Source organism: Microcaecilia unicolor, chromosome 13, assembly GCF_901765095.1.
Source record: "Microcaecilia unicolor chromosome 13, aMicUni1.1, whole genome shotgun sequence".
Lineage (NCBI taxonomy): Eukaryota > Metazoa > Chordata > Amphibia > Gymnophiona > Siphonopidae > Microcaecilia > Microcaecilia unicolor.
Window position 1 is genome coordinate 88,000,597 of NC_044043.1, and position 144,179 is coordinate 88,144,775.

The window sequence follows — 144,179 nt, forward strand, 5'->3', positions numbered from 1 at the left end:
AGGACAAATCAAACTCAGGTGTACATATAAAGTATCACATACCATGTAAAATGAATTTTTCTTGTTCGGCAGATTGGATGGACCATACAGGTCTTTATCTGCCGTCATTTACTATGTTACTATTTACTATATGTTTGACTCCTATATCTTTAAAGTAGGGGGGGATATGGATTTAGCTCACACCTTTTTTCAGTAGTACCTCAAGGCGAATTATATTAAGATATAGTAGATATTTCTCTGTCCCTTCAGGGCTCACAATCTGTGGGGTCTTTTAATAAGGTGCGCTGAAAATGGCCTGCGGTAGTGTAGACGTGTGGTTTGGGCATGCACAGAATTATTTTTCAGTGCACCTACAAAAAATGCCTTTTGGGGGGGGGGGGGGCTGAAAACGGACGTGCAGCAAAATCAAGCTTGCCATGCGTCCATTTTGAGTCTGAGATTTTACCGCCATCCATTGACCTAGCGGTGAAGAATCTGGGCGATAATGACCTGCGCGCGCCAAATGCCACTTGGCGTGCGTCCATTATGCGCATCCAAAAATAGAAAAATATTTTTCAGACTCGCACCAAAAATAAAATTACCGCAAGACCCACGCGGTGGTTGGGTGAAAACTCCATTTTGGCACACGTAGATGCTTACGCAGCTCAGTAAAAGGGGTCCTAAGTTTGGACCTGTGATAGTGGAGGGCAAAGTGAGTTGCTGAAGGCTACAAGGAGTGTCAGTGGGATCATTAATTGGAAGAAAGTCTTCCAAGGGGCTATGATCTCTGCTGAGACTGCAGTCCATTAGCTCCACAGGGTTCATTACTTGAATACCTTTCAGAAGGTGCAGGGAGTTTTGTGGCTAGAAACTTCAAGTCTGGATGAAGGAGATGGCTCTTCTGTTGAGCTATCAGTGCTGGGAACAGGAGTAGCTTGCAAAGAGGTAGAACTGCTAGACTTTGGGAAAGAGGGATGGTGAATAAGACCAAAATACTATAATGCCCTTGTTTCGCTCCATGGTGCATCTGCACCTTGAGAATTGTGTTCAGTTCTGGTTGCCGAATCTCAAAAAAATATATAGCTGAATTAGAAAGGTTCAAAGAAGAGCGACCAAAATGATAAAGGGGATGGAACTCCTCTGGTATTAGGAAAGGCTAAAGAGGTTAGGGCTCTTCAGCTTGGAAAAGAGACGGATGAGGAGAGATATGATTGAGGTCTACAAAATCCTGAGTGGTGTAGAAAGAGTAGAAGTAAATCGATTTTTTTTACTCGTTCCAAAAGTACAAAGACTAGGGGACACTCAAGGAAGTTGCATGGAAATACTTTTAAAACAAATAGGAGGAAATATTTTTTCACGCAACGAATAGTTAAGCTTTGGAACTCTTTGCCGGAGGATGTTGTAACAGCAGTTAGTGTATCTGGGTTTTAAAAAGGTTTGGACAAATTCCTGGAGGAAAAGTCCATAGTCTGCAATTGAGATAGACATGGGAAGCAACTGCTTGCCCTGGGATTTGTAGTATGGAGTGTTGCCATGATTTGGGTTTCTGCCAGGTGATCTGGCTTGGCCACTGTTTGGAAAACAGGATACTGGGCTAGATGGACCACTGGTCTGACCTAGTATGGCTACTCTTATGTTCTTATGTAGGGATTCAGTTCTGTCGAGACAACTAGAGAATCGTGATGCTTCGGCTTTGCTGGATGGCTAGAACTTATGCAGAGCTCTTAGTATGACCGCAATTGGATAGAAAGCATATAGGGCATCCGGAACTAAGCTTGAGGGGGAGGGTGAAGGAGAAACAATAGAGAGGCAGCTTTGTGATCTCTTGGCTACCAAAAAGGTTGATTTCAGGTGTCCCCTACTCCTGAAAGAGAGAACTGTATCCAGGGATCATTTGTAGTGGTTGATGTAAAGGGCTGAACTTCTGAAAGATGTTGGTGTAGAACAATGATCTTTCATTTTAACGACTGCAATATCTCAATCACTTTTTCTCCAAAGACCGAGTCTCCAGTGCAAGGAGTATGTGTTAACTTGGCTGCAATCAGCAGGTTGCCTGGGGACACTGTCCTTAGCATACACTGGTCTGCTGATTTCTGTTTGTGGATTTATCTTGTTTGCCCTGTCTACGTAGGTGATTTGGGGTTAGCACACACTATGTTAATTTATGTTTAATTTAATTAACTTCTGGTTTATTTCCCATTGATTTGTAAACTGTTTACTTTATATTGTCTATAATTTTGTACTATGCAGTGTGCAAGGCATGACAGAAAAACCAAAATTGCCTTCTAAGAATTCTTTAGCTACTTTGAATAACTTTCTGATAAGTGAAATAGAATAGACTGTAAGAGGTTTTTGTCTCATTTTTTTACTTACTTACTTACTTAATTTATTTATTTATTTTTGTTTGTCAGTAGACAGATATTTGGTTATCCGTTAGGTACGTAATAAAGAAAAATGAGACTTGTGGTATGATTCAGGTAACAAAAGCATTTTCTTTCAGTGATACGTTCTTTACTTTAAACCGAAGTGAAATTTTGTTGACATTCTGGTGCCTTCAACTCATGCTTCCATGGGGAACATTCCATCTCTTCTTCCAATCAGGGAATGTTACGGGACAGGCAGGCTTAGATTTCCTAGTAGGGGCACCTCTCTGAAAGGGATACTCCTTCTCCACACCCCACACCACCCCCACCCCCACCCCCACAGCAGCACTTTTATACGAACTCCACTAAAAGGCAATGTCCCATTAAACCAACCCCTTTAATGGTGCAGGGATTTACAGGCTGGTAGTATTCAGACTGGTCTTGTGGCACCCAATACAGTTCAGCTGGCCAAACTCTGTATCAAAATCTGTAAATTATCACCTAGTTTTTCCAGTTCAGTCAGAATCAGCCACTATCTCATTTGCATCCCCCTGGGGTTTCCCCTTATTTTCATAACCTCCTTTCAGCTTGACCATTGCAGTTACAATCGTCAGCTAGGGACCACAATCCATGGATCCCTCTGCAGTATGTATTCACCTAAAGTCTGGACCATAGGTGTCACCATTGAATGTTGGCTGGGACCCCTTGCCTGACAGCCATGTCCAGCCCTGTGAGAATGGAAGATCTGATCTGAGAATCAGACCTAAGTTTTCTGCATGATCTTCTAGGCCAGCTTATAAATCACTGAACTATTATTATTAATTTGGATTTGCTCACACCTTTTCAGTAGTAGCTCAAGGTGAGTTATAGTCAGGTACACTGGGTATCTCCCTGTCCCTGGAGGGCTCACAATCTAAGTTTGTACCTGAGGCAATGGAGGGTTAAGTGACTTGCCCAAGATCACAAGGAGCAGCAGTGGGAATTGAACTGGCTACCTCTGGATGTCAAGACGAGTGCTCTAACCACTAGGCCACTCCTCCATTCGGCAACATTCCATATAGAATCTCAAATATTTATTTATTTATTTAGATTTTGCGCACACCTTTTTCAGTAGTAGCTCAAGGTGAGTTACATTCAGGTACACTGGATATTTCTCTGTCCAGGAGGGCTCACAATCTAAGTTTGTACCTGAGGCAATGGAGGGTTAAGTGACTTGCCCAAGATCACAAGGAGCAGCAGTGGGAATTGAACTGGCTGCCTCTGGATGTCAAGACGAGTGCTCTAACCACTAGGCCACTCCTCCATTCGGCAACATTCCATATAGAATCTCAAATATTTATTTATTTATTTAGATTTTGCGCACACCTTTTTCAGTAGTAGCTCAAGGTGAGTTATAGTCAGGTACACTGGGTATCTCCCTGTCCCTGGAGGGCTCACAATCTAAGTTTGTACCTGAGGCAATGGAGGGTTAAGTGACTTGCCCAAGATCACAAGGAGCAGCAGTGGGAATTGAATTGGCTGCCTCTGGATGTCAAGACTAGTGCTCTAACCACTAGGCTACTCTTCTACTCCAATTAAGGATTAGCTGTGCCACAAAGAGGCAAAAACTTACATTCCAAAATGGGAAAAAAGATAGAATACTGTGATTTAAGCGTAGCCAGGCCCTGGATAGACTGGGTGCTGTAGCTCCAGGGGCCTACATATGTTGCAGTGGAATTCTCTCCTTACCTCCTGCTGGGAGCCTGAGGGAAGATTGATTTTCAAAGTCCTAGTCTGTTAGACAATACACTCCACCCTTCCACTCTTTCTTACCCTTCCCTCAGGATTTACACTCACTGCAAAAAAATTAAATTAAATTAAAAAAACTATTGTCCAATCTAGGAGACCATATATAAATAAAAAAAATATCTTTACTGTATAAATGAAAGAAATGAGTGAAGCTCACAAGAACATAAGTACTACTACTACTATTTAGCATTTCTATAGTGCTACAAGGCGTATGCAGCGCTGCACAAACATAGAAGAAAGACAGTCCCTGCTCAAAGAGCTTACAATCTAATAGACAAAAAATAAATAAAGTAAGCAAATCAAATCAATTAATGTGAACGGGAAGGAGGAGAGGAGGGTAGGTGGAGGCGAGTGGTTACGAGTCAAAAGCAATGTTAAAGAGGTGGGCTTTCAGTCTAGATTTAAAGGTGGCCAAGGATGGGGCAAGGCGTAGGGGCTCAGGAAGTTTATTCCAGGCGTAGGGTGCAGCGAGACAGAAGGCGCGAAGTCTGGAGTTGGCAGTAGTGGAGAAGGGAACAGATAAGAAGATAAGAAAAGTCATGTTGAATCAAATCATGTTCTTTCTGTTGGATTATTTGTAGTAAATAATTAGCAGATTTTAGTACACACAGCTTCAGCTTTAGAAATGTTAATTTCTTTCTTCATCTCTCTCTCATTCACCCCTGAATAATTCACTGCTGAGTTACTTTAAAGTTGAAGTAACAAAACATCTGTTTACTCACAGTTTGTAGTTAGATTATAATCAGACAGGCTTATATATACATATTACTATACATTTGTATTATCAGCTCCTTCCATGTGCTTAGATGGTAATGGATGCTCACACCACCATAGATCCTCTCAGGTTAGGAGAGATCATGAGCTCCATGTGCTCCATGTGCTGCATGTGCTGCATCTAACCCCCACAGGAAGTTGCATAGCTGTGTGACCTCTCTAAGTAATTCACATCAGAGGTCACAGAGTAATCACATAGAAATAATAGCTGACAGGCAATGCATGTAAAATACAATTACATTCCAACAAACCCCTTCTCATGCATAACTGTCATGCAATTATTTATTCATACAAAGTCCAAGCTTTATACGCAGATTCACAAAATGTTCTCTGGGTAACGGTTTGGTCATGATGTCAGCTGTCATCTCACTGGTGTGACAATAGTGTAGACTGATGACCCCTTCTTTCGCCAACTCTCGCACGTTGTGGTATTTCGTTGCGATGTGCTTGGTGCGTGACTGAACCTTGTCATTCTGTGACAGTCGGATGCAGCTCTGATTATCTTCCATTATCTGGATTGGTCTCTTTTCAGCTATTCCAAAATCCAGCAAAAGTTTTTCAATCCACATCAGTTCTCTGCACGCTTCCGATACAGCCACATATTCAGCTTCTGTAGAAGACAAACTCACAATACTTTGTTTATGACTGGCCCATGAAATGTGTACATTTCCATACATAAACACATATCCACTTGTGGATTTATAATCAGAATGATCCCCTGCCCAATCTGAATCACAGTAACATATTAGTTTTGGATTACTATTGGCTGAAATCTTTAATTTACAATCAATGGTACCCTTTATATACCTTACCATCCTTTTAACTGCAGTCCAATCTGATTTGGTAGGTGAGCTGACCCTTCTGCTCAAAATTCCTACTGCATTTGCTATATCAGCCCTGTATGTGGTAGCTAGATATAAAAGCTTACCTATGGCTGATCTATATTGGATGTTATCTGGTAAAGGTTCTCTTACTGTTTCATCCTTCAGAAAATCAGTGATCATGGGAGTGCTTACAACTTGGGCATCTTGCATACCTAATCTTTCAATAAGCTCATTTATTTTCTGCTTCTGGCTTAGAAGATAAGAACCATCATTTTGTTTCTCAATTTCTATACCAAGATAGTATGACACATTACCAAGTTCTTTTATCTCAACATTGTGGTTTAAACACTTTACAATGTCCTTGTACTCTTGCTCACTTTTGCTTGCAATGAGCAGATCATCAACAAAAGCTAAAATGTATGCATATTGTCCATTTCTGCACCTAGTGTACAAGCATTTGTCTGCTTCACCTTGCTTAAATCCTAAATTTGTCAATATTTCATGCAATTTATCATTCCAACATTTTGCACTTTGCTTTAATCCATAAAGACCTTTGTTTAATTTACACACTAGCTGTCTTTGTTTTGTATTTATGAAACCTGTTGGCTGTTCCATGTACAAGTCTTCAGTTATATCTCCGTGAAGAAACGCTGTTTTCACATCAATGTGGTTGACTTGCATGCCTTTTGAGACTGCAATGCTCAGAAGTGTTCTGATTGTCGTGTGTTTCACTACAGGTGCAAACACTTCATCAAAATCTTCTCCATATTTTTGAAGATATCCCTTTGCGACTAATCTTGCTTTATACCTTTCCACTTTTCCTTGTGCATTCCTTTTTAACTTGAATACCCATTTGCATCCTATAGCTTTCTTGCCAGGAGGTAATTTTGTAAGAATCCAAGTATTATTTTTATCCAATGCATCAATTTCTTCTTGTGCAGCTTTATGCCATTCAGCAGCTTCTTCTGCTGGCATTTTCTCAATCTCATCCCATGTTAAGGGCTCTTGAGCTTCTGCTGACTTTGTTAGGTAAGACAGTCTTGGGGGTGGAACACCTTTGTTTTCCCTGGATGAGCGTCTGACTACAGGTTGGTCCGACCTTTCCCGCATCCTCTAAATCTGAGAGTTCTTCTCCAATTGATTCCCCTTCTCCAACTGTACTGTCTTCTTCAATGATCCTTTCTGTGTCTGCTTCCTCTGCCTGTTCCTCGTTAGATACAGGTGAGTTGCTTTCAGACATCTGCCTTGGTATGGCATTTATATACACTGGCATGTCTATTATGGTTCTAGTTTCATATTCTGGATGATAAGGCTCATCTGGGATAATCCAGCCTTTATCAACCCTTTTGTTTTCATCAAAATATGTAACATGTCTTATGCCAACAATGCCAGTTTTCAGATTTAAAATTCTATATCCTTTGTGTCCTGGAGCATAGCCAACTAAAATGCCCCTTTCTGTTGTGGAATCCAGCTTATGCCTTCTTTGCTTTGGTACATGAGCATATGCTGTACTTCCAAATGTTCTTATGTGTGACAGGTTTGGCTTCCTACCATGCCATGTCTCATGTGGTGTGCGCTCAGCGCCTTTAGTTGGCATTCTGTTTTGTAGGTACACTGCTGTGAGAATGGCTTCCCCCCATAGTCTTTTAGGGAGATTGCTATCTGACAGCATACACCTGGTCATTTCCACAAGTGACCTAAATTTTCTCTCTGCAACAGAATTTTGCTCTGGTGTATAAGCTACTGTTGTGATATGCTGAATGCCTTCTTGTTCTAGAAATGTGCGCATGCTTTGTGAAGTGAACTCACCACCATTGTCGGTCTGAAGAACCTTTGGTTTTCTTTCAAATTTATTGCTCACCATGGCTACGTATTTCTTCAGCATGTCTGTGACTTGACTTTTTTCTTTCAGCAAATAGGCCACACAATATCTAGAGAAATCATCCAAGAATATTAGCACAAATCTGTTATTTCCCAATGATGGGATATTAAACGGTCCACATAAGTCACTGTGTATTAAGTCCAGCACTTTATTACTCCTATTTCCTGTGTATGCAGGAAATGAGGGTCTCACACCCTTTGAGTAACACAGTCTATGCATTTCTCCATTTTACCAGCATCTGCACTTATCTGAATGCCGGTGGCCAGTTGCTTACTGTAAAGATCCTGGATCACCTTAGAATCACGATGTCCCAGGCGGCGGTGCCAGATTTCCAGACTACATTTACCATCATTCTTCCTTACTTGCGCCATATGTGAGGCTTCACCTGAAATGCTCAGTTTATAAACATCATTATGCATAAAAGCTTCAGCATACACTTCATCATTTTTAGAGATTGTGCACTTACTGTTTTCAAAATGAATCACAAATCCCTTCTTATCTAATGTAGATACACTAAGCATATTGCAAACTGCTTGGGGAATATACAAGACATCACTTACAGGAATTTCTTTAACTTCATTAGACACTTTGCATTTTAAGAATCCAATACCTTTTGCTTGGATCTTAGCAGTCCCTGCGTTTGCAGTTTTAAGAATTCCTTCTTCTGGACACATTTCCTGAAAGAAATCTTTACAATTGGTTAAATGGCATGTGCTCCCTGAATCCAAAATCCAAGTACTTTCATTTGAATTATTATTTACCATAGTCAAAGATTTTTCTGCCATTAGAAAGCCCTTGTGTTTATCTTTGTCCTTCATACATTTCCTGGTTTGAAAATTCTTTAGTTCCATTGGCTTAGGTGAGCTAGAGGGAGTGTTTTGTGTTTCCTTACACCATTTAGATACATGTCCCTCCTTTCCACATGAGTAGCAAATCAGCTTGCCCTTGGGTGGAGTTTTCCCATAGCTCCGCCTTCCTCTGTTCTTTGCCAAGAAATTTGTTTCATTTCTCTCTGACTTGCTTTGAGAACACATCTCCTCAGAATCATTTATTATGCATTCCTGCCTTAGTTTTGATGTTGCCTGTTCAAAAGATTGCCCTTCAATGGCCTCATTTACAGACCTAAAAACATCAAACTTCTTTGATAGTGAGGTAAAAAGAAATGCTCTTTTCAATGCATCACACATGGGAATTCCAGAAAGTTCTAACTTTTGAAATGAAGACATAAGATGCATAATGTGATCATTACATTTACTTTTATCCCTTAATTTGGTTTCATTCAACTCTGCCAACCAAATTGGTTGCTGCTTTGCATATGTAGTTGCATACATAGTTCTCAGTTTATATAAAATGTCCTTTGGTGTATCTTTTCCCTCCACTAATATGGCTTGTTTCTCTGAGAGAGCTTCCAAAAGCATGCACTTCACATAATAGTTTGCATTGTCCCATTCAGCCATATTTTCAGCTGTTCTGTCTTGGTCTAAGCATATATTTAATCTTTTTGCTCGAAGGAGACATATGAATCTTAGTTCCCACTGCCGATAATTAAACTCAGTTAATTTAGGCACCTTCTGTCTGCTGTGTGGGGGGAGAGAGAGACAGACTGAATCTTTCCTTTAAAACTTAAGAGAAAAATGTGGCCTTTTTTTCTGCCTGGTAATATTTCTCTTCTTTTTCAATTCCTGGCCCTGGGCCCTTAACCCTTTTGTTGGATTATTTGTAGTAAATAATTAGCAGATTTTAGTACACACAGCTTCAGCTTTAGAAATGTTAATTTCTTTCTTCATCTCTCTCTCATTCACCCCTGAATAATTCACTGCTGAGTTACTTTAAAGTTGAAGTAACAAAACATCTGTTTACTCACAGTTTGTAGTTAGATTATAATCAGACAGGCTTATATATACATATTACTATACATTTGTATTATCAGCTCCTTCCATGTGCTTAGATGGTAATGGATGCTCACACCACCATAGATCCTCTCAGGTTAGGAGAGATCATGAGCTCCATGTGCTCCATGTGCTGCATGTGCTGCATCTAACCCCCACAGGAAGTTGCATAGCTGTGTGACCTCTCTAAGTAATTCACATCAGAGGTCACAGAGTAATCACATAGAAATAATAGCTGACAGGCAATGCATGTAAAATACAATTACATTCCAACACTTTCAAGGCCAGTAGCCTCTCCCATAGCTCAGTTACAGATATGAGCAATGGCTCTCCTAAGGCAACTCGGCTCATAATTTTTATGGTCTTTTCCTCTAGAAACTTGTCCAAACTTCTTTTGAACCCTTCTATGTTAGTCACCTTGATTATATCCTCCAGCAATAGATTCAATTCCTACATTAAAGATTTGCTTTCAATCTGATCATTAGTTTCGTGAAGTGTCCTCTTGTTTTGGTGTTGCCTGAAAGGTTATTATTATTATTATTATTTATTGCATTTGTATCCCACATTTTCCCACCTCTTTGCAGGTTCAATGTGGCTTACAATACATCATGAGTAGTGGAAATGCATGAGAAAGTATACATTTAGAAATAACAGAAGGATTTTGGGTAACATGATGATAGAACATGATAGTGTTTTAACGAGCAAACGTAATAAGAAATATATAAGAAAATATACATTTAGTAGTAGCGAAAGGATCGTGGGTAACATGATAATGAAGAAACATGTTAATATTTTGGCAAGTAGATATTGTGGAGGCAGTTCTGGTTATGTGTACAGGATTTCATATTTGTTGATCATTGTTGTATGCCTTGTTAAAGAGATGAGTCCTCAGTAGAATTCGGAAGTTAGCTAGTTCATAGGTCGTTTTTTAAATTGCGAGGCAGCCCATTCCAGTATTGTGTACTCAGGTAGGAAAAGGTTGACGCATGCGTTAGTTTGTATTTGAGACCTTTACAGTTGGGGAAGTGAAGATTAAGGAATGTGCGGGATGATTTTTTAGCATTCCTGGGTGGTAGGTCTATCAGGTCTGACATGTAGGCTGGTGTGGTTAAATAACTGCTCCCTGTTTAGTCGTTCAATCCCACTCGTGATTTTATAAACTTCTATCATATACCCTCTCAGTCATGTTTTCTTCAAGTTGAAGAGCCCTAACCTGTTTAGTCTCTCTTCGTAATGGACATGCTCTATTCTCTTTCTCATTTTTGTCACCCTTCTTCAAACCTTTTCTAGTTCCATTATATCCTTTTTGAGCTGGAGCAACCAGAAGTTCATGCAGTACTCAAGGTGTAGCCATACCAAGGACCCATACAGAGGCACAATGATATTTTCAGTGTTGCTCTCTGTTCCTTTTTGAATCATCCCTAACATTGGGCTGAAAATTTCAGTGCATTTTCCAAAATGACTCCAAGATCCTTTTTTTTTGGGTGACGATTCCTAACTTTGGCTTCAGCACTTTGTACTCGATAGATTTTTTTCCCTATTTGTATCACTTTGCACTTATCCACATTAAGGTTCATTTACCATTCAGATGTCCAGTCTCCTATTTTCACATGATCCTTCTGCAAATCTTCACAATCTTCTGCCATTTTAACAAATTTGAATCATTTTGTGTCCTCGGCAGGTTTGTGCTATCTCTAGCACATTCTATATCCTACATATTTATAGGGTTTGTGTGTGATGATCATGATTATTGAGTTTAATTATCAAAATTTGGGGGGGGAGGGGGAATTGTTGGCTACAGGCCTGAAAGTTAATTGAAGTAGGGAGTAAGGATGAAGGTTCACCTAGATCCACTACCCTTGTCCAGGCTCTGGCCTCAGCCTTGGTTCCAATTAAGATAGAAGTCCAAGGAGCAGAAAGACACTGTTGGTTCACAAAAATATAGGTTACCTTTGCAAAAAGGGGGGGGGGGGGTTCCCAAATGAGAAACATTTGCGTATGGGTGTTCACTCTCATGATACAACTCCTGGGAGGGGTTGTTTACTCTAAATAGAGAATTGGGAGTGTTTTCATATATTTTTCTAGAGCTACACTTTAAAAATTTGATTCTCTAACATTACCACTGCCCTTCCCCTACTCTACCACCCTCCAAGAAGACCAGTTTGGGAATTACTCTGCCAGATACATTGGATCTTGTTCAATAAAGTTTCTTTTTTTCCATAGGCAAGGAATATGAATAAGGCACATTGTACATCCTGTTCTTTTGGGCTTCCAGATTCCAGTGAGATCTGATGCCATGAGCCTTCGCTTGCAGCTGCTCCTGCCCATTTGTTGATGTGACAAGAAGCAGCTTATCTTGAAGACCTTTTTGCGAAGCATTACGACTGCCATAACTGGAATGGTCTTCTGAAATACATCAGGCTGCAAGATCCCAAGCAAAAGAGAAAGCATCTTCAGGCTTGGATGGAGAAAGACCACTCTTTCTTCATGTCAGTTCATGGCATTTATCTTCAATGTGGGCCTTCTGCTTATAGGAAGCCAATGATGTACACTTTTGAGTTTCTAAGCTCCAGAGAAATAAAGGTCAACAAATGCCTGAATATCAGGCTAGCTCTGTTCATCAGGTCAGTGCAAATGTATTTACTTTGCTTAATAAGATAAAGTCTTTCCTACACCTAGGTGGATGACCTTATTTCCAAACATCTAACACAGCAACCTCATCATAGACTCTAAACAAAACTGAATGCTTTGATGTTATACTTAACTTCATCTTATACTTTGACTCATTTCATTTTTATTTCACTTTTATCTGACATATTGCAAATCAATAAACAATCTAAGTGGTTTATAGAGTAAATCATCAAGGACACTAATAAAAAAAGGAAGCCTAGAATACAAAATTTAAAATAATTCTCATGGGAGATCAGGCAGGGAGAGCACTCTGCAGTGAGATTAAGATAGGCAAGCGGAATGCCAGCAATCTGCAGCCCAACGGAGGCTGACAGACGCTGAACAAACATCATGGAAAGCTTGAGAGAAGAAGTAGACCTTCAAAACTGATTTAAATTTCTTGAATGAGGTTTCCAAGCATATATCTGAGGGCAGATTGTTCCAACAAGAGAAGGTCAAATGCTAAGGAAGTCATTCTATAATTGGTGCCTCCATTTAGGTGTCCCAAGGCCACGCAGTAAAAGTCTATTCTAGTGGCAAAGCCACGGGCATAGGAGCCAACTCTGTGGATGCTGTGGGTACTTGAGCGCCCCCAATATTGAGCAAACTCCTTGATAGTGTCCAGGGAGGGGTCATTTCCATTGGGTTTAGCGCCCGCAATTATTTTGAAAAATTGACTCCTATGGCCACGGGTGGGCCCAGGTGGGCAGGGGCCCACCCAGTTTTGCTTCAGGCCCACCCACTGGCAACACACACCATTAGTGTAGCTGGTGGGATCCGGTTCACTACTTCCACAAGAGGCAAGCCTAGAAGAAGAAAAGCCAAGTGGCTCAACCTTCCTGCCTTTGGTGATTGATTGGCTCATTTACCTCCTGAATACCAATCAGCCCTGAAGGGTGGGGTAAGTGTTTTTCAAAGGCACAGAAAATGAGGAGAGAAAGTTGAGAAAGAGAAGAAAGAGCCCTGTATACACCTACATAAGTACATAAGTAGTGCCATACTGGGAAAGACCAAAGGTCCATCTAGCCCAGCATCCTGTCACCGACAGTGGCCAATCCAGGTCAAGGGCACCTGGCACGCTCCCCAAACGTAAAAACATTCCAGACAAGTTATACCTAAAAATGCGGAATTTTTCCAAGTCCATTTAATAGCGGTCTATGGACTTGTCCTTTAGGAATCTATCTAACCCCTTTTTAAACTCCGTCAAGCTAACCGCCCGTACCACGTTCTCCGGCAACGAATTCCAGAGTCTAATTACACGTTGGGTGAAGAAAAATTTTCTCCGATTTGTTTTAAATTTACCACACTGTAGCTTCAACTCATGCCCTCTAGTCCTAGTATTTTTGGATAGCGTGAACAGTCGCTTCACGTCCACCCGATCCATTCCACTCATTATTTTATACACTTCTATCATATCTCCCCTCAGCCGTCTCTTCTCCAAGCTGAAAAGCCCTAGCCTTCTCAGCCTCTCTTCATAGGAAAGTCGTCCCATCCCCACTATCATTTTCGTCGCCCTTCGCTGTACCTTTTCCAATTCTACTATATCTTTTTTGAGATACGGAGACCAGTACTGAACACAATACTCCAGGTGCGGTCGCACCATGGAGCGATACAACGGCATTATAACATCCGCACACCTGGACTCCATACCCTTCCTAATAACACCCAACATTCTATTCGCTTTCCTAGCCGCAGCAGCACACTGAGCAGAAGGTTTCAGCGTATCATCGACGACGACACCCAGATCCCTTTCTTGATCCGTAACTCCTAACGCGGAACCTTGCAAGACGTAGCTATAATTCGGGTTCCTCTTACCCACATGCATCACTTTGCACCTCTCCATCTCTGTGTATGTACTTCACTATCTATGTCTTTCTCCGTATGTGTCCCTCTTTCTCTCCATTGTGAGTATGTGTCTCCTCATCCGTGTGTATGTTTGTTCATTTTTCTGCCTTTTTCTGGTGAGGACAGTATCATATAAAATGTTTCTTTTTAAAAATTTGGGCTAGCAAAGTGGGCTCACAGATGCAAAAGTATCTGTGGATTTTGCACCTGTCTCTACCCTCATCTCCCCTTACGCTCCTACCCGTAACCTCCGCTCACAGGACAAACCCCTCCTCTCAGTACCCTTCTCCACCACCGCCAACTCCAGGCTCCGCCCTTTCTGCCTCGCCTCACCCTATGCTTGGAATAAACTCCCTAAGCCCATACGCAGAGCCCCCTCCCTGCCCACCTTCAAATCCTTGCTCAAAGCCCACCTCTTCAATGTCGCTTTCGGCACCTAACCATTATTCATCTATTCAGGAAATCTAGACTGCCCCAATTTGATTGACTGCACTTTTTTGTCCTTTAGATTGTCAGCTCCTTCGAGCAGGGACTGTCCTCTGTGTTAAATTGTACAGCGCTGCGTAACCCTGGTAGCGCTTTATAAGTGTTAAGTAGTAGTAGTGTAGATACAAATGATTTATTTATAGTTTGTGGGGGGGGTTTTTTTTGGTTAGTGATATTTTCACTGTAGTTCTATTATGTATATAATTTTGTAAGACACCACGATAAATTGTGAAGCCTATACATTTGTAAATAAATAATGCAAGCAGGGATTTCAGAATCAGATCCCTGTGCGTTCTTTGCCTCTCCCTGCCCTCATCTTGTTTCACTGCACCAAACAAAGCTACATATTGTGTTGCTTCTTTAATTTTCAAAAGCAATAGAATATTAAAACATACTAGATTTCCACCCCAGATACACTGTCTGAAAAACCTCCCTCTCTCACCTTCAATCTTACTCTTTGGGATGGTCTACCCTTGGCATCTTTGGAGTCCTAAAGCCAACCTTGAGTTCATGGACTTGGCAGGTTCCAACAGATAATACCCAACCCAACTCCCCCCCCCCCCCCCCCCCCCCCAATCCAAGAGGACAGAACCTAATTAGGTTTGAGGAAGAAAGTGGCTTTTAACCAGGTAGACCATGAATGAATAGTTCAGATTCATTGCTCCCAAGCTGAAAAAATGTTGAATAAGCTCCCCTTTCGCTTCCGTTGCTGCCCTATATCTTCTAGGAAAGGAAAGGAAGACCATTGACTGTGTCACTGAGAGGCAGCAAATCTTCTCCTGGAGAGAAAGGATTATTGAGATCCTTAGAAAGGTTTCTAAGAAAGAAACATTAAAAAAAGATCATGATTCAAGTCAAGTGAATAAGGAGAGGGTTTATCTGTTGGTGAGCCAAGTTGTGAATAAGGAGGGCTATTGAAAGCTGTCAGACACGCTCTAGTAGAAGAGCCAGGCAAAGGAGCTTAATTATTGTAGAGTCTGCTTTCAATCAATTGTTTTGACCAAGAAAAGGTTAAAAACAAAGGGGAAAACCCCAGCTTGTAATTTTTTCTTGGTGTTTAAAAAGGCTGTCTCCATATGTGGGAAAATTAGAAAGAATTGCAAAGTGAGATTAGGTAGCCGAGTGCTCTTCCTTGCAGGCTAAAATATGTAGCGAAAAATGCAAATTCTGGAAAGAAAAGCCAAGTGTTAAGGTCACGTCCTGCTTTCTGCCCTTGCTCTAGTCATTAGTATTTGAGGACACATGGAATGTAAATGAGGCTTTTGATTTTAGATTGTAGCCAATAAAACATCCCCCAGGCAAAATCATTTGAAAACGTGTTTATTGGATAAACATTGGAAATACACCACTTCTGCTCAGGGGTGAACTGACAGTGACCTGGACCTCCGGGCAGTGAAGGTCATTGCCCCCCCCCCCCCCACCGCTGTGTGGCCACCCCCACACACTACAGCCCCGCTACTGCAGTAGCTGCCACCCTCCTCCCACAAACTACAGTCCCCTGAGCCTTAGTAGGCTCTTTCCGGTCTTACCTTGAAGGACCCTAGTGATCTAGTGGCTTCTTCGGGGGGGGGGGCAGGAAGGAACCCCACTCTTTCCTACCCATTACCACTATTCTGCCAGGCACTGCCATGTTTTCAAAATGGGTGCCAAGATTTCCCATGGTAGTCTTGCGGGTCTCAACAGTCTCACGAGACTGTCGCAGGGAGTCTCAGCAGACTAGAAGACTTCCAGGTTCCTTCTTTCTTTCTTTTTTCCTTCCTTCCACCCTAAGGTGTTCAGGTCTTACCTCCCTTCCTCCAGAGCAGCAACATAGCAGTTAGCAGCTATAGAAAATGCATGGTGTCCAGTAAAGTATCTAATCATTTTCAAGGCCTTCTGGCTACCACCTCCGAAACAGAAGGTTTGGAGAGTCAGGAGCTGGCTACAATATATCTTCTATTGCTGACAACTGCTGTGTTGCTGCCCTGGAGGAAGAGAGGCAAGACATAGACACCTAGTGGGTCAGGGGAGGAGATGGAGGGAGGGCAGGAAGGAACAAGAGAAATGCTAAAGACCTCAGGAGAGATGGGGGTTGAAGACAGAGATTCTGGAGAGCCCAGAGGGGTGGAAGCAAGAGATGCTGGAGACCACCAGTGGGGAAGGGGGGGGGGGTTAGGGGTGGAAGAAACAGATGCTAGATACCTCGGTGGGGGGTGGAAGATAGAGATACTGGAGACAATGAGATTGAGGGTAGAAGAGAGAACCATTGGGACAGGAGTGAACGGGGATTGCTCCTGCCTCCATCATTCCCTTGATCACCTGGAAAGAATCAAAGGTCATGGGAGGGGAAGGAGAAAGAGAAGAGGAGGAGGTGGGCCGAGCCAGGACATTAGGACAGGTGTGGATGATGGGCTTTGGGGGAAAGGTGGTGCCTTTGCAACATTTTAGCCCTGCATGAGAGCTCAAGAGGAGAGTTGTCTGGTCCACTGGGCCAACAGAGATTGGAGGGGACAACAGTTCAATATGTATACGTATCATCACAGTGTGCTATAAAACCACGCTGTACCAAAATGTTTACATTTATGCAAAATTATGCAATTAGGGATATGCTCATCAGTTCTGTTAAACATTGTGCATATGCACAATCACTTAATTCCCCAGGGTGTAACTAGCTGTCGTTGAGGAGCAACACCTATTACTCCCTGACTTGTATAACACTGCTGTGCTTGAGCCTCGTGTTTTGTACTATGGCCATCTGATTAGTCTGCGTCACATAAGGGCTTCAGATCACCCCTTACACAATCACTTTCATAAACTAAGCTGCAATTTCCTTTGTTTCTTCATTCTCCAGTCATAATGAATCTATTTGCCCTTCCGTACAAGACACAAAGCTGAGGACATGTTAATACTTATCTACAGCTCAACAAAACAACACAGCCTTCATGCTTTGGAAATCAGCTGTGGTGTGTTTTAAAAATATTATTTCATATTAAGCATATTGTAACTGGCAGCCAACAGAAGTCTGAAAGCAAAGTAGGAACTGAGATTCTCATTTTCACAGTCAGTGAATCACTGATGAGTAAGAACTACATTTGACGGCATGGGACGCTATTACCGGTTTTCTCCATTCTGTTCTTGTCTCATCTTACCTGAAAGATTATTTTTTTTTCTATAATAACTTACTGTAAACAGCCGTCTTTTTTCTCAAGGATAAAAAAAATGTTACAGGTTGGAAGGGGCCTCACTAGGGAGTTGCCAATTACCTGGTATTTGGCTGGTCTAGATGGTTACATTTAAGGGAGGCATGACAGGGGCGTAGCCAGACTACAGATTTTGGGTGGGCCTAGGCAAGAAGTGACCTGAGCCCTAAGTTGGTGGGCCCTGGCCCACCCAGGCCCACCTGTGGCTACGCCACTGAGGCATGATGAGGTGAGGGAGAAGTGAGTAGAGAACAACGTGGACAGGGAGAGAGTGGGTTGGCTCTTTGTTTGATTTTGGAGGGGTTAGGAGGACCAGTTGGCAAGCCTAGTATATACTTTGTCTCCAGATAGGATCCATTGTACCTGAACTATTCTATATAGATATTAATCTAAACCAGGCTTGTCCAACCTTTTCTATCAGGGCCTACATTTTTTACTTCGTGACATTTGGAGGGCCAGAACATGCACCATCGTATTTTGCCACGTTTTATCAAATAATGGCAAAATATGATGGTTCATTCCCCCACCCCCAGCTTTCACCCAGTCTCTCCCTCTCTCTCTCATATACCCCACCAGTCTCTCTTGCTCCCTCTCATGTACCCCCAGCCTTTGCAAGACTTGAAACTGCAAGACCAACCTGACCTTCTGGCACCACGGGGCTCAAGCTTACAGAGAGCTGAGCTGCAGTGGGAAAGTAGTAATCCCACTGAAAGCACCCCAAGAGTCGCCAAGCTTCTGAGGGTGCCATTCAGTTCTTCTGATAGTCCAACGGCGCCCAGCAATTGGGGACTTGTGTCGTATTAAGCGATTTTGTGAAACTCAGCAGCGTTACTTGAAGTGGAGTCACATCTTTGGGACAGCGGACTCAAGAGCAGGGCTTTTTTTTGAGGGGGTATTTGGGGGTACTCAGTACTGACAACTTTTCCATTGTCTGCTAAAATTGACCCACGGACCCCAAGTTTTAATGAAAGAGCTCAGGCTCTACACATCAAGTCTGCCTTGTCATACATAGATTCTGTGAGTGGTTGCAGGGGGCCTGGCTATTGTAGGGTGGGTCCCTCAGTGATCACCCCATCCCTGAAGGGTGGCCTGGCATTTGAGTACCGGCACCTTTTTGCTAGAAAAAACACACTGCTCAAGAGGCTAAGGGGGCCCATTTATGAAGGCACGCTGAAAAATGGCCTGCGGTAGTGTAGACGTGTGTTTTGGACGCACACAGAATTATTTTTCAGCGCACCTGTAAAAAAAAGCCTTGTTAAAATTTTTGCCGAAAATGGACGTGCGGCAAAATGAAAATTGCCGCGTGTCCAATTTGGGTCTGAGACCTTAGCGCCAGCCATTGATCTAGCGGTAAAGTCTTATGCGGTAACCAGGCAGTAATGACCTATGTGCATCAAATGCCACTTGGCGCGCATCCAATACACATGTCCAATTATTTTTTGGACGCGCGTATCGGACATGTGCCAAAAACGCAATTACCACAAGAGCCACGCGTTAGCTGGGTGGTAACTCCATTTTGGCGCACATTGGGCACATGTAGACGCTTACACGGCTTAGTGAAAGGGCCCCTAACAGACTATAATTAATGGCAATAGTTTTATCAGCCAATTTTCAGGATGGACATTTATGAACTATCGGTAAATGAAAGGACAGTTGATATCCAAGATTGTTGACGAACCAATTCGCCTGAAGTTGGATTTATAACTGGAATATCTGGAGGGGCATAATCGAAGGGGGACGACCATCTCTAAGGGCGCCCATCTCTAAGGACGTCCTGGCGAAGGGGCGGGGAAACCTGTATTATCGAAACAAGATGGGCGTCCATCTTTCATTTCGATAATATGGTCGTGGACGCCCAAATCTCAACATTTAGGTCGACCTTAGAGATGGTCGACCTAAATGTTGAGATGGTCGACCTTAGAGATGGTCGTCCCCGGTTTTCGGCCATAATGGAAACCGAGGACGCCCATCTCAAAAACGACCACATCCAAGCCCTTTGGTCGTGGGAGGAGCCAGAATTCGTAGTGCACTGGTCCCCCTGACATGCCAGGACACCAACCGGGCACCCTATGGGGCACTGCAGTGGACTTCACAAATTGCTCCCAGGTGCATAGCTTCCTTACCTTGGGTGCTGAGCCCCCCCCAAACCCACTCCCCACAACTGTACACCACTACCATAGCCCTAAGGGGTGAAGGGGGGCACCTACATGTGGGTACAGTGGGTTTCGGGTGGGTTTTGGAGGGTTCACATTTGCCACCACAAGTGTAACAGGTAGTGGGGGGGATGGGCCTGGGTCCACCTGGCTGAAGTGCACTGAACCCACTAAACCTGCTCCAGGGACCTGCATACTGCTGTCATGGAGCTGGGTATGACATTTGAGGCTGGCATAGAGGCTGGCAAAAAAAAAAAAAAGTTTTTTTTAGGGTGGGAGGGGGTTGGTGACCACTGGGGGAGACAGGAGAAGTCATCCCTGATTCCCTCCGGTGGTCAGCTGGTCAGTTCGGGCACCTTTTCACGGCTTGGTCACAAGAAAAAATGGACCATGTAAATTCGGCCAAGTGCTCGTCAGGGACGCCATTATCGGCCAAGGATGCCCATTTCCTAATCACGCCCCAGTCCCACCTTCGCTATGGTGCTGACACGACCCCCTGAACTTTGGTCGTCCCCGCAACGGGAAGCAGTTAAGGACGCCCAAAATCGGCTTTCCATTATGCCGATTTGGTCGACCCTGAGAGAAGGACGCCCATCTCCCGATTTGTGTCGGAAGATGGGCGCCCTTCTCTTTCGAAAATAAGCCTGTTAGCGTTTCATGCTTTAGTATTGTATAGGACAAGAAAAACTCCAGCTGTGATACCTTTCAGGCTATATTTTAATAGACTATTTATTGTGTGTTTTTTCAAACAATATGAATTAAAGTGATATTTGTTATGAACAAATAAGTGGCACAATGATTGTTAAGAGTGTATTGGAGAAGTGAATAATTGAGCAGGGGATATCCTTCTTTGTTAAATTGTACAGCGCTGCGTAACCCTAGTAGCGCTTTAGAAATGTTAAGTAGTAGTAGTAGTAGTTATTATATGGTAACCCTGTAATAGCACTTAAATGAATAGGCATGAGAGAGATTTGCCTATAATGGAGGTAGTACAGGCAAACCTCTCTGATGCATATTTTTAGGGATATCCTGAAAACTGGACTGGCTGGTGGTTCACTGGGAGACTGGGCGGCTAAATGGCAGATGACGTTTAATGTGAGCAAGTGCAAGGTGATGCATGTGGGAAAAAAGAACCCGAATTATAGCTACATCATGCAAGGTTCCACGTTAGGAGTTACGGACCAAGAAAGGGATCTGGGTGTCGTCGATAATACACTGAAACCTTCTGCTCAGTGTGCTGCTGCGGCTAGGAAAGCGAATAGAATGTTGGGTATTATTAGGAAAGGTATGGAAAACAGGTGTGAGGATGTTATAATGCCGTTGTATCGCTCCATGGTGCGACCGCACCTTCAGTATTGTGTTCAATTCTGGTCGCCGCATCTCAAGAAAGATATAGTAGAATTGGAAAAGGTGCAGCGAAGGGCGACTAAAATGATAGCGGGGATGGGACGACTTCCCTATGAAGAAAGATTAAGGAGGCTAGGGCTATTCAGCTTGGAGAAGAGACGGCTGAGGGGAGACATGATAGAGGTATATAAATAATGAGTGGAGTGGAACAGGTGGATATGAAGCATCTGTTCACGCTTTCCAAAAATACTAGGACTAGGGAGAATGCGATGAAACTACAGTGTAGTAAATTTAAAACAAATTGGAGAAAATTTTTCTTCACCCAACGTATAATTAAACTCTGGAGTTCGTTGCCAGAGAAAGTGGTGAAGGCGGTTAGCTTAGCAGAGTTTAAAAAGGGGTTGGACGGTTTCCTAAAGGACAAGTCCATAAACCGCTACTATACGGACTTGGGAAAAATCCACAATTCCAGGAATAACATGTATAGAATGTTTGTACGTTTGGGAAGCTCGCCAGGTGCCCTTGGCCTGGATTGGCCGCTGTCGTGGACAGGATGCTGGGCTCGATGGACCCTTGGTCTTTTCCCAGTATGGCATTACTTATGTACTTATGTACTGCATTATGGGACTTGCAGCACTGATCAGTGGGCAGAATTGAGAACTATAAATCTCACTGCTTTGGAATGTAAAGTCCAAACCAGGCCTGGCCAAAAAGTCTCCAGTGTGGAACTGAGTAAATTAGCATCTGTGCCTTCTTTCCATAAGAATTGTCATAGTGGATCAAGCCAAAGGTCCTGCAATCCCAGCATCCTGTTTCTTTCATATTCCTTAATTTCTTTGGAAACAATTGTCCTGGGGATGAGGCTGGGGGCATTTCCTTTTAGATTAAATTATTTGGCTTCCAGATGCATGCATTTATTTATTCTTTGTGATTTTAATGTGTCAGGTGGGCAGCAGAACCTTCTCAGCCATTGAACTCTAACGCCCTTATTCAAGGGTTCTTTTTTTCTTATTTTCTGTAGGCACAGAATGGGGGAAAGTCCTTTTGGCATACAGCCCTGTGAAAGAAGCTGATGCCTTTGTCAATCAGTACAAAGCCCTTGTACATCAAATAATTTAATTAGGGAAGGTCTGGTAAGAGGTGGCATTGCAAATGTATTAAAGGGAAGCAGTGACTGCCCTACTCTCCCTCTCTGAAATCTTAAGGCTGGGGGAGGGGAGGGGAAAGGGAGAAGGAACCCCCCTCCCCCTCAGTCCACTCCTGCTGCTATGGAAGGACCTCAGCAAAATTTCATTTGAACTTATGCTACTGATTCTTGGAAGAAATTGCCAGTGGATTTAATTCAAGGAGTAAGGAAAGGCTGTTTTTAAATTTTCCTTCTATGAAGAAAGTGAGATGTAAATTGGTTTGGGAACATTCATTTATTTTTCAGTGCGTTAAAAATTGGAATAATATTCCAGTCCAGTTATGCAGTAGTTCATCCTATATTTTACTTAGAAAAGGTCTTAAAACTTGCCGAGATTGGGTGGCAGAGCTGGTGGTGGGAGGCGGGGCTGGTGGGTGGGAGGCGGGGATAGTGCTGGGCAGACTTATACGGTCCGTGCCAGAGCCGGTGGTGGGAGGCGGGACTGGTGGTTGGGAGGCGGGGATAGTGCTGGGCAGACTTATACGGTCTGCGCCAGAGCCGGTGGTGGGAGGTGGGGATAGTGCTGGGCAGACTTATACGGTCTATGCCAGAGCCGGTGGTGGGAAACGGGGATAGTGCTGGGCAGACTTATGCAGTCTGTGCCAGAGTCGGTGGTGGGAGGCGGGGCTGGTGGTTTGGAGGCGGGGATAGTGCTGGGCAGACTTATACGGTCTATGCCAGAGCTGGTGGTGGGAGGCGGGACTGGTGGTTGGGAGGCGGGGATAGTGCTGGGCAGACTTATACGGCCTGTGCCAGAGCCGGTGGTGGGAGGCGGGGCTGGTGGTTGGGAGGCGGGGATAGTGCTGGGCAGACTTATACGGTCTATGCCAGAGCCGGTGGTGGGAGGCGGGACTGGTGGTTGGGAGGCGGGGATAGTGCTGGGCAGACTTATACGGCCTGTGCCAGAGCCGGTGGTGGGAGGCGGGACTGGTGGTTGGGAGGCGGGGATAGAGCTGGGCAGACTTATACGGTCTATGCCAGAGCCGGTGGTGGGAGGCGGGGACTGGTGGTTGGGAGGCGGGGATAGTGCTGGGCAGACTTATACGGTCTATGCCAGAACCGGTGGGGAGGCGGGGATGGTGGGTGGGAGGCGGGGATAGTGCTGGGCAGACTTATATGGTCTATGCCAGAACCGGTGGTGGGAGGTGGGGATAGTACTGGGCAGACTTGTACGGTCTGTGCCCTGAAAATGACAGTTACAAATCAAGGAAAGATGTACACAAAAACTAGCACACATGAGTTTGTCTTGTTGGGCAGACTGGATGGACCGTGCAGGTCTTTTTCTGCCGTCATCTACTATGTTACCACATGTTACTATGTTTTCAAGACAAAGATACGATTAAATTTTAATGTAGAAAGTAATTATATTTTTAGTCTGTTAGCAATGATATTGTATTAGAAAGGTTTTTTCAATTTTTTTTGATTTGTAAATCCTTCTTGTATGAGAATTTCTTACTGATTAGAAGCTTTTTGTTAAAGGGCAGAATATAAATCTACTAATACAATACAATCCTTTCTGAGCTGGTTAGAACATATTTGTTTGCTGCTAATTAACAAGCATTTATTTCCACACTTGGTAATTGAGTTTGTGGTTCTCAGCTCTCCAGATTCCTGATAGCTGCACTTGTTCACAAGCTTTTTTTTTTGTTACATTTGTACCCTGCGCTTTCCCACTCATGGCAGGCTCAATGCGGCTTACATGATGGGGCAATGGAGGGTTAAGTGACTTGCCCAGAGTGACAAGGAGCTGCCTGTGCCTGAAGTGGGAATGGAACTCAGTTCCTCAGGACCAGAGTCCACCACCCTAACCCCTAGGCCACTCCTCCACTGTTGCTACTATGTTGCTATTCCACTAGCAACATTCCATGTAGAAGTCGACCCTTGCAGATCACCAATGTGGCCGCGCAGGCTTCTACATGGAATGTTGCTAGTGGAATAGCAACATTCCATGTAGAATCTCCAATAGTATCTATTTTTTTTTTTTTGTTACATTTGTACCCTGCGCTTTCCCACTCATGGCAGGCTCAATGCGGCTTACATGGGGCAATGAAGGGTTAAGTGACTTGCCCAGAGTCACAAGGAGCTGCCTGTGCCTGAAGTAGGAATCGAACTCAGTTCCTCAGGACCAAAGTTCACCACCCTAACCACTAGGCCACTCCTCCACTGTTGCTGCTATCGGAGATTCTACATGGAATGTTGCTATTCCACCAATGTGGCCGCACAGGCTTCTGCTTCTGTGAGTCTGACGTCCTGCACGTACGTGCAGGACGTCAGACTCACAGAAACAGAAGCCTGCGCAGCCTTCTACATGGAATGTTGCTAGTGGAATAGCAACATTCCATGTAGAATCTCCAATAGTAGCAACATTCCATGTAGAATCTCCAATAGTATCTATTTTATTTTTGTTACATTTGTACCCTGCGCTTTCCCACTCATGGCAGGCTCAATGCGGCTTACATGGGGCAATGGAGGGTTAAGTGACTTGCCCAGAGTCACAAGGAGCTGCCTGTGCCTGAAGTGGGAATCAAACTCAGTTCCTCAGGACCAAAGTCCACCACCCTAACCACTAGGCCACTCCTCCACTGTTGCTACTATTGGAGATTCTACATGGAATGTTGCTATTCCACTAGCAACATTCCATGTAGAAGTCAGCCCTTGCAGATCACCAATGTGGCCGCGCAGGCTTCTACATGGAATGTTGCTAGTGGAATAGCAACATTCATAAGTACATAAGTACATAAGTAGTGCCATACTGGGAAAGACCAAAGGTCCATCTAGCCCAGCATCCTGTCACCGACAGTGGCCAATCCAGGTCAAGGGCACCTGGCACGCTCCCCAAACGTAAAAACATTCCAGACAAGTTATACCTAAAAATGCGGAATTTTTCCAAGTCCATTTAATAGCGGTCTATGGACTTGTCCTTTAGGAATCTATCTAACCCCTTTTTAAACTCCGTCAAGCTAACCGCCCGTACCACGTTCTCCGGTAATGAATTCCAGAGTCTAATTACACGTTGGGTGAAGAAAAAATTTTCTCCGATTCGTTTTAAATTTACCACACTGTAGCTTCAACTCATGCCCTCTAGTCCTAGTATTTTTGGATAGCGTGAACAGTCGCTTCACATCCACCCGATCCATTCCACTCATTATTTTATACACTTCTATCATATCTCCCCTCAGCCGTCTCTTCTCCAAGCTGAAAAGCCCTAGCCTTCTCAGCCTCTCTTCATAGGAAAGTCGTCCCATCCCCACTATCATTTTCGTCGCCCTTCGCTGTACCTTTTCCAATTCTACTATATCTTTTTTGAGATACGGAGACCAGTACTGAACACAATACTCCAGGTGCGGTCGCACCATGGAGCGATACAACGGCATTATAACATCCGCACACCTGGACTCCATACCCTTCCTAATAACACCCAACATTCTATTCGCTTTCCTAGCCGCAGCAGCACACTGAGCAGAAGGTTTCAGCGTATCATCGACGACGACACCCAGATCCCTTTCTTGATCCGTAACTCCTAACGCGGAACCTTGCAAGACGTAGCTATAATTCGGGTTCCTCTTACCCACATGCATCACTTTGCACTTGTCAACATTGAACTTCATCTGCCACTTGCACGCCCATTCTCCCAGTCTCGCAAGGTCCTCCTGTAATCGTTCACATTCCTCCTGCGACTTGACGACCCTGAATAATTTTGTGTCATCGGCGAATTTAATTACCTCACTAGTTATTCCCATCTCTAGGTCATTTATAAATACATTAAAAAGCAACGGACCCAGCACAGACCCCTGCGGGACCCCACTAATTCCATGTAGAATCTCCAATAGTATCTATTTTTTTTTTTTTGTTACATTTGTACCCTGCGTTTTCCCACTCATGGCAGGCTCAATGCGGCTTACATGGGGCAATGGAGGGTTAAGTGACTTGCCCAGAGTCACAAGGAGCTGCCTGTGCCTGAAGTGGGAATCAAACTCAGTTCCTCAGGACCAAAGTCCACCACCCTAACCACTAGGCCACTCCTCCACTGTTGCTACTATTGGAGATTCTAGCTATTCCACTAGCAACATTCCATGTAGAAGTCAGCCCTTGCAGATCACCAATGTGGCCGCGCAGGCTTCTACATGGAATGTTGCTAGTGGAATAGCAACATTCCATGTAGAATCTCCAATAGTATCTATTTTATTTTTGTTACATTTGTACCCCGCGCTTTCCCATTTATGGCAGGCTCAATGCGGCTTACATGGGGCAATGGAGGGTTAAGTGACTTGCCCAGAGTCACAAGGAGCTGCCTGTGCCTGAAGTGGGAATCGAACTCAGTTCCTCAGTTCCCCAGGACCAAAGTCCACCACCCTAACCACTAGGCCACTCCTCCACTCTTCTGCTGAAAGGAAGTTTTATTGCATTTTGTTCTCCTTCTTATATATTTCTGGTGAATAAAATTGTAAAATAAAATCTTTTGAAGAAAAGCACGTATGCATTTTGTTCAAAAGGGTTTGTGAAAGACAGTAATTTTGATGGCAAGGTCAGTTGACGATTGGTAGAGTATTATGGTACATTTGATTACGAAATATAAAAATCAAGTTTATTTTCAATGAGAGAATGCTGATTTACATATTTCTAACATGCTTATGCTATTTTGTTTTACAGTTTTATACCCCCCTGAAGCAGATTTTTTTTTTTGAAACATGGCTATGTTGGGTTTTATATTTTGACTTTTAATCCAATATCTATTAAAGAACTTTTGGTTCATGAGATTTGTTTGTCCGGCTCATTTCTTATCCACTCTGGTGACTGCCATTCTCTGCAGACAATTGCCTTTCCTCTGAATCTGTTTCACATGCGTCCATTTTTTTTTTTTTTATGGTAGAACGCTTTGGATCAGGGTTGCCAGGTGGAAAATTTTTTTCCCACCCAATCCAGCCTAAAAACAGTCCAAAACCCGCCCAAACTCAAACCCCGCCCCTGATACCCCCACCCCTGCGTCATCACCCCGCCCCCGCCGTCATCGGCCCCGCCTCCCCTGTCATCGTCCCCGCCTCCCTCGTCATAGGCCCCGCCTCCCCGTCATCGGCCCCGCCCAGAACGTCACTAACCCCGCCCAAAACGTCACTAACCCCGCCCCCGCGGCCGAAAAAACCGCCTGAAAACTGCCCAAAATCAAAAAAAGAAGCCCAAAAAACCGCAACCCGCCGCGGGCAAAAATTTTCCACGGCGGGGTCGTGGAAAACCGCCCAACCGCCCACCTGGCAACACTGCTTTGGATACCAGATGACCCTTAGAGGAAGTGACATCGTTAGTCTGTAACAATCCCATTGGCCGATGATGCCTTTTCTGTCCTCATAGCACGTTCTTCCAATACAATACTGGACAGAGAGCTAAATCAACTCAGCAGCATTTATTCACAGAAGAGACTCAGACTCTCAGTTTCCAACAGTTTAATGCAGAAGTAAAACAACGGACTTACTGTATGAACATTGTTGAAATCAGAGTGTAGCATCGCCTCTCTGAATTAATTTTTCTAGCTCAGCTGCTACTGGCAGGATGGGCTGCTATATGGCATTGTGGCCCAGGGGCGTAGCCAGACAACGGATTTTAGGTGGGCCTAGATAAGAAGTGGGTGGGCACCAAGTGTTCTCCCTCCCCCCAACCACCACCAAAAAAATATTTTTACTATGTATCTCAGCTGGTGGGAAAATGCTTCTTTCTACCTTGGCAGTCTGCAGCAGGCATGCGCTGAAAACTGAGCATGTGCAGAAGCTGGTATCGTAGAGAGTAGTGTTTTCATTACCATTAGGGGAAATCTTCAGCTGGCCGAGCTTGGGATCTCCACCAGCTACCGCTAAACGTGTGCTACCGTTGGGTGGGCCTGAGCCCTAAATGGGTGGGCCCCAGCCTACCTGTGGCTACGCCACTGTGGCCTCGGAGAGAATGAATGGAGGTGAATTCTGCAGTTGATGAATATTGAATTGGTACAAAGAGATGATGGATTTTCCAGGAGCCTTGCCTTGTTTTGCTGAAGCCAAGATGGAGCATCTCTCTGGAGGGAGGAGAAGCTACCCAGAATGCAAAGGGCTCTAGAATAGACTTCTAGGGGTCAGTGGTCACAGCTGACTGTGATATGAGCAAAGCAGGTCTCAAAGGGGACTGGAGAGAAGGTCACATGCAACATTTAACCTATAAATGTAAGGGTTACAGGACCATACAAAGTCAATGTAAACAGACACACATGGCAGTGGGGGCAGAACAGTGTCAGCTCCTGAAAGAATCATTACAGCCTCCGCTGTGAGAGATTTGGAGGGGAATAAATCTCCAGGATCAGAGGCAAAGATAGATTTCCTCTCAGATGGACTCATCAGCTTTTTCTGCAGCTTGGGACACAAAGAAATTGCAGGGCCAGATATTTCCAGGGAGAAGTTCAGCCCTTAGTGTGGCCCTGAATTGTTGCTGTAGTTTTGTCATTAAAAGATAACTTTAAACTGAATGACTGTCTTGTCATAAAGCAGTAAATTGCTGTGTAACATAGGTGTAATTCGCTTGCTTACTTTGGGGGAGGGTAAGGAAGTTATATTGGCAATGGGAGAAGGGAACTGAATCAACGTTAGCATCTTCACCTCCCCAGTGTTGCCAGGGCTGCGGGTTTCCCGCCCAATTGGGCTCCTTTCCATGACCCGCTGTGGCTTTTTCACACCGCGTGCGGGTTGCGGGATTTGGGGCGGCTTTCTCTTGCCCCACCGGCAGTTTTTTCCCTACAGCCATCGGCCGCGGGTTGGCTCAGTTTTCCCGCGGCCACGGCCAGTGGAGGCGGGTTTAATGATGTCATTTGTATGCAAATGGCCTCATTAATATTTATTAATGATGTCATTCATAGCGGCAAGGTCTCACGCGTTAACCGGGTGGTAATCTTCAGCGTACACTGCCGATTACTGCCCATTTAGCGCCATTTGGTAGAAAATAAAAAATATTTTCTGCCGTGCATATTGGAGGCGTGTAAAAAAATGGAATTACCCCGGGACATGCGGTAGCCAGGCGCACCAATCCGTTAGGTGATTTAAATGTTTAAATCGTTTTAAATATCAAGCCCTCTTTGTTACCTCTATTTTGGTGTTTGGACACAAGAACAGTGAAAGGAAAATAAACAGAAGATCAACCTGTGTAACCAAAGTCAACACGATAGCCACAGCGGGCTAATTCAGAAAGCAGGGGCTTCCCTCATGCTGGTGGATATTTGAAAGCGGATTTCAGCAGGCTATACATTTAGCATTTTCCTGAAGCAAGGGCTCTGATAATGTGTGTTAGAAAGCAAACATGAGAGCTGTGGTGATAAAGAATCATTTATCAGCAAGGCTTGAGCTCCAGTGGTTCAGTTCATTCAGCACCTCCTGCCTCCCCAATCAATAAAGAATGTGCTCCTGTCAGCAAAGCTGAGTTAAAGCATGCTAACAGAAATGGCAAACAAATGTTATTAACTCATGGTGTTTGCGCTGGTGAGCAGCAAAAAGAGAATGGGAAAAAAAAACAGCCTCCTTTCTCCTGATCCCCCTTGTCCAACAATCAAATATCTGTAAAATTTTGGGGGAGGGGGGTCCTTTAACTAAGGTGCACTGAAAAATGGCCTGAGGTAGTGTAGAGGCGTGTTTTGGGCATGCGCAGAATGGACTCACGCCAATTTTTATTTTGCCGCACGTCCATTTTCGGCCAATAAAAGGCCTTTATTTTTGCAGGCGCACTGAAAAATGGACCTGCAAGCGTCCAATACACGCGCCTACAACAGCGCAGCCCATTTTTCAGCACACCTTAGTAAAAGGACCCCTTAACTGTCCGAGATAACCACATCAATAGGACCTGCATAAAAGTCAGTCCTATCCTTTATGTGATTCGCCATAGCCGGTTAACAGCGCTTTACTGGCTATGTTTTCACCTGCCCCCGGATACCTGGAAATTCAGTGCTGGAGCTTGATCATGGCCCAGCATTGAATTTCCAGGGATAACGCCAGCAGCAGTCAGCAAATCACTGATCGCAACTGGCTGAATATCAGGTTCAAAGATGCCAGATTTTCCTAGTGATCCAATTCTCAGGGAGAATGCCAGATTGACAGGAAGTGAAACTGGAATCCTTGGCTTCACCGCCAAACAGGTAGACTGTAACCTGTCCCAGTGACAACTTCACTGCTATGCCCATTTCTGAACCCCACAGGCTTCTCTCTCCGGGACTCAGTAAGCATCTTATTCTCAAAATTCAGCTTAAAATACTACTACTACTACGGTATCCTTACTATAGAGCTACTAGACGTACGCAGCACTGTACATTTGAACATGAAGAGACAGTCCCTGCTTGACAGAGCTTACAATCTAATTAGGCCAGACAAACAGGACAAATAAGAGATAAGGGAATTACTAAGGTGGAGATGATAAAATAAGGGTACTGAACAAGTGAATAAGGGTTAGGAGTTAGAAGCAGCATCAAAAAGGTGGACTTTTAGTCTAGATGAGATGGGTCCACCTGGCCCATGATACAGCAATTGCAAATGATTCTAGCAGACCAAAGCCAACCCCGTGGCTCACTTCTGCCATAAAAAAAATGGCACTAACCTTGACCAGGCCCAAGTTGGCATCATTTTCTAGTATAGCAGGAACTAACAATGGCACCAGCTTTGACCGTACTGGCACCATATGCAACTGTGGCACCAGCATTGAAGAAGCAACCTGAGACTATATGAGGTCAACTTCAGCTTGTTGACGTCATGCCATCTCCTGTTCTCAATCTAACCTCCTTGATGAAAAGCACTACATCCTTCAAAGATAACAGTTTCCTCTGGGACACATATGGTAAAAAGATCTCCGACCCTAAACCCCATCTGCACGGGTCCTTGTATAATTAAAAGTTCATGCACAGGAGACAGGCGGATGTTTTGAATAGATCCTGCCAATAACAGTTACATTTATTTGATGTATTGCAAATCCTGGGTAAATTTAAGCAGTTTATAGTTACATAAAATGGGGGGGGGGGGGGGCTGATATCAAATTCAGATAACACAGAGAGGGAGGTGGAACCAGAGCAGAGGGAAGGAAAACATGAAGCTGTAAGACAATTAGATGCATTGCAAATAGATATAACACAGAGCCCACAATTCAAGTGTCAGCTCAGAAAAACCTGGACCATGCCTAGATCTACAAGAATCCCAGTGTTTCCCTGGTCTGGAATTCTTTAGGAGTAGCCTAGTGGTTAGTGCAGTGGACTTTGATCCTGGGGGAACTGAGTTTGATTCCCACTGCAGCTCCTTGTGACTCTGGGCAAGTCACTTAACCCTCCATTGCTCCTGGTACAAAATAAGTACCTGAATATATGTAAACCGCTTTGAATGTGGTTGCAAAAACCTCAGAAAGGCAGTATATCAAGTCCTATTTCCCTTTCCCTATTTCAGATTCTACATGGAATGTTGCTACTATTTGAGATTCTTTTGCTACTATTGGAGATTCTACGTGGAATGTTAATGTTGCTATTCCACTAGCAACATTCCATGTAGAAGCCTGCCCTTGCAGATCAGCAACGCGGCCGCGCAGGCTTCTGTTTCTGTGAGTCTGACGTCCTGCATGTACGTGCAGGACGTCAGACTCACAGAAACAGAAGCCTGCGCGGCCGCGTTGCTGATCTGCAAGGGCAGGCTTCTACATGGAATGTTGCTAGTGGAGGAGTAGCCTAGTGTTTAGTACAGCTGACTTTGATCCTAGGCAACTGGGTTTGATTCCCACTGCAGCTCCTTGTGACTCTGGGCAAGTCACTTAACCCTCCATTGCTCCTGGTACAAAATAAGTACCTGAATATATGTAAACCGCTTTGAATGTGGTTGCAAAAACCTCAGAAAGGCAGTATATCAAGTCCTATTTCCCTTTCCCTATTTCAGATTCTACATGGAATGTTGCTACTATTTGAGATTCTTTTGCTACTATTGGAGATTCTACGTGGAATGTTAATGTTGCTATTCCACTAGCAACATTCCATGTAGAAGCCTGCCCTTGCAGATCAGCAACGCGCCGCGCAGGCTTCTGTTTCTGTGAGTCTGACGTCCTGCATGTACGTGCAGGACGTCAGACTCACAGAAACAGAAGCCTGCGCGGCCACATTGCTGATCAGCAAGGTCAGGCTTCTACATGGAATGTTGCTAGTGGAGGAGTAGCCTAGTGTTTAGTACAGCTGACTTTGATCCTAGGCAACTGGGTTTGATTCCCACTGCAGCTCCTTGTGACTCTGGGCAAGTCACTTAACCCTCCATTGCCCCGGTACAAAATAAGTATCGGAATATATGTAAACCATTTTGAATGTAGTTGCAAAAACCTCAGAAAGGCAGTATATCAAGTTCCCATTTCCCTTTCCCCCCTTTAACTGGAGTCTGCTAGGGGTACCGTGCCAATAAGGGATGCAGGGATGGGAGCAATTTCGTTCACTTTGCAGGCCCAGTCCTATAACAAAGGACTGCTGTTTGTTATTTCATTTTTGTGCTGCTGTTTCGGTATTTAATTTTTGAGGTTTTGAACCATTAAGCTACACCAGGGGCGTAGCCAGACCTTGGCGAGAGGGGGCTCCAGAGCCCAAGGTGGGAGGGGGCACATTTTAGCCCACCTCCCCCAGCCGCCAACCCTCCCCCGCCACTTTCAGATCCCTCCCCACCGCCGCCAGGAACCTTTGCTGGCGGGGGTCCCCAACCCCTGCCAGTCTTAGTCTTCTTCAGCGCCGTTCTCCGGCGCGTTCGCTGAACTGTGCTGTGAGTCCTGACTGCATGCAGAACGTCAGTCAGGACTCACAGCACAGAAGACCGGAGATTGCTCCTGCTTCCCCCCTCCTCACTAGACACCAGAGAGACCACTAGTTGGACCCAGGGGAATGGAGGGGTAAGGCTGTTCATTGGGGGGGTTGGCTGATGTCTTTTTCAGGAGTACAGAGAGGTTCAGGGTGGCTGATGTTGATTTTGGGAGGGTGTGTGGGGATGAAGGCTTGCTGATGTCAGAGGAGGGTGCAGGGAGGGAGTCAAATTGATGCTATAGGGTGCAGCAATTTTAAAAGACTGCGTAAGTGGAGAGCTGGGGACAGCAGGACATTCTTTGCTGCTCCTGCTGCTGGATGTATCAGCAGATACATGTGCACAGTCCTTCACCTACGTCTAGTATTTTACACCAGGCTCAGCATTTGGCAGATCCTTTTATAAAATACCAGGGGAATATTGAACATCCCAACCTGGACGTCCCAATTCTCATCTCAAGGGGGGGGGGGTGTAAGAAAATTGATTTTATATTGGTCAAGCAAATTTGGATATTTCTGTTTGAGAATTATTTCCTGGCTCCTTGTTGGTGTTTGTTGTCTATTGCAAATAGCAGAAGACAAGATTTAAAGAGTTTGATTCACCAAAGGGAAAAATAAAATGACTTAAAATATGTTTGTTCAGCCCAGGGTAATTTTTAAAAACTGCTTTAAATAGGCATGTAGAAAAATTCTTACAAAAATGTGGATCGTGTTAAGAACAAGTAAAGGCAGCAGAATGAAGATCCGCCCCACCCCTCCCCCACCCCACCCCTGCCACTGCAATTTAAAAATGCTATGATGTCAAGTTTAACAAAGCTATGGGAATAGACAAATACATTTTCTGTGTATTCATCTCTTAATTCCAGGTGCTTTTGTACAAGTGTGTAACACATTATGTAAAACATGTGCATTCATCTGCATTGTTTGTAGGGATTATACTACACTCTAGCGGCAAAGTAAAAGAAGGGCAAATCAGTTCTCAGTCATATCAATTTTTTCTCCCCAGAGCAGGAAAGCAATTATATGATGCTGTCTTGCCATCTAGTGGACAGATTTAAGAATTGTTCGCCTCAAAAGATTATGAAAAAATTCAGGGCACCAGGCTCATATATTAAAAATGTATTCCACCAATATTTTCTCTATTAAAAATGGCAGGCAGGAGCGGTAGCCTAATTATTAAAGCAGCAGGCTGAGAACCAGGGAAGCTAGAGTACAAATCCTGTTTCTCCCACTGATGCTCCTCGAAATCTTGGGCAATTCACTTCAGCTTCCATCGCTTGAGCTGCAAACTTACGACTTTTTTCACTAACTAGTGACAAAATAGTGTATTTGTGTGCTATTTTACCACAGAATTCACTAAGAAGCAGTAACTGAGTATCACCGGTAAGTGAATTCTGCAGTAATTTTTTCGCTTTGCTTCAGCCAGGAAAATTACACATTCCTGCTGAGAGAGAGGCAGAGGGGGCAAAGGGAGATGGAAAGTTGGTAGGCAGGTGAAAAGTTAACTGACATTTTGTACAGAAATTAGAAAACTCAAAATGTAGATCCTGGCCTGTGCTCCATTTATGTGAGGAAAGTTGGCGACTGGCTAGGGGAAGGAAAAAAAGTGTGTTTAAAGCTCCAGGAGCCCTGCTACAATATGAAAGAAGGACTTACTTCTACTACTTATCATTTCTTTAGCGCTACTAGACGTATGCAGCGCTGTACACGAACTTGAAGAGACAGTCCCTGCTCGACAGAGCTTACAATCTAATCAGGACAGACGAACAGGACAAGTAAGGGATAAGGACAAAGAGTAGCAAAATTCCATGCAGAATCCCTTAGAGTAGCAAGATTCCAAACAGAACCCCAAAGAGTAACAAGATTCCGGAATCCCTAAGAGTAGCAAGATTCTAGAATCCTGAATACTACTACTACTTATCATTTCTATAGTGCTACTAGACGTACGCAGCGCTGTACGCTTGAACATGAAGAGACAGTCCCTGCTCGACAGAGTTTACAATCTAATAAGGACAGACAAACAGGACAAATAAGGGATAAGGGAATTACTAAGGTGGGGATGATAAAATAAGGGTACTGAACAAGTGAGTAAGGGTTAGGAGTTAAAAGCAGCATCAAAAGGGTGGGCTTTTAGCCTAGATTTGAAGACGGCCAGAGAGGGAGCTTGACATACCAGCTCAGGAAGTCTATTCCAGGCATATGGTGCAGCAAGATAAAAGGAACAGAGTCTGGAGTTAGCGATGGAGGAGAAGGGTGCAGATAAGAGAGATTTACCCAGAGTTCCCGGGGAGGAGTGTAGGGAGAGGTACTGAGGAGCTGCAGAGTGAATGCACTTATAAGTCAATAAGAGGAGTCTGAACTGTATTCGGAAACAGATAGGGAGCCAGTGAAGTGCCTTGAGGAGAGGGCTAATATGAGCATAACGACACTGGCGGAATACAAGTTGTAAGGCAGAATTTTGAACAGATTGAAGAGGCTGAGTGGGAGACCTATAAGAAGCAAGTTGCAATAGTCTAAGCAAGAGGTGATAAGAACCAGCTGAGGCCTGAAAAGTGAGGCCTCAGATGGTGCACAGCTAAATTAAGACTGCATCAGAGCCTCTATTCCAGACCAGCCATGTACTGAATCTGATTGCATAATGGAAGTGTTGAAACTGCTATCTATTGAACGCTTACCTGTACTAGTTTCTATTGAATATTGTCCCAAGTTCCAATAAAAGTCTTAGTTCAGATCTTGTATGCTGGCCTGCATTGCTTTATTGCTCTGTGAGTAGATTTCCAGTGCCTTTTGGCCTCCCAGTTTCTAGTTCCGATCCTGACCTCACTAAACAGTCCTAAACATACTTAAGGTAACCCGCATTGATGCTCACTGAGTAAGAAAGGTCTATATAGGTATATATTTTAAATAAAGTTTAATGTTTAGAAGTATGAGGTCAATTATGCAGTTTTAGAGGGTTATTTATTTATTTTATTTATTTATTGTTACATTTGTACCCCGCGCTTTCCCACTCATGGCAGGCTCAATGCGGCAGGCAATGGAGGGTTAAGCGACTTGCCCAGAGTCACAAGGAGCTTTGTATCCCACATTTTCCCACCTATTTGCAGGCTCAATGTGGCTTACATAGTATCGGAGAGGCGTTCACCAACTCCGGTATGAACAAATACAAAGTGATATTATGGTAAGATAAAGTTCATGTGGCACAGCCACATTAGGGAATCGTACAGCGGAAGAGTTGTGTTATGTCCATTACATCCTTTGGTTTTGTTGCCCATCTCTTCTCCCTTGCTTTTGGCGCCTAACCACCTTCCCCATTTATGATACCTACACTGACTACATAGTTTATTACCTTTAGATTGTAAGCTCTCTTGAGCAGGGACTGTCCTTCCCCTTGTTTAAAATTGTACAGCGCTGCATAACCCTAGCAGCGCTATAGAAATGCTAAGTAGTAGTAGTAGTAGTAGTAGTTGTGTCACAGAGAACAGGCATTTAGGTTGGATCAGTAGGGTATGCCTTTTGAAACAGGTAAGTTTTTAGTGTTTTCCGGAAGTTTGGGTGGTCATACGTCGTTTTCAAGGCTTTTGGTAGTGCGTTCCACAGTTGTGTGCTTATGTAGGAAAAGCTGGATGTGAAGGTTGTTTTGTACTTAAGTCCTTTGCAGCTTGGGTAGTGCAGATTTAGGTATGTTCGTGTTGATTCGGACGTGTTTCTAGTTGGTAGGTCGATCAGGTCTGTCATGTATCCCAAGTCTCACAAGACTTGAAACTATGAGACCAATCTGAACTTCCTGCACCACAAGACCCAAGCTTGACAATAGAGAAGTCATAGCAGGGATCCTATGGGAAGAATTTGCAGCTGAAAACAGGTGAGGGGAAAGAGAATGGGTGAAGACAGGGGAGGGGCCATAGGAGAGAGACTGGGTGAAGGCAGGGGAGGGGGCATGAGAAGGAGACTTGGTGAAGGTTGAGAGGGGGCTTGGGAGAGTGGGAGAAGGCTGGGAGGAAACTTGGGAAAGAGACTGCGGGAAGGCTATGGAGGGGGGTATGGGAAAGAGTGGGTGATGGCTAGGGGGCATCAGGGGAGAAAGAGTGAGTGTGCTTGGCCCTCTGAATGTTATGAAATTAAATGTGCCCCCCCCCCCCAATTAAAAAAAGGTTGGACAAGCCCGTCCTAAGCCATGTGTCCACTACTGACTACCTGACAGTTACATATTTCACTGTTAGCCACTCATATGTTGCTAAAATTACAGTAGTAGACAGTTATAATACCAGACACTTAAAGCTACAATCGACATAAATTGTAAATATTGTTGCTGAATAATGTGACGGTTTACAAATAATATGTACTAGGAAAGATTTCATTCATAAGCACTACAACAACAACAAGAACATAATAACATAACATAAGGACATACTGAGACAGACCGAAGGTCCATCAAGTCCAGCATCCTGTTTCCAAAAGTGGCCAATCCAGGTCACAAGTACCTGGCAAGATCCCAAACAGTACAACACATTTTATGCTGCTTATCCTGGAAACAAGCAGTGGATTTTCCCCAAGTCCATTTTAATAACGGCTTATGGACTTTTCTTTTGGGAAGCTATCCAAAACTTTTTTAAACCCTGCTAAGCTAACTGCTTTTACTACATTCTTTAGTTTAATTACATGTTGAGTGAAGAAATATTCACTCCAATTTGTTTTTAATTTACTACTTTCTAGCTTCATTGCATGCCCCCTAGTCCTAGTATTATTTTGAAAGAGTAAACAAGCAATTCACATCTACCTGTTCCACTTCACTCATTATTTTATAGACCTCTGTCATATCTCCCCTCAGCCGCCTTTTCTCCAAGCTGAAGAGCCCTAGTCGCTTTAGCCTTTCCTCATAGGGAAGTCGTCCCATCCCCTTTATCATTTTCGTCATCCTTCTCTGTACCTTTTCTAATTCCACTATATCTTTTTTGAGATGAGGTGATCAGAATTGCACACAATATTCGAGGTGCGGTTGCACCATGGAGCGATACAAAGGCATTATAACGTCCTCATTTTTGTTTTCCATTCCTTTCCAAATAATACCTAACATTCTATTTGCTTTCTTAGCCGCAGCAGCACACTGAGCAGAAGGTTTCAACGTATCATCAAAGACGACACCTAGATCCCTTTCTTGGTCCATGACTCCTAATGTGGAACCTTGCATGACGTAGCTATAATTCGGGTTCCTCTTTCCCACATGCATCACTTTGCACTTGCTCACATTAAACGTCATCTGCCATTTAGACGCCCAGTCGCCCAGTCTCCCAGTCTCGTAAGGTCCTCTTGAAGTTTTTCACAATCCTCCTGCGATTTAACGACTTTGAATAACTTTGTATCATCAGCAAATTTAATTACTTCACTAGTTATTCCCATCTCTAGGTCATCTATAAATATGTTAAAAAGCAGCGGTCCCAGCACAGACCCCTGGGGAACCCCACTATCTACCCTTCTCCATTGAGAATACTGACCCTATTCTCTGTTTTCTATCCTTTAACCAGTTTTTGATCCACAATAGGACACTACCTCCTATCCCTTGATTCTCCAATTTCCTCTGGAGTTTTTCATGAGGCACTTTGTCAAACACCTTCTGAAAATCCAGATACACAATATCAACCGGCTCACCTTTATCCACATGTTTGTTCACCCCTTCAAAGAAATGTAATAGATTGGTGAGGCAAGATTTCCCTTGCCTACTCTCCTGTTTTCAGCGCGCCGTGCACTGCATGCTCGTTTTAATGAAACTCGGCATGCGCGAGCATGTTCAGTTTCATTAAAATGAGAGCATGCACGGCGCAACTGGAAACAGGGAGAGGAAGCAAGTACGAGACCAGCGCGGGACAGATAAACGCTTCAGAAGGTGGGGGTTGGGGTCGGGGGCCCCAGATCCAATTTGGAGGGGCCAGGCCCCCGTGGCCCCCCATAGCTACGCTACTGCATTAAAAGGCACAACCGCAGGATGCGCTCAGGCATCCCGTTGCAGCTTTTGGATCGGCATATGCCAATCCCGTGCTATAAAATATATTTTAGTGCAGGGGTGTGTTTTGACGCAGAGAGAAGTACATAAGTACGTAAGTAATGCCACACTGGGAAAAGACCAAGGGTCCATCGAGCCCAGCATCCTGTCCACGACAGCGGCCAATCCAGGCCAAGGGCACCTGGCGAGCTTCCCAAACGTACAAACATTCTATACATGTTATTCCTGGAATTGTGGATTTTTCCCAAGTCCATTTAGTAGTGGTTTATGGACTTGTCCTTTAGGAAACTGTCTAACCCCTTTTTAAACTCTGCTAAGCTAATCGCCTTCACCACGTTCTCCGGCAACAAATTCCAGAGTTTGATTATGCATTGGGTGAAGAAAATTTTTCTCCGATTTGTTTTAAATTTACTACACTGTAGTTTCATCGCATGCCCCCTCGTCCTAGTATTTTTGGAAAGCGTGAACAGATGCTTCACATCCACCTGTTCCACTCCACTCATTATTTATATACCTCTATCAGGTCTCCCCTCAGCCGTCTCTTCTCCAAGCTGAATAGCCCTAGCCTCCTTAATCTTTCTTCATAGGGAAGTCGTCCCATCCCCGCTATCATTTTCGTCGCCCTTCGCTGCACCTTTTCCAATTCTACTATATCTTTCTTGAGATCCGGCGACCAGAATTGAACACAATACTCAAGGTGCGGTCGCACCATGGAGCGATACAACGGCATTATAACATCCTCACACCTGTTTTCCATACCTTTCCTAATAATACTCAACATTCTATTCACTGCCCTAGCCGCAGCAGCGCACTGAGCAGAAGGTGTGCCCTGTGATAATTGGGTAATGCGGGTAAATCACCACGCACTGCCCGATTAGCACAGGTTAAGTGCGGAAGCCCTTCCTACCTAGTAAATAGGTGGCACTAAGGGGGCTCATGCACTAATGGCCATGCGCTAATTGGGAAATTATCGCATGACCATTAAGGGGAAAATAGAAATCGTCGCCATTTTGCTGCCACGCTACAAGTGGTCTCAGCGCATGGCAAATCCATGCGCTAAAAATAGTGCAAGCCACTTTTTTGGCGCTGCTTAGTAAAAGGGCCCCCCTTAGTGTGCGGTAAGTGCAAAGGCTCATGGAAACTATCATTAGCACGTATTAAATCTGGTTTCAATTAGCGCTGATACATCTAGCGCCTCCTCTTAAGGAAGCAGTAAGTGACCCAAGTTAACTGATGGGCAGGACACACCCGTTCTCCACCCATGACCTGTCTAGTTCCCGTCCCCATAGGAACATAAGCATTGCCGTACTGGGACAGACCCAAGGACCATCAAGCCCAATATCCTGTTTCCAAAGTGGACCTATCCAGTACTTGGCAAGATCCTAGAACAGTAAAACAGATTTTTGTCCTAGAAATAAGCACTGGACGTTCCCGAGTCTGACTAACAGGAATCATTTGTGAAGTTCTAAAGCTTCATTGCTTGATTTCCCTTCTGTTAAGAAGATGAACTTGAAAGTGGTCTGGGAATGCTTATTTCTATTTGAAGGAGCAAGAATATGGAATAATAAACCTGTTGAAATTCCCTTGGTTACACCTTACATTACTCTTCATAAGACACTTAAAATATGCCTATTTTCTATTCAACATTCTGATTTATAGTGAGTGAATTAGTCTACCTAATTATGGAATCTATAGTACAGGGCTGTAAATGTTTTATGTAAATTCCTTCCGACTGAGATCTCTCTTATTATTTTGTAATCCGCTTTGCATTATTGGGTTAAAAGCGGAATAGAAGTCATAGTATATGGTACAATACAATAATAATGGCTTATGGACTTTGCTTTTAGAAAATTAGCCAAACCTTTTTTTTTAAACCCTGCTAACTGCTTTTACCACATTCTCTAGCAATGAATTCCAAAGTTTAATTTCGCAATGAGAGAAGAAATATTTTTTTTCTAGTTTGTTTTAAATGTACTACTTAGCAGCTTCGGTGCATGCCCCCTAGTCCTTGTATTTTTGGGAAAAGTATACAAGCGAATCACCTCTACCCTTCCACTCCACTCAGTATTTCATAGATCTCTATCTATTTCCCCTCAGCCAAGAGCCCTAGTCTCATTAGCCTTTCCCCATAGGGAAATATGGAGTTCACACAGAAGCGGAGGCAGGATGAGGCAGGTTGACGGCGCTGGGGGAGCGAGAGCGGACTTCTGCCGGCGCACATTTTCAGTGCAACAGGATGAAAAAAAATAGGCGCCGGCAGAACTCTGTTTGGGGGAGCGGCTGCTCCCCTAGCGCCCCACCTAGCTACGCCACTGAGTTCACATGCAAATTAGCACATGCTGTCACTGTGGTAGCAGATCAGCGTGTCCAACATTAGATACTGCACGCTAATTCATGTGTTATTTTCTTTGGGTCCCTTTTACTAGGGTTGGCGGGCGACAACCGGCTTGCTGCATGCAAATACGGAAATACCGCTGGGCTACTGCAAGCACACGGCAGGCAATACTTCTCACCCCCTGCGAGTGTCATTTCCAGTGCTACAATAATTTTTTAGATTTTTGTAGTGCTGGAACTTAACCGGTGGTAATCGGGCAGTGGGTACTGCCGGGTTAGCGTGGGATCCCTTACCAACATCTTAATGGGTGGCAGTATGGGCTCCCCACTGACATGGCTGTGAGGTACTACTACTACTACTACTTATCATTTCTATAGCGCTACAAGGCATACGCAGCGCTGTACACCATACACAAAAGACAGTCCCTGCTAAAAGAGCTTACAATCTAGATAAGACAGGTAAACAGACAGAACAATTAAGGGTAAGGGAATAAAGAGGTGAGGATAAAAGGACAGGACAGGTGAGCAGTGGTTAGGAGTCAAAAGCAGTGGTAAAGAGGTGGGCTTTAAGCCTAGACTTGAAAACGGGCAAAGAGGGGGCTAGATGTATAGGCTCGGAAAGTCTGTTCCAGGCGTGAGGCGCAGCAAGATAAAAGGAACGGAGTCTGGAATTAGCAGTAGAGGAGAAGGGGACAGACAAGAGAGATTTATCTACAGAACGGAGTACCCAAGGGGGCGGCGTAGGGAGAGACGAGAGTGGAGAGGTACTGGGGAGCGGCAGAGTGAATGCACTTATAGGTCAATAAGAGAATGAATTGAATGCGGAAATGGATAGGGAGCCAGTGAAGTGACTTAAGGAGAGGGCTAATGTGAGCATAGCGACTTTGGCGGAAAATGAGTTGCGCAGCAGAGTTTTCCCCTCAAAATGGCCAGCTATTTACCCGTTGCGGTTAAAAGGGGCCTCAGCGCATGTCCAAAACACGCGTTGGTTCTAGCAGAGGCCCCCTTTTACTGCAGCTTAGTAAAAGGACCCCTTCATGTGCTTTAGTATAACGGGCTCTAAATTTAGGACTGATTTATCTCAAGCTGTTGTAAGATGGCTTGAGTGGTACTGTTTATGACCACTGTTACAATCAGACCTGCCGACCTGAACATGTACACCTTGGAGGAAAGGAGAAACAGGGGTGACATGATACAGATGTTCAAATATTTGAAAGGTGTTAATCCGCAAACGAACCTTTTTCGGAGACGGGAAGGCGGTAGAAATCGAGGACACGAATTGAGGTTGAAGAGGGGCAGGCTCAGGAGTAATGTCAGGAAGTATTTTTTCACGGAGAGGGTGGTGGATATGTGGAATGCCCTCCCGCGGGAGGTGGTGGAGATGAAAACGGTAATGGAATTCAAACGTGCGTGGGATAAACACAAAGGAATCCTGTTTAGAAGGAATGGATCTATGGAATCTTAGTGGACATTGGGTGGCGACGCTGGTAATTGGGAAGCGAAACCGGTGCTGGGCAGACTTCTACGGTCTACGCCCTGATCGTGACTGAATAGATAGGGGTGGGCTGGAGTGTAAATTTTAAGAGGCTTCGACGTTAGCTTCAGAACTTAGGCCCAGATGCATTAAAGACGTCGGTAATTTCCGTTCCCTACCGATTCCATAGCGAATCGGTAGGGAATAGGAATGCATCAACGATAGGGAATGCAAATGAGCTACTCGTTGTAGCTCACTTGCATTCTCTATTCCTTCGGTACCTGAGTCGGAGAATCGGGACGTCCCTTTAGATTAGGCTCCTCTTCCTGGTCTCTTCAGCCAATCAAAGCGGGCTTAGCTGGCTGTTGTCAGCGAAACGCACTCTGATTGGCTAAAGAGACCAGGAAGAGGAGCCTAATCTAAAGGGACGTCCCAATTCTCCGGCAACCAGGAAAATATAAAAGTTTTGCTGTGGAGGGGCAGCGAAGACAAAATAGAAGGGGGGAAAAAACACCAGCGCCGGCAGAGCTAAAAAAATGCGAAAAAAAGACGTCTCTCAGAAGCGCGGGGAGAGTACGTCCTTAAAGGACGCCCCTCACATGCGCTCCCTTCTTTTTTTCTTTTTTACCTTTTTTGGGGGGCCCTTTTCCTTTCCGATTCCCTCACAGGAGCCCTAACGAGAGGTGCAGACCTCCCGTTAGGGTTCCTACGGTAAGGGAATCGGAAAAACGGTAGTGCAGCTCATTATAATAGCTTTTGAATAATTTGCATTCCGTTTTCGTTGCCTGCTACCGTGGCAGGGAAAATGCCCTTAGTGCATGCCCGGGGTGAACTACTTGCGTTTTAAACTGGCTGGAACCAGTTTAAAACGCAAGTTGTGGGCTCATTAGGTTTTGTGCATCTGGGCCTTAGTACAAGAACAGTACTAGGCAGACTTCTACGGTCTGTGCCCTGAAAATGGCAAGGACAAATCAAACTCGGGTATACATATAAAGTAGGAGTTTATCTTGTGGGGCAGACTGGGTGGACCGTTCAGGTCTTTATCTGCCGTCATTTACTATCACGTCATTTACTATGAGACTGAAAAGGGGGTGGGGGAAAGGACGGTTTCTTTATTGACAGTTTCTTTGCTGAATCTTTCGTTTCCTGGACAGTGGGGCCACCTTAAACCTGAGAAGTGGCCGTGTACTGTTGCTCTGTAGGCAGAGCTGTTACCCTTCCACCTGCCCCTTTAAATGCTGCAGCCATTGAAACCTGCCGATGCTTTCTGCAGACTCAGAGCTGGCGGTGGTGGGAGACAGAGAGAGGGAAGGAAATTGCTGATGTCATCGCCCCCACCCTCCATTCAGCAGGAAGGATCCTTGATCCAAAGAGGGAGGGTCCAGCCCCGGGAGAAGGGGCAGGTTGGGAAGACCCCCTACCATCCGCCTGTGAAAAAAAGGATGACTCTCCATCGCTAATCCCAGGTAAACCGATCTGCTCTTCTGCATAAGAACTGGGCTTCCCTCGGGCATCCTGGAGGCAAAATGCCCTCTCTGCATCCCTGTGGGTACTCAGTAGGGTGGCTGTGCGGGAGGGCTGGATGCTCTCCAGATGAATGGGGTGATTACTCTGCAGGCAGTAATGTCTGAAGGGTTTCTTCCTTGCAGAAAATCTTAAACTGGTTGTTGTGCCTTGTGGCAGTGAGAGGATGGCAGGGACATAGCAGGGTTAGGGAGCCCAGTGTGACTCTGCTGTGGTTTATGCAGTCAGCAGCTGGGGATTCCTGTGTTCAGTCTCTCCATATCAATTAATTAAAAGGAAAAAAAAAACCTGATTTATGCCGTTCTCAGAAGGAAGGGGCTGAGGAAAAACAAGGAGAGATTTTTCTAATGCCAAGTTTATGAATTGCTGACTGCGAAAGGCAAATATTTATTTGACTCCTTCTTGCATGAATGTTTTAGGATCTGTCAAGCAATTGCAAATCAGGGCCACCGAGAGACTGAGCCGGGCCCGGGGCAGAATCGTCATCTCCGGCCCCCCCCCCCCCCCCCAAAAAAAATCATCATCGCCACCGCGGCCCGCCCGAAGTACTTTGACTGGCCCCGCCAACTGCAGGCAGAGCGGCTCCTTCCTCTGCCCAGCGTCGCCTGCCCCTGCGACTGCTTTCTTCAGGTCGCACATGCTCGGTCTCAAAACTGAGGATGCGCGGCCTGAGGGCCCAGCAACTGCTAGGCAATGCAAGGGGGGGGCCCGGCGCCAGCATTTTCTCTCTCCTGCGCCTGTCGGGACACGGCTGAGGGGAGATATGATAGAGGTCTATAAGATAATGAGTGGAATGGAACGGGTCGATGTGGAGCGTCTGTTTACACTTTCCAAAAATACTAGGACAAGGGAGCGTGTGATGAAGCTGCAGTGTGGTAAATTGAAAACGAATCGGAGGAAATGTTTCTTCACTCAATGCGTAGTTAAACTCTGGAATTCGCTGCCGGAAAAGGTGGTTAAGGCGGTTAACGTAGCGGACTTCAAAAAAGGGTTGGACGGCTTCCTGGAGGAAAAAGCCATAGAATGTTATTGAATGGACGAGGGAATAATACAGTATTTCTAGGATGGGCGGGACAAATTGCTTGTTCTTTTGGCCGCTGTTGGTGACAGGGTGCTGGGCTTGATGGACCCTTGGTCTGTCCCAGCATGGCGATGCTTATGTATTTATGTCCCGTCAGGAGCAGGAGAGAGAGAGAGAGAGACCCCTGCACCCGGCCCCCACCCCAGAGGCCCGAGGAATTTTGTCCCCCCTGCCCTCCACTGCCCCCCCCCCCACTTGGCGGCTATGTTGCAAATATATTTAGGCAGATTGACAATTTACTTAGCGGAGTGGAGGCGTGGCCTAGTGGTTAGGGTGGTGGACTTTGGTCCTGGGGATCTGAGGAACTGAGTTGGATTCCCACTTCTGGCACAGGCAGCTCCTTGTGACTCTGGGCAAGTCACTTAACCCTCCATTGCCCCATGTAAGCCGCATTGAGCCTGCCATGAGTGGGAAAGCGCAGGGTACAAATGTAACAAAAATAAAATAGATACTATTGGAGATTCTACATGGAATGTTGCTACTATTGGAGATTCTACATGGAATGTTGCTATTCCACTAGCAACATTCCATGTAGAAGGCTGCGCAGGCTTCTGTTTCTGAGTCTGACGTCCTGCACGTACGTGCAAGACGTCAGACTCACAGAAGCAGAAGCCTGCGCGGCCACATTGGTGATCTGCAAGGGCCGACTTCTACATGGAATGTTGCTAGTGGAATAGCAACATTCCATGTAGAATCTCAAATAGTAGCAACAGTAAAGGAGTGGCCTAGTGGTTAGGGTAGTGGACTTTGGTCCTGAACTGAGGAACTGAGTTGGATTCCCACCTCAGGCACAGGCAGCTCCTTGTGACTCTGGGCAAGTCACTTAACCCTCCATTGCTGCATTGAGCCTGCCATGAGTGGGAAAGTGTGGGGTACAAATGTAACAAAAAAAAAAAATTAGTCTAGCAAGGATTGTGTACTGAGAATTTATTTATTTTGTTGTTGTTTGCTGGCTGTTTTAACTGCAAAATTCCAGCTACATTTTGAGTGAAAAAAAGAAAATGACTGCAATCAGAGGGTTTTTTACAAGTGGGCTCTGCCTTATTTATAGGCTTTTGCTTTTCTTAAGAACAATTGGGGAGGGGGGGTATCATTTAATAGGTACTTCCCAACACTTTCTGAGGTTTATTCTATTACTAAATGACAAGCCTGCCTGGAAATGGTTAGTCAGCTGTAGTACTGAAGAATCTGTGCAGGTATTTTTGCTCTGTCATTGGTCAGTTCAATTCCATTGATGGTTGATAGGACCCCACTGCTAATGCTGGCTGCCATGCTTTATAGTCTGCAGATGACAGCTTGATGGTCCTGGTCTGCCCTGCCTGAAATCTTGATTAGGAAGCTAGGTCTCTCTGTCTCTGATGTCTAGAAAAAGGCATTCAAGGTCAAGCCTAGCATTCAAGGAGATTTGAGTTGGTCGATATTGATTTGGCTGCCTGTACTTCTGCCATTATTTTCATTACTGGTACCATCTCCAGTCTGAGGAGCAAACACTTTCAGTCCCTCTTCAAAGAGAGTAATAGAATTTAAGAAAGTATGTGATCAATAGAAATCAAACAAAATAAAACATGGAAAAGAAAATAAGATGATACCTTTTTTATTGGACATAGCTTAATACATTTCTTGATTAGCTTTCGAAGGTCGCCCTTCTTCCTCAGATCGGAAATAAGCAAATGTGCCAGCTGACAGTGTATAGAAGTGAAAACATTCAAGCATTACTATGACAGTAAAATAGATACTATTGGAGATTCTACATGGAATGTTGCTACCATTGGAGATTCTACATGGAATGTTGCTATTCCACTAGATTCTACATGGAATGTTGCTACTATTGGAGATTCTACATGGAATGTTGCTATTCCACTAGCAACATTCCATGTAGAAGGCTGCGCAGGCTTCTGTTTCTGTGAGTCTGACGTCCTGCACGTACGTGCAGGACGTCAGACTCACAGAAGCAGAAGCCTGCGCGGCCACATTGGTGATCCGCAAGGGCCGACTTCTACATGGAATGTTGCTAGTGGAATAGCAACATTCCATGTAGAATCTATAGAAATCAAACAAAATAAAACATGGAAAAGAGAATAAGATGATACCTTTTTTATTGGACATAACTTAATACATTTCTTGATTAGCTTTCGAAGGTCACCCTTCTTCGTCAGATCAGAAATAAGCAAATGTGGTAGCTGACAGTGTATATAAGTGAAAACATTCAAGCATTACTATGACAGTAAAATAGATACCATTGGAGATTCTACATGGAATGTTGCTACTATTGGAGATTCTACATGGAATGTTGCTATTCCACTAGCAACATTCCTGCGCAGGCTTCTGTTTCTGTGAGTCTGACGTCCTGCACGTACATGCTGGACGTCAGACTCACAGAAGCAGAAGCCTGCGCGGCCACATTGGTGATCCGCAAGGGCCGACTTCTACATGGAATGTTGCTAGTGGAATAGCAACATTCCATGTAGAATCTATAGAAATCAAACAAAATAAAACATGGAAAAGAGAATAAGATGATACCTTTTTTATTGGACATAACTTAATACATTTCTTGATTAGCTTTCGAAGGTCGCCCTTCTTCGTCAGATCGGAAATAAGCAAATGTGGTAGCTGACAGTGTATATAAGTGAAAACATTCAAGCATTACTATGACAGTAAAATAGATACCATTGGAGATTCTACATGGAATGTTGCTACTATTGGAGATTCTACATGGAATGTTGCTATTCCAGTAGCAACATTCCATGTGGAAGGCTGCGTAGGCTTCTGTTTCTGTGAGTCTGACGTCCTGCACGTACGTGCAGGACGTTAGACTCACAGAAGCAGAAGCCTGCGCGGCCACATTGGTGATCTGCAAGGGGCCGACTTCTACATGGAATGTTGCTAGTGGAATAGCAACATTCCATGTAGAATCTATAGAAATCAAACAAAATAAAACATGGAAAAGAAAATAAGATGATACCTTTTTTATTGGACATAGCTTAATACATTTCTTGATTAGCTTTCGAAGGTCGCCCTTCTTCGTCAGATCGGAAATAAGCAAATGTTGATAGATGACAGTATATATAAGTGAAACATCAAAGCATTTCAGTGACAGTCTAACAGGGTGGGGGTGAATAGGAGATATGCATGGGAACATCAAAGCATTTCAGTGATAGTCTAACCACCCCCATCCTACAGTTAGACTATCACTGAAATGCTTTGATGTTTCACTTATATATACTGTCATCTATCAACATTTGCTTATTTCCGATCTGACGAAGAAGGGCAACCTTTGAAAGCTAATCAAGAAATGTATTAAGTCCAATAAAAAAGGTATCATCTTATTTTCTTTTCCATGTTTTATTTTGTTTGATTTCTATTGAGAACCTTAAGAGTGGACTAACACGGCTACCACACCTCTCTACTTAAGAAAGTATGTGATAAGCATAGAGGTCAACTGGGGTCCATGGCACTAAAATGAGAAATAATTTGGGGAGGTTAGATGGGTCTTATGGTCGTTATCTGCAATGACCTATGGACCAGGTCCAGATGAGGTACAGCAGGGCCGATTCAAGGGACCAAGGCGCCCTCCCATTGGCACGCCAGCCCCCATGCCATCCTGTCCCCCAGCCTCTCTTTAAAGGCAGTTTCCCCCTCCTGAATACCGACAGCATTTCACCTAACGCTATCCGCATCGGCCTCTGTGCCTTCCGTCTGCTACGTCCCTGTGAAAACAGGAAGTTATGTCAAAGGAGGGGACGGGGCACGGCACAAGGAAGACGCCACGGTACTGATGCAGGTAGCATTAGGTGAAGCGTTGTCTATGTTTGGGAGGAGAAAACTGCCTTTAACGGTATAGGGGGGTTGCTGGCACACGCAATGCCACCAGGTAAGCTCTAGGCCAGCTTAACCTATAGGGCCAGTGACATCACAGGCTCAAGCGTTAGGCACCCTTTATCTCTGGCACCCTGGGCCAGAGCCTCACCTGATCCATAGGTTAAGCCAGCCCTGAGGCACTGGCCCAGGGTGTCAGCGATAAAGGGCACCAAAATCCTGATCTAGCATCGCTTCGTCCCTCTTCTCTTCCTTTTGTTCCTCTGCCTGCCTGCAGTTCGGTATCCACAAGTTAGGGGGGAAGGGAGATGATGAACTGGGGTTTTGGCACCCTTTATCACCAGTGGGGGGGGGGGGGGCAGGACTTGAGAAGAAGAGATATTGGAATGCTGGTTGGGGAGGGGGAAGAGTGGAAGGAGATAAACTAGATCACAGGCGGGGGAGGAGGACACCACCAATACAAAAGTTGGCTTAGGTCGCTAGAGTCCCTTGAGCCGGTCCTGTCTGCTGTCGTGTTCTGTATTTCTAATCTAATCCAAGTGGACTCTTTCTGTCTCTTTGCAGTTATATACAACCATTTAAAAAAAAAAAAAATACCGTATAACATGGGGGCAATCACAGTCCTTGAGGACCACAACCCAGTCAGGTTTTCAAGATTTACACAATGAATATCCATGAGATTGATTTGCATGTACTGCTTCCATTGTATGCAAATAGATTAGATCTCATGCATATTCATTGTGGAAAACCCCACTGGGGACCGTGGTTGCCCACCCCTGACTTCTAACATGTAAATCATGTGCCTTTTTCAGTTAATGAGATTGTAGTGTAAGCTATTGAACATGGTCAAGCATGATCTCCCTAAAGTTATTTTTGTAATGATGATTTTCTAATAAAACAAATCACATTAGGTTGGGGGGAGGGGGTGGCCATGGAAGCAGCCAACAATTAGCACTGCCGTTCATTTTTTTTATTTTTGTTACATTTGTACCCCGAGCTTTCCCACTCATGGCAGGCTCAATGCGGCTTACATGGGGCAATGCAGGGTTAAGTGACTTGCCCAGAGTCACAAGGAGCTGCCTGGGCCTGAAGTGGGACTCGAACTGAGAGAGTAGAAGTTCCCCAGGACCAAACAAAGTCCACCACCCTAACCACTAGGCCATTCCTCCTCCACTGTTGCTGCATTAGAGGTTCTACATGGAATGTTGCTATTCCAATAGCAACATTCCATGTAGAAGTCGGCCCTTGCAGATCACCAATGTGGCCGCGCAAGCTTCTGCTTCTGTGAGTCTGACATCCTGCACATACGTGCAGGACGTCAGACTCACAGAAACAGAAGCCTGCGCAGCCTTCTACATGGAATGTTGCTAGTGGAATAGCAACATTCCATGTAGAATCTCCAATAGTAGCAACATTCCATGTAGAATCTCCAATAGTATCTATTTTATTTTTGTTACATTTGTACCCCGCGCTTTCCCACTCATGGCAGGCTCAATGCGGCTTACATGGGGCAATGGAGAGTTAAGTGACTTGCCCAGAGTCACAAGGAGCTGCCTGTGCCTGAAGTGGGAATCCAACTTAGTTCCTCAGTTCCCCAGGACCAAAGTCCACCACCCTAACCACTAGGCCACTCCTCCACTTACTGTTTACAAAGACAATGGGTCAACAGTCTGGTTGGACCTGACCAGCTGGGAGGGGGCTCCAGTCAGACCCCACATTTGAGTTTGGCAGCCCGACCCCTAGCAGCAGCATGACAAAACTATTCCTAGGGATGAGATGGCACCATTTTTAAAAATGGACCTGCTGGGACAGGAGCCACTGAAGACATGAGAACTGGAACAGGAGCGACTCTGGACACCAGAGGTACTGGGGGAGGGGGGGAACCAGAGGGGCCACAGATTTTTTCAGACAAAGGTTATGGTGGAGGCACTGATTTTTATTTATTTGTTGCATTTGTATCCCACATTTTCCCACCTATTTGCAGGCTCAATGTGGTTTACGTAGTACCGTGTTGGCGATCTCCGATTCCGGGTTGAGAAATACAGAGTGGGATTGCGTTAGTGTTACATAAGTGACAGAGTAAGTTAGGTAGTCAAGGAGGTAGAGTTAAGGGGTTGGGGAGGGGTTGGGAAGGGGAGGGGAGGGGTTGAGGAGGGGAGGCCTCTAGACCACTGCTTTTGAACTCTCTCCTGGAGTACATCTAGCCAAATCAGGTTTTTAGGATAGCACTATGAATATGCATGAGATAACTTTGCGTATAATAGAGGCCCCTTGTACTCAAATCTTCCTCATGCATATTCATTCTGGTAATCCTGCAAACCCGACTGACTAGGTGTACCTCCAGGAGAGCAAGGGCAGATTTTCATGCCATGCTGGCCCCTTTAAATTCAGTTCTCCTGGGGGAAAAGTTAGCAATACCTGTAAAAGTATAAAACTTTCCAGAAATAACACCACTTGTAAAGCTGACCACAAGCTGTGTGGCTCATTATTGTTTAACCTTTTGGGCCACATGTTTACAGGATAATTGTACAATGTGGGCACCTATATTAGGGCATGTGCGTACCTAGCTTGCTTGTCACCCGGGGTGAGTCACCGCTGTGCCCCACTCCGAGGCGCATCATGCCCCCACCCCCCAAGGTGCTTCACACCTCCCCCCGAGGCATATCACACACCCCTCCCCCAAGGTGCATCACCCCCACCAGCCTTCCTCTTAGCAAGGGGGTACACGGAGCAGTAGCGCAGCTGTTGGCTCTGCCAATCCCCTGTCCCAGAACAGGAAGTAACATCAATGGGGCAGGGGGCCAGCAGAACTGACAGCCACACGACTGCTATGTGCACCCCCTTGCTGCCTGCACACGGGGCAGTCTGCCCCCACTGCCCTGCCCTTGGTACGCTACTGGAATACTGGCATGTACATATGTATGTGTAGTATCCTGAAAACCTGATTGGCTAGATGTGGTTTAATGGGACAGAATCAGCATGGGTTCAGCCAAGGGAAGGCTTGCCTCACCAATTTGCTTAATTTCTTTGAAGGCAAAAATGATAGCAGGGATGGGAAGACTTCCCTATAAAGAAAGACTAAGGAGGCTAGGCCTTTTCAGCTTGGAGAAGAGACTGCTGAGGGGAGACATGATAGAGGTATATAAAATAATGAGTGGAGTGGAACAGGTGGATGTGAAGCGTCTGTTCACGCTTTCCAAAAATACTAGGACTAGGGGGCATGTGATAAAACTACAGTGTAGTAAATTTAAAACAAATCGGAGAAACATTTTCTTCACCCAACGCATAATTATACTCTGGAATTCGTTGCCAGAGAACGTGGTGAAGGCGGTTAGCTTGGCAGAGTTTAAAAAAGGGTTGGACGGTTTCCTAAAGGACAATTCCATAGACTGCTTCTAAATGGACTTGGGAAAAATGCACAATTTCGGGAATAACTTGTATAAAATGTTTGTACGTTTGGGTAGCTTGCCAGGTGCCCTTGACCTGGATTGGCCGCTGTCAGGGCAGGATGCTGGGCTCGATGGACCTTTGGTCTTTTCCCAGTGTGGCATTACTTATTACTTATAACATGTGGATAAAAGTGAGTCGGTTGATGTAGTATATCTAGATTTTCAGAAAGCTTTTGACAGAGTTCCTCATGATAGACTCCTGAGTAAATTAAGAGTCATGGGATAGGAGGCAATGTCCTTCTATGGATTAAGAATTGGTTATTTGACAGAAAACAGAGGTTAGGTTTAAATGGCCATTTTTCTCAGTGGAGGAGGGTGAAGAGTGGAGTGCCACAGGGATCTGTACTGAGACCAGTGCTGTTTAACATATTTATACATGATCTGGAAATCAGAACAACAAGTGAGGTGATTAAATTTGCAGATGGCACTATTCAAAGTAGTTAAAACAAGTGCGGACTGTGAAAAATGACAGGAAGACCTTAGGAAATTGGAAGACTGGCATCCATAATTATACCTTTTGCAATGTAATGTAAGCCACATTGAGCCTGCAAATAGGTGGGAAAATGTGGGGTACAAATGCAGCAAATAAATAAATACATGTGGACAAATGCAAAGTGATGCATACTGGGAAGAATTATCAGAATCACAGTTACCTGATGCCAGGGTCCATCCACCTTGGGAGTCAGCACCCAAGAAAAAGATCTAGGTGTCATTTTAGACAACACACTGCAATCTTCTGCCCAGTGTGTGGTGGTGGCAAACAGGAATTATTAGGAGAGGGATGCAAAATAAGACCAAGAATACTATAATGCTTCTGTATGGTGCAATCTCACCTTGAGTATTGCGTTCAAGGCGGTTAGCTTGGCAGAGTTTAAAAGGGGGTTAGACGGTTTCCTAAAGGACAAGTCCATAAACCGCTACTAAATGGACTTGGGAAAAATCCACAATTCCAGGAATAACACTTATAGAACGTTTGTACGTTTGGGAAGCTCGCCAAATGCCCTTGGCCTGGATTGGCCGCTGTCGTGGACAGGATGCTGGGCTCGATGGACCCTTGGTCTTTTCCCAGTGTGGCATTACTTATGTACTTAAATCTGGTCGCCGTACCTCATAAAAGGTATAGCGGAATTAGAAAAGGTTCAAAGAAGACCGGCCAAAATGATAAAGGGGATGGAACCCCTTTCGTATGAGGAAAGGTTAAAGAGGTTAGGGCTCTTCAACTTGGAAAAGAGACGGCTGGGGGGGGGGGTGGGATATGATTGAGGTCTACAAAATCTTGAGTGGTGTAGAACGAGTAGAAGTGAATTAATTTTTTACTGTTTCAAAAAGTATAAAGACTAGGGGACACTCAATGAAGTTAGATGGAAATACTTTTAAAACAAATAGGAGGAAATATTTTTTCACTCAACAGATAGTTAAGCTTTGAAACCATGATTCTGCTCATGGCCAAAACACACACCTACACTACCACCGCAGGCCATTTTTCAGCGCACCTTAGTAAAAGGACCCCTCAGTTCAGAAACTGAACAAAAGAGGTTAAGGACTGGTTGTTTCATTCGACCTAGCTTTGCTCTTTCAAGGTGTTCTGGGATCTCTCTCTCTCCTTAGCATCTTCGATCTTAGTTCTGTGTGTCGTGATCTGGTTCTGAATTGCTGTTCTGTTCACTAACCCCCCCTCCCCCATCCTTTCTGTCCCGCTCAGTCTTATGTATGTTCTCTTTGATTGCTTGTAGAAGGTTTGGATTTGTAAACTGCAATGTTTATTTATTTATTTTCAGATTTACAACCCATTTATAGCTAAGCGACTCACAATAAATAATGTGCATAAAATCCAAAGCATAAACTAAGCAAGCACGTACATAAAATTGATATCTTCCCCTAAAATCCCAGTCATAGAAAGGCTGGAATAAAACCCCTAAGCTGCCAGAAATATATGCATCATTAATCTTTAAGTAGGGTACAGTCTCGAGTATCCAACGTAAACAGAACCAGCCTGTTGTCGGATGAATGAAAAGTCAGATAATACAGAACACTTTGCAAATACATAGAAAATGTGAATTATTTCAAGTGCTGCAGTGAAAACAGGATCTCAGTAGCCAGCAAAGCCCATCAGAAACGTTGCAGTGTTGCAGTGAAAACAGGGACTGGGTAGCAAATGCAAACAGAGGTAGGTCTGCCCTTCCAGTGAATCAGATGTCAGGAAAGTGGAAAAAAAGCTGCAATGATGTCACCAGGGAGACCTGTCCGATATGCTGGACGGTGGGATTAGTGAAGGTCGGATAATCGAGACTGTAGTGTAATAGGAAAAGCTTGCAGGACAAAAGTAGGTCAAAAATTTGGACAAAACCGTATATGTCCGGGGAGCTTATTCCATAGCAGTGGGCTAGCTCCTGAAAAAGCTCTCGCTTTTGTTTTCACATTATTTATTTATTGGGATTTCTAGCACTCAGCACTGATGCAGACTTGGACATTAATTGATGTGAAGCAGGGGCATAGTCAGACTTTGCACGGGAGGGGGGGTCCAGAGCCCAAGGTGAGGGGGCACATTTTAGCCCCCCCCCCCCGGTGCTGCCACCACCACCGCGACCCTCTTGACCACCCCCTTCCCGCTGCCAACCCTCCTCCCCCGCTGTCGCGTACCTTTGCTGGCGGGGGACCCCAACCCCCCACCAGCCGAAGTCCGACTCCTCTTCTCGGCTGCGCGGTGTTGCCGAATGATCTGATCAAGTTTGAATCTGTTTCTGTGCAGCCGACCAAGGAACACCACTGCCAGAAGGGCTCACATATTTGTACTGAAATTAAAAAGGTAAGGTAGGAATTGAACCTGGATCCTGTTATTCACTGTCCACTGCACTGACCACTAGCTACTCGATCCATTCTTAGGAATGGGTGTAGCTACGTGGGGCCACGGGGGCATGGGCCCCCGTAGATTTGGCCCTGGCCCCCCATCCCGCTGCCAACCCCTTTGACACCCTCCCTCCCCCCCCCCCCCCCCCCCCGCTGCCAACCCTCCCTTGCCGCTGTCAGGTACCTTTGCTGGCAAGGGTCCCCAACCCCCGCCAGCCGAAGTCCTCTTCTCCGGCGCGGCCGCGTTGCTGATCTGCAAGGACAGGCTTCTGTTTCTGTGAGTCTGTACGTGCAGGACGTCAGACTCACAGAAACAGAAGCCTGCGCGGCCATGTTGCTGATCTACAAGGGCAGGCTTCTGTTTCTGTGAGTCTGACATCCTGCACGTACAGACTCACAGAAACAGAAGCCTGAGTGGAGTGGAACAGGTGGATGTGAAGCGTCTGTTCACGCTTTCCAAAAATACTAAGACTAGGGGGCATGCGATGAAACTACAGTGTAGAAAATTTAAAACAAATCAAAGAAACTGTTTCTTCACCCAATGCATAATTAAACTCTGGAATTCATTGCCGGAGAACGCGGTGAAGGCGGTTAGCTTAGCAGAGTTTAAAAAGGGGTTAGACGGTTTTCTAAAGGACAAGTCCATAAACCACTACTAAATGGACTTGGGAAAAATCCACAATTCCAGGAATAACATGTATAGAATGTTTGTACGTTTGGGAAGCTCGCCAGGTGCCCTTGGCCTGGATTGGCCGCTGTCGTGGACAGGATGCTGGGCTCGATGGACCTTTGGTCTTTTCCCAGTGTGGCATTACTTATGTACTTATGTAACATCCACATAATCCTTTAACTGTTCCAATTTTATAGTTCAAATGGCAGGATATCAAATTTCGATAAATAAATACAACCTTCAGGATGTAACAGGTGGTCCCTGCGCAGATTAAAATGATGGGAAGTACTAATGGCAAATTATCCTTTTCTTTCATTTCCATGACTTTTTCGCATTGTATGTCTTTCATCTTCTATTCTGTCAGATTCTTTTTTTTGGGGGGGGGGCGGAGGGGTTTCCGGGGAAAGTGCATTTACCAGTAATTTTCTCTATAAAGAAACACAGAAACTGATCTCCTCCCACTGTACCGCAGGCTGGCAAAACTTGATGACTCAATACTGCAGACTGAAGCCTGGTCTATGATTGATTTTTTTTTCTTTTTATCTTTTTTTTTTTTTTCCATAAAGTGCAAAAGTCTATCTAATGTTTTAGTACCAAGTCTAGTAATAAGACAGTTGAAGATTTACTTATGGGTCTTAATGCAGAGGAAAAGAGATTAATTACACAAGCAAAGGGGAGACTGAATTCTGATTACCTGACATCACGATTGGGCAATCTGCCACTTGCGGCTCATGCCATTATTTTAAAAGCATGGCTAGTAGCCTGTTTTTTTTTTTTTAAATGAGTCCCTCCCCAGTGTTTTTAGAGCCGATGCTGGCGCAAAGATGGATTTTTTGCAATGATGTAAGGATAAATATAATTTAATCTGAAAAACAAGTGGCTTGAGAGAATATAATATCTATGTACATAAGTATTGCCATACTGGGAAAGACCAAAGGTCCATCGAGCCCAGCATCCTGTTTCCAACAGTGGCCAATCCAGGTCACAAGGACCTGGCAGAAACCCAAAGAGTAGCAACATTCCATGTAGAACTGCAAGGAACAGCAAGATTCTAGAATTCTAAAGAATAACAAGATTCCATGCAGAATTTCAAAGTGTAGCAACATTCCATGTAGAACCCCAAAGAGTAGCAAGATTCCATTCAGAATCCCAAGTACATAAGTGCATAAGTATTGCCACACTGGGACAGACTAAAGGTCCATCAAGCCCAGCATCCTGTTTCCAACAGTGGCCAATCCAGGTCACAAGGACCTGGCAGAAACCCAAAGAGTAGCAACATTCCATGTAGAACCCCAAAGAGTAGCAACATTCCATTCAGAATCCTAAGTACATAAGTGTTGCCATACTAGGACAGACCAAAGGTCCATCAAGCCCAGCATCCTGTTTCCAACAGTGGCCAATCCAAGTCACAAATACCCGGCAACATCCCAAAAAAGTACAAAACATTTTATACTGCTTATCCCAGAAATAGTGGATTTTCCCCAAGTCCTGAAATGCGTTCAAACATCTGTCTAACATTTGGAACAATATTCCTTTTATGGATTTTTTTTTTGGGGGGGTGGGGTTGTTTGTTTGTTTTTGCTGATTATCTACTGTTACAGTACATTTGCTGTTGGATGAATAAATAATGACATGAGGGATACAGAACCCATTTACTTCCTTCATATGAGCATTGAGGTTCACCATGAATGAAAAAAAGGAGCCAGTCTTACTAGTGTATCTACATTCTAACAATAGTTCAAAATAGATGTGAAGCGTCTGTTCACGCTTTCCAAAAATACTAGGACTAGGGGGCATGCGATGAAGCTACAGTGTAGTAAATTTAAAACGAATCGGAGAAAATGTTTCTTCAATCAACGTGTAATTACACTCTGGAATTCGTTGCCAGAGAATGTGGTAAAGGCGGTTAGTTTAGCGGAGTTTAAAAAAGGTTTGGTCGGCTTCCTAAAGGAAATGGCCATAGACTGTTATTAAATGGACTTGGGGAAAATCCACTATTTCTGGGATAAGCAGTATAAAATGTTTTGTACATTTTTTGGGATCTTGCCGGGTATTTGTGACCTGGATTGGCCGCTGTTGAAAACAGGATGCTGGGCTCGATGGACCTTTGGTCTTTCCCAGTATGGCAGTACTTATATACTTATGTACTTGGGATTCTGAATGGAATGTTGCTACTCTTTGGAGTTCTACATGGAATCTTGTTACTTTTTAGGATTCTAGAATTTTGCTATTCTTTGGGGTTCTACATGGAATGTTGCTACTCTTTGGGTTTCTGCCAGATACTTGTAACCTGGATTAGCCACTGTTGGAAACAGGATGCTGTTTCCAACCTTTGGTCTTTCCCAGTATGGCATGGACCTTTGGTCTTTCCCAGTATGGCAGTACTTATATACTTATGTACTTGGGATTCTGAATGGAATGTTGCTACTTTTTGGAGTTCTACATGGAATCTTGTTACTTTTTAGGATTCTAGAATTTTGCTATTCTTTGGGGTTCTACATGGAATGTTGCTACTCTTTGGGTTTCTGCCAGATACTTGTAACCTGGATTAGCCACTGTTGGAAACAGGATGCTGGGCTCGATGGACCTTTGGTCTTTCCCAGTATGGCAACACTTATGGACTTATGTAGAGGAGGTGGTTTGTGAGCAGGTACCGTATTTTCTTGCCAAAATATTTATAAAGCAAGGAGCTTGCCGCGCAGTCATTTCGGTGGGGAACCCTTACCGCCACCCATCTATTTATTTATTTAATACATTTGTATCCCACATTTTCCCCACTAATTGCAGGCTTAATGTGGCTTACACTAATCTGCAGGGAGGCTACAGTGCATGAAGTACAATTATACAGTTAATAGATAGTAAATATCATTTAGAACAGCAATATGTAAAAGATAGTAAAGATAATTAGTGTCCTTGAACCTTGTTAAGACTAAATGTTAAAGAGAATTATGTTGAACCTGGAGAATAAGCTTTTTTTTAAACAGTACGGACTTCAGTAGTTTTCTGAAATGTAGGTAGATCTGGGTAGATTTTACTGATTTAGGTAAAGCATTCCATAATTGTGTGCCAAAAAATGTAAAGTTGGAGGCATATATAGATTCGTACTTCAGGGCTACCACGCTACCCTGTCATTAACCAGGCAGCGCGCAGCATGGCCCAATTACTACTGGGTACACACCGGCGCTGGGGGGTGGGAACTACCACCGGGCTGCTGTAGTAGCCCGGCGGTACCTCCTTTTAAGCAAAAGGCAAGCTCGCATTGGGCTTACCAGTGCCATAGCAAGGGAGGCTGACACCCGGGGCGGTTCGCCACTGCACACCCCCCCCCCAGCGCATTCTTACCAAAGGGGGCAGGCAGGAGAGCCGCTCCGCCCCGAGTGCACGTCGCTGGGAGCTGCGTCGGCTCCGCTGGTTCCCTGCTCTCTCTGCCCCGGAACGGGAAGTAACCTGTTCCGGGGCAGAGAGAGCAGTGAACCAGCGGAGCCGACACCCCCCCCCCCCCCCCCAGCGGCGTGCACCCGGGGCGGACCGCCCCACCGCCCCCCCTTCCTACGCCACTGGGGCTTACCTCCGCTTTGTAAAAGGAGCCCTTATTTATTTATCGCAGAAGGTCTATGGAGCTCTGTGCATTTCTGCTTCTGACATTGCATAATGCTGCAGCCCACCGGGGACAGTAATGACATTCATGCGGCCCAATGTGCGTAATTGTTGACCACCCCGGTGTAGAAGAATGCTGTTGAAAAGGAACCATACGGTGACGTGGAATTCTTACTTTCCCTTTCTCTTCCAGGAAGAAAGTTCATGTGCTAACGATGATATCATCAGCTGCCGTTACCCCACCCCCAGATGCCATCTTTTCCAATCTGGCCGCTCAGGAGTTCTGGAGACTGCAGTCCTGTGGCTACTCTAGCACCGTCGCCGGCCACATCAGCCACCGGGCAAACAACTTCAAGAGACACCCAAGGAGGAGAAAACGTATTCGGCCTTCTCCCCCTCCTCCCCCTAACACCCCTTGCCCCATAGAGCTCATCGATTTTGGGGACCTTCACCCTAGGAGATCCTTCTTAGAACTTCTCTTCAATGGGTGTATTCTGTTTGGCATTGAGTTCAGCTACGCCATGGAGACTGCCTACGTCACACCAGTTCTCCTTCAGATGGGGTTGCCTGATGAACTCTATAGCATGGTTTGGTTCATCAGCCCAATATTAGGTAATGAATTTTATCCTCCCGAATGCTATTTTCAAAATTGAGTTACTGGGATTTTATTTCTAGCCGATAGCTTTCTATCGTATTATTTGATTTGATTCACTAGTGAACATACGCTTCACGAGCATTGGAAGTGAAAGTGGACCATGTCGCCTCTCGAGGAACGCTGCCTAAGCAGGAGTTTGGGGGTTGTGCACACAATGTTACGAAGACCTGCTTTGGAGGGACCATTGCTAGGGGGGGATAAAACAACCTAGCGTATAATATGATATATTCTTTGTTCTGTTACATTTTCATAGGCCATTTTCCTTAAAGTAAAACGATACCCATTCAGATTTACTAAATAACCGTGATGCACACCCACAACACTCGGTGAATCAAAAAGCTGGCACTAATACACTAATTAAATTTAAGTTGAAAAAGGGGGAGGAAAAAAACTCATGCTACCGTGGCCGATTGTAAAACCGATTTGCAAAAATCAGCAAATTCTAAAGCACACAGTAAAAAGTAATCCTCAGTTGAAAAAAGCTCCCTTCAAAGTCCAAGTTCGATGTACTTTTGTCACAAAAATTCAATGTGCATTTGTCATAAAACAAGCAAAGGCACTTATCTTCCATCGTGCTAGTCGCTCAGTGCTGGCAGGGTCAATGTCAATGAACAAAACAGCGAAGATGACCCAAAAAAATAAAAAAAATATATAAAAGATGAATAAAAAATGACGACGACACTTTGGTTATAAACACTTAAAAATATTTATTGATTCACTAGTAAACATACGCTTCACAAGCATTAGAAGTGAAAGTGGACCGTGTCGCCTCTCAAGGAACGCTGCCTAAGCAGGTGAAATTTCATAGATGCGAGACGCTGATTTTAGCAGCTCTAGTCTATATTGTTTCGAGCAAATTTCAGCATTGCAAGTTCCCTGAAGAGATACCCGGAGAGTTATCCATACAGCCGTATTCAATACAATTCTTTCATAAGTTGTTCTACATATCAATAAAAAACATCCGATATAGAAATAGAGAAAGACACTCTATATGGTGAGAAGACTCCTGACGCAGGCCTGACCGGCTGAAACACAGCTGTGTCGAATCCTTTTCTCCCTTATTCTGCATCATTTTTTATGGTTAATAAATATTTTTAAGTGTTTATAACCAAAGTGTCGTCTTCATTTTTTATTCATCTTTTATATTTTATTTTTATTTTTTGAGTCATCTTCGCTGTTTTGTCCATTTTTGCGAAGATTAGTTTTCTTCTGTTTTTTTTTTTTTTGCATCACGTAGGGTCAATGTCAAAACAGCGAGGTCCCGACTGACCCGTTTCGCTCCAGCTTCCTCTGGAGACCTTCGCTGCTCCCCAATGCACCAGGGTAGGTACACGACGAGACAGCCAGCGAGCTGCGTGCTCTAGAATTTGCAGATTTTTGCAGATCGGTTTCACAGACCGTGGTCGGCCACGGTAGCATGAGTTTTTTTTCCTCCCCCCTTTTCAACTTAATTTAATTAGTGTATTAGTGCCAGCTTTTTGATTCACGGAGCATTTTCCTTAAAAGAAATTCAGCCCAAAACAGTTCCTAGTAAAGATAATACATAATGCAGTACATCACGAAAAAAATATATATAATAAGGGAGCAATTCCATAACTTGGTGCCTCCAGCTGGTCGCACTGATTTCTATAATTTCTATAATGTGCCAAGATGTCATTATAGAATACTAGAGTAAACGCAAATTGGCGTGCCTAAATTTAGGAGCAACTGTTTACACCAAGGTAACGGCAAGCATAAATAGCCAAACAAAGCGCTGAGTTACATGCGTAAGTTGAAGAGAAGTCCGTGCCCTTTCCATGCTCCATCCTTGTGTTCACGCCCCTTGCAGTGATGTGCTATGGCCAGGAGTGGATAGACCGTACGGGCAACAGGGCAGTGCTTGAGGGCGCAGAGGCTCTGGGGAGGAGGTCCAGAGGCTCCCCCCCCCCTCCGCAAACTACAGCCCCCCTGAGCCATCTTGAAGGGCCCTGGTGGTCTAGTGGCCTCTTCGGGGGCAGGAAAGAACCCTACTTCCTGCCCGCTGCCACTACTCTGCCCGGCACTGACGCATTTTCAGAATGGCTGCTGAGACTTCCCTGCGGCAGTCTCTTGAGATTGCCGAGACTCGCAGGACTACCACAGGAAGTCTCGGCAGCCATTTTGAAAAGACGGAGATGCTAGGCAGAGCATCGGCAGCAGGCAGGAAAGAGTAGGGTATGTTGCCCTGAATGCTGCAATTCCAAAACATGTCAACAAACTGCACTTTTAATCTTGAACAAATTACAAACACTCCCTCCATATTTGTAGCACTGGTGTCCCCGCTTGCTTCCAGGTTCCTACTAAATAGGGTATTATGTCACTTCTTACAGACATAATACCCCATTTGATCAATCTTTCTATACCTTTACTAAATCTGTGTGGCAATAACCCCAAAAGGCAGAAGACAATATTACCAAGTCAAACCTTCAATGGCGTAGCAAGGGCAGGGCGGTCCTCCCCGGATGCACGCTGCTGGAGGGGTGCAAAGAGCAGCTGCGCGCCTATCGACTTCGCTGGTTCCCTGCTCCCTCTGCCCCGGAACAGGTTACTTTCAGACACTAGGGGGCCCTTTCACTAAGCCTACGTACAACCAACGTGCGTCAGTTTGCAATTACCTCCCAGCTACTGCGTGGCCTGAGTGGTAATTTCATTTTTTACACGTGCCAGAAAATAATTTTTATTTTCTGGCACATGGCACTAACCGGGCAGTAAAAGGCATTCTACACACGTAGACCATTACCACCCGGTTAACGTGTGAGACCTTATTGCTAAGTCAATGGGTGGCGGTAAGGTCTCAGGCCCAAAATTGGACACGCGCCAGTTTTCATTTTGCCGCACGTCCTCATTTTCATCCAAAATTTTTAAAAGGCATTTTTTTTTTACAGGTGCGCTGAAAAATGGATCTGTGCACGTCCGAAACACGCACTTACACTAGCGCAGGCCATTTTTCAGCGCACCTTAGTAAAAGGACCCCCTACATACACTTGCATGTCCTAAGTTTTACCCTTACGCTTTGCCCTTCTTATGCATCAGTGTTCTTTTCCCAGATTGCTGTTGATGGCCATCCTTTCTTGTTTTAGGATTTATGCTCCAACCACTGTTAGGAGCTTGGAGTGACAGATGCACCTCAAGATATGGGAGGAGAAGGCCATTCATTATGGTCCTTGCACTAGGTAGGTCTAATGCAACCTAAAACTGAGCCTAGGGAGCCAAAGTGCTGTGTAACACAGTGGCGTAGCCACAGGTGGGCCTGGGTGGGCCGGGGCCCACTTACTTAGAGCTCAGGCCCACCCAACAGTAGCACACGTTTAACGGTAGCTGGTGGGGATCTCAAGCTCTGCCAGCTGAAGACTTCCCCCTAATGTTAACGAAAACGCTACTCTCCATGATACCGGCTCCTGTGCATGCTCAGTTTTCAGCGAATGCCTACTTCAGACTGCCAAGGTGGAAAGAAGCATTTTCCTGCCAGCGGAGATATATTTTTGGTGGCTGGGGGGGGGGGGGGGGGGGGAGAGAACACTTGGTGCCCACCCACTTTTTGCCTACGCCCACCCAAAATCTGTTGTCTGGCTACGCCCCTGGTGTAACAGAATAATATTTATGCAGTCCTGTCGTCCTATGGGGTAAAAGCTTAGAGGTCCTTTTACAGATGCGGAGGAGGGCTAGCGCATGGGTAGCACGCACTCAATCGGCACTATCGCCGAGGTAGCATGTGTGCCCACATTGTACGTGCAGGATGTCAGACTCAGAAACAGAACGAAGGAAGAGGAGGTTGGGGTCCCCTGCCAGCAAAGGTAGGCGACGGCAGCGGGGGAGGGTTGGCGGCGGGAGGGGGGGTCGGCAATGGTGGGGGGGGGTCAGCGGCACCGGGGGAGCTAAAATGTGCCCCACACCTTGGGCTCTGGACCCCCCTGCCGCCAAAGTCTGGCTACACCCCTGCCCCTAACCCTTAATTCTATAAAAATTTAGCACCCAACTTTATGCTTAGCGCACAAAATTGAGCACATAATTTATAGAATAAGGTCAATTGTGTAACTTAATTCATTAGTTGACTAATTAATTGGAGTAAACAGTTAATTATTGGCTATAATTGGTGCTAAGTGGCACTAGTTAGAAGCTAGGTGTATAACGGCCCTCAGTTGCTATTCTGTAAGTTGCCTGCTCTTGGGAAGAAATCCCATGAAAAGAAACAGTATAACCAGGTGCTTAAAACCAAATAACCAGAAAATAATTCTGCTGGGGAAGGAATTTGATTTCCTGGAACTAGAACACTTGAGGGTTTTTATTTTAGCACAGGAAGAGCAAATGAAGGTAATAATTGTTCAGCTGAACAAACCACCAGTTGTATTGAAGGGATAGATAATGAATGCAGTGATTTGCTTTACTTTTCTCCTTCTTTTTCCTTTTTTTTTTTCTTTGTATCTTCTCTGTCTCTGTCTCCATTTTGCTTTTATTTTCAAAGTCTGTGCATTCTTTTTTTATTGTACAGATTTCTTATATACAATTTTTTGATAGATCGTTTTTTTCCTGTGATTAATGCAAACATGGCGTTTTGTCTGTTTTTATGAATTGGTTTGGAAAATTTGACACAAATAAAAGTTAAAAAATAGTAATAATAGTAATTCTGTAGGGTGCAAACCCATAAAGAATTTATTTAAGTTAACCGACTTCACGTAAAGAAATAAACACGTACCCACTCTGGGGCCCCCGGTTTGACTGGTGGGGGTCCCCGTCCTGTGCTGGTTTCACATTGCCTGGCGTCCTGTCCTGTTTTCAGTCACTGTGCATGCTCGTTTTAATGAAAGGCACCTTCGCAGTGGCGGTGTGGGGGGTGGGAAGCGGCGGCAGGAGGGCAGCAGCTGGGAGATGGTAGCAGCCGTGGAGGGGGAGAGAGCGGAAGTGGCGGTGGGAGGGCGGCAGTGGGGAGGCGGGGTGAAAATGTGCCCCCCCCCCACCTTGGTCTCCAGCCCCCCCTCCTGTTGAGGTCTGGCTGTGCCCCTGGTACCCACTAGAGGAAAGATGAGATAGTGGAGATATGATGGACTTCTGTGGTAAAAATGCATCCGCAGCTGGCCTCATTCATTGCAAAGGGGGGAAGACTCGGGAGTAATCTAAGGAAATATTTCTTTCCAAAAAGTCTGATGATAGTGGAGGCGAGAACAGTATCTGCATTCTAGCGTGGTACATGCAGAGGATCTCTGAGGGACAGGAAGGGATGGTGGAGCTGAGTAGTTGGTATGGATGGACTCAGGGCCACCGAGAGACTGGGCCGGGCCCGGGACAAGGCCGCCCCCGGGCTCCACCCGCTACCTGGCCAGGCCCTCTCTCCACCCCCGGGCCCTGTGCACTAACCTTGCGCCTCCCTCACCTTCGCAGCAAGCAGCGGCAGACCTCTCCTTCTTTCCATGCCCCGCCCTCGCGGACGTTACGTCAAGTGAGGGCGGGACACAGAAGGAAGGAGTGGCCTGCCGCTGCTTGCTACGAAGGTGAGGGAGGCACTTTAAAATCAGTTCCGGGAGCGACAGCGTTTAAAATCAGTTCCGGGAGCGAGGGCGGACCAGACTGCGGTGACGGGCCCCCCCCCCCCCTTGGAGGCCCGGGCCCGGGGACTTTTGTCCCCCCTGCCCCCTCTCTCGGCGGCCATGGATGGACTGACTGGCCAGGCTGTTTCTTTTGTTCCTAGGTAAGGCTAATCTTAGTCTCTGTGTTAAAAGGAATGTAACCAATATACTGATCTCGCACTTTGTAGTAATCTCACATTTTTTAATAGTCACTTTGATGTACTATCTGTATTCTTTTGGGGATCCTCAGATATTAATGCTGCTCTCACCATACGAACATAATATTGCAAAGTTCATCCAACAGAATGGCTGAGGCGTAAATCCTCATAGATCAACCCAGTTATTTTCTAGAAGTTTTTGATTTTTTAACATTTTTTTTTTAATTTTCATATAGTGTCTTGTGATACAAAAAGATATATCTTAACTGCCCTTTTTTAACTGCTTGAAGTGAACTTAAGAGCAGCACTTATCTTTAGTAATGGCAGCATTTAAACCACAGGAGAACCTCCGCCAACATGGCCAAGTTTCGATTTCTTCCTCAGGGAAGAGGTTTTCTAAAAAAACAAAAAACATTACAATCCTCGTATATTTCCCTCTAGTATTTCCATCAAAAGTGATAGTAAATCAATCTTCTTATTCCCATGCGTTTAGTTACAGCTACAAGATCATCCCGCTCCTGCAAATGCATGTCAAAATGGCCGCTATTACTACTACTACTACTATTTAGCATTTCTATAGCGCTACAAGGCATACGCAGCGCTGCACAAACATAGAAGAAAGACAGTCTCTGCTCAAAGAGCTTACAATCTAATAGACAAAAAATAAATAAAGTAAGCAAATCAAATCAATTAATGTGAACGGGAAGGAAGAGAGGAGGGTAGGTGGAGGCGAGTGGTTACAAGAGGTGGGCTTTCAGTCTAGATTTAAAGGTGGCCAAGGATGGGGCAAGACGTAGGGGCTCAGGAAGTTTATTCCAGGCGTAGGGTGCAGCGAGACAGAAGGCGCAAAGTCTGGAGTTGGCAGTAGTGGAGAAGGCACATCTGAACTGATTCAATAGTCCACAGCTGAGGATCCCCAAAAGAATACAGATAGTACGTCAAAGTGACTATTAAAAAATGTGAGATTACTACAAAGTGCAAGATCATTGCCAATGTGAGAGATTAGTAATGGTTAAAGGAATTGAAAATAATTGATTGGTAGAATATATTGTTGTTTGGGACAAAATATATGTGATATTGGTTATAAAGTCCCCACATGAAAAACATTGGTCTACTAAATTTAAGTCTTTCAGGTTACAGGCATTACATTATATATTACCAGGGTCGCCAACAGGGGGTGCAGGAGGTGCAATATTCCCCAGGCCCGGCCTCCAAGGGGGGGCCCAGCACCGGTGCTGGAGTCTCTCTCTTTCTCTCCTACTCCTGAAGAAAACTCCAGCACAGGGCCCCCCTTGAAGGCTAGGGAGGAATGGACACAGCAGGGCTTCGGGCCAGAGTCTCTGGTTTGGCTGGTGCCCCCCCCCCCCCCCCAGCAGAAGAGGTCTTTCTCCAGCACTGCTCTTCACTCTGCTGCATTGCCTGCCAAGCGGATGCTTTTCCTCTCAGGCCGTGCAGGCTCGGTTTTGAAACCGAGCACGCACGATGTGAGAGAAAAAGCAGCCACAGAGGCAGGGCAGGCAATTGCGGAGGATTGAAGAGCAGAACTGGAGGAAGTCTTCTTATGCTGGCGGGGCCTCAGGTTCCCCACCAGCCAAGGTATTTGTAATTGCAGCGGGGGTGGGGGGGGAGAGGGGGGCGGCTGCCCTACCCCGGGCCATATGCAGCTGCGGCACAGAACTACTTTCCACTGCCTCCAAGCTTCCTCGGGAGATACTAATGTTTGAATCTCCTGCATCACGCCTTGCTAACTGATCGCTGTCCTATCTATCAATTTTTTTTTTTAGTTCTTTTCTGTTTCCTTGTTTTTAGAACTGTACTTGTTAATATCTTTTTTGTGATTCAACCACTCTTGGTTCTAGGAGCGTTATTTGGGCTGTCACTTTTGCTGAATGGCAGGGACATTGGACTATCTCTGGCTGACACAGCGAGTGACCATAAATGGGGGATTATTCTCACAATCTGTGGGGTTGTCCTAATGGATTTCAGTGCGGATTCGGCCGATAACCCCAGCCACGCCTACATGATGGATGTGTGCAGCCCAGAGGACCAAGACAGGGGACTCAATATCCATGCTCTGCTCGCAGGTACAGCCGTTTTCTTCTGTACATTTCTTGTGCACAGCTGTAGGTCGACAGGGCCGCCGAGAGACTAGGCCAGGCCCGGGGCAAGGCCGCCCTGCCTCCCCCCCCCGCCGCCGCTGCCCCGCCCCTCCCCCCCGCCGCTGCCACCCCCCCTCACTCCGTGGTCTCACCTGCCTGCCTCCACGGCTCCGGGCCCCCTTCATTCAAAGCGGCAGTCGCAGATCGCGTCTCTTCTGGCCTTCCCTCCCTGTGTCCCACCCTCGTCTGTTGTAACTTCCGGTTTCCGCGAGGGCGGGACACAGGGAGGAAAGGCCAGAAGAGACGCGATCTGCGACTGCCGCTTTGAATGAAGGGGGCCCGGAGCCGAGGGGGCAGGCAGGTGAGACCGGGGACTGCAGCGCCGGCGGCCTGACCCCGGTGCCGGACCACCCTTGGAGGCCCGGGGAATTTTGCTCCCCATGCCCCCACCCCTCTCGGCGGCCCTGGCCTAGTGCATGTATGTGGTGCAGCAGGTACCAAGGCAAGCCTTGTTGCTGTGATCTCATGACTGTCTAGGCTGCTAACCTCCATGTTGCTCCTTATTCTCATATTATAAATATGCGTAAATGTTAACTGATACTTTTCTTTGAGTTTGTTCTTTCGGAGATTTCAGTAGGGACCACTGTTTTAATTAAGGTGGCTGTCTTTTCATTTAGGACCTGAAGTGTAGGCACTCTGTACTTGACAATTATGTTAAGATGCCTAGATGGTTCCATGCCATACCCTAGAACCATTCTTAACCAGTTCCTCCACTGGGCACCCTCCTTCTAATGGTAGAAACCTACCAGAATACATTAGAAGGAGGGTGCCCAGTGGAGGAACTGGTTAAGAATGGTTCTAGGGTATGGCATGGAACCATCTAGGCATCTTAACATAATTGTCAAGTACAGAGTGCCTACACTTCAGGTCCTAAATGATTTTCTTACTGAAATGTAGGTCTAGAAGTATCTGATTGCATTGAGAAGGAAGCGTAAAATTAGGGTATTGAGAAGTGAGTTGCCAAAAATTATTCAGCGAATAAAAATGATTCAATTCCATCTTGACTACAGTTTGGGTTTGAAAAAGGCAATAGCAAAATAGTTGTGTATCAGTATTTTTATGATTAGGGGTAATTTTGGAATAAAAGCCTTGCTAACGTGGAAAAGGACATTCCTAAGTGCCTGTTTACTACTGAGCATTAAGTTAAGTGCATACAGTTGATGCACACATTACTTAATACTTGATTCATAAAAAAGGTTACTGCAGGAAATTTGCATATGTATTAATGTAACTCACTAGTGCATTTATTTATTTATTGGGATTTATTAACCGCCTTTGTGAGGAGGTTCACCCGAGGCGGTGGTGATACACAGTCTGCTCAAGGAGGTTTGATGAACAGAAGACATCACAAAACTGAAGCCGATCCACCCAAGGAGGTTTTCATTCTCCCCAATGCAGCTGCCGCCATCTTGGTACACCCAAAACAATGTAATTGATAGGGCAACAAGTTCGGCCTACTTGTTTCAGCCCAGGTAATGGGCCAAGCACGCTCCTGCCATCTCCTGTTCATCAAACCTCCTTGATATGCTCATTGGCTAAATAAATAAATAGCTGTCCTATCTTTGTGCACTGTTAACCAGGCACCGGTCTGAGTATTGGCCAGTGCCATGTTATCTTCCAGGTCAGTGGACATACCTGGCATTCAACATGCTGGGATAGTTCAGTGCACGGTACCATCATGGGCTGAATATTACTCCCAAAATGTTGTCCTCGCATGCCCCTAGCTCATGTGGCTTCCTGTGTACTGTAAATAAGTTGCAGACACAACCAGTATTGCAAAATGCTTTGGCAGTGGGCTTACTTACATGTCCCTGTAATGTATATGATATGCCTAAACAATGATAGCACTGGTAGGGAACATGGTATTTCCCATGTTAGCTTGATTGTTTGTTGAAGAGTTTAACAATTAATTAAAAAAAAAACATCCTTTGTATTCTTGCATGTTTTTTGTTCATATTGTCTTCTACAAACCAAACAATCAAGCTGAGCCAGTGCCCGTTTTCTTATCGGCAACGATCCCTACACATCTGCACTCACGCATCATTCTGATTCCCAGCAGTAAACATGCTTTGTAGAAATGCTGATGACGCATGAGCTCCAGATGAGCAATGGTGAGTGTGAAATAAATTAATTATAGAAATCAGATGACAAGGTGCCTCCTGCTGTTCAGGCAAAATGTCTGGCAGTCCGTAATACAGAGTGTTGTGTCCTGTACAGAAAAAGAGTATACATTTCGAGGGCAGCATAAGCCATCTCCAGGGGAGCTTTATCCCATGCTGACTTTTACTGTTATCTCTCTGACTTATATCGCATGTGATACAGCCTTTTAATTCTCAGCAAAGAAATAAACAACAGCTTGGGACACTGTTGACCAAGAACAAAACCCCTTTCTTATAGAAGTCATGGTTGCCCAGGAACCGATTTCCAAACAATTTGCATGGCCAGAGGCCAACATGTGGACCTGCGTCTTCACTTATTTTGCCAAATAAAGTCAAATCATTCTCATTTGTTGTTTTCTAACACATCAGCTTGAGGGCACTTGCTGCTTATCTGAGAATCAAAGAGCTTGATTCTGCATCATGATTTCTAGACTCTGTAAAGACTCCTGTTTCCAATAACGTACCTTTTTTTATACCGTGATTCACGAGTAGCACGCTACATATCAGGAAGCTGTCGTGGTCTTTTATAGTTCCTTCCACTTTGCTATTTTAAACATTGCCATGCACGTTCGAGCATAATAGAACCTTCTTTATATTTTAAAGTTGAATAGTAAGCCAAGCAAGCAGGAATGGAGGCTGACTGAAAGACGAATCCAACACTGGAGTTGGTGTGCAGTAATACTTTTTACTGTTGCTGATAGAGAAGGACCGGACACGGTCCGTATTTCAGCGCAATAAAATGCCTAGATCAGGGGTCTGATAGTAATTGCTCGGGATGCACTATGTACTTCAAAACAGAAAAAGATACCAATTCAAAGGACTGTAGTGCGACCAAAGCAGCCGAAAAACATGTGCTCAAAAAAGCAGTAAACGATGCTATCCACAATTGGGTCTGCAGCACATGTTTGCTCTGGGTCCCTGGTTGGCTAGCGAGGATTCCCAACCTCTGCCAGCTGAAGACTTTGTCCAGTGCTGGTCTGTGGTGGCGTGCCACCGCATTGTCTGCCCTGCTCTTTCTTCCCCTCGTGTCAGGCACGCTCCTTCTAGTGAAAATGAGCATGCTCGGTTTCACTAAAAGGAGCGTATGCCGGGCGTGAGGGGAAGAGAGGGCAGGCAATGTGGCGGTGCCGGAGACTAGCACTGGATGAAGTCTTCAGCTGGCGTGGGTTGGGGACCCCACCAGCCAAGGTATTTGCGGAGGCAGTGTTTCAGCTGGGGGGAGGGGGTTGGGGATCCCCGCCAGCCAAGATGTACAACGGCGGCAGTGGGTGGGGCAGAGAGGCAGTAGGGGTTGGAGGCAGAGGAGGGCGGTGACCAAAATGTGCCCCCCACCTTGGGCTCTGGCCCCCTCCCATCTCGAGGTCTGGCTACGCCCCTGCAGGGCCCTAATACTTACCTTATGTAACTTTATAACTTTCTTTTCGCTCTTTTGCACCCCACTGCTCTCTAGCTCCTGACAAAGCCTAGGTTTACTGTGGGTGTTTTATCGGACAATTTCAAACCAGTGCAAACAATAACATCTACTGTTGTATTTATCCATTTAGTTCTGGTCAGCTCCGACTTTGGAGGCAAGCATTTTGTTTAACTGAAAAGCCTAATTTTGCATTTCTCTTGATCCTGCACAGTAAAATGCACTCTTTGTTGTTCCCAGGTCTTGGAGGTGGTTTTGGCTATGTTGTTGGAGGAATAAACTGGAATGGAACCAGTTTCGGAAGAGCTGTGGGCGGGCAGCTGCGTGTCATCTATATCTTCACATCCATAACATTAACCGTAACCACTGTCTTGACTCTAATTAGCATTCCAGAAAGACCTCTGCAGTCTTCCCACAAGAAGAAGAAAGTGATGAAGAGCCCGAGTCTCCCTCTTCCTCCTTCCCCACCAGTCTTTTTTGAAGAAAGTGAAATTCAGAACCACAGCACTCAACATTCAACTGAGCTATACACAAGCTTTACAAGTCCGATTTCACCCCTCAGCCCATTAACACCAAAATATGGCAGTTTCATCAGCAGGGATAACTCTTTAACAGGGATCAATGAGTTTGCATCTTCATTTGGGACCTCAAATATTGACAGCGTGCTGATAGACTGTTTTACAGGAGGACATGAGACCTTTATACCGATCTCCAATAGCTTACCTAAGCAAGCTGTCAGCCTTCCCAGAGCACCTGAAAGCTTGTTTTACCTTGAGAATGGATTTCTAGGCGCTGGGCAGCATTCTGGAACTTCCAGGGCTGATGGAGACATTTTAAGGGTAGGCTCACTGGATGCTCCAAGACCTCAATCTTCAGGTATTCTGAAAAGACCACAGACTTTAGCTATTCCAGATGTGGTGGTAGGGAACTTTGCAGAGAGTAGCAGAAGAAGAAATGTGACCTTCAGTCAACAGGTAAAAAAAAGATGAAACCGGGAACGGGGAAGTTACATTGTGGTAAACGTGCAAGATGACATCTGGTCGATTTATTTGTATTTATTGGGATTTATTAACCACCTTTATACAGAGAGTCACCCAAGGTGGCGTACAGTAGGTACAGTTTAACATCAAACTTACAATTTTGTTAACAGCGTAACAATAGAAAAATGTACAAGTATAAACATAAATACAATGAAAGAGGAAAACTTGAAAAATTCACCAAAGCAATGTACAGCAGGAACAACTTGACATAAATTTACAATTTTGTTAACAGCTTAACCAAATAAAAGCATAAAATGACCAAATATAAGCATAAATGCAATCGATGAGGGAGATGGCAAATGAATCCGTATTTCGACCGTATTATCGAAACAAAAGACGGACGTCCATCTTGTTTCGATAATACGGGTTGCCCCGTCCCTTTACGGGGGCCGTCCTTAGAGATAGGCACCCTTAGAGATGGGCGCCCCCGTTCGATTATCCCCCTCTCTGTCACCTACGAACCTTAATGCAATATAACTCTGTATTTCTCATTCCGGAAATGGAGATCGCCATTACGGAACAATGTAAGCCACATTGAGCCTGCAAATAGGTGGGAAAATGTGGGATACAAATGCAACAAATAAATAAATAAATCCAAGTAATAGGACTAACACAATACAGTATCAGAAATATAAACATTTAACAGCACTGTAAAACAATCATAACAGAAATATGATAATGGTCAACAGAATACAAATGATGTCATAATAGGCAGCATGAAAAAACATTCATATAACATAGGATGCTCACAATATCACCGCAATGCAAATGAAACACCTTAATAAGCACACATTAGTACATTCGAATAACACAGATCTGATGCTAATGCTGTTCTTATAGGGGTGAATTGTATATATGGCGCCGAAACCTAGGCTGGGTTTATAGAATAGCGCTTACGCCCCGGAAATCGCACTTAACTTTGGGCATGGCCATTCGCAGCAACTGAACCATGGTACAAATGTACAAACCTAAACTGGACACATATCCCCCCTACCCCCGTATTATATAACAACGCGCGTGAATGCTAGGAACACCTCCCCCCCCCCCGTTCTGCCCATGACCCTCCCATTTCTGTACCCCTTTTTTACTCGCATGTAAATTTCCAATTAAATCTAATTAATGCCAATAATTACTTGTTAACAAGCCAATTATCAGCGCTAATTAGCTCGTTATTTAGTTAAACTTGCGTATGCAAATTGGGCACATGCCCAAATTTGTGCACGCAATTTTTGGCAAGTTTTATAGAATTAGAGGGATAATGCAATGCAATGGAACATCTTAATAGGTAGATGAGGAGGTAACTGCAGTTCAGATATATAGATGGGACAAGATGAGTAGTAGATATCATTAAAGTATGCTACATAAATTACCAGTTTATTTTCAAAAGAGAAGGGCGCCCATCTTTCGACACATCGGGAGATGGCCGCCCTTCTCTCAGGGGCGCCCATATCAGCATAATCGAAAGCTGATTTTGGGCGCCCTCAACTGCTTTCCATCGCGGGGACAACCAAAGTTCAAGGGGGCGTGTCAGCAGCGTACTGAAGGTGGGACGGGGGTGTGGTTAAGAGATGGCCGTCCTCGGCCAATAATGGAAAAAAGAAGGGTGTCCCTGATGAGCATTTGGCCGACTTTACTTGGTCCCTTTTTGTTCATGACCAAGCCTCGTAAAGGTGCCCGAACTGACCAGATGACCACCGAAGGGAATCAGGGATGACCTCCCCTTACTCCCCCAGTGGTCACCAACCCCCTCCCACCCAAAAAAACAAATTAAAAAACATTTTTTTCAGCCTCTATGCCAGCCTTAAATGTCATACCCAGCTCCATCATAGCAGTATGTAGGTCCCTGGAGCAGTTTTTAGTGGGTGCAGTGCACCTCAGGCAGGCGGACCCAGGCCCATCCCCCCTACCTCTTACACTTGTGGTGGTAAATGTTGAGCCCTCCAAACCCCCCCCCCCCCAAAAAACCCACTGTACCCACATGTAGGTGCCCCCCTTCATCCTTAAGGGCTATGGTAGTGGTGTACAGTTGTGGGGAGTGGGTTTTGGGGGGCTCAGCACACAAGGTAAGGGAGCTACGTACCTGGGAGCAATTTATGAAGTCCACTACAGTGCCCCCTAGGGTGCCTAGTTGGTGTCCTGGCATGTCAGGGGGACCAGTGCATTACGAATGCTGGCTCCTCCCACGACCAAATGCCTTGGATTTGGTCGTTTTTGAGATGGGCGTCTTCGGTTTCCATTATCAGCGAAAACCAAGTTCGCCCATCTCTAAGGTCAGCCTAAATGTTGGGATTTGGGTGGTCCGAACCGTATTATCGAAATGAAAGATGGGCGCCCATCTTGTTTGAGAATACGGTTGGCTCCACCCCTTCCTGGGGCCATCCCCAGAGATGGGCGCCCCTGTTCAATTATGCCCCTCTTATTCACTTAGCATCAAGGGGGGTGCGGTGATAGGAGGAGTGTGGGCGTGCCGGGCCTATCAATCACATCTATGCGTGCGGTTTTAGAATTTGGGCCAGCACGCATAGATGTAGGCGCATCCACCCGGCCCAAGGCATATTTTATATACCGCATCTAATAAAATGTGCCTAGGCATCTCCATCGGAAACGACTAGATTCTAGGTGCCATATATAGCACCTAGCCCTGAGTGGGCAAATTTTAAATAGTCCATAGAGCTTGTATCCCTGGGTCTACAAGGACGTTTTCAAGGGGACTTGCCAAAATTGTGTTAGCTGCAGGAATGAGGTGCCATTCTTGACATGCACATTTGACTGCTTTGAAATCGGTACAGATTGCACAAGTCCTTCCAAAATGAAAGCCAAGTACAGACTTTTCCACTCCCGACCTAACTCCTCCCCCACTCTGCCTCTTCTCCAACACAGGTAAATATACCCTACTGTGACCAGCATAGATACTTTCACCACAAATGGAAAAGCTTTGAAAATTCTTTACCCGTGCCCAGCCCCTTTTTGCTAATAAGACGGACTTCAAAGTAGATGCAGAAATCATTGTGTTGTAGGTAACTAAGAGTTTCTGCTAAAAGTTACAAACAAGGATTCTCACTTGAGTCTAATATCTTGCCTAAGCTTTTAAACCTTTCTTGTTGTTGAACTTGTTAGTAGGAACTGTTTTGAACATAGGTGCTAAACACCTGGAAAGATTGAGATGTTAGGTTTCAAAGCTAGTGCTTCCACTCCAGTAAGAGCTGTTCCAGTAGAGATATTCATGGACACCAGTTTTCATAGATTTACCATCTTTGACCTCATAGATCCAGGTGATCTTCAAGAAATAATGGAGTAGCTTGATGCAGTGGTTCCCAAACATGGTCCTGGAGGCACCCCAGCCAGTCAGGTTTTCAGGATAACCATGATGAATATTAAACTCTGGAATTCGTTGCCAGAGAATGTGGTAAAGGCAGTTAGCTTAGCGGAGTTTAAAAAAGGTTTGGACGGCTTCCTAAAGGAAAAGTCCATAGACCGTTATTAAATGGACTTGGGGAAAATCCACTATTTCTGGCATAAGCAGTATAAAATGTTTTGTACTTTTTTGGGATCTTGCCGGGTATTTGTGACCTGGATTGGCCACTGTTGGAAACAGGATGCTGGGCTCGATGGACCTTTCGTCTTTCCCAGTATGGCAATACTTATGTACTTATGTAATATTTATTGTGGATATCTTGAAACCTGACTGGCTGGGGTGCCTCCAGGACCAGATTTGGGAACCACTGTGCTGGTTGTATCCAGGAACAGAACACCAGTCCGTTGAGAAACAGACTGACCTGAAATCTTACAAGCTTCTTACTAAACAAGTCGAAATGTTGCATGTGACACAGTCGTGTGTATTCTGCTTTCTAGGAAGAAATGTCCCGCCTTGCTGCACTTCAGTGCTCATTGATGCTGCACAGTTTAACTTTACGCGGTTTGATTTCTAGGTGTTTCTGTAGTCTGTGCTGATTTGGAGTTCCTTCTGGTGCAGGTTGCGAATATTTTGCTGAACGGTATCAAGTACGACAGTGAGCTGAATGTGTCGGGTGAGGTGCCTGAGCCACAGCTTTCCATGAGACTTCTCTGCTCCACAATCTGCCACATGCCCACGGCTCTGCGTAGACTCTGCATCAATCATTTCCTAGGTAAACCCGCACAGTCGGCTGTGTTCATGATGTCGTAGCTTGTCAGTTGACCCCAGTCCATTCCAAAGAAAAGATAAAATAGTGTGAATTTCCCAATGTAAACCAACAGGGTCTGGAGACCCCCTACTCAATCCTACCAATTCTTGGGGTTTGGAAGAATGGAGATCCCCACACAGTTTGGCTTCTTGAGTGCTCCCCCAACCCTCCACCCACCCCCACACACACACACACTCTCTACCCACCTCTGTTCCTCCCTCTCACAACAATGACAGAAACACTTTTTTTTTTTAATCTCTTTACTGGAGGAAGGGAACTAGAAAATTAGTAAAGTGAAAACTGTCCAGGTTGTTTTTACCAGTTATGATTTTTATTTTAAAAGGTCAGTGTTTCTTTTAAACGCTAGCTGTGGCATTTAAGTTGTCCATCATGTATATTAACTGCCGCTGTCCGCAGAAGTGATGGTGCTGAACCTATTCATTTGGTGATGGCCTCCTACTTGTATGGATTGCAGTGATAATCAGCCACTGTGGATAGCTGTGCAGTTTAAGACAGTCTTTCCCTGGCTCTCCGGCCAACAGCTGAATGTTGCTAGCTCTCCGTAGAGTTAGATGGAAAGCCCTCACTTCACCCCAGCATTATCCGGGTAGTGCCACAGCATAGAGTACCACAGAAAATTCACAGATAGGTGCCTTCTCTTGGCATTTCTGGATCGCAGCTGCCACTGAGTGCTTTTGAATATTAGGCTGTATATTTTCATTTAGCAGATTTACAAAGGTGCATTGATGCGTAAAAAGGTCCCATTGCACATGATAGAGCCTGCAGTAAATATATATATATATATATATATATATCAGGAGCAGCGGAACACATTTTTGGTTGGAGGGGCTGCTCCCACCCTGACTCTTTCCAGTCGCTGATGCTATGTTGGTCACAATATCGGTAAGACCATGACCGCAGTGGCCCCTTCTGATTTGTGTCAGTGTGTAATTAACATTTGTGATTAATGGTGATAGTGCTCTTGATGTTTCTGCGCTGCCAGGTGTCTCCCCCATCCCCCGCCCCCCAGTCATCCTAGCAGGTGCAGCATAAGCAGTGGGAGTTTCTCTGCTTTGTCCTATCAGTGTTTCACTTCTGCTCTGGAGCAAAAGGGGTGGAGTCTAGTTGAGTGCACTGTGAAAATAACCTGCTTATTCCTAGGGTTCTGCAAGTTACGTTGAACCTTTCTGGCTCAGATAAATGGGAATATTCATGAGCTGTGTGTGAATGCCCTTAACGTGTTGTTTTTAATGATGAATCTGACTTGCCCACAAAACTGTTCCCATGCAGCAGAATCTTTAAGCAGAAAGAGATACCATTGGGTGGGCTGATCCAGGGGCAGGGCTGTGGACTGCCATTCAGATGGATCTGGGTATAACTTTTGGCCAGGGATTCTGGGGAGGCGGTGCTCATAGAGGGGAATTCTATAAATAGTGCTCAGAAAGTTAGGCACCAGGAAATTCTGGGCTAAAATAGTATTCTGCACTCTGTGTGGAGCACCCTTTACAGAATACTGAAGGGTGCAGATCTTGCACCTAACTTTGAGCTTGGCATTTACACCTCCTTAAACCTGGTGTAAATGTTGGTGTGCAACTAATCTGTAGATGATTCCTTTAACTGAGCTTGCAATTACACAATTGAGGTATTAATCTGTCCCTCCACCACCATCGTGGTCTCCACTATCAATAACATAAGATCCAAACGACATTTGTTCAGTATTGAATTCCATTTCTCGAAACAAACAGAGAAAGTATTCAAACAAAAAAAGAAACACTGGGCCTTCAAGACTGAGACAACAGGAGTATCTTATTATCATTTGATAATAAAATACTCCTGTTGTCTCAGTCTTGAAGCCCAGTGTTGCTTTTTTTTTTGTTTGTATTCCATTTCTCGACAAATGCAGTTGCAGATGTAAATAGTTTAGGTTCCTTATAGATTCGTGGTATAAAGTGATTTTTAATATATTGAACTAATGTACTACCATGAAATTGTTCTATAATTAAACATGTCTGTAAATTCTGTAGATCCTACCTTGCACCATTTACATCTGACACTGCATTTGTCGAGAATGGAATGCAATACTGAACAAATGCAGTTTGGATCTTAGTGGAGACCATGACAGTGGTGGAAGGACAGATTAATACCTCAGTTGCGGAATTGCAAGCTCAGTTGAAGGAATCATCTACAGATGATGAATATCGGAAACAACTGGATGGAATGCAGACGTTGATGTGCAACTAATGGCAGTTGCGCTCATAAATGACCCTATGCTATAACATCACTCTAATTTCTGGTTCAAATCTTTCCTATCCAAAAGACAATATGTTGTTTTGAAAGACGGCAATTTTTCAAACCCTTGGACCCCACCATGTGGTGTGCCCCAGGTTCCTCCTTTATTGTACAACATTTACATGAGCACCCTGAGATAGATTTCTTTGAAAGCTGGGGAGCAACTAATGTCAAATTCTGATGATATTTTTCTTTTAAGTTCAGTTAGGCAGAGTACTGATTCTGTGTCTTCTACTGTTCATACATGTATTAAGAAAATAGTAGACTGGTCTACCTCCATGGGTCTCCAATTGAATGCTGAAAAAACAAAGGTTTTATGGTTCGGTATGCTGCCTTCTAATATTCCTCACTCTATTTCTGTGGAAGACAGAAGCAGTCTGAAAGTGGAAAAAGAGTCCAGGGTCTTAGGTGTGATCCTGGACTCTTCTCTGTCTTTGGAAACTCAGATAAACAATAAAGTAAGGAAGGCTTGCTTCAAACTCAAACAACTTCATCTGTTGTGCTCCTACTTTTTGCAAGAACACTTTATGGTTATTATCCAACTGGCTATTCTATCGATACTTGATTACAATAACTCTTTCTACCTGGGGGTAGCAGCAAAGTATGTTGCCAAGCTTCAGTTGGTCCAGAACTCCGCAGCGAGATTGACCATTCACAAATCTAAGTATGACCATTTTCCCCCTTTACTTAAAAGATTGCATTGGCTGCCAGTTCAGGCAAGAATTTGTTTCAAAGTGTTCTGCTTGGTTTGGTGCCTGTCCTGAGGACTTATCGCAAAAGCTTAAGATCGTAAATATCTGTTTTACTTCTTGGTCATGTCAACATTTAACTTTAGTGCTTCCATCTGTTAAGCATGTTACATTCAAATCAGTTCTTATTCTTATGCATTCTTTCTGTTTCTTAGTTGTTCATCTCTGGAATAGTCTTCCTGTCTAGATTCATCATTTGAGGGATTCGGAAGATGCTAAAGACGCATTTGTTCTCTCATCATCATTGCTAGTACTATCTTTGTAGTTTTCCCCTTTTGATGGTATCAGTTTATTGTAATTCCTGATGAATGTTCTGCTGTTTTTTTAATTGTTATCGCCTTGAATCACATATGGGAGAGTTGACGGATTATAAATACCTTAGCACAGAACAGAATATGGGTCAGGGTATATCCACACGTAAACCTAAATGAGTGCCGATTAACATCAATTTTCGATTGTTAATGGCTCCTTAACTAATTAGTTTACATGCGGACCTGAGATCTATTCCCAAATTTGCGCACCCAACATTGGATGGCCTATATAGAATCTGGGGGATAGCCCCTGGCGAAGGGTATTATGCAACCATGACACCTAGTGGCCAGTTGTAGAGCACATGATTGTAGGATTCCAGAAGGAGAACTAATTCATATCCCCAGGCTTAGGACTTTCTTGGCCATGAATAGGATAAGTGAGCTGGGAGGGAATCCAACATAAGGGCAGTATCTCCTGGTAATTATAAATGAAACCTCATGGCACCAGAACCTTGCCCTGGTTCCAGATACAAAGGAGAAAAATGAAACAGCTTATTCATGGCCAAGAGAGTCCTCAGTCCAGGGCAATGTATCAGGTTTCCTTCTGGAACCCTGCAATCATGTGCTTTACATCCGGCCACTAGATGTCATAGTTGCACAATACCTATGACTCCTCTTCCCGAAGGGCTATGAGCGCTGCCTCCAAAGCATCCCTGGCCAACTCTAGAGCAGAAGAAATGGGAATTATACCTAGATCCATTTGCACAGCAGTCCACAGCCCTGCCCCTGGACCAGCCCAGAAACAAAATGTCTTATGATGCAGAGAAAAGAAACATGACCCCTGCGTAAAGATGACACACAAATTCATGAAGTGTTCCTTACTACTGCAGAGGTCAAATGGAACAAATCCAAACCCATCCACATTGTCTGTTGAATAAATTGAACAAACAGATGTCAATATGATTAAATGGAGATCAAATAAATGGAATTACCAGATTTTTGTGGCAATTTCTCAATAATCGGTTATTTTAAAAAGCCTTCATAAAGAATCTAGTAATCTCACAAATAGTTAGTACTTTAAATTTCAAAGTAGAAAGTTGCACGGGGACAGAAGTTTCACCCATCCCCAATGGAATCACGTTAATATCTATTCCATCCCCACCCACCCCCACAATCAGTCTCCTCCATCCTCACCTGTACTTGCAGGAATCAATGCTATTATTTACTTGATCAGGGCCTTGCCAAGGGTCTGTGGCGCCCCCCTGCAGATCAGTTGGCGCCCCCCCCCCTGCAGATGAACAGTTGGCGTGTGCCCCCCCCCCCGTGAAAATGATCGCTGCCCTCCCGCTCCCATGTCCCAACTGCCCGCCCTCTTCTCCCCCCCCCCAAGATCCCTTTTAAATTTACCTCCGTCCGGCAGCGAAGGCGGCGGCACTCCCGACGTCACTACTAGTCTTCCCTTCACTCAATGTCCCGCCTTCTTCTGACGTCATTTCCTTGATGTCAGAAGAAGGCAGAACACTGAGCGAAGGGAAGACTTGTAGAGACGACAGGAGCGCCGCCTCCTTCACTGACGCTGCGGCGCGCCTTCGCTGCCGGACAGAGGTAAATTTCAAAAGGATCTTGTTGGGGGGGAGAAGAGGGCGGGCAGTTGGGATGCGGGAGGGCGAGGTAAGCATGGCGCGGCGGGGCGCCCCCCAGAGGACGGCGCCCTCCTGCCGTGCTTACCTCGCTTACCGTGTTGGCACGGCCCTGTACTTGATCACAGTCCTCTGTTTCCTCCCTACCCCAACAACCTCCCGTGCTTTTTGGATGGTATTCCAAGCCTCATTCTGGAGTTACCAGAGATTTTGATTACATTCCTACAGGAATCTCACGGCAACTTCTTCCATCCCCACGGGACTCCCATGGTAGCATTTATCCCCACAGGAATCTCGTGGAAGCTTCTTCCATACCCGCGGGAATCCCGTGGGTTAAACAGGATTCCCGCAAGCCCCATTCCCACGCCGCTTTCTATTTCAAAGACCTTTATAAGCTCATTATATTGAAAAAATCTTCAATCAGATGTTAAAGTAAAGAAAGAAACCCAAACATAGCCCTTGTGCTTCACCCGTAGGCTGCTTTCGGGGTTATTTCTCTTGACGTCAGTTATTTTACAGAATACACAAAGCTATTAGTGACGTGCCTAGTGGGAAATTTGTCACCTACAAGCCAAGCTCAGCTCCTCATTTGATCTTTGTTACCTATGAATGCACAGTGGGTTTTTAGACGGAGATAAAAGGTCAGCGTATTCTCTGAGGGAAACCATGCTAATTGCTGTGAATGTCTTCTTTTTCTAGGTTGGCTGTCCTTCGAGGGAATGCTGCTGTTCTACACAGACTTCATGGGGGAAGTGGTGTTCCAGGGGAATCCCAAAGCTCCCCACGGCTCAGAGGAGTACCAGAAATACAATGCTGGGGTCACCATGGGCTGCTGGGGGATGTGTATATATGCATTCAGTGCTGCTTTCTACTCTGGTACGGAGAATTCTTCAAAGTTTCTCTTGTTTAACATAGTAACGTAGTAAAAGGTGGCAGATAAAGAGCAACATGGTCCCATCTAGTCTACCCAGTAAGGTGGCAAGGGTTGTACCTGCTGCCGTTTGCAGGTTTGCCTCCCCCCACCCCGCCGCCATTGTCTCCCCCCCCCCAATGCCTTTTTTTAGGGTTGTACCTGCTGCTTTACATAGGTTCCCTCCCCGCCCCCCCATCCATGCCAGTGTTTAAAAAAGTGTTGACCAGCACTGGCTCAATAATGACCTGATAGGGACCAGATTCAGGGATCTTGATTGCTGGGCTGCAGAAGGAGACTCGATGCATGGATCCAGGCTCAGAACAGTCACTGCAGTGATTAAATTAAATCAGGTCAATATTCAAAGCAATTTAACAGGCAAGAGAGGCTTCTGCCTGTTTAAAGATTTTGGTCAGTGTTTAACAAGTGCTGAATATTGATATTGACCCGAATGTGTTTAAACACTGAGTAGTTCAAATGAAGGCTCAAGGCACCATCATGTCAACTCAGTGGCGTAGGAAGGGGGGGGGGGCGGTGGGGCCTTTCTAGCGAGTTCAGGTGATCCTTCCCGAGGATGCTGGGATCGGTAGTCCCTTCATTGTTCCCACTCCTGCCTGCCTCTCCAGTGCCCCGGTCCGGAGTTCCGGTTCCTGGATCTGCCTACTCCCTCACAAGTGTCACAATATTTATTTATTTATTATTACATTTGTACCCCGCGCTTTCCCACTCAAAGCAGGTTCAATGCGGCTTACATAGTAATTGGGATTACAGGATTTTGATAAGAAAATAAAAGTTAAATATAACAGAATAACAAAAGTGATAGGTAGGTAGAGAAGGACAGGGTTGAAGGAATAGGAGAGGTGAAAGCAAGGGTAGAAGAGGCAGGAGGAGGGGGATGGGTACAGGATAAGAAAATGGAATATTGGTTGGAAAGAAAGTCAAGGTCATTCTCACCTGGATATGTGATGGGTAGTAGGATTAATAGAATTAGTTTGGGTCAGGGGCGTATCTGCGTGGGGCCACAGGGGCCTGGGCCCCCGCAGATTTCGCCCTGGCCCCCCTCCCGCCGCCAGCCCTCCCCCGCTGCCGTTTCTTACTTTTGCGTCCGCTTCCTCCTTTAAAAATATTTCTTCAGCTGGCGGGGGACCCCAACCCCCGCCAGCCAACCCGAGGTGACAACTTGCAGGTTCTTCCTCCGCCGTGGCCAACATGCTGGAGTTGAAAGCATCTGAATCCAGTTCGGAGTCTGACGTCGCAGCACGTACACGTCAGACTCCGAACTGGATTCAGACGCTCAACTCCAGCATGTTGGCCACAGCGGAGGAAGAACCTGCAAGTTGTCACCTCGGGTTGGCTGGCGGGGGTTGGGGTCCCCTGCCAGCTGAAGAAATATTTTTAAAGGCGCAGGAGGAAGCGGACGCAAAAGTAAGAAACGGCAGCGGGGGAGGGCTGGCGGCGGGAGGGGGGTGGAGAGAGTCGTTGGTGGCGGTGGGGGGGGGTCCGGTAATGGCGGAGGGGGGTCGGTGGTGGCAGGGGGGGGTAAAATGTGCCCCCTCCCTCTGGCTCTGGCCCCCCCCTACCGCCGGAGGCCAGATACGCCCCTGGTTTGGGTCATTAGGATAGGCTTGCTTAAACAGATGGGTTTTTAGGGGTTTTTAGGGCCTCTTTTACAAAACCACGCTACTGATTCTCGGTGCAGCAAATGCAAGAAAGCCCATTCAATTCCTATGGGCTTCCTTCCATTTGCCATGCGGGAATTGCTAGCTTTGTAAAAGAAGCCCTTAACGTAGATGACGAAAAGCAAGTCCTATGTGGCACAGAATAACAGAACATGTCGCTGTGCAGCACTTATTAAAAAAAAAAGTGGAATTCGCTGTAAATTATTCCAAGATGAAAAGAGAAAGATGAAATTCCTGTGCCTATTCATAGGTGCGTTTTGGCATTCCCTGGGCCTTTTTATATCTATGTACATCATTGTTGCATTTTACAACAGAAATAGAAGCCGCTGGTTAAACGATGGGTATTCATGTAAAATGCAGATAGGCTGCACTGAATGAGAGCATAAATGGTGCAATGATGGTTCTCGACTCAGTCAGTCATTTACGTCATTTGGCTGATGTGTGAACCGAGCACTCAGGGCCCTGTTTGCTAAGTCGCGGTATAGGCACGCTTGCGTTTTTAGCATGCGCTAAAAATTAGCCTGTGCTAATACTGGAGACACCCATGGGGATATACGGGTGTCTCTAGCATTAGAAAACACTTGTGCATCTTAGTAAACAGGGTCTTTACAATCCCCCCAAAATATAGAAAAATTGTTTTAAAAAAAATAGCTTCATAAGCAGTGTTAGTATTTTATTAGCGTTTGTATTTCATTATTTCTTATTATCATTTTGGAATATAAATACCTGGATATAGGTGTTTACTTTAAAAGATTGCTTGGACTAAAACCAATGGACAAAAGATAGACGATCATGTTGACCAATCTCTCGGTCTTTACTACTACTACTTATCATTTCTATAGCGCTACTAGACATACGCAGCGCTGTACACTTGAACATAAAGAGACAGTCCCTGCTCAAAAGAGCTTACAATCTAATTAGGACAGACAAACAGGACTAAGTGCTTGGACTACAACCAATGCACAAAAGATAGACGATCCTGTTGACCAATCTCTTGGTCTTTAAGGGATCTGTTCATTAAAATCGGCAGCAAAGAAAACCCCCAAGAAACTGATGCCACAGTGTATGATGCTCATCAATATATAAACGATAATCAACAAATAAATGTAAAAGCACTTAGCTCTCCTTATTCTAATGCCGGCAATGATTTGGCATTAGAAGAAGGAGAGCTAAGTCCAAGCACTTTGAGGCAGATTTTTTTCCCCCTTAAATAAAGTACATACTTGTGATCATAAACCTTCTTACAGATAGCCATGGGAGGTGTTTTCATTACGATTTGGTATTTGGCTACTCCCACCACCATTCTTTAAGGCATTTAGAGTTTACTTTAAAAGAGACAGATCTGTGTGTGGACACGCGAAACAAAACACTTAGCTGTGAAAATAATTGTCTGAGATATAACATTAGCTTCCCCCCGCCATCGCACACACACCCACATCAATATCTCGGTAGTCATTGAATAGAAATCTGCTTCCTTCACTGTCATGAAAGATGCAGGCAAAAATAATTTGAAAGCATAGTCTCCTGTTTATCATTAAAATCTCATTATTCATGGCTATAAAAGCAATTCTTATTCTAGCCAACCTGACAGATGTTCCTGCAACTCTGCATACAGTGTCTTGCATGTTAACAACTCTACAATTTCACAATTCATGCTCGGAGCTCATTATGCTACATTTCTGGCCCTAGGTGTCTGGTGGAGTTCTCGGTCTGTAATTCCACTCCAAGGTTTGAGTTGCATCAGTGCACACGAAAATGAAACAAGCAATTTACATACAAATGAAAGACTCATCTTAGATGTCCAACTTTTCCCAATAAGGAAAGCACCTCCCTTTCATTCTAGGCTCAGTTGCTTAAGGTCTTCTACAGGTAGCCTCTCAAAGTAGACAGCTGTAGTAGCTACTTTATTGATGAGTGAAGCAACCTCAGCTCTAGACTTCTTATCTTTTGTACTTCCTTTTCAAACATGCACATTACTTAAGCTAACCTTTGTTTTCTATTAGCTAAATAGTTGTGGTTGACCTTTGTCATGGGCCTTTTGTTTTTGGCACAGAACTGATTCTTCATGGCAGGGTACGTGTCTAGCTGATAGAGCTCTCAGCAACTGTGATGATTACTAAAATGTATCATCTTGAGTTTTAGCAGTCACTCTGGCTTTCAGATTCATACTTATATCCTAATTTATGGCCACTTACCAACCAGTGGAGCCTGGAGAACACCAACCTTTGTCATAAGGATTACATAAGCCATAAAGTCCAATACAGTCTAGCAGGCATCTACTTCTAGTAGCTGAAAAGCATCTACAAGGATGTTTTATGGTAACAAACATCCCTGCATTTTGAGAAGGTGGGGGGGAGGGATTGTTTGATATGTAAAGCTCTACAAAATCTTGTCTTGGGCATTATGTAGTTCAATGTGTGTGTATAGAAAGAATCCAAGGAGTAAGGTAGATTGGCTCTTCCAAAAGACCAAGGGAGACACTTGTTCAAAAAGGTGATCTTTATTGAAACACTTAGATTTGAGGTCAGTATTACGTTACACCCTGAGCACCAGATTCAGTAAATGGCGCTCAAATTTGGGCACCGATAAAATGCAGGCTGAGCATTTAAGCTGGGCGTCCCAAATTATTTGACCGCTCTTACAATCCCATTAACTCCAGCAAGAGTTTTACGTTGGATAAACAATTATTGATTGGTCCTTCTCAGTCCGAACAGGCACATCTCGAATCAAGAAGGCATAGTGCCGTCTATTTTATGGCTCCCGCTACATGGAACAATTTACCACATTGTATCCGTTGTATTACTTCTATTCAAGAATTTAAGAAAGCTATAAAATCGTGGCTATTTGAGCAAGATTTTTGACTCATAGGTTTTCTGTAGAAGAGTGTCTTTCTCTTTCTCTTGGTTGTTTACCCTTGAAGCATTTTTGAACTGATGTTTTCAATTTGTCTCCTCTTATCTGTTGGTTGTCGATTGGTATTTATCTTTTCTTGTGTGAATGGTTTTTATTTTCTATCCTATGATTATTGTAGCTCCTTTCTTGTTGCGTTAAATTTTAATTATTGATTGTACACTAGCGAATAGCACATGGACAGAAATCTAACCCATCCCCACGGGAATCTTACCCATCCCCACTCGTCCCCACAATAATTTAATGGTACCTTGTGGTTACTTATTCTATACTTCGAAGTTCGTCAGCTCCAGGCCACTGCGAGAAAAACTGCACTGGCTACCTGTCAAGAAATGTATAACATTCAAAATTTGTGCCCTGGTGCACAAAATCCTTTACGGTGAAGCTCCAGCTTATATGGATAATCTTATCATCTTGCCACCAAGGAACTTGAGCAAATCTTCCTGATCCTATCTACGTCTCCACTACCCCTCGTGCAATGGCCTCAAGTATAAAACCAGCCACGCATCTACCTTTCCGTACATCAGTGCACGTTTGTGGAATGGTTTGCCCAACTCAGTAAAAGCTACCTCTGAACAACAGGCTTTCAGAATCTCCCTGAAGACCACTTTATTCAGGACAGCTTACCCTGCGGCTCAGCACTGCCTTAATGTTTTCTGACCTATTCTGTTGTGCGACCATACTGCATTCCTTACCTCCTCTCTCACTTCTCTCCCTCTGTCTCTCCCCACCAACTACCTCGCCCTTACTGTGTCTGTCTATTACTAGATTGAAGTGTCCTTTTATACTGCTGTTAACCTTTTTGAACTAATGTAAGCCACATTGAGCCTGCCCATGGGCGGGAAAGTGTGGGATATAAATGCCTAAATAAATAAATACATACTTGGCGAGGTTGTATCTGTGTTCTATGTGAAAAAGACATGGTTTTGTGTTGGCAGGATCATTTTTGCTAATGCCTTGTTTAGTTTTACAGTGGGTATATTGACGTTCTAGTACTCACTGCAATGTTTAAGATGCTGCCTTTTCCTAGGTACACCCTTGTTGTGTGACTCGTGGATTATTATTAAAAATAATTTTTGTCATATAGAGGAGGTGGGTGTTAAAAAATGATCAGCCCCGGGTGTCAAATACGCTAGGTACGCCACGGCCCATCCAATCTTCTTTCTAGACACATTACTTTAACTGTTTAAACCTCTAAAACTGTCTGTTCAAGTGCTGTGAATTAAAAAAAACAACAACATTTTTGCGGTTGGGTACTGCCACTGATTGCGTAAGTGTTTTTTATATTAATCTCATATATACATCCAGGGACAAATAGATATGCAGGTAGCCAGTATGGAATCTCAGTTACCCTTTCAGCCCTTGAAGGTTGGCCGTTGAGAACAGGGAAATTTAAGAGTTTAGAATAATAATTATGCAGATATAAACACTCATAGTTTGATGCCCAAAGTATTATCAGTGTGTTTTTTGTTTTCTTCTTGTGAGGAAGCTCTAATTGGAAAGATGACCCCCCCCCCCCCCCATGTGGTAGTATCATGAGACTACCACTAGAGGTTGCCTCTGCTATTTTGGATCCCAGTACCGGCATGACAGGAGTGTCTGAGGATCGCTCCTGCCCTTGGACCACTAGACCAGAGCTTCTCAACCCAGTCCTTGGGGCACACCATCAGGTTTTCAGGATATCTACTATGAATATGCACTTCCTCCTTGGTTTACAAATCTATCTCATATATATTCAATATGGATATCCAGAAAACCCAATGAGACTTGGTTTACCCAAGGAGTAGTTTGAGAAGGCTTGTACTAGACCACCAGGCTATAGGGCTGTTAGGCCCTTGCTGATGGAGGGGTGCCTCAGAATGGTGAGGGGGGGTCTTGATTAGCAGGTGGAAGGGTGTTGGTCCTGAGAGGAGACTTGATCGGGGAGTGGGTGGGGTCTTAATCTGGGGAAAGTGTGATTGGGGAGTGTGGGGGTCTTTTAGATCTGGGGAAAAGGTGTAATCGAGGATAGAGGGCCTAGATCTGGAGGGAGGAGTGTGATAGGGGTTGGGGGGGCCTTGATGGAGGGGGCTTCAATTGGTCTTGTGGCCCCTTTAAGGTCAAAATTGGTTTTCAATTATGCCGATTTGGGCGACCCTGTGAGAAGGATGCCCATCTTCCGATTTGTGTCGAAAGATGGGCGTCCTTCTCTTTTGAAAATAAGCCTGAAAGGCACACGGGCACAATAGGTGCCATTTTAGACTTCTCACAGAGGGCTGTGGAGGGCAGATCAACAAAGGGCCTAGAGGGGTCCTATTGAGAGTCTTTAAGGTCAGGCCCGGGAGCATCAGGCTAGGGTTTTGAAGCTAATGCTTCTGGGCAGATGGAACAACACTCTTGGAAGGTGGCTCACAAGCAAAGTTATTCATTTACCACGGTAGTCAGCTACCTTGATGGTAAATCAAGGTGTGGTAAAAACCGCACCTTGATAACTTCCCTCCTGAATCAGTGTTTGGTTTCTGTCTCAATGGTTTGTACCTGCCATCTGGACTGAAATTTGGTTGCTGTGGATTTTGGAATGACTCTAATACTGAGCACTTCACCTCCTTTCTGAACATCTGTTTTGTAGTCAGTGATTAATGGTGACGGGTAGTGGGAGAAGTTCAGATCAAAACCAAGTTATTCGACCCAATGTAAAAAAAGCTTTGTAGGAGAGCCAGGGTATTCATACTCTTTATCCTTTGGTAATCCACTATAAATTATTTTCTTTTTCTGTCTTACAGCCTTCCTAGAGAAACTTGAAGAATATTTCAGTATCCGTACTTTGTATTTCATAGCCTATCTCGCCTTTGGACTGGGCACTGGTTTGGCTACTCTGTCTAGGAACATCTACATAATTCTGTCGCTCTGCGTAACATACGGTGTATTATTTTCTACACTCTGCACGCTCCCCTATTCTCTGCTCTGCGATTATTACCAAAGTAAACAGGTAAGTCTTGTGGCTTGTGTAGCTTTAATAGCGATTAAGTAATAGCATGCAGCAGGGTGTGTGATTGTATAAAGAAAACACTAACATTTACGCAGCCTGGCATATATGCATGGATGTGTGTACAGAAATGTTGAAAGTCTGCTTAAATGCAATTCAGTAAATATGTTCATATATTACATAGCTCCAGCTCTATGGTGGGCGTAAAGACTTGCACCTAACCAGTTATGCTACTATTCTATCAAGAAAAGTTGGCGTCTACTTTTCTTTCTAGAAAAGACTCTCAATGGGACCCCTCTAGGCCCTTTGTTGATCTGCCTTCCACAGCCCTCTGTGAGAAGTCTAAAATGGCACCTATTTTAATCAAGTTTTATAAAGTCGCCCCAAGTGCCCGTGTGCCTTTCAGGCTTATTTTCGAAAGAGGACGCCCATCTTTTGACACAAATCGGAAGATAGGCGTCCTTCTCACAGGGTCACCCAAATCGGCATAATCGAAAGCCGATTTAGGACGTCCCCAACTGCTTTCCGTCACGGGGATGACCAAAGCTCACGGGGGCATGTCGGAGGCGTAGCGAAGGCGGGACTTGGGCATGCCTAACACATGGGCGTCCTCGACCTATAATAGAAAAAAAGAAGGGCGCCCCTAATGAGCACTTGGACAACTTTACCTAGTCCTGTTTTTCTTACGACCAAGCCACAAAAAGGTGCCCGAACTGACCAGATGACCACTGGAGAGAATCGGGGATGACCTCCCCTTACTCCCCAGTGGTCACTAACCCCCTCCCACCCTGAAAAATCATCTTTAAAAATCTTTTGTGCCAGCCTCAAATGTCATACTCAGGTCCATCACAGCAGTATGCAGGTCCCTGGAGTAGTTTTACTGGGTGCAGTGCACTTCAGGCAGGCGGATCCAGGCTCATCCCCCCTTACATGTTACACTTGTGGTGGTAAATGAGAGCCCTCCAAAACCCATTGTACCACATCTAGGTGCCCCCCTTCACCTGTAAAGGCTATGGTAGTGGTGTACAGTGGTGGGTAGTGGGTTTGAGGGGGGGGCTCAGCACACAAGGTAAGGGAGCTATGTTCCTGGGAGCAATTTATGAAGTCCACTGCAGTGCCTCCTAGGGTGCCCGGTTGGTGTCCTTGCATGTCAGGGGGACCAGTGCACTACGAATGCTGGCTCCTCCCACGACCAAAGGGCTTGCATTTGGTCGTTTCCATTATCGCCGAAAATCAGAAACGACCAAATCTAGGGACGACCATCTGTAAGGGCGACCTAAATTTCAAGATTTGGGCATCCCAGACCATATTATCGAAAAAAAAATTGGACATCCATCTTGTTTTGATAATACGGGTTTCCCTGCCCCTCCACCGGGTCGTTTTGCGAGGACGTCCTCAGCAAAACTTGGGCGTCCCTTTCGATTATGCCCCTCTTTGTATAATAGAGACCCAGAACCAACCTGCTCCGAAGTTGGTGTAAATGTGTGCATGTATTCACTTATTTTATAAAATACATCCATCCATCATAACTCCACTCCTGCTCTGGCCAAACTACACCCCGGCAGTGCCCGCTGACAGTAGATAGATAAGTATGCACTGTCTCATCGCCATATGTCCCAGTGGTAGAGCCAGACCTAGTATTGTGAGTGGGCCCAGAGTTAACTTGGATGGGCCCGTATACCCCCCAACCCCCCCCCCCCCCCCAAAGATATTAAAAAATATTTTTTTATTTTCTCCTCAGCTTCTCCTTCCCCCGCATCCAACATCTCACCCTTTCTCCTGAGTCCTCTGCTTGCAGACCAGTGACTCCCCCTGTCTCTGAACCCCCTCGACAGTGTACCTCAAAGGCAGCATCAGCGATTCATTTCCACTGCCTGCTGCACTGACCCAGCAGGCTTCCCTCTGCTGCATCCCACCCTCACTGACATCACTTCCTGTTTCCTTATTGGCAGGACGTGGCAGAAGGAAGCTTTTTTGGGCTGGCACAGCCAGCAAAAATGAATCGCTGCAGCCGTCTCTGAGGTACACTGTGGAGAGGGTTCAGAGACAGGAGCAAATATTGGGCAGCCAGTGGGAGGGTGAGAGGGGAGTGTGGTACCGCAGCGGGGTGGTTCTGTGCGCATCCATACCTACACCACTGACATGTCCTTATATTTTTACATACTGCAGCACATTTTTATAAAGGGCCTTTTCCACATCTAGCCCAGTATCCTGTTTCCAACAGTGGCCAAACCAGGTCATAAGTACATGGCAGAATCCCCAAAGAGTAGCAACATTCCGGAATCTCAAAGAGTAGAAAGATTCCAGAATCTCAAAGAATAGCAAGATTCCAGAATCCCAAAGAGTAGCAAGATTCCAGAATCTCAAAGAGTAGCAAGATTCCGGAATCCAAGCGCAACAAGATTCCAGAATCCCAAAGTGCAGCAAGATTCCAGAATCCGAAGAGCAACAAGATTCCAGAATCCCAAAGAGTAGCAAGATTCCAAGCTACCATTCCCAGGGACAGCAGTGGCTTCCCCCATGTCTGTCTATAAGATAAACACTACTCCTCTTCCAAACCTGCCTCCATGCTCATAATCCCATCTGTCACCCAAAACTGAGATTTGGATCACTATCAGGCTTATTTTCGAAAGAGAAGGGCGCCCATCTTTCGACACAAATTGGGAGATGGGCGTCCTTCTCCCAGGGTCGCCCAAATCAGCATAATCGAAAAACGATTTTGGGCGTCCTCAACTGCTTTCCATCGCGGGGACGACCAAAGTTCATGGGGGCATGTCGGAAGCACAGTGAAGGCAGGACTGGGGTATGCCTAACACATGGGCGTCCTCGACCGATAATGGAAAAAAGAAGGGCGTCCCTGATGAGCACTTGGGCGACTTTACTTGGTTCTTTTTTTGTTACGACCAAGCCTCAAAAAGGTGCCCAAACTGACCAGATGACCACTGAAGAGAATCGGGGATGTCCTCCCCTTACTCCCCCAGTGGTCACTAACCCCCTCCCAACCTCAAAAAACAAAAACTTTTAAAAATATTTTTTGCCAGCCTCAAATGTCATATCCAGCTCCATGACAGCAGTATGCAGATCCCTGGAGCAGTTTTAGTGGGTGCAGTGCACTTCAGGCAGTCGGACCGAGGCCCCCCCCCCCCCACTTGTTACACTTGTGGAGGTAAATGTGAGCCCTTCAAAACCCACCACAAACCCACTGTACCCATATCTAGGTGCCCCCCTTCACCCATAAGGGCTATAGTAGTGGTGTACAGTTGTGGGGAGTGGGGTTTGGGGGGCTCAGCACACAAGGTAAGGGAGCTATGCACCTGGGAGCAATTTATAAAGTCCACTGCAGTGCCCCCTAGGGTGCCCGGTTGGCGTCTTGGCATGTGAGGGGGATGAGTACACTATGAATGCTGGCTCCTCCCACGACCAAATGGCTTGGATTTGGTCGTTTTTGAGATGGGCGTCCTCGGTTTCCATTATCGCTGAAAATCGGGGACGACCATCTCTAAGGTCGACCTAAATTTTCGCAATTTAGGCATCCCCGACCATATTATCGAAACGCAAGATGGACGCCCATCTTGTTTCGATAATATGGGTTTCCCCACCCCTTCGCCGGGACATCCTGCGAGGACATCCTCAGGAAAACTTGGGCGCCCCTTTCGATTATGCCCCTCCACGTAACTCCAGTGACTAGAACGGCCACTGAGAATGCCTTCACCCTCCAAAAGGATCGTCTTAGCACCTAAACAGACGGAACAGTGAACAGACTGTTATTTTCAAGTGAAGCTGTCACTAAACCACTAAAATGTTTATTTATATTTTCATCTTAATAACACACCAATGTTTATACATTAAGATGTATAGATTTAGAATATAACTCCAAGTATTTATATTACAAACAAAATCTTATCATATTTGTCCACAACAGGGGGGAACCAAGAATAGGAAATTTTACCACTAGAATGCCTTTTTGTTCAATTTTTCTAGGGCAGCTTGAATTAGTACTTTTAAAACCTTTTTTCTTAACTTTCTTGGTTTTAATGAGCACAGGCAGAGGTGTGGATGTCGATATGACATCCAAAAATCCAGTGACAAACATGGGTCATTTTTGAACCAGAAAAACGTCTATCTTTTTAGTTCGAAAATCACTCTATTTTAGACATTTTTATGCTCAGTGCATCTTCCTATAACGGCCGTTTTCAAACAAAAAATGTCCAAGTGAAAAGCAAGCCAATAGGATTTCTGGAGACCAGCAGTCTTACTAGATGGGCCACACAGACATCCCAGTAGAGTAGTTGGGGCAGCCTAGGGGGGCACTGCAGTGAACTACACATCACATCATAACCCCCTTATATTGTACGGCGAGTCCTCCAGGAATAGGAGAAAATGTACTGTACCTAACTATTCACTACTACAATACCCCTTATTCCTGCAGGTGTCACCTATATGTGGGTTCAATAGGGAATTTGTGGGTTTTGGGGCGCTCACACTTTCCACCACAAGTGTACCAGTTAGAGTAGGATATGGGTTTGGGTCCCGTTCTCTATAGTCCACTGCGCTACTCCAGGGGGCTGCTTATTGCTGTAAGAGGAATGACCATTATATCCAGGGCTTTTTTTGAGGGGGTACTTGGGGGTACTGAGTACCGGCACCTTTTCCATTGTCTGCTACAATTGACCCATGGACCCCAAGTTTTAATGATAGAGCTCAGGCTCTACACACCAATTCTGCCTTGTCATAGATTCTGTGATCGCTTGCAGGGGGCCTGGCTATTCTGGGGTGGGTCCCTCAATGATCACCCCACCCATGAAGAGTGGCCTAGCATTTGAGCACCGGCACCTTTTTTGCTAGAAAAAACACACTGATGACTGATTATATTAATATTATTATTAGCATTTGTATAGTACTACCAGACGCATACAGCGCTGAACACCTGACATAAAGAGACAGTGCCTACTCAAAAAAGCTTACAATCTAAATAATACAGACAGACAAGACAGTTACGGGTGAGGGAAGTAATGGGTGAGAAGGAAGGAAGGGACAAGGGGAGGGCAATTGAGTAGTGGCTAGGAGCTAAAAAGCAGCAGTGAAAAAGGTGGGTTTTCAGCATAGATTTGAAAACAGGTACAGGCTCAGGAAGTCCATTCCAGGCATAAGGTGCCACGAGGGAAAAGGAACGAAGTCTGGAGTTAGCAGTGGAGGAGAAGGGGGACGACAAGAGAGATTTGTCCAGTAAACGGAGTTCACGGGGAGGAATGTAGGGAGAGATGTCATAGAGCCTGGTATGCACTGTCACTTTCACCCCTTAGGAGGGGGTGGGAGGGGGTCAGTGACCACTGGGGGATTAAAGGGGGTCATTATTGAAACAGGTTTAGCTAAAAATGATCTATTTTTTGCCCTGGACCTTTTTACAATTGTCCATTATTGCAGAAAAATGTCCAAATCGGAAGCCCGCCCCACCCAAAACACACCTCCAACAAGCCCCCTTGAGATTTAGATGACCTGCATAGAAAAACATCTTTAAAATGATTTGGATCTTTTTGTGAAAAAACATCCATCTATCGCTTTGTACCATTTTTTGGACGTTTTTCTTTTTCGAAAATGAGTCCCTATGTCTCCCTGTTCAGTGCATTATCTGTCTTCTGCTGCTCCTGGCTCTGCCAATTTCTCATTTTCAGAGTAACTATAATAATATCCAAATTCAGATATTGCTAGATAAAAAATTGAACGGATCTAGGCATGAAATAAAATGCACTTTTAAACCATTCAGAAGCTGAGCAGATTCAAAATGTAGCAGGAAGGTATCCACTAGAGGGCAGGCTTTCCATAGCTTCATCTGTGTTTGGCCATTTCGATAACTGCAAACAAAGACCAGCAAAAAAAACATTTAACCAAATTTTGCCCCTCTTTGCTGAACTTCATTGGCTTCCATTTCATACACTTATTGATTTTAAATTGGCTAATTTTATTTTATTTTATTTTTTTAATTCTAAATGGTATAGTTCCAGTAGAGTTCTTTTCCCTAAAACAACAAGGTTGAAGGAAACTTGTGCTTTGGTTTTAAACTGACCGTGATGCAAGTATGGAATGCTTTTCCCATTTCTTTAAAGAAAAGTTCTTCGTATTTGTTATTTCATAGACGCATGAAAACTGTTTTATTTCAAAAGTTTTTAATCAAAATTTGATCTGGTATTTTTGTGCTTTGAAATTATGATAGTGGGGATGGGACGACTTTCCTATGAAGAGAGGCTGAGAAGGCTAGGGCTTTTTAGCTTGGAGAAGAGAGGGCTGAGGGGAGATATGATAGAAGTGTATAAAATAATGAGTGGAATGGATCGGGTGGATGTGAAGCGACTGTTCACGCTATCCAAAAATACTAGGACTAGAGGGCATGAGTTGAAGCTACAGTGTGGTAAATTTAAAACGAATCGGAGAAAATTTTTCTTCACCCAACGTGTAATTAGACTCTGGAATTCGTTGCCGGAGAACGTGGTACGGGCGGTTAGCTTGACGGAGTTTAAAAAGGGGTTAGATAGATTCCTAAAGGACAAGTCCATAGACCGCTATTAAATGGACTTGGAAAAATTCCGCATTTTTAGGTATAACTTGTCTGGAATGTTTTTACGTTTGGGGAGCGTGCCAGGTGCCCTTGACCTGGATTGGCCACTGTCGGTGACAGGATGCTGGGCTAGATGGACCTTTGGTCTTTCCCAGTATGGCACTACTTATGTACTTATGTACTTATGTACTTATGATTTTCACTGTAAACCGCTTTGGGTCCAACTTGTTGGGAAAAAGCATTATAGAAATAAAAAAAAATAGATTAGATTCATGATGCCTTTACATTAGACCTTCATCAGGGCAGTCAGAATAAAAAAAAGAGAACCTGCAAAATATTATTTCTTTGTATCTTTTACAAAAAGATACTTGCGAGTCTGTGTAAGATTTAATTGTTTATTAAGGGGTCCTTTTACTAAGGTTCGCTGAAAAATGGCCTGTGGTACTGTAGACGCGTGTTTTGGGTGCACGCAGAATCATTTTTCAGCACCTGCAAAAAAACGCCTTTTTTTTATTTTTGCCAAAAATGGACGTGCAGCAAAATGAAAATTGCCACACGTCCATTTTTGGGTCTCAGACCTTACCGCCAGCCATTGACCTAGCGGTAAAGTCTCATGCAGCAACCGGGCGGTAATGACCTATACGCGTCAAATGCCACGTGGCACGTGTAGCTGACGTGCGCCAGAAAATAAAAAATCTTTTTTGGACACGCAAAGCAGATGCGCGCCAAAAATGAAATTACCACAAGGGCCATGTGGTAGCCAGGCAGTAACTCGGAACTGGCGCACGGGAGCACGTAGTCGCTTACGCAGCTTAGTAAAAGGGCCCCTTATTTATTTGTTTCTATATTTATTTATTGGGATTTATTAACCTATGTTATGAAGAGGTTATGTCATGGCACATCAGCATATTCATTTGCATACATACATCATACATATTCATTATAGTTATTCAAGACACACACACACAAGCGTAGAACACTGAATATGAATATATATGGATGAATATATATATATAGGACCACAAAAAAACCATTCAGACAAGAACTGAAATGGACCCCCCCCCCCCCCCCCCTCAAGAAAGCCAGACTCTACAAGCAGGGCAATACTGGTAACAGAGAAACAGAAATGTTTTTTTGTCCTGTACGCTGCAAAATTCAAAACTAAAAAATAAATAAATGTACATTTCACAAAGCAGGCACATCTCAATCTTTAAAAAATGTTAAATAAAAATAATTGTTTTCTTTTCTACCTTTGCTGTCTGAGCACTTTTATTTTTCTGATTGGGCTAGTCCCACTCTCTTCCAGTTTCCATGTGTCAGTCTTCTAAATTCTTTTCCCGGTTGGCTTTTCCATTTCTTCCTTTCCCATTCAATCACCAAGAAGTCCCATTCATCTTCAGCTCCTTCTCCCTTCCCCCCACACCCCTAGTCCCATTCATCTTCTGTTCCCTCTCCCTCCTCCACCAAGTCCCACTCATCTTCTGCTCTGTTCCCCTTCCCCCCACACCCTTAGTCCCATCTATCTTCTGCTCCTCCCACCCCCCCACCCACCCCCCCCCTAGTCCCATCCGTCTTCTCCCCCCAACCACCCACCCCCCTAGTCTCATCCAACTTCTTCTCCCTCTCTCTCCCCCAGACCCCCTCGTCCCATCCATCTTCTGCTCCCTCTCCCTCCTCCACCAAGTCCCACTCATCTTCTGCTCTCTTCCCCTTCCCCCCACAACCTTAGTCCCATCCATCTTCTGCTCCTCCCACCCCCCCACCCCCCCTAGTCCCATCCATCGTCTTCTCCCCCCACCCACCCACCCCCCTAGTCTCATCCAACTTCTTCTCCCTCTCTCTCCCCCAGACCCCCTCGTCCCATCCATCTTCTGCTCCTTCTCCATCTCTCTCTTACTTCCCCCCCCCCCCCCCCCCCCCCCCGTGGTCTCATTTTTTTTTTACCCTTCCCGCCCCGGCCCGCCCGTCTCTTTCGATCTCCTTGGAGCCCCCCCCCGCCACCGCTGCTGCCACCACCACAGCACTGGAGTTGTCCAGTGGCGCCCTGTATTGCCAATCCCCTAAGCCGCCGGCAGCCTCAGCAAAAGCAGCGCGCACGCTGCTTTAGACGTGCCCCAGAAGCCCTTCTCTCTCCTTCTGCTTCCTGCCTGCGCGGGAACAGGAAGTTGAAGGAGAAAGAAAGGCTTCTGGGGGCAGGTCTAAAGCAGCATGTGTGCAGCTTTCCCGGAGAGGCGGCTCGGGGGATTGGAGAATGGTGTGTTGCAGCTCATCTCGTTTGGGGGGCACTGCCCCAAACTACGCCCATGGGTTATGTATAGAAAGTACAGCTTGACATAAAGTTACAATTTTGTTAACAGCATAGCAATAGTAAAATGACCAGATCTAAGTGCAATCAGTGAGGAAGGCTTGAAGATGGCACATTGAATCCATGATACAGTATCAGAAATATAACAATCATATAACAGAAATATGATTATAACAGTACATAAGTACATAAGTAATGCCATACTGGGAAAAGACCAAGGGTCCATCGAGCCCAGCATCATGTCCACGACAGCGGCCAATCCAGGCCAAGGGCACCTGACGAGCTTCCCAAACGTACAAACATTCTATACAATCAAGCCATTGTGACATCACTAATGAGGTTGGCTCTTATTGGTGGAATGAGCCACTATGACATCACAATAGGTTAAATCACTGCTCTATGTAATAAAAGTGAGCCAAGTAGAGGACATAAGTACATAAGTGATGCCACACTGGGAAAAGACCAAGGGTTCATCGAGCCCAGCATCCTGTCTACGACAGCGGCCAATCCAGGCCAAGGGCAACTGGCGAGCTTCCCAAATGTACAAACATTCTATACATGTTATTCCTGGAATTTTGGAGTTTTCCAAGTCCGTTTAGTAGCGGTTTATGGACTTGTCCTTTAGGAAACCGTCCAACCCCTTTTTAAAGTCTGCTAAGCTAACCGCCTTCACCACTTTCTCCGGCAACGAATTCCAGAGTTTAATTACACGTTGGGTGAAGAAAAATTTTCTCCGATTTGTTTTAAATTTACTACACTGTAGTTTCATCGCATGCCCCCTAGTCCTAGTATTTTTGGAAAGCGTGAACAGACGCTTCACATCCACTCCACTCATTATTTTATATACCTCTATCATGTCTCCCCTTAGCCGTCTCTTCTCCAAGCTGTATAGCCCTAGCCTCCTTAGTCTTTCTTCATAGGGAAGTCGTCCGATCCCCGCTGAGATAGATGCGCTAAATTCCAGCATATCACCCCAGATCTAAAGAGATTAGAATAACTTATAAAGTGCTTCTTCTGATTCCCATGGCATCGCAAGGTGATTCAGCTATTTATTTACAAGCTTTGCAATCAGAAGGAAGGTGTCTTTTATCGACTCCTTCTCCGAGAAACATACATTATGGGTACGATATTTAAAGTGATTTAAATGTCCGGGAGCCTCTGCACTGAGAAGTCATGCCCTGATGCTTTGGTGCGTTCATGTCTGATGTGCTGCTATCCAGAGCAGTGTGTACGTGGAAAGATTATGAAAGACCAACATAAATTTTATTTGTTTTTTAATTTGCTCACAACAACCCTCCTTGGGTGAAAGAACATTGCTGAACATTATTTTCTAGTTAGTTGAAGCCTGAGCCAGGGCAAAGCAGCACCACTGGTTTGGTCACTCTGTCACTTTCAGCAACTTGGCCATGATATACTGACAGCTGTCCCACCCAAAATGTGATAAAACAGCAAAACACTGAGCTTTGCAACTGTGATAGCAGAACTGTGCAGAGAAACAATGGAGCAAAACAGCCTCAGAAACGTATTCGGCGACCGAAGTTTCAATTTATTGTCTCCCTATTCACTTGGATGAAGTGGTATATGCTAAAAAATACTTTTTATTTTTTAAAGCTAGGGGTATGTGTAGGTGTGCCCAGTGCTAAACTGGTTAGTACAGCTGAATCAGCATGCGCAGGGGTTCTCACGCTTTTTCAGTTTGCGGCATCCCCCCCCAGCCACATGGGTCTCCGTGACCCCCCCCCCCCACCCCGGTAAAATGGGTCTCCACATCCCCCCAGGCCACATAGGTCTCTGCACCCCCCCCCCCCTTCACATGGGTCTCCCTTTCCCTGCAGACCCCTCCTCCAGGGGTGTAGCCATACACCCAATTCTGGGTGGGCCGGGGCCCAAGATGGGTGAGCAGAAGAACTCTGCCTTGTCCCACAAGTGATTTAGTCTCTCCCTTTCTTGCATGCATGCCATATAGTACCTCAAAGCATCTCCCCCTCCCCTGCATACCTTTTAAATGGCAGATTTTCACTGGCAGCGAGAAGCAACTAATACACACTGCTCATATTAGCCCCACAGCCTTCCCTCTGATGCAATTTCCTGTTTCCGCATAGGCAGGAATACATCAGAGGGAAGGCTGCGGGGCCGGTGCAAGCAGTATGTATCAGTCACTGTTCACTGCAGGCGAAGATCTGCTATTTACAAGGTATGCAGGAGGGACAGTTGTTCAGAGTTTTCAGCTGGTAGGGCTTGGGGATACCTGCCAACCACATCATAGGCATGCTGCTACCGGGTGGGCCTGGGTCCACCCTTAGCTACGCCACTGCCCTCCTCTCACACCAGCACACCTCTGACTTCCCTAAATCCAGCATCTCTCACTACCTTCCTTCCTGCAGGTCCAGGATCGCTGCCGCTTCCTTCTCCTTCCCCCGCCGCAGCTGCAATGCTCGCTGCTTACATTTTCGGGCCATCCGCAGTTCACACAGGCACTCCGGGACCTTCCCAGCCTGCCGCATCCGGCCCTCTCTGATTCGACTTCCTGTTGCGTGGGCCGGACGCGGCAGAAGGAAGTCCAAGCAGTGCCTGCGTAAATCGGGGATGGCCCGAAAATGTAAGCTACAAGCACTGCAGCGGCAACGGGGGAAGAAGCAGGAAGCGGCAGATGCCATACCTGCGGGAGGAGAAAGTAGGGAGCGATACAGCGCAGCACCCCTGAGAGTTCACTTCAGCGCACAGTTTGGGAACCGCTGGCCATGCGCTAACTGATCAGTGCATGGTTAGCGTGTGAGTCCTTCTCGCCTAGAAAATACGTGTCAGTAAGGGCTCTGGTGCTAACAGCTGTGCACTAATGGGGAAACCAGCAGGTGGCCGTTAATGGGAGAAAACGGAAATGAAGCCCTTTCACAGTTACGCTAAAAGTGGCCTCAGGGCACAGGTAACCCATGCACTAATCAAAGCATAAACTGCTTTTTAGCATAGCTTAGTAAAATGGCCCCAAAAGGAAGGTATTATTCCAAAGACACCACACTGGACCATCAATACTCACCAGAAACCATTACAAAATTAATCAAATTTATTTTAACTCGCAACTATTTCTGCTTTAACATTGATATCTATCTACAAATAATGGGCACCAGGACAGCACCCCAATATGCCAACCTCTTTATGGCTGAGCTGGAAGAGACATTCTGAATACACACCAGACCAAACCTCTAAAATACTACCGGTACATCGATGACATTTTTATGATTTGGACTGGGGGGGGGGGGGGGGGGAAGAAACTCTGAAACAATTTTGCAATTCCTTCAATACATACCATCCTACAATTGGATTCAAAATTGACTACTCCCCAGAAAAAGTCAATTTTTTAGACATCACAGTCTCAATGAGCGATGGCAATATATAAACATCCATAAACAAGAAACCCACAGACAAATGCAGCTACCTCCACAACTCCAGCTTCCACCCTTCACATACAAAAAGATCCATTATTTACAGCCAAGCCACAAGATACCACCGTATCTGCTCTGACCCAGGGGACAGAGACAGACACCTCGAAACCTGACTGCATCCTTCGAACAGAAAGGCTACAACCCCAAAATAATCTCCAAGAATATTGCCTCTTCCGTCAAAACACCCAGGGAAAATCTGCTACAGTACAAAGAAAAAAAGCCACAGACAGAATCCCCCTTATAGTGACATACAACCCAGAGCAGGAAAAATTAAGAAAAATCATAAGAGATCTGCAGCTTCTACTTCAGGAGGATGAATTACTGAAAGAGATATTCCCATCCCCACCAGTGCTGGCTTTCCGACAGCCACCCAACTTAAAACACAAACTAATTAGAAGTAAGCTCCCAACACAGACTCACAAAGAAAAGAATGGCACACACCCTTACAATATATCCAGCTGCAAACTATGCCAAAACATTTCACAGGACCCCACAGTCATTCACAAAGGAAAAATATTCAACATAAAGGAATCCTTTACCTGCTCATCTTCCAATGTGGTATACATCATTCCGTGTAAAAAATGTGACAAAGGATGCTATATTGGAGAAACAAGCCAGATGCTAAAGACAAGATTTAATTTACATAGACATGACATGAAAAACACTGTACCAGTGATTTCATAGTAAGAATCCTGAAAGGTAACTTTAAAACAATACAGGAACGTAAGACCTTTGAAGTCAGAATGATTAAATATTTTGACCACTAGACAAGACTTAACAAAGATCTGGATTTTCTAGCCCATTATAAACCATAAAATTGGATTGCTTTGTCACCCACCTATCTCCATGCATATCTCCCTGTCCCTCACCCACCTGACTCTTCCTGTCTCTCACCTATCTACCCCCATCCTGTTAGACTGTCACTGAAATGCTTTGATGTTTCACTTATATATACTGTCATCTACCAACATTTGCTTATTTCCGATCTGATGAAGAAGGGCTACCTTCGAACGCTAATCAAGAAATGTATTGTTATGTCCAATAAAAAAAGGTATCATCTTATTTTCTTTTCCATGTTTAATTTTGTTTTATTTCTATTGATTGCCAGGTACTTGTGATCTGGCTTGGCCACTGTTTGGAAAACAGGATAATGGGCTAGATGGACCATTGGTCTGACCCAGTATGGTTACTCTTATGTTCTTATCTAGAATTCTGTATTGCTATGTTGATAAGTCTTTAATTTTCAAGCCACCCATCCAGTTAAAGGATCTAGATGGGCTAACTTGTCTGTTGTTATTTTTTTTTTTTTTTTGGGGGGGGGGGGGGGTCAGATCTGGTTAGTGAATAAATTGCTGTACAGTTATTTGTGATTTTTTTTCTTTTTCCTTTCTTTTGGTTTTAGTTTGCAGGGTCACATCTCGATGGTACGAAGCGAGGAATGGGTGTGGATATCTCTCTCTTGAGCTGTCAGTATTTCTTGGCCCAGGTTCTGGTTTCTATCGCAATGGGACCTTTGACCTCTATGGTCGGCAGTGCCAACGGGGTGATGTACTTTGCAAGTCTCATGTCCTTTATCGGCTGTTTCTATTCTTCTCTCTTTGTTATATACGAAGTTTCGCCTAATGAAGACTTAGCAGAGGAAGAGCAGCCCCTGCTGCTGAACAGCTGAGTCCCAGCCATTGCTAAAAATGTGAATTCTCGCCACAAAGTGGACACTTTTCCTACTTGGTGAATATTTCGTTTGACAGGAGAAGAGTTAAACGCTCCTTTGGCTTGCACATTCTTCTCTGTTCAGCACTGAAGAGCAGGGATCAACTTTTGAAATGTTAATAAGTGATTAAAATGAAGAAATAATAAAATTGTATCCAGTGACTCCGTTGCTGTTGACTTTTGTTATTTTATAACATTCTGATTTTGATGTGTGACGTCCACTTTACTAAGTATGTCTTTGTTTTAGAAAGGAAGTTGTAATAGCAAGAAGAAATTCTAGTCTTAAACAGGGAATTCCTCCGTCCCCAGAGTGGAATAGGAATTCAAATTCTCTCACTGTGGAAGGGAACCACTACTACAGGGATTCTTAACCTGTTTTGGTTCTTGCACCTCTTAACCGATCAATGAAACCCTTCCATCCCCTTCCTAAACCAGCCAGCGGATATTCAGCTGGCAGTGGTCATCTTTTTTTTTTAGACACTGACCACCACCGGCTAAATTAGGCCCCAATATTCAGTGCTAGGTCAAGTGGTTCAGGCCGCCGGAGGTTACACAGGTCCCGGCCAATATTAACTGAATATTGCCGGCACCCGCATAACTGCCAGCTACTTCCCCCAAACCACAATCCTGACCCCTGCCAGCTTTTGCCGACAATTCTGCTCCCTGTACTGTTCCTGACCTGCCCACTTCAAACGTGGCCGGTCAGAGCTAATAGTCAGTATCACTGCCCGGTTTCGTGCTGCTGAATATTGGTGATTAGCCAGCGGTGTACCTACCTTATATGGCACCCGAGAAGGAGCACACTCCCCACCACCACCACTGGGTGGCACATAGGCAGTGCACCCCCCCCCCCCCCCAGGCAGCTCGCACCCCCCTCCTCCAAGCAAGGGGGTATACGGAGCAGGTGCATGCTGTCGGCTCTGCTGGTCCCCTGCCCCCTTCAGATATCAACTTCCTGTTCCGGGGCAGGGGACCGGCAGAGCCAGCAGCGCGCTCCTGCTCCGCACACCCCCTTGCTGCCAGCGCCCGGGGTGGACCACCCTCACCGCCCCACCCTAGGTACACTAGAGCTACTAACTGTTACATATGTCGCTAACTGTTAGCAGCTAACAATGTAAACTGCAAACGGGAGTGGAGGAGTGGCCTAGTGGTTAGGGTGGTGGACTTTGGTCCTGGGGAACTGAGGAACTGAGTTCGATTCCCACTTCAGTCACAGGCAGCTCCTTGTGACTCTGGGCAAGTCACTTAACCCTCCATTGCCCCATATAAGCCGCATTGAGCCTGCCATGAGTGGGAAAGCGCAGGGTACAAATGTAACAAAAATAAAATAGATACTATTGGAGATTCTACATGGAATGTTGCTACTATTGGAGATTCTACATGGAATGTTGCTATTCCACTAGCAACATTCCATGTAGAAGGCTGTGCAGGCTTCTGTTTATGTGAGTCTGACGTTCTGCACGTACGTGCAGGACATCAGACTCACATAAACAGAAGCCTGCGCTGCCACATTGGTGATCTGCAAGGACCGACTTCTACATGGAATGTTGCTAGTGGGACTCTGGTCAAGTCACTTAACCCTCCATTGTCCCATGTAAGCCGCATTGAGCCTGCCATGAGTGGGAAAGCGCAGGGTACAAATATAACAAAACAAAAAAAAAAAAAAACGTGTTGCTAGAATTACACAATACACAGTTACACTGTTTAAAGCTTCAGTGCAACATAAATTGTACATAATGTTGTTGAATAATGTACCTGTAATGAATCATAAGAGACGTTTTCAGCCCAATGAATTTACACAGCTATTAAGTTGCCCAGGCAAATCCCTTTGAAAACCATCCTAATAACTGCCTGCACCTCTCTAGAAAGTTTCAATAAATTGCCTTCTCCACACCCTGTGTGACCTCTTCCCAGCGCCGCGGAGAGGGGGTGGCAGAATTTGCCAGGCCCGGCCTCCAAGAGGGGGGGGGGGTGCAGCAGGTAGTGCCACCGTGTCTGCAAGATTTCCATGGCAGGAAGGCAGAAGGTGTCTCAGGCAGGCTGCCGCTGCATTGGTCTCCTGCTCCTGTGTACCGGCCGGGTTAGTAACATGATACGTTAACGTGCTGCTAACCCAGCCGGTACACACACAAGCAGGAGACCAATGCAGGCTGAAGTATTCTGTCTGACCCACCACTCTGCAGGACCTCCTGCCTTCTCCGAGTCTCTCCTCCTGATGTCAGGTACTTCCTGTTTCTGCCGTGACTGGGAGCCAGAAGAGAAGGATCTGCAGTGGCAGGGGGCATGGAGCAGCAGCTGCCCGAGTGGGGGAGGGGGTGGGGGGACGGCGGCGGCCCAGACAGGGGGGCGGCAGCCTTGCCCTGGGCCCTGCCTGGTCTCTTGGCAGCAGTGGCGTACCAAGGGCGGGGCGGTAGAGGCGGTCCGCCCCGGGTGTCAGCAGGTGGGGGGGTGCTCCACTGGTGCCGCAGTCCCCACCTGCCTACCAACTCCGTCGACGGACAGACGACCCTCTTCTCCTGCCACCCGGCACCCAGCCTTTAAAAAAAAAACTTGTGAAGCGCCTCACATCTGCTGTGGTCTGCTGTAAAGGAAGCAAATCGCCTCATCGCGTCGGCCCTTCCCTCACCATGTCCCGCCCTCACGGAAATAGGAAGTTACATCAGAGGGCGGGACACGGTGAGGGAAGGGCCGACGCAATGAGGCAATTTGCTTCCTTTACGGCAGACCAGAGCAGATGCTTCACAGATTTTTTTTTTAAGGCTGGGTGCCGGGTGGCAGGAGAAGAGGGTCGTGGATCAGATGGGAGAAGGGGACTAGGTCTGGGGGGGCTCAGATGGGAGAAGGTGACTGGGTGGGGGGCTCAGATGGGAGAAAGGGACTAGGTCTGGGGGGGCTGAGATGGAAGCAGAACCAGAGACAACAAACTGTAAATAAAATATATATTTTTATTTTTTTGCTTTAGGATAAAGTAGTATTGTAGATGTGTTATAAATAGAACATGTATATAAGATAATCTTTTTATTGGACTAATTTTAATACATTTTGACTAACTTTCAGAGAACAAAACCCTCTTCTTCAGGTCAGGATAGGATACTGTAACAGCACTATACTGTATTGATCTGAAGAAGGAGGTTTTGGCCTCTGAAAGCTAAATGTATTTTTTTTTATTGGGATTTATTAACTACCTTTATGAAGAGATTCACCCAAGGCTGCGTACAGCAGGTACAGTTTAACATAAAACTCACAATTTTGTTAACTGCATAACAATAGTAAAATAACCAAGAATAAACATAAATACAATAAATGAGGTAAACTTGAAAGCAGTAAATTGAAACCTAATAATAGGACGACCATGAAACAGGATCAAAGATATACACATTTAACAGCAGGCATTTAGTGTTTTTCTGAGGGCTCACACTTTCCACCATAAGTGTACCAGAGTCTGCTGCACTGGCTACTAGCCAACTCCTGTTGTATTAGTCCAATAAAATGGTATTATTTTATGTTCTATATTTGTTTTATTTCTATTTGTTCATTTGTAAAGTGGTGATTGGTATTTGTTAGGATTTTTTTTCAAATTTACATCTGCTGTCTTTATATTTTGCACAGTACTAGGGGACATTTTCTTTTTTTTTTTTTTAATTTATTATTTATTCATTTAAACAATTTTTACAAGAAACCATCTTGTTCAGGAAAGAGTCGATTAACAAATAATTTTTAAACAGGAAAAAAAAAGAAAATAAGGAAGAGCAAATAAATCTTTACACTTTCAGCAACATAAGACACTCAAGTCCATAATTAGAGATCCATGAATTTAAATTTAGAGAGAACTATAACTCAGGAACTAATACAAGGAAATCCTTCTCTATTAGGAACTATACATTATCTTTAATGCTTCTCCTTCTTAGCTGAGATGATTAGCGAAGACAAATGTCCAGGTTCAGTAAACACATACTTTTTTCCCCCCAGCCTGATTATGCACTTGCAGGGGTATCTTATAAAAAAGGTACCCCCCAAGTGCAGAACCCCAGGCTTGAGGAGCAAAAATTGTTTCCTCCGTCGTCTCGTCTCCTTGGAGACGTCAGGGAATAACATTACTTTAAAACCCAAAAAGGGTTTATCCTTATTACGGAAAAACAAACAGAAAATCCAATTCTTGTCAGGAATCAATGCGACAGTTGCCACCAAGGTGGCTGCTGTCGCCAATTCCGAATCAGAGGTCTCAAGCAAAAGAGAAATGTCAATAGGTTTTTCAGATTCTGGATTCGTGTTTTTTTCTGGGATGTAATAGACTTGTGAAAAAGGTGGAAAATCTTTTTCCAAAATATTCAAAGTTTCAAGGAAATAACGTTTCAACATCTCAAGTGGAAGAACATTTTGTAACCTAGGAAAGTTAACAAATCTCAAATTGTGATTCTTAGTGTAATTATCAAAAACCTCCATTTTTTGCCTAAGATTTGTTAAGTCCTTTATCATCGTAATTTGCTGCGTTTCCAAGTTCATAACTTTTTGATCAATTTTCTACATTTTTTCATTTAAAGCTTTAATCTCTTCCTCTTGTTTTTGCAAGCCACTTTCAATGTTATTCACCTTAGGTAAAACTTCATTAAATTGTTTGAGAAAAAATTGTCCCAGGTTAGACATCAAATCCCACAGGGAATCTAAAGTCACATCTTTTGGTTTAGTCACTAATTCAGTAGGAAAATCAAACCTTGCTGAAGACTTTACACTCGTCTCGCTTGGTCCCTCAGCTTCTCTCAGCCTATTGCTCTGCGTCGATATGGGCAAACTGCCCTCCATTCCGTCCTCCGATGAAAGCGAAACTTAGCTCTTCCGGGTCTCCTGCTCCTACCGAGGGAGACCCCGTCGGGTCAAGGAGGAACGAACTCGCACCGAGCGGTTGAGGTGGTGGAGTGCGTGCGGTGGGGCTCAATGTTGTCTCAAGTCCGGGGGAAGCCAAAATCTCTCGTTCGCTGGCGTTCCCTACCGGAGGCATTCCGCCATCAGGTACAGCTGCTCTTGCTCTCATGTAGCGGTCAATTGGACCCGATATGGGGGGTGGACGCGGGGAAGTTCTGCCAGCTACTCTCCCTCTACGTTTAGGCATCTCAGCGGAAATGAGGTTCAGAGCGTCCTAGTAGAGCAGCGCCATCTTGGATCTACTAGGGGACATTTTCTGTTTCTGTGGTGTTGCATTGTATGCAGAGTCTGGCATCGGGGGTTCAGTTTAATTTTTGTCTAAATAAAATGTTTATGATTACTTATTCTATAGTGGATTAGGGTGTGTCTGTGTTTGTGAAAAAGACATGGCTTTCAGTTGGCATTGACTTTTCAGGATTGACGATCTGTACTATTCTGTCTGGTTTCATTTTACAATAGGTGAATTGATGTTCTAGTGCTCACTGTAGTGTTTAAGATGCTTTCCTTTTCCTTGTGGGACTTGTAGAAATTACTGCTTATGGTATGCTAGAATTGCTCTATAGGTCCTGAGTATTTTGTATTCTTGGTATGCCTAGTACTGGATTTTGGAGGGGGGGTGTTAAAAAATGACCAGCCCCGGGTGTCAACTACCCTGGGTATGCCACTTCTCGGCAGCCCTGTCTCTTCCCCTGGTTACGAACAGTTGCACTAGTACATGGATGACTAATCCAAGTCTTTGAGGGTGAAAAGATTAAATTTATCAGGACCTCAGTAGTAAAGACTAACATATTCCTATGTTAGTAGGTGAAATTCAGATAAGAATATTTAATTTTCATGTGCTTATCCGGAAAGCCAGAGCTGGTTTGTATTTGAAGGCTTAAGTTGGGCCTCATCAGGAATGCACTTGAAAGTGGAGTATGAGGCAAAGCATCATCTGGGAAATCCAAAAGTTTAAAAGCCAAGCAATAAGAGATGTTCCTCTCTCCTCATTTCGAAAGATGAATGAACCTTGGAGAAAAGGCGGCTGAGGGATGATATGATAGAAGTCTACAAGATAATGAGCGGAGCAGAGCGGACAGATATGAAGCGTTTGTTTACACTTTCAAACAATAACAAAACCAGGGGACACAAGATGAAGCTAGAATACGGTAGATTTAAAACAAATAGGAGAAAGGTTTTCTTTACTCAGCGTGTAGTTAGACTCTGGAACTCGTTGCCGGAGAATGTAGTGACGGCGGCTGGCCTTACGGAATTTAAAGGGGGTTTGGACAGATTCCTGAGGGAAAAGTCCATTGAACATTATTAATTTTTTTGTTTTTTTTGGGGGGGGGTTGCCGGGTTCTTGAAGCCTGGATTGGCCACTGTCGGAGACAGGATGCTGGGCTTGATGGACCCTTGGTCTTTTCCCAGTATGGCGGAGCTTATGTACTTATAACCTGTGCTGATTTTTTCAGTGCAATTTACTGAATCTAGTCCATATTGCTGCTGATAATTGGGACAGTGCCAGGGTGGTCTGAGGCAGAGTCTGGACAGAGCCAGACATTGCCAATTATTGGCAATATTTAGGGGCATATTTATTAGGGTTTTGCATTTAACACGGGTTAACAGGCAAAGGCTTAAGGGCAACTGTTGGGGGCACGTCTAGTATTTGCGCTGCACATAAAGACAAGATCTCTAATGCACCTCACATTCAGGTGCTATGACAGAGCTGCCGAGGGGGCCAAACTTTTAAGCGGGAGATTCAGGGCATGCTCCCAGACCACCCCACTCCACCCACAGTTCCACCCATCCCCACCCATGGCTCCACCCTGATCTGCCCACAGCTCCACCCCTGACACACCCCTATTTGCGGCCTGCGGCACCAGCAGTTGCCTCCCCTTCCAGCAGCAGGAGGACGAGACTGGTCCCGCAGCAGTAGGAGATGATGTTTTATTAAGACGTCTCCTGCTGCTGCTGGAAGGGGAAGCTGGTCAGTGGGAGATTCCAGCGAGAGTGCGGGAGATGACCCGCAAAAGTGGGAGACCTGGCAGATCTGCTGTGAACATGGATGCGCCTAACACCACCTATTGTGGTGATTTTAGGTGAACTCGCATTAACAGGGGGGTGATCAGAAGCAAACGCCAGGGCAAGGTATCGGCCTGCTTATCCGACATAGCTGCATGGATGTCCAACCGCCACCTGAAACTGAACATGGCCAAGACCGAGCTTATCGTCTTTCCACCTAAACCCACTTCTCCTCTTCCTCCACTCTCGATCTCAGTTGATAACACCCTCAACCTCCCCGTCTCATCCGCCCGCAACCTCGGAGTCATCTTCGACTCCTCCCTCTCCTTCTCTGCGCATATCCAGCAGACAGCCAAGACCTGTCACTTCTTCCTCTTCAACATCAGCAAAATTCGCCCTTTCCTCTCTGAGCATACCACCCGAACTTTCATCCACGCTCTCATTACCTCTCGCCTTGACTACTGCAACCTACTCCTCACTGGCCTCCCACTTAACCATCTATCCCCCCTTCAATCCATTCAGAACTCTGCTGCACGTCTTATATTCCGCCTGAACCATTATATCACCCCTCTCCTCAGGTCACTTCACTGGCTTCCGATCAGATACCGCATACAGTTCAAGCTTCTCCTTCTTACCTACAAATGCACTCAGTCTGCAGCCCCTCATTACCTCTCTACTCTCATCTCCCCTTACGTTCCTGCCCGAAACCTCCGCTCACAGGACATAATCCCTCCTCTCAGTACCCTTCTCAACCACCGTCAACTCCAGGCTCCGCTCATTCTGCCTCACCTCACCCTATGCTTGGAATCAACTTCCTGAGCCCTTACACCAAGCCCCCTCCCTACCCATCTTCAAATCCTTACTCAAAGCCCACCTCTTCAATGTTGCTTTCGGCACCTAACCTTTATACCTTTCAGGAAATCCTGACTGCCCCAATCTGACGACCCCTACTTGACTGTTTGTACATTTGTCCATTAGATTGTAAGCTCTTTGAGCAGGGACTGTCCTTCTATGTTAAATTGTACAGCGCTGCGTAACCCTAGTAGCGCTTTAGAAATGTCAAATAGTGGAGTAGTAGTAGGGCTAGGGACTGTTAGCGCCATACTAGCATCGGCGTTTGCTAACACCCCATGATCAGAGCCCTCGAGCTCGTGAAACAGGGCTAAATATATTCATCCCCAATGATCAGCGACCAGCGCGCCAAAGATTGGGTCGCTGGTTGCGGCAAACCCTATGCCAGCTCCGAGCTGGTATTAGGGTTTGCAGATCATTGGGGAGGAATGGTGAGCCCTGCCCAGCATGCATTTGCATGCTGGCAGGCCCCTATTCCCCCCCCAACAACAAACCTGCCAGCAACAGAGGGCTGGAAGTCCCCCCAACGATACCCCCATAACTCCCCCAACAAAAGGTCCCTGGTGACCAACCACCCCCCCCCCCCAGCGACAGGGGGGGCTGGACTTCCGGTCCCCCCTGACAATCCCCCCCCCCCCAGGTTCAAGGAGGGCTGGAGATCCAGTGGGTCTCCAGCCCCCCCCCTAGTCCCCCAGTGAGGGGTCCCTGGTGGTTCAGGCTCCCTTATATGGTGTATAGCCCTGCCCAGTGCATCCCAGGATACACTGGGCAGGGCTGGGCGCCGCCATTTTGCGGCATCGCAGGAAGAGGAGGGAGGCAGACTACCCTCCCTCCTCCAACACACGAGGTAGGGGGGACTGAACCACCACGGACCCCTCGCTGGGGGACTAGTGGGGGCTGGAGACCCACCAGATCTCCAGCCCTCCCTGAACCTGGGGGGGGGGATCATCGGGGGGACTGGAGGTCCAGCGGACCTCCAGCCCCCCTGTCGCGGGGGGTGAGGGAGTTTGTTGGTCGCCCACCTGGGGGGGGATCAGAGGTTCGCCCGACCTCCAGCCCACGTTGCTCGGGGCAGGGGTAGTTGGGGCCTGGTGGTCCCATGGACCTCCAGCCCCTGTGTTTGACAGGTTTGGGATTTTGACAGCATGCAATTGTCTCTGATCATTGGTGTGGTAAAGCCCCACGCTGTTCCAGCACTATTTTAGAGCATTGTTTGGAACAGCGTGGGGCTTTTGATCATCTGCTTGTAACTGCACATCTGAGTTAGGGCGTGCTGCCTACCAGTCCACGCCCATTTCCTGCTCATATCCTGCTGAGTCCCCCACTTCCTGTGCTAAACAGCATCAGACTTTTAACTCACTGGCTATTTTAACACATACTAAACATTTGCCTGGGCTCGCATTAACTGTTAGCACATGCTAAAACCCCTGCAAATTGCTTAGTAAATAAATGTCCCTTAGTCCAGTAGCCGGATACTATCTGGATATAGTTAGGACAGCAGAAATGCTGGTACAGGTACTGGTCTGAATATATACATGCTGCCCAAATAAGTGCCAGCGGCCACTTTATAACTGAACTAGTAATAAAGGACCGTTTCTCAAAGAAATGAAATGGGCGCTAGCAAGGTTTTCCTCAGAGTGTGTATGTTTGAGAGAGTGTGTGTGAGAGTGACTGTGTGTGAGAGAGAGAGTGAATGTGCAAGTGTGTGACAGAGAGTGAGACTGGGTGCAAGTGTGTCTGTGTGAGAGAGTGTGTGTGTGTGAGATTGAGAGTGTGTGCCGGGGGCCCCCCTCCCTCCCGCCCAGTTCCAGTGTCCCCTCCGTGTTCCAGGGTCGTCGTCCCCCCTTCCTCCGAGTTCCAGGGTCATCCCCCCCTCCGAGTTCCAGGGTCGTCCCCTCCTGCTCTCCGAGTTCCAGGGTCATCCCCCTCCCTCCTTCCCTCCGAGTTCCAGGGTTGTCGTCCCTCCCTTCCTCCCTTCCAGTTCCAGGCCCCCTCCCTCCAATTTTTAAAAGTCATCTTCACTTACCAAGTCAGGGTTACGGCGGCGGGCAGCAGCGGTAAAATGCGTGCAGGCTCGGCCCTTCTCTCTCTTTCTCAGCTGTGGTCCCGCCCTTGCGGAAACAGGAAATGAGGGCAGGACCACAGCTGAGAGAGAAGGGCCAAGCCTGCACACATTTTACCGCTGCTGGCGGCCACCGTAACCCTGACTTGGTAAGTGAAGAAAACTTTTAAAAATTGGAGTGAGGGGGCCTGGAACTGGGAGGGAGGGACAATGGCACCCTCATGCGTGAGACGTCGCGTTTTTTTGCCTGGCAACTCTGCAGCATGCCCTTCCCTCTCACTGTTCCGCCCTCGACATCATCACGTTTTGACGCGAGGGCAGGACAGGAGATGGTTACAGCCAGCGCGAACCCTACAAACCCTTCACTGCCACGGAGTCAGCTTTCAGAATATTGGAGGTGCTTTTTATTATAGTAGATAGATGTTCAGCACTGGTATCCAGGTCCAGCTCAGCATTGAATATCTGGGCATAGAAAACCCACAGCAGCTGCTGTTCTGAAAATACACTGACCGCTGTAGGCTGAATATTGTTTGCAAAAATCTTCCATTATAATTCTTCCATGCTGTACTTACCCCACATAGACTGTAATCATTGGACGGGGGGGGGGGGGGGGGGGGGGGGGGGGGGGGGGGGGGGGGGGGGGGGGGGGGGGGGGGGGCTTTGTGTAAAATAAGCCTAACCCTGCTTATGCCAACTATTATCCCTTTAAAGATGTATCTGTTACCACTCACATCCCAGACAGCTCTTATGCGTGACCTTTCTGACATAACCTATGAAAGCTATTTGCTAATTAAATCAACTGTCAGAGTTAGCAATTGGAGAAATGTTTGGTAGGTTCCAGCATGGCAGTTTTTCTTCTGCTCCTTTCAGTTTCCATCTTGCTAGGGCTGGAGCACCACAAGCTTTTCGCTTAATTGCTAGCTTCCAGCAGTTTAAGAAATTATTAAAAATTAAACACACAGCTTTTTGTAAAATCATTTTATTGATATAGTGCAGTTTTGGATTATGTTAGTAGTATTTTATGTTATATTTCTGTTAATTGATATTTTGTTTTACATTGGTGTGTGTGTTTTATGGAAACCGCCTAGTTTATTGACAGGTTAGAAGTGTTTACAATAAATAAATATAAACCTTACCCAGGAATTTTCCTTCAATTGTAATCACCCTTATCCAGGATTAACCCAGCCATCCTGGCAATTCCTAGCCAGTGGCCACAGACTGTGGCTTAATCCCGAATCTGGCAGATGTGTACTTGGAGTCTGGCTAATAAGTTTGGATTTACTTTAAGCTTTTTCAGTAATAACTCAGGACAAATTACATGCAGGTATAGTAAGCTTTTACCTGTCCCTGGAGGGCTTACATGCATACGTGAAGGGGCATAATCGCCTCGCGAAGGGGCAGGGAAACCCGTATTATTGAAACAAGATGGGCGTCCATCTTTCGTTTCGATAATACGGTCGGGGACACCCAAATCTCCACATTTAGGTCGGCCTTACAGATGGTCGTCCCCGGTTTTCAGCGATAATGGAAACCGAGGACACCCATCTCAGAAACGACCAAATCCAAGCCATTTAGTCGTGGGAGGAGCCAGCATTCGTAATGCACCCAGTTAGGCCAGGTTCATCTTGGAGCTTTGCAGAATTGTATTTGAAAACATGACTGGCAGCCAGCTGGTGACTGGTATCTGACGAGACTTTATCTCTGAGTCCCAAGCCTGAGACAAGCTGACTATACTGTTTTTCTGAGAGACAGCAGTGCATACCATGGCCCTGCCAAAGCAGGCCATAGGACGATATTTTGTGAGTCTAAGAACTGGTTGGTTGTGTTTATTTTTCTTCCTATAAGTGAACATAATTCTCCCCAAACCCTGGCACATTAACAAATTGTTTACCTTTTAAACTGCTGTGTGGCTCCATTTATCAAGGCCCCAGGCCCACCTTAATCCACATTTCCACAAAGGCCTTTAATGTTTCAGCCTTAGCCTTGCAGGTGCTAGTTTGTGGTAGTCTTGAAGCTAAGGCATGGTTCAGGTGGGTGGAAAAGGTTTTGGATAGGATGGCAGACAATACAACTGGTTGGGGAACCAGGGAGTCTGAAAGGTTAAGATAGGGTCAGTTTTTCTGTATGATTTGATTAGAGCTTCAGCAAAGAAAATAGCGCTCCTCATAGGGCTTTATGGTTTACAAAATTGGCACTGAAAATGGAGTTGAGAAGCTTCATTTTAAATAAAACTGTTTAATTGATGAGAAGCTAGGCTAGCTGGTTAATATTCAGCCTGCTGACCCCATCTTGCAGACTTCCTGGTCCCCCAACTAGGATTTGTCCGCCAACCCATCCAGAACCTTTTCCCTCTATGTGTCACCCTCAAGAATGAACCTCTTTCTCCCCAAACTTTAGGAATTCATTTTTATTTCAAATAACAACAGTGCAGACCCTTCTTGTTAATAAAGCATGAATGTGTTGGACTAAAATCCAAATAAACTGTAGTCCAAGGATTTTATGAATAACTTCTTTAAGAAGGGTTAAGATTATAGTTCTCAAATTCTTGGAGTTAGAAACTGCTCTAGCCAGTTTGGTTTTTATACACTCTCCAATAAATATGCATGAGAACTAGTTGTATTCACTGGTTCTAACAAAATAGGTAGGAAAGAGAAGCCCAATGAGAATAATCAAGAACTATTCCAGTAAAGTACCAAATGTTATAAAACTGACATGTAGCTATTTCTACTTTTACTACCTTCTGTGGGTCAACTCAGAAAGTATACAGCCAATTAATCAAGTTGACATAGAACTCCATTTGAAAAATGCATTTTCTTTTTTTTGTAGAGTGAAAAATGCTTATCTTACTAAATAACTCATCTGGAATCAAAGAACAAGTACCAATGACAATAGCCTCCATGAGATTTGTCAGTGGCAAACAAAAGGGGAAACAAATTATGGCAAATAATGCTGTGCTCAATCCACATTTTTTGATCTTACATTCTCAGCTATGTAGGAGGCTTGGCGTATAATTGAGTAGTGTTCTACAAGCATTCATGCTATATGGCTGGCAGCAGGGTTTATAGTGTTAGCAGCATGAATAGAAATAGCTGGGCTTAGATTAAATCAGTCTTTTGTAGATGTCATCTAGTATTTTGTTATATATTTCTCCCTTTGCATTGCACTCACATTCAAATATTTTGAGGAGTCCTAGAATCCATTTAGATTATAATAAAAAGGTAAGAAACACATGCAGCTTAGGGGGTTCTCTTACTAAAGCTCAGCTTGAGTTATCTGCAACAGGGCCCATAGGAATAACATGTTTTGATTTTAGTAAAAGACCCCTTAATTTTGGAAATGCTTTCCAAGTTAAGCATGCCTCAACATAGTATTAGATTCCACAAAGAGAATTATAGGATTGCTCCTTCCCATCTTAAGCAGAGGCTAGAATTAGGGAATTTGGAGGGTGGTGGTGCAATTTAGTGCAGCAGACTTTGATCCTGGGGAACTGGGTTCAATTCCCACTGCAGCTCCTTGTGACCCTGGGCAAGTCACTTAACCCTCCATTGCCCCTGGTACAAAATAAGTACCTGAATATATGTAAGCCGCTTTGAATGTAGTTGCAAAAACCTCAGAAAGGCTGTGTATCAAGTCCCAGTTCCTGTATATAATATGTAAACCACTTTGAATGTAGTTGGAAAAAACACAGAAAGAAAGTAATATTAAGTCCCATTCCCTTTCCCTATATTTTATGGGAGGCAGCAGCGTGTGAGATAGGAATATCGAAATGATCACTTTAGAATGGAGTAGTGCTCACCAAATAAGCAACCTTGACTGTTGCTTATTCAAATCATAAAGCCTATTTCTTAATTAGTCAAGATTTCTTCCAAGAACGGAATTCCATTCAGAAAAAAATTCTAACAATTCATTTGACAATTTGTAAAGTGAAATATATGAATCCCACTACCCTTTTCTATAAACATGTTGTATTCCTAAAAGCCAAGCTTCAGCATGTTTGTTTGTTGTTTTCTTTTTTTTTTTTTTTTTTGGGGGGGCGGGGGGGGGGGGGGGGGGGGGGGGGGGGGGGGGGGGGGGGGGGGGGGGGGGGGGGGGGGGGTTGGTCTTTTACTAAAGATGAACTTATCTGCAGCAGGGCCATAGGATTAAAATGGGCCCTGCTGCAGGTAACTCAAGCTAACCTGTCTATAGTAAAAAAAAAAAACACCTAGATTTCTAGCTCACAGCAAAGCACTAAAGTTTTAGAAGTTCGGTGTTTTCAATAGGCATTTCTTTCATAATAATCAATAGAAATCAAACAAAATAAAATATGGAAAAAATAAGATACCTTTTTTATTGGACATAACTTAATACATTTCTTGATTAGCTTTCGAAGGTTGCCCTTCTTCGTCAGATCGGAAATAAGCAAATGTGGTAGATGACAGTATATATAAGAAAAACTTCCAAGCAATTTCATTGACAGTCATCTACCACATTTGCTTATTTCCGATCGGAAGAAGAAGGGCAACCTTCGAAAGCTAATCAAGAAATGTATTAAGTTATGTCCAATAAAAAAGGTATCATCTTATTTTCTTTTCCATGTTTTATTGTTTGATTTCTATTGATTACCTTTAAAAGTGGACTAACACGGCTACCACACCACTCTTTTCATAATAGTAAAACTCATTTCTAGCCTTTTGTGCTACTTCTCAGCTCCAAAAAATTGCAAACACTGTGTGGCCTTATTATAAAGGCGCAATGAGTGGCCTGCTACCGTGTGGGCGCATGTATTGAATGTGCGCAGGACCCTTTCTCCACTGTGTCTGGAAAAGGGGGGGGGCTGGGGCCAGGAAATAGACTGTGTGGCAAAATTAAACCAGCACAAGTCTCTATTTACTGCCTGAGCCCTTAATGCCACCCATTGACTGAAGAGGAAACTACACATCTTATTTCCTCCTCTACCTGTTCCTCTGATCCTATTCCCACCCATCTACTTAACACTATCTCTCCTACTGTCATCCCTTTTATCTGTCATATCCTCAATCTTTCACTGTCCAGTGCACTGTTCCTGATGCCTTCAAACATGCTAGTCACACCACTCCTTAAAAAACCTTCATTGGACCCTACCTGTCCTTCCAACTATCGCCCCATCTCCCTCCTCCCTTTCCTATCCAAGATACTTGAACGTGCTGTTCACCGCCATTGCCTTGACTTTCTTTCATCTCAAGCTATTCTTGATCCACTTCAATCTGGCTTTCGCCCCCTTCATTCAACTGAAACAGCGCTTGCTAAAGTCTCCAATGATCTGTTCCTGGCCAGATCCAAAGGTCTCTATTCTATACTCATCCTTCTCGAGCTATCTGCTGCTTTTGACACTGTTGATCACAGTCTACTGCTTCATAGGCTGTCCTCACATGGATTTCAAGACTCTGTTCTTTCCTGGTTTTCTTATCTCTCCCAGCGTACCTTTAGTGTATACTCTGGATCCTCCTCTACTTCTATCCCACTATCAGTTGGTGTACCTCAGGATCTGTCCTGGGACCTCTTCTTTTCTCCATCTATACTTCTTCCCTTGGTACTCTGATCTCATCCCATGGTTTTCAGTATCATCTTTACGCTGATGACTCCCAGATCTACCTCTCCACACCAGAAATCTCAGCAGGAATTCAGGCCAAAGTATCAGCCTGCCTGTCTGACATTGCTGCCTGGATATCTCAGCGCCATCTGAAACTAAACATGACCAAGACTGAGCTTCTCATCTTTCCCCATAAACCAACCTCTCCTCCTCCCCTATTCTCTATTTCTGTGGATAATACTCTCATCCTTCCTGTCTCATCACCTAACCTTGGGGTCATCTTCGACTCCTCCCTCTCCTTCTCTGCACATATTCAGCAGACTGCTAAAACCTGTCGTTTCTTCCTCTATAATATCAGCAAAATTCGCCCTTTCCTTTCTGAGCACACTACCAGAACCCTCATATACACTCTTTATCACCTCTCGCTTAGACTATTGCAACTTGTTTCTTACAGGTCTCCCACTTAGCCATCTCTCTCCTCTTCAATCTGTTCAAAATTCTGCTGCACGACTAATATTCCGCCAGTGTCGTTATGCTCATATTAGCCCTCTCCTCAAGTCACTTCACTGGCTTCCTATCCGTTTCCGCATACAGTTCAAACTCCTCTTATTGACCTATAAGTGCATTCACTCTGCAGCTCCTCAGTACCTTTCCACTCTCATCTCTCCCTACATTCCTCCCCGGGAACGCTGTTCACTGGGTAAATCTCTCTTATCTGCAACCCTTCTCCTCCACTGCTAACTCCAGACTCCGTTCTTTTTATCTTGCTGCACCATATACCTGGAATACACTTCCTCAGCCAGTACGTCAAGCTCCACCTCTGGCCGTCTTCAAATCTAAGCTAAAAGTCCACCTTTTTGATGCTGCTTTTAACTCCTAACCCCTTATTCACTTTGTTCAGAACCCTTATTTTATCATCCTCACTTTAATATTCCCTTATCTCTTCTTTGTTCTGTCTGTCTGTCCTAATTAGATTGTAAGCTCTGTCAAGCAGGGACTGTCTCTTCATGTTCAAGTGTACAGAGCTGCGTACGTCTAGTAGCGCTTTAGAAATAAGCAGTAGTAGTGGTGAGGGCTCACGCGTTACCCATGCAATAACTGTCCAGCATGCACCAACTGCCGATTACGACCGGGAACGCCCTCGTAGAACATTTTTAGCACGTGCCAAAGTTGGAATTACCACCAGGCGCATAAACGCGCCTATGTCCTTACGTGCCTTTGTAAAAGGGCCCCTGTATTTCAGGATAAATCAGAGCACCATAAAGATTCTGCAGATAAAAAAGGTAAAGAATGTAAAAAGATTCTGAATCCATTTTTTTTTTATAAAAGATTTATTTATAGTACTTAACCAGAATATACAAAGTAGTGGTCAAGCATCAACTAATGAGGTATACAGTTTTTTTTAAATCTAATTCAAAATGGCAGAATGAAGACTAGTTGTCAATTCCTCAAAATCTTTGCAAAACACACACTTTGACAGCACATTGGATACAAGATAAAATTTACATAGCGAACCTTGGAATTTTAAACCTTGTTTGCACCACAAACTATATATACCAAACAGCAACAAAAATTGAGTCCAAAGATCTATACAGAAAGAACCGGATTGAACCTGGCTTAGTAAGACCCAAATCTTTGGCCTTCATTGCATATCAGCTTGCTATCCTAAACACCATTATATTACAGGAAGGCAGCTTTACTCAAGAATACACATGGCTGTACTAAAATGCAAGGCATGTGCTTCAACGATGTACAAAAAGCAAAGCTAAACCACCACTTAAAAACAAAAGTCAATGTTTCTTTTATTGTAGCAGTCAACCAGTACAAACAAGCACCAATAAATAACATTTTACAAAAAAACCTTAGCTATCTTGTTGTGTGATGTTACAGGTCTATAGTGCATGTGAGTTTACAGTATATAAAAAGTTGTTCTGTAAAATGTACAGATATAAAGCACATTCTCTACAATTTAAAGTCAACCATGTCACTTAAGCTATAAAAATTCAGCATTAGAGATTTAAGCTGTTTTTTTAACTTCTGTGGAGTCTCCATTTTCTGTCTTCTGTTTTTTAGTTTCAACTTCCTCCTTCACATGAAAGGAAAAAAATATATATAAAACGTGCAATGTCGTATCTTCTCTGCATTCATGGTCATAAAACAAAACTTAAATATAGTAAACGTTTTAGATGAATACAGCCGTAAAGGCCAATTTTTCAAAGTGATTGGAGGTGCTAAACCCAACTGAAATTCTGGACACAATCAAGGAGATTTCTCAATGTTTGGCATGCTCAAGCACCCACAGAGTTGGCACTAATGAATATATCCGAGAATGCACTGATTGAAATGGCTATCAAATATATATGAAGGAAATGCATGTGAGCAAAGACATGCCAACAGTTTCATCTATCCCATTTGAACAGTTATTTCCAAGCCTGACAATGCTTTGGAATTTTGTGAATGAATACAGTTTTAATATTTATAATCCACATTTCCCTTATTGCTATAGCAGAGCTACACTACCCTGATACAAGCAGTATATTTTGGACTAATCCTGAATTTCTAACATCTGTGTCCTGATGCATTATAGGATCTGCAGTGTAGATTTCAAGAGGTAGAATCTGGGACTACAGATAGCACATTGTTTTAGGGTTAAGGTCAAAACAAGGACTGGCCAAAACGTCACTGCTGGAGTTGGATAACTTGGCAGCAATTCCATAAATAATTACCTTATACCACATTAGGATCCTCTAAAGCAGGGGTGGGCAACTTCGGTCCTCAAGGACTGCAACCCAGTCAGATTTTCCCCAATAAATATGCATGAGATTTACTTGTATACAATGGAGGCAGTGCATGCAATTAGATCTCATGCATATTCACTGGGGAAATCCTGAAAACCTAACTGGATTGCAGCCCTCCAGGAACGAGGTTGCCCACCCCTGTTCTAAAGGCTTTTGTAATGTTGCAACTTAAGATAATATGTGCTATTAAGCAAACCACTGTCTTTCTAGGGATTTGTATTTTCAGAAAAAGATTTTTATTCTGATTTTGTAATGCTCAATAAAAAGCTCCTTTATTGTTTCTGTGCATCAGTTGTGAAATTCTTTAACCCCACCCATTATTACCTCTTCTTCTGCTGCACGTTTCCCTGGATGGCCATCTGCCTCTTCCTCACCCCCATCCTCTTCACCTTCCTCCTCATCTTCTCCTTCACCTTCAGCTTAAAGTAAATTACATAATCATAATATATGCCACTGTTTCAAGTGCCAATCTCAATGGTGCAACTATACTTGAGTTTTGTCAAATAAAACATAATGCATTCAAATAGTACTAGCTATTTCCAATGCCAAAACCATGGCTAGAATCCAAACTGCAAAAGTCAACTATTAATCCCTAGCATTTTAGGTCAACATTATTGCCTCTACCTTCATCATCATCTTCTTCCTCTGGCTCTTCAGTATTTTCTTCACTGTGAACAGCACCATTTTCTTCCTACACAGGAACAAATTAAAAACTAGTTTCCACATGCTTTAGGAAAATGCAAGAATTTCCTGGAAGAAAATGCCCACTCACTGTTCCATTGGCAGGTGCATCACCACTTCCATTTTCTGCCTTATCTGTTTCTTCTGCAACTTCCTTCTTTTCCTTCTCCTTCAAATCCTAAGGCACAGGAGAGAATTTGTTGCATGAATAGAATGTAGAACGCGCTCAGCAGGGGCACCATCTACAAGATGGCAAAAAAGAAAGCGTTAACACACAACACGGACACTTGTTTTATTCATTTACAAGCAAAATGCAAAAAAGTGAATTAAAATCTTTTAAACTGTTTTAAAACCTTATTTCTTAACATAATACACTGTATTTCCCCCCTTACAAGTAGCAATGCAAATGAATCATGCCAAGTTTCATTTTATCCATCTTTGAAACAGAAACCTCTGGACAACACAAGAAAACGAAATGGGGATGTGAAAGTGACTAAAAATAAAAACAGAAAAACGTGGGAAGCAAGACGTGCAAAATGGGGAAATAATGGGGCATGAAAATAAAAGTCTTCCATATAGATGTTTTCGTAGCCACTGAAATAGAGATCAATAAACAATTATACATGATGATATCTTTTTATTGGATGAATGTAATAAAACAGCTACAAAACGGCAGACTTTTTATTCATTTCTTTATTTTTAGGGACCAGAATTAGGCCCTAATCGCAGAAAGCGCACTAGTGTGGTTTATAAGCGCTGAGAGATGTCGCCGCGCATCTCTAACACCAGGAAGCCAGCAGGGTAAAGTCTTGAGGTTCTGCATCACTGAAAAGGGGATGGGAGGAAGCACAAAGGCGCCGTTGACTCGAGATCACAATTTGCATGGTTACCAGTATCCTCCCTCTAGAAGCGGGGGCGGGAGGACGGACGAGCCAAAAAGCATCTCTACCGCTCGCTCCTCCTCTCTCCTCCCGAGACTAGTCCGCGCCTGCGCGGCTAAGCGCAGCAGCCCCAGCCTGCCAGGCGCCAAGCGCTCCCGCCTTCCCAGCAAGCAAGCGAGGGGTGCGCGCGCTCTCGCGCCAAACAAAGAAGCTCGCGCGCCTCCCCCCCCCCCCCCTCCTCCTCCTCATAAAAGCCGCTGTGTCGGACGCACGCGCTCCTCCTCGTCGTCCTCCTCTTGTCTCCGAACGTTCCCTTGTTTCTTTTGCCGCCGCCGGCGGCCGCCGCGCGCGTCCGCCCTTCTTCCCGCCGTTTTCTTGCCCCTGGTTTTGAGCAGCAGCACCACCACCACCGCGCCGTCCGGCTCCCGGGACGTCCCGAAAAGCCCCCGAGCCGGACACAGCGAAGACGAAAAACGATCCCACATTTAATAATAATCAGTAATAATCAGCTTTCGCGACGCGTTTTTATAGCCCTTCGCCTCACTCACCGGGCTGTACAGCGAGGTCGGAGCACCGAAGCGCTAGAAACACGCGCCGCTCTGCAACGTGACTTTTTTTTTTTTTTACCATTTTTAAACAAAAATGTTTTCTCACAAAAAAAAAAAAAAAAAAATTTTGAAGTCGCTGATTTCAGATCAGATGCGGGGAAAAATCTCGGGCTTTTTGTTTTAGCGTTAAGGGTGAAGTTCGCTTCGGTTTTTGTCACCCGGTTTCATCTCATTACTCCCCCTCCCCCCCCCCTCCCTCCGGATCCCCCGGGGCGAGCGGGAAATGGGTCTTTCAACGCGCCTCCTCCGCGAAACACGGAAACCCATCATCCACTTACGGCCGCTACGCGAGAAATTAAGCAAAATAAAAAAAAAAGTAAAAACAAAAAAAAAAGCCGGGAATTGGGGAGAGAGAAAGGAAGGAAGGAAGAAGCGCGGGAGTCAAAGTCAAAGCATCCCTAATAACACAAACAAGATTTGAAAGTAAAGCTGAGCAGATGCCGCGTCCCAACGTGGGAATACATTTATCAGCGAGAGAAAAAAAACCCAAAACAAATCCGTAACAAGATCTCCAGAGAAAATATACATTTAAAATTAGAAAAAAAAAAGGATGCAAAATCCATCTTCGCGCACCCATCACCTTTCCATGCACCTGGAGGGCACCAACGGACCTTACCGGGAGGAGGGGGTGGGGACAGGGGGAAAAGAACCCCCCCCCCCCCACGCGCACACACACCACTTCACATAAAACAAATATATACAGATTCCCAGCGCGCGCGCTTATTTTTATGTCAAAGGCGTAAGGCGGTCGTAGAATCGACATCTGTCAAGAAAGGAAGGGATGAAAAGAGCGCGTGGAGCACAACAAAGAAAACCGCACAAACAATGAAGCAAAAAAAGCACAGGTTAGAGGGGGGGGAATAAAACCTTGTAATGCTTTCTTTTTTTTTTTTCTCTCTCTTTACCTTGGTAGTGGGGGCTTCTGTAGTGGTATCGACTGCAGTATCAGCCATTTTATTAGCGATTTAATAACACAGAAAATTCGCGGAAAGAAAGATTTTTTTTTTTTAAACAAAAAATAATAATAAAACGTAATTTAAAAAAAAAATTATTTTTTTTTACGTTGAAGAATAATATCCCCCGTTTGTAAGCTATAACTCCGACGACTGTACTGGGAAGAATGAAGGACTCGTACCAGAAACCGGGAATTAAATACAAATGATAAACGGGCGGGCTCGAGTCGCGAAGAGCGTCCTGATTGGAGAAGAGGGGGCGGAGGGGTGGCTCTCGTTCGCTGGCCCAGCTGCTCGTCACCGGAGATGTTCCCGCCCGGGTTTGCCCCTCAGGCTTTGCGAAGGTTCATTGGTAGCCTCCGGGAGTTAGTCCCCGCCCGTTATGCTAATCTGCACCTTTTTCGGTTGAGCGGACAGTACCACTCGGCTATTGGCTGTCGGGACTGTCAGTGCAAGTTGAAAGTCCTGCCTTTTTCGCATGCTGACGGTGTGATTGGCGGACACGGCGGGCTACTTTTTTTTTTTCATCAGTTTCTGCTTGCTATTGGCTGGACGCGAAAGAAACCTTGGTTATGATGTATGTTGCTTTCCAGCTATACAGATATCCTCATCGTAGTTAATCTAAGTAGCGTTTTTCCGGTGTAGTCGTGCTGCTGTTGCAGTAGACAACGTGCAATGGGTTGGTTTTTTGGCGTGGGTTTATAGCTTCAGTAGTACTGGCTAGATTCGTTTCATTGCTACTTCTAATATGCTATCATTGTGTACTTAGTGTAAAATTAATATTGTATTCCAGCTATTCTACCTGACCTCTTTTTTATAAGCGCTAAGATGTAAGAATGTTGTGTCTTATTTGGGTACTTTTTGCAATGTAAATAGAAAATAAGGCAATACCTTTTTTTATTGGAGTAACTTAATACATCTTTTGGTTAGCTTTCAAAAGTATCCTTTCTTTCGCAAACTACTGAAGACCCATCTCTTTGACAAAACATACCACAAAGATCAACACGTGAAATACCCTACTTACATCCAGAAATGTCTAATAATGCCTTCTGCTCTATTATTATTATGTATTTCCTTACACACGTCCCAAAATCCTTCTGTAGCACCAATTATATATTCTTTTCTCATTTCCATTATCCATGAAATATTGTAAGCCACTTTGAGCCTGCAAATAGGTGGGAAAATGTGGGCTACAAATGCAATAAATAAATAAGCAAATGTTGACAAATATCAGAATATAAAGTGAAAACAGAGACGTTCCAATGTTTTAAACATTTACAATGTAAAAAAAAATGAATAAAAAGATTTAACAATTTTAGGGGTATGTTTACTAAGGTATGTAAGTGTTTTTAACACGCCTGTAAATTTAAAAGGCGCGTTAAATCTCTAATGTGCCTATACATTTCTATGGGCGCATTAGCGTTTAATGTGTGTAAACCATTTACGCATGTTAAAAATGCTAATGCGCCCATAGTGCCGCTTAGTAAATATAGGTGCTAATTTTATCCACTGTTCAGTTTTCTGCGTAATTCTCCATGACTTTGCACTATCACATGAGTTACTTTTCATAAATCTCAGGATTGAACTAAAGAGTTCAGCATGGACAGAGTAGGCTATTCATTTTTTGTTTTCAACCATAGGAGCCAATATGATTGGGGTGCTAACCCCAGCACAAATTACTCCTCCTTGGACAAAGTGAAGACATTTGCTCAAAATTCTTGGGTTCCTACAAAGCTGGTACCTATGTTTTCAGCTAAGTTCATCTAAAAATGCTCGTATTATTTTATAGAAGCATTGATACTATTGGCAAATTTGAGCCTATATTTTTGCAAGATGGTCCTAAAAATTCCTACCCTTTCATTGGAGATGGCTGTGTCTCCACAGACTAATGGCAGTGATGTCAGAAGAGATGTAGTTTTCGTTTTAGTTCACATTAGGAAGTTTGATGGCTTTAATATCACAGGGAAGTCCAGAAGGTTCCTTTTTCTTCTGCTTCACTTCTAGGAAAGACTTGAAGACTCCGAGTAGGACACTTCAATGAGCAAGCAAATAGTACTTTTTTTTGCTGGAGGATGTGGTCAAGATATCTGGCATAAGTGGGTTTGAATCTTTTTGTTTTCCTATAAGAAAAGTCCATAAACAATTATTGGTATCCTTAGAGAATTCAAAACTTGCATCTAGAATTGAGCAGCCAAGAATGGATCTACTCTATGGGTTCCACCGGGTACTTCTGTGGGCCTCTAACTGGCCTCTGTTGGAGCCATGATGCTGACCTGGATAGAACTTTAGACTGACCAAACATGGTACATTTTATGTGTTGGGGGAAGTAGCCATAAAGGGCTCTGAGCAGGTATCAGAGGTTAATGCCTAGTGAAAGGTAGTAGTCACCATATTCATAGATTTCACACCAATCTATCGGGAAAATTGAAAAAGTAGTCCTTCAGGCTGTAGGAATTGTAACATACTGGGACAGACCAAGCTCCATCAAGCCCAGAATCCTGTTTCCAACAGTGACTAATCCAAGTCACAAGTACAGTGGGGGAAATAAGTATTTGATCCCTTGCTGATTTTGTAAGTTTGCCCACTGACAAAGACATGAGCAGCCCATAATTGAAGGGTAGGTTATTGGTAACAGTGAGAGATAGCACATCACAAATTAAATCCGGAAAATCACATTGTGGAAAGTATATGAATTTATTTGCATTCTGCAGAGGGAAATAAGTATTTAATCCCTCTGGCAAACAAGACCTAATACTTGGTGGCAAAACCCTTGTTGGCAAGCACAGCGGTCAGACGTCTTCTGTAGTTGATGATGAGGTTTGCACACATGTCAGGAGGAATTTTGGTCCACTCCTCTTTGCAGATCATCTCTAAATCATTAAGAGTTCTGGGCTGTCGCTTGGCAACTCGCAGCTTCAGCTCCCTCCATAAGTTTTCAATGGGATTAAGGTCTGGTGACTGGCTAGGCCACTCCATGACCCTAATGTGCTTCTTCCTGAGCCACTCCTTTGTTGCCTTGGCTGTATGTTTTGGGTCATTGTCGTGCTGGAGGACCCAGCCACGACCCATTTTTAAGGCCCTGGCGGAGGGAAGGAGGTTGTCACTCAGAATTATACGGTACATGGCCCCATCCATTCTCCCATTGATGCGGTGAAGTAGTCCTGTGCCCTTAGCAGAGAAACACCCCCAAAACATAACATTTCCACCTCCATGCTTGACAGTGGGGACGGTGTTCTTTGGGTCATAGGCAGCATTTCTCTTCCTCCAAACACGGCGAGTTGAGTTCATGCCAAAGAGCTCAATTTTTGTCTCATCTGACCACAGCACCTTCTCCCAATCACTCTCGGCATCATCCAGGTGTTCACTGGCAAACTTCAGACGGGCCGTCACATGTGCCTTCCGGAGCAGGGGGACCTTGCGGGCACTGCAGGATTGCAATCCGTTATGTCGTAATGTGTTACCAATGGTTTTCGTGGTGACAGTGGTCCCAGCTGCCTTGAGATCATTGACAAGTTCCCCCCTTGTAGTTGTAGGCTGATTTCTAACCTTCCTCATGATCAAGGATACCCCACGAGGTGAGATTTTGCGTGGAGCCCCAGATCTTTGTCGATTGACAGTCATTTTGTACTTCTTCCATTTTCTTACTATGGCACCAACAGTTGTCTCCTTCTCACCCAGCGTCTTACTGATGGTTTTGTAGCCCATTCCAGCCTTGTGCAGGTGTATGATCTTGTCCCTGACATCCTTAGACAGCTCCTTGCTCTTGGCCATTTTGTAGAGGTTAGAGTCTGACTGATTCACTGAGTCTGTGGACAGGTGTCTTTCATACAGGTGACCATTGCCGACAGCTGTCTGTCATGCAGGTAACGAGTTGATTTGGAGCATCTACCTGGTCTGTAGGGGCCAGATCTCTTACTGGTTGGTGGGGGATCAAATACTTATTTCCCTCTGCAGAATACAAATAAATTCATATACTTTCCACAATGTGATTTTCCGGATTTAATTTGTGATGTGCTATCTCTCACTGTTACCAATAACCTACCCTTCAATTATGGGCTGCTCATGTCTTTGTCAGTGGGCAAACTTACAAAATCAGCAAGGGATCAAATACTTATTTCCCCCACTGTACCTGGCAAGATCCCAAAAGAGTAAAACAGATTTTATGCTGCTTATCCTAGAAATAAGCAGTGGATTTTTCCAAGTCCATCTTAGTAATGGCTTATGGACTTTTCTTTTAGGGAATTTTTCTGCAGGGGAACTTAACCATTCAAAGAGTGGCAGTCAGTTCTTTATCAGAGTGACATCAAAGGATTCTTGAAGGAGAAACCACAAGAGGTGATGATCTAACTGAAATCAGTTACCAATAAATACAGCCCTAAGAACTGGAATGGTTGCTAAAGAGTATCGTGAAATGGATCTGGGAGTCAAAAGCAATCCCTGTTCACCGATGGACTACAACTTAGACTTATGGATTTTCCTTTCAGTGTGAATGTTACCAGAAACACGTGCTCTGCTATGCTAGTATGTCCAAGGAAAAGGATACTCAAGACCAAAATCAATGTATTTCTGCTTTCTGTTTAACTTTCAAGACAAAACAAATGTGTATAATAGAAGAAGGCCCTACAAAACGCACATATAACTATTACAGGAGGAAAGAAAATCAGCTTCTGGTCTGTTTATCAGTCTATCTGTATTTGCATCACCATCATATTTGCCAAGTGTGAATTGCTATAGTGAACAGCAGCATGTTCTGAATGGAAAATAGACAACTTGTTATTGTAAAACTTGCCTAGTAAGAAAGAAGTACAGTTCCCTTTGGCTACTCAAAGTAAGGAATCCACAAACAGAATATTCTGCAAGACCTGATTGGTCTATGCTACATGGAGGTGTATTTTCAAAGCACTTGGGGCCCTGTTTAGTAAGGTGTGCTAGCATTTTAAGCACGTGCTAAAAAGCACGCGCTAACCTTGTAGACGCCCTTAGGAATATTATGGGCATCTATACGGTTAGCGTGTGCTAATGCTTAGCACATGCTTCAAAAGCTAGTGTGGCTTAGTAAACAGGGCCCTTAGACTTACAAAGCTACATAGGGGTCCTTTTACTAAGCCGCATCAGCGTCTACGTGCGCCAAAATAGAGTTACCGCCCGGCTCTTGCAGTAATTTCATTTTTAGCGCACGTCCGATACGGATGTGCGTCTTGGACACATGCCAAGTGGGTATTTGATGCGCATAGGTCATTACCACCCGGTTACCACGTAAGACTTTACCACTAGGTCAATGGCTGGCGGTAAGGTCTCAAAGCCAAAATGGGCGCGTGGCAATTTTCATTTTGCCGCACGTCCAGTTTTCAAAAGGCATTTTTTTATAGGTGCGCTGGAAAATAATTCTGTGTGTGCCCAAAAACGCGCGTCTACACTACTGCAGGCCATTTTTCAGCGCACCGTAGTAAAAGGACCCCATAATAACCAATGGAACTTTGTAAGTTTAAGTGCTTTGAGAATGAGCCCCATAGTTGGCAGGTCATTCTAAAGTATGTATTATTCTAACTGGAAACCAAAGTCCAACTTTGGTATCCAGTTAGAATAATACATACTTTAGTGTCACTAAATTGCTAAGGGAAGACTCTCTTAATTAGAGAAGTGTGATGGAATAATGCCATGTGGAGTAATGTCACTGTCCTTCAGCTTAAAGAGGGCACCATGCTCAAAATGTAGTTGCTTCTAACTCAGGTAAATGGTAAGTTTTGTTATAATGGTAGATGAAACACAGACATATAAAATCTGAATAATGTGAAAGAAAAAGAAATTCCGTATCTACAGATCAGTGCCAAGATAATGATGCCATGTAGAAAAATTGAGAACCACGTAGTCTAATTTGCAGAGAATAAAACAAGTTGAAGACAATCAGATTCAAACAAATACCAACAGAATCTCAAAGCCTAGTCTAGGTTGGCTTTGAACAAAGAGAAAAATGGTAACGTCTTTGGAAAACTGCAAAGTGATACTGAATGGGGGAGAGGGGGAGAAAATTTGCATAGACCTGTCTGGGTGGTGAGTAACTGAAAAATGGCTGCTACTTAATGGAAAATATTCCTTTCTTCTTTGGGTCTGTTCCCTGCTAAATTAATACTTGCCTAGAAAAGACAATGGGCTCCTTTTACAAAGCAGCACTTCCGATTAGCACGCACTGAACGCAAAGAAGCCCACAGTAATTAAGGGGCCCTTTTAGGTCGAGGCCCCTTTTACCGCAGTTTGTAAAAAGCCAAGAAAGGAATTGGCTATTCAGCGAGTAAACACTTGCCGTATTGCCATTTCCGGGGGAAGCCCTTACCGCCACCTATTTAGGTGATGGTAAGGGCTCCCATGCTAATCTGACGGTAACCCCCCAGTGGTCAAAGCAAATTTCTAGACACACTGGAAATGGCTTGTGGTGGGGACGGCACTACCGCCAACTCCCACGGTAAGCCGGCTATTGTGCAAGGTTGGCGTGCAAGTAAGTGGCGGTAATTGTAGCACTGCTATAATGCACATTCTTCACATTCAGGAGCTGCTAGGCTTTGTGATGCTTAAATGTTTGCCTTATTTATACGAGGCTGGGTAACATTGTCCTTTTTTATTGTATGAATTTAACCTATAAATGGTTTGCTCTTTCAGGTCATTTATGCATAGCATAAAGGCCTCCAGGCCTGCTTAATCTATTCTCTTTTTAACTGTCTTCTACTTCCTCCTTGCTTCCCACACAGCCAGGAATCCTCAGTTCTTATCCTGTGCCACCTTGAAAATGTTCATCCCCACCATCCCAAACACACACTCACTAGGAGTGTTCTAAATGTCTACCATCTTTCTGAAAATAAATACTTTTCATTTTATTATGTCTCTCCCTTTTTAATCTAATAGCATAACCCTTTGTAGAACTTTATTTCCACTTCTTGGATGGTGTGTCAAAAATGGCCCTAGAACAGGGTGGACAGCCTCAGTCCTGGAGTTGGGTTTTCAGGATTCCTCTAATGAATACGGATGAGATCTTCTTCTTGCACTGCCTCCATTGTATGCAAATAGATCTCATGCATATTCATTTGGGAAATCCTGAAAACCACAGTGGCCCTCGAGGACTGAGGTTGCCCACCCCTGCCCTAGAGGTATTTTGAATGTCTCTCATAATTTTTCTTTAGGTGCATTTTTTTTTTTTTGTTAGAGGATGCATTCAGTGATGTCAGAAATCCTCCCTAGGGCTTTATGATAGCTCTGCTAGTCAAAGCACAGACTGGAATGCTTTAGGGACAGAGAGCCTTCTTCAGTGTAACCTAGCTTTGAACTTGCTTGGCTGTAACAATCACATCAGGACAATCAGCTACATCACAAAGTATAGAATTCCAAGCAAACGTTAAAACGTTCCTTCTGTTTATACTAGCCGTTGAGCCCGTGAAAACGGGCTACTTTTGGAATGGAGGGGGTTTCCGAGCCCCCCCCCCCCCCCCGGAGTCGCTGCTACTGCCCCTCCACCCAGCCCGAGCAGCACTGTAAACTTGCAGCAGCAGGCACATCAGCAAAGCTGCCGTCGGGGTGGGCTTCCTTCTCTGCCTGTGTCCCGCCCTCGTGTGACGTAACGTCGGCGAGGGCGGGACAAAGGCAGAGAAGGAAGCCCGACGGCAGCTTTGCTGATGTGCCTGCTACTGTGTGCTGATGTAAGTTCACAGTGCTCGGGCCAGATGGAGGGGCGGCGGCGACTCCGGGGGAGGGGGAGCGGTTCCGACGTCTGCAGCATGCCAGTAGAGACTTCCTTCTCTGTCCCACCCCATCATCATGTATTGAAGCGGGGGCGGGGCAGAGAGGGAAGTCTCTACTGTGCATTTGCGAGTGAGTACGGTCACTCGCCGTTTATATGTTTGATTGTGAGGAGATGCACTACCAAAAGCCATGAAAACAACGTACGACCACCTTAACTTCTGGAAATCACTAAAGACCAACCTGTTCGAAAAGGCATACCCTACTGACCCAACTTAAGTGCGTGAATCCTGCAACACAACGAAACCAAAGCACATAATGAACACTATATAACGCGTCTTCCCTACGATTCTCTAATGTGTCTGTAACACATGAATCTCATTCGACCATAACATCACTTTGTATTTGTTTCTTCACCGGAGGTGGCTAACGCCTCACGGTACTATGTAAGCCACATTGAGCCTGCAAAAAGGTGGGAAAATGTGGGGTACAAATGTAACACATAAATAATATATTACCAGATACCCTGAAAAGAACAACTTCTTAAATTTAGATTTTATATTTCAAGTAGCTTTTGGTCCCACAAGCAAGCAGGGGTCAAATGTGATCTTGTAGAGCAGGGAGACAAAGCCTGATGCCAAGATTCAAATCCCACCACTACTGCCCACCAATTGTGTTAACTATGTTTCTGTGCACTTAGTTAAACTCTTTTAACTAGGGTAATAAACGTTGTGCTGCTGCATCTGTATGGTACAATGAGCGTCGTAAAGAAAGTTTTAATAAAGCCAAGTTGAGATGATATTGGCAAACCCAGCAGATTTCTCAACATATGCAGGAGTGGGATGGCTTTTGAATGCGCCTCAAATGATTACAGTTATAGGATATTGCTTTATCTGTTTTCACTTTGTAGCATTTCCTTCCTGGACATCCATGTTTCCTGAGGTTGGTTTATTTATTTTTCCTATATGATTGCTATTTTAAATAACATACTAGTATAGGAAATGTGCTTTTATAAACAGTGCTATATTTGCACATTTAAAAAAAGGACTTGGGGGGGTTTTTGATAGGTTACTGGCTGAGATGCGTCCTATGTAGTGTATATAGAATGTCATTGAGAGCCTAGAAACATGTCTGTTACTGGCACATTGGGTTTGGACCATCCAGGGCTGAAGAGCAGAACCATGAAAGGAGATGGTGCTGTGGGAGCCAAGATAGTGAGTTTCTGGGGAGGGGAGAAGGGAGAGATTGTGCTAGAGATGGAGAAGATATACAAGGTAATGCCATGAGAGAATATGGCAGGGAGCGAAAGAAGGTGCAGTGAAGGAAGAAGAGGAGAAAGGACAGCGTCTTGGGGAGGAGGAGGAGAGAGAAGAGAACGAGAGGACATGAAATGAGATTGAAGGGGGGCAGACTCAAGAAAAATGTCAGGAAGTATTTTTTCATGGAGAGAGTGGGTGGATACTTGGAATGCCCTCCCACCGGAGGTGGTGGAGATGAAAACGGTAACGGAATTCAATCATGCGTGGGATAAACATAAAGGAATCCTGTTCAGAAGGAATGGTTCCTCAGAAGCTTAGCGGAGATTGAGTGGCAGAGCTGGTGAAGGGAGGCGGGGCTAGGGGGTGGGAGGTGGGGCTAGTGCTGGGCAGACTTCTATGGTCTGTGACCTGAAAATGGCATATACAAATCAAGGTCAGGTATACACAAAAAGTAGCACATATGAGTTATCTTGTTGGGCAGACTGGATGGACCGTGCAGGTCTTTCTCTGCCGTCATCTACTATGTTACTATGTATTATTCAGCCAGCAGAAGTCAGTGGTTTTTTAAGTGCTGTCTGTTGCTAGTTGATTTAGCCATGGATATTTAGGGGTCCTTTCCAAAGGCACACTAGCGTTTTTAGTGCACGCTAAAAATAAGCGAGTGCTAAAAACTAGAGATACCCATATATTCCTATAGACATCTCTAGTACATAAGTATTGCCATACTGGGAAAGACCAAAGGTCCATCGAGCTCAGCATCCTGTTTCCAACAGTGGCCAATCCAGCCAGGTCACAAATACCTGGCAAGATCCCAAAAAAGTGCAAAACATTTTAGACTGCTTATCCCAGAAATAGTGGATTTTCCCCAAGTCCATTTAATAATGGTCTATGGACTTTTCCTTCATGAAACCGTCCAAACCTTTTTAAAACTCCACTAAGCTAACCGCCTTTACCACATTCTCTGGCAACGAATTCCAGAGTTTAATTACACGTTGAGTGAAGAAAAATGTTCTCCGATTTGTTTTAAATTTACTACATTGTAGCTTCATCGCATGCCCCCTAGTCCTAGTATTTTTGGAAAGCGTGAACAGACGCTTCACATCTACCCGTTCAACTCCACTCATTATTTTATAGACTTCTATCATATCTCCCCTCAGCTGCCTTTTCTCCAAGCTGAAGAGCCCTAGTCACTTCAGCCTTTCCTCATAGGGAAGTTGTCCCATCCCCCTTATCATTTTCATCGCCCTTCTCTGCACCTTTTCTAATTCCACTATATCATTTTTGCTTTCCATTCCTTTCCTAATAATACCTAACATTCTATTTGCTTTCTTAGCCGCAGCAGCACACTGAGCAGAGCATTCCAACGTATCAATCAACAACGACGCCGAGATCCCTTTCTTGGTCGGTGACTCCTAACGTGGAACCTTGCATGACGTAGTGTTTAGCGTGCACTAAAGCTAGCGCAGCTTTATAAAAGACCCCCTTAATGATGGGCCATGTGTGGGTACCAGCAGTGAATGTCTGGACCTGACCAGACTGAAGGTAGCGGCTAGAACATATGTGAGTCTCGGCCGATATTCAGTCGGGGTCTGCATAAGATATTTATATAGATCCTAGCTAAATATTGTCTGGGACCCGCATAAGAAATGCCCACATATTCCCTCTCCTGCCCCCCCCCCCCTCCAAGTACCATATGATTTTCCTCCACCCCTATCTACCAACCTTGGTGGTCTAGTGGTCATTGGTGCAGGAGGAAACCCCATTCGTTCCTGCCTCTTGAAGTTCCTAAGTAAACATACAGGGCTGGACTTAGCAATTGTGGGGCCCTGTGCAGACCAGTTCAGTGAGCTCCCCCCCCCCCACCACCCGCCCACCACCATAAGCCATAATTTATCAAAGTGTAAAAGGAGGTTTAGAGTTCTCAGAACCCTACCTCACTCCACCTCACCCCATACCTTGATGTGAAACTACCACATTTCAGTAGAGAGCGGTGGACAGCAGCAGTGATTTTCATATCCTGTCAGCTGCCGAGCCCAGAGCCTCTTTGCTGCTGCATCCCGCCCTTGTGGAAGCAGGACGTGACATCAAAAAGGGATGCAGCAGCAAGGAGGCTCTGGGTTCGGCAGTAGGGAGCTGTATGGAGTAGGGAGGTGTTCGGAGGCAGGAGGACAGACATGCCAGAGATGCTTGGCCCCTAGGAGCACGGGGCCCTGTCTGTCACCCCTGCCTAAGAGCAGCCCCGTAAACATGGCTCCTGTGGCTAGGAACCACAAGGGGTGGGAGAGAGTTTAGTTCACTCCTGCCCCAAGGACTACTGGACCACCAAGGCTGGTAGATAGGCCTGAAGGGGCCTGATGAAGGTTGTATAGGGGGGAGCGGCTGCTCCCCCAAATGGACTTCTGCCGGTGCCGAGGCCTATTTTTTACGCAGCTCTTATTTAAAACAACTCCGGCGCCAGTCTGGTCTCCGCTCCCCCTGCACCTTCAGCCTGGCTACGCTTCTGGTGGGGGAGGAAGGATCAGATGGTGCTCGGGATGGGAGGAGATATTGGATCTTGTTGCAGAGAGGAAAAGGAAGGGTGATGAGCTTCAGGCCACAACTAACAGCTATGCAGGTACCAGCATAGCTAACTGCATGGTTGTGATTTTCTGTCCTATTTTATTTTTTAATAGCGGTCTGTTTCATTTTATTTCATGGCTATTATGCAAGTCTCCTAATAAACATAAACAAAGTTAGGATGGCAATTTACGCAACCCTGCATATCCACTTAGCTTTGCAGGCACTGCACTGAATATTGCTGAAACCTGCTCCTTGTTGACTGCACCCTGTAAAGTCCCTCCTCTGCCCACATTCAACATGGCTGGTTAGTGCCAATATTTCCTGATTGGGTGATGGAATGCTGCATGTCTTGTCAGAAGGTATGAGGCAGGGGCGTAGCCAGACAACAGATTTTGAGTGGGCCTGGGCAAGAAGTGGGTGGGCACCAAGTGTTCTCCCTCCCCACCACCACCACCACAAAAAAAATATCTCAGCTGGCAGGAAAACACTTCTTTCCACCTTGGCAGTCTGCAGCAGGCTTACGCTGAAAACTGAGCATGTGCAGGTGCCAGTATCATGGAGAGTAGCGTTTTTGTTACCATCAGGGGGAAGTCTTCAGCTTGCGGAGCTTGGGATCCCCACCAGCTACTGCTAAACATGTGCTACTGATGGGTGGGCCTGAGCTCGAAATGGGTGGGCCCCGGCCCACCTGTGGCTACACCACTGGTATGAGGAGGAGCTTGGCATCCTGGCTAGAAGAGAATGTGGGTGCCACTTGATACCTATTGGCAAGTTAGTAATGTGTGCCTTGAAGATGCTGATTATTTCATCTACACATTTTGCTTCGTGTACACATTTTACTGGTTGTTTACTCACTTATCGTTTTAATATTTTTATATGTATGCTAATTATTTTACCTTATGCTTTTCAACAAGTATATTTCTATACACGTATGTATATATAGTCATTTTTACATTTTACTTTTGTTTTTCTACATTTTTTAATGTCATATGTTTATATCAGTTTTTACATGTTTTGTAGACTCCTGAGGCAGGCGCCGAAACACAGCTGCTGTGTCGACTCGTTTGATGCTTTGTCATAGAGACTCTTAATTACACACACGTCTCCCTCGATGTTTTTTTTTTTTTCATGATTCAATTTGTTTATTAATTTTTCATTTAAACAAGAATACCCTTGTTTTGAAATACAGCCATAACACATTATTTGAGAAACAATAACAACATTTCAAAATCAAATCATCAAAGAAAGTAATAACATACTTCCTAAACATAAAACTTTTTCTTTTAATCATGATTCATTAAGCTTTCTTAGACCCCATTATAATGAAAAGGGCGATCAGAGTTAGGGAAGAATTATTACAAATCTTTAATCGAAAGTAATTAAGGCGGCATATATTCCCCCATAATATTTCTAACTACTACAGTTGTTTAGAATCAAGAAATGATTTTAGACTATCTGGTGAATAAAAGGTGTATTTAACCTGGCCCAACCTAACAAGACATTTACAGGGATAGGCAAGAAAAAACATCCCTCCTATCTCAAGCGTTCTTTTTTTTTAATGCCAAGAAGGCTTTCCTTCTCTGTTGGGTCGATTTTGTAACGTCAGGAAAAATCTGTACCTTTACTCCACCAAAACAGGTTTGTAAATTCCTAAAATACATTTTCATGATATTATTCAAATCCTGTTCAAAAATTAAGGAAACAATCAAAGTTGACCTTTGCGTAGTCTCATCTACAGTTTGTTCCAATATAGCTGATATATCATCAAGATCTAAATTAGTGTGTGATACATCTTGTTTTTTTTCCAGTTCTCCCTTAGAAGCTGAAATATAATATAATTTGTTTACAGGGGGTATTGCATCAAGAGGAATTTTCAAAACTTCATTGAGGTATTTTTTGAATAAATCATGTGGATTAATGCCAGGGAGTTGAGGAAAGTTCAATAGTCGCAAATTAAGTCTTCTATTAAAATTTTCAATTTGTTCCACTTTTCTTCGAATCTCAAGATTATCTTTTATCACTCCACTTTTAAATTCTTGAATAGAGTCAACTTTCTGCTGAAGAGCAGTTACTTTCTCAGCTATTTCCCCTTTAATCAGGTCTATCTTTGAGTTCAAATCTTGAAATTTTTTATCAAAAGTGCTGACTTCTCCTGAGGTCTGTTGTAACGTCACATCCATTTTATTCAGCATTGTCCATATCATAGCTAGATTTACCTCCTGCGTTCGTCCTGAGGCTCCTGCCTTTGCTCCCGGCGTCTGCTCTAATGTCTCCCAACCCTCACTGGGAACCTTGCCCGCAACACTTCCGGTAGGGCAGCGCTCCTCATCAGGCTTCGCTACTGACGCCGGGCACGGAGGTTTCGTAGTTAACGGTGGAGAGAGAGATATTTCCTCTCCCAGCAGGGTCTCCGCTTCCCCAGAGATCCCCGCTATGGGGTCCATACCTCCAATAGATTGGGAGACTGGCGCGAAGAAACGTTCGAGGCCTGCTTGGGTCATCGAGGGAGTCGAGGTAGGTGGGGGAACTATCCGCGTCACCCCCTTTCTTTTAGTATGCGGCATTTTATCGCTGTAAAATTAATATTTCCAAGTCAGGATTCAGAGCATCTCTTCACACAACTTGTTACGCCGCCATCTTGGATCGCCCTGCACCACCCTCCCTCGATGTTTGGATAGAGCCAGCTTCCCCTACTCTTCCTTTGCCTGATTGACTTACGTAGGGATCAAGCGTAACTCCACTTCACGTGGGTGTACCTTTCTTCTTGTATGTAGTCTTAGCATTGTTTAACTATGGGCTCCTTTTACCAAGCTGTGGTAAAAAGGGCCCTGCTGTAGCATCAGCACGCAGATTTGCCGAATGCCAAGGCCCCTTTTACCGCCCCTTTTACCCCTTTTGATGATACGTTGAAACCCTGTGCTCAGTGTGCTGCAAAGTAATAAATTTAATACGAATTGGAGGAATTTGTTTTTCACTCAACATGTAATTAAACTCTGGAATTCGTTGCCAGAGAATGTGGTATAAGCAGTTAGCTTAGCAGGATTTTAAAAAGGTCTGGATGGCTTCCTAAAGGAAAAGTCCATAGACCATTATTAAATTGACTTGGGAAAAATCCACTGCTTATTTCTGAGATATAAGTAGCATAAAATGTATTGAACTTTTTTGGGATCTTGGCATGTATTTGTAACCTGGATTGGCCACTGTTGGACACAGGATGCTGGGCTTGATGGACCTTTGGTCTGTCCCAGTATGGCAATACTATTTACTTATGTAGTTATGAAATGGCTGTGCGGTAGGTGCACATTTGCCATATGCAGTGCTTTTTTTGTAGAAAAAAAGGTGGCGGTACTCATTATGGGCTGGGTCACCACATATGGCTCCACCCCCATGATAGCCACACCCACATTAACCACACCCCTATACCAGCCATGGCGCATATAAACAGACATAATTGAAAATATTACAGTACTATAGGAGAAAAAAATAATGTGATTTTTTTTCATTATAAATAATCTCTGTAAGCTCTTACAGCTCCAGTATACCCAGTGCAAAATAAGACAGCCAATGTAAATTCTCAAATTGGACATATTACAAACACTAAATGAAAATAAATGATTTTTTTCTACCTTTGTTGTCTGGTGACTGTTTTTCTTTCCATATTGGTCCCAGTCTGTGATTCTGCTTTCCTTTGTTTTCGCTTAACTCTTCTGTGCCATTTGTCATTTTTGTCTCCTTTTTCTTTGCTTTCTTCAATATTTTTCAGGCTCTCTCTCTGTCCAGATTTAATTCATTCTTACTATCCATTCTTAATTTCCTTCATCTACCTGTGGCTTTTCATCTTTTCCTCACCCTTGTTCTCCCCATGCCCCTTCCTCTTATTCTCCAGTCTTTCTCTATTCCCCTTTTCCATCCAGCAGCTCTGCTTTCTCTCCCCATCCTTCCAGTGTCTCCCTATTTCTTTCTGCATTCTTCCATCCAGCGTCTTCCCTCTTTCTCTCCCCATCCTTCCGTTTTCCCTCTCTCTCTCCCCATCCTTCCATCTGTTTTTCCCCCTCTCTCTCCCCATCCTTCCATCTGTTTTTCCCCCTCTCTCTCCCCATCCTTCCATCTGTTTTCTCTCTCTCTCCCCATCCTTCCATCTGTTTTTCCCTTTCTCCCCAATCCTTCCATCTGTGTTTTCCCTCTCTCTCCCCATCCTTCCATCTGTTTTTCCCCCCTCTCCCCATCCTTCCATCTGTTTTCCCCTCTCCCCAATCCTTCCATCTGTTTTTCCCCTCTCTCCCCAATCCTTCCATCTGTTTTTCCCTCTCTCTCCCCATCCTTCCTCTGTTGGTTTCCCCTCTCTCTCCCCAATCCTTCCCTCTGTTGGTTTCCCTCTCTCCCCAATCCTTCCCTCTGTTGGTTTCCCTCTCTCCCCAATCCTTCCCTCTGTTGGTTTTCCCTCTCTCTTCCCAATCCTTCCCTCTGTTGGTTTCCCTCTCTCTCCCCAATCCTTCCCTCTGTTGGTTTCCCTCTCTCTCCCCAATCCTTCCCTCTGTTGGTTTCCCTCTCTCTCCCCAATCCTTCCCTCTGTTGGTTTCCCTCTTTCCCTTTCTCCCCAGTCCTTCCCTCTGTTGGTTTCCCTCTTTCCCTCTCCCCAATCCTTCCCTCTGTTGGTTTCCCTCTTTCTCTCTCTCCCCAATCCTTCCCTCTGTTGGTTTCCCTCTTTCCCTCTCTCCCCAATCCTTCCTCTGTTGGTTTCCCTCTTTCCCTCTCTCCCCAATCCTTCCCTCTGTTGGTTTTCCTCTTTCCCTCTCTCCCCAATCCTTCCCTCTGTTGGTTTCCCCTCTTCCCTCTCTCCCCAATCCTTCCCTCTGTTGGTTTCCCTCCTTCCCTCTGTTGGTTTCCCTCTTTCCCTCTCTCCCCAATCCTTCCCTCTGTTGTTTCCCTCTTTCCCTCTCTCCCCAATCCTTCCCTCTGTTGGTTTCCCTCTTTCCCTCTCTCCCCAATCCCTTCCCTCTGTTGGTTTCCCTCTTTCTCTCTCTCTCCCCAATCCTTCCCTCTGTTGGTTTCCCTCTTTCTCTCCCCCAATTCTCCCCAATCCTCCCCCCCCCCCCCAGCGACACTCCGGGCGAGTCCTGCACTAGTTTTTTTTTTTTTAAGACTCAGACTGTGTGAACGATGCAGCCGGCAGCGATTGAAAGAGGCTGTCTGGGCTGGCGTCTGCATCGGAGCTTCCCTCATCCTCTGCGAGTCCCGCCTTCGTTGTTACAACTTCCTGTTTCGTGGGACTCGCAGAGGGTGAGGGAGAGCTCCGACGCAGACGCCAGCCCAGACAGCCTCTTTCAATCGCTGCCGGCTGCATCGTTCGCGCGTTCTGAGTCTTAAAAAAAAAAACTAAGTGCAGCACTCGCCCGGAGTGTCGCGGGGGGGGGGCGGGGCGGGCAAAAAAAAAGGTGCCAGTACGCCGTACCGTTGCGTACCGGCACAAAAAAAGCACTGGCCATATGGCTATTTCCTGAGGGAGCCTCCGGTGTTAACCAGGCAGTGCGCAGTGCTGCCCAATTACCGCTGGGTAGGCCCCTGGCACTAAAAATAAAAATTATTTTCTGTTGGCGCTGGGACAGCACTACCACCGTCTCCCGTGGTAGGTCAACGGTAATACTGGATTGACACATGACAACGCTGCGTTAGCTCTACCACAGCATTGTAAAAGGGCCCCTATATGACCTGGGGGAGGAGGAAGTTTTCCAATTTTGAGCTGTTGTTTTTTTTCCGTATTGTAATTTAAAGTCAATAAAACAAAATATTGAACTAAAAAAACTTGGCACTGCCCAGTTAGGCCCACTGGCCCGCTGAGCACGATTTAAGTTGACAAGAGCTTCACCTGCCTTCTTAAATCACTTTGAGTATCAGGCCCTTACATTTTTTTTAAAATTAGTTTTCGTCACAAAAAAATAAATGTGCAGCATTTCCAGGGCTTTTTTTGAGGGGGTACTTGGGGGTACTGAGTACCAGCACCTTTTCCATTGTCTGCTAAAATTTACCCATGGTCCCCAAGTTTTAATGAAAGAGTTCAGGCTCTACACACCAATTCTGCCTGGTCATAGATTATGTGACTGGTTGCAGGGGGCCTGGCTATTGTGGGGTGGGTCACTCAGTGATCACCCCACCCCTGAAGGGTGGCCTGGCCTAGCATTTGAGTACCAGCACCTTTTTCACTAGAAATAATGCACTGAGCATTTCTAACGTGCTTTGTCAGTATCTTTTGAGACTAAGCACTAGACTGATTTTTCAAATGGCTAGCTGTGTCGATTAGGTTATAGGATTCAGAAGTTATGTATTAATAAATATATACCTTTGGAGAATATATGTAAGCAATGGAAAGATGGTCATAGCTGAGCTTCCTATCTACCAGCACGAGCAAAAAAAAAAATGTGTATTTTTATATATTTAGATTTATCCATGGAGCGGAGTGCACGGGAAGGGGTGTAGGGAAGGACGAGTGTGGAGAGATACTGGGGAGCAGCAGAGTGAGTACATTTATAGGTTAGTAGAAGAAGTTTGAACAGGATGCGAAAACGGATAGGGAGCCAGTGAAGGGTCTTGAGGAGAGGGGTAGTATGAGTAAAGCGACCCTGGCGGAAGACGAGACGGGCAGCAGAGTTT

At 44.9% G+C, this 144,179-nt stretch overlaps 2 protein-coding genes across 4 annotated transcripts; one reads left to right on the forward strand and one right to left on the reverse strand.

The window, feature by feature from the left end:
• Nucleotides 1–10,585: 10,585 nt before the first annotated feature.
• SLC45A1 (solute carrier family 45 member 1) lies at nucleotides 10,586–104,840 on the forward strand. 3 transcript variants are annotated; one of them, XM_030185931.1, is made up of 9 exons: nucleotides 10,586–12,123; nucleotides 60,147–60,565; nucleotides 63,707–63,799; nucleotides 68,205–68,429; nucleotides 72,315–73,048; nucleotides 77,088–77,241; nucleotides 82,906–83,082; nucleotides 90,468–90,673; nucleotides 104,371–104,840. In XM_030185931.1, the coding sequence occupies exons 1-9, from the start codon at nucleotides 11,963–11,965 to the stop codon at nucleotides 104,635–104,637; spliced, it is 2,436 nt and encodes an 811-aa protein (XP_030041791.1). In that variant the 5' UTR covers nucleotides 10,586–11,962; the 3' UTR covers nucleotides 104,638–104,840. The 3 variants fall into 3 exon arrangements, with proteins under 3 accessions (XP_030041791.1, XP_030041793.1, XP_030041792.1); XM_030185933.1 differs by having other exon boundaries at nucleotides 104,582–104,840; XM_030185932.1 differs by lacking the exon at nucleotides 10,586–12,123 and adding an exon at nucleotides 44,173–44,435.
• Nucleotides 104,841–121,472: 16,632 nt separating this feature from the next.
• Nucleotides 121,473–126,148, reverse strand: LOC115456610 (prothymosin alpha-A-like). Its single transcript, XM_030185821.1, has 5 exons — nucleotides 125,941–126,148; nucleotides 123,638–123,724; nucleotides 123,490–123,556; nucleotides 123,190–123,284; nucleotides 121,473–122,153 (listed from the first exon to the last, which is right to left on the reverse strand). The coding sequence occupies exons 1-5, from the start codon at nucleotides 125,986–125,988 to the stop codon at nucleotides 122,085–122,087; spliced, it is 366 nt and encodes a 121-aa protein (XP_030041681.1). The 5' UTR covers nucleotides 125,989–126,148; the 3' UTR covers nucleotides 121,473–122,084.
• Between the last annotated feature and the right edge of the window lie 18,031 nt (nucleotides 126,149–144,179).

Excerpts from the sequence above, each read along its gene's own strand:
- SLC45A1 (XM_030185931.1), top strand. The coding sequence starts at position 11,963 with ATGGAGAAAGACCACTCTTTCTTCATGTCAGTTCATGGCATTTATCTT. Across the intron at positions 77,242-82,905 it reads CTGCATCAATCATTTCCTAG|GTTGGCTGTCCTTCGAGGGA; the intron begins GTAAACCCGCAC and ends TTCTTTTTCTAG. Across the intron at positions 90,674-104,370 it reads ATTATTACCAAAGTAAACAG|TTTGCAGGGTCACATCTCGA; the intron begins GTAAGTCTTGTG and ends TTTTGGTTTTAG.
- LOC115456610 (XM_030185821.1), bottom strand. The coding sequence starts at position 125,988 with ATGGCTGATACTGCAGTCGATACCACTACAGAAGCCCCCACTACCAAG. Across the intron at positions 123,725-125,940 it reads CAGAAGCCCCCACTACCAAG|GATTTGAAGGAGAAGGAAAA; the intron begins GTAAAGAGAGAG and ends CCTGTGCCTTAG. Across the intron at positions 123,557-123,637 it reads ATGCACCTGCCAATGGAACA|GAAGAAAATGGTGCTGTTCA; the intron begins GTGAGTGGGCAT and ends GTTCCTGTGTAG.